Source organism: Callospermophilus lateralis, chromosome 1 (assembly GCF_048772815.1).
Source record: "Callospermophilus lateralis isolate mCalLat2 chromosome 1, mCalLat2.hap1, whole genome shotgun sequence".
NCBI lineage: Eukaryota > Metazoa > Chordata > Mammalia > Rodentia > Sciuridae > Callospermophilus > Callospermophilus lateralis.
Genome location: NC_135305.1, coordinates 162,004,978 through 162,149,156, shown reverse-complemented (window position 1 = coordinate 162,149,156; position 144,179 = coordinate 162,004,978).

Here is a 144,179-nt window from a genome sequence, read left to right as displayed (position 1 = left end):
CTAGTAGTTTTTTGGAAGCTTGGCAACCCCTTTCAAATGAAAGTGTCTTTCGCCAGTCTCTGTTTAGGCCTAATTCAAGAGGAAACAAACCATAGAGATAGAACTTAGAACAAGTTTATTATGTCATGCTTCATGGAGCTAGCACAAACCGTGTTTGATTTAGAGTTCCAAACACATCTATCTATATAGGAGAAAAGAGAGTGAAATCGAAAAATTCACACTTTTACTGGCAACGAATTCTTCAAAATAGTGGAATGAAAATTGGGCAGCTAAGTTGGCTTATTGAACTGATCAGTACTACCAAGTAACATCCAGATTGGATGAAAAAATGTTTGCTGATATATTAGAAAACTAGTAGTTTTTTGGAAGCTTGGCAACCCCTCTCAAATGAAAGTGTCTTTCACCAGTGTCTGCTTATGGCTACATCAAGAAGAAACAAACCATAGGGATAGACGTTAGAACTACTTTATTGTGTCAAGTTTCAAAAGCTAGCAAAAACCGTTTTAGATTTAGAGTTCCAAATACACCTCTCCATGTTGACGAAAACAGAGTGAAACCGGAGAATTCAAACTGTTAGTGAAAACGAAGGCTTCAACCTAGTAGAATAAAAATAGGGCAGCCAAGTGGGCTAATAGAACTGATCATTACCACCAGTTATCATGAAGATAGGGTGAAAAAATATTTGCTGAGATTTCTGAAAACTAGTAGTTTTTTGGAAGCGTGGCAACCCCTTTCAAATTCAAATGTCTTTTGCCAGTCTCAGTTAGGGTTATTTCAAGAGGAAACAAACCATAGAGATAGAAATCAGAACTACTTTATTGTGTCAAGTTTCAAGAAGCTAGCACTAACCGTGTTTGATTTAGAGTTCCAAACCCCCCTATCTATATAGGAGAAAATAGTGTGAAACCGAAAAATTCAAAGTGTTACTAGAAACGAATGCTTCAACCTAGTAGAATGAATATTGGGCAGCCAAGTGGGTTTATTGAACTGATCATTACCACCAAGGAGCATCAAGATTGGGTGAAAAAATACTTGCGGAGATTTCAGAAAACTCGTAGTTTTTTGGAAGCTTGGCTACCCCTTTCAAATTGAACTGTCTTTTGCCAGTCTCAGCTAAGGGCTAAATCAAGAGGAAACAATCCATAGAGATATAACTTAGAACTACTTTATTGTGTCATGTTTCATGAAGCTAGACAAACCGTGTTTGATTTAGTGTTCCAAACACATCTATCTATATATTAGAAAACAAAGTGAAACCGAAAATTTCACACTTTCACTCGCAACGAATGCTTCAACCTAGTGGAGTGAAAATTGGGCAGCTAACTTGGTTTATTGAACTGATCATTACCACCAAGTAACATCAAGATTGGGTGAAAAAATATTTGCTGAGATTTTAGAAAACCTCTAGTTTTTTGGAAGCTTGGCAACCCCTCTCAAATGAAAGTATCTTTCGCCAGTGTCTGCTTACGGCTACATCAAGAGGAAACAAACCATAGCGATAGACGTTAGAACTACTTTATTGTGTCAAGTTTCAAAAGCTAGCAAAAACCGTTTTAGATTTAGAGTTCCAAATACACCTCTATATATTGTCGAAAACAGAGTGAAACCGGAGAATTCAAACTGTTAGTGGAATCGAAGGCTTCAACCTAGTAGAATGAAAGTAGGGCAGCCAAGTGGGCTAAGTGAGCTGATCATTACCACCAGGTATCATGAAGATAGGGTGAAAAAATATTTGCTGAGATTTCAGAAAACTAGTAGTTTTTTGGAAGCTTGGCAACCCCTTTCAAATTGAACTGTCTTTTGCCAGTCTCAGCCTAGGGCTACTTCAAGAGGAAACAAACACTAGAGATAGAAATTAGAACTACTTTATTGTGTCAAGTTTCAAGAAGCTAGCACTAACCGTGTTTGATTTAGAGTTCCAAACCCCTCTATCTATATAGGAGAAAAGAGTGTGAAACCGAAAAATTCAAAGTGTTACTGGAAACGAACGCTTCAACCTAGTAGAATGAATATTGGGCAGCCAAGTGGGTTTATTGAACTGATCATTACCACCAAGTATCATCAAGATTGGGTGAAAAAATATTTGCTGAGGTTTCAGAAAACTAGTAGTTTTTTGGAAGCTTGGCAACCCCTTTCAAATGAAAGTGTCTTTCGCCAGTCTCTGTTTAGGCCTAATTCAAGAGGAAACAAACCATAGAGATAGAACTTAGAACTACTTTATTGTGTCATGTTTCATGGAGCTAGCACAAACCGTGTTTGATTTAGAGTTCCAAACACATCTATCTATACAGGAGAAAAGAGAGTGAAACCGAGAAATTCACACTGTTACTGCCAATGAATGCTTCAACCTAGTGGAATAAAAATTGGGCAGCTAAGTTGGCTTATTGAACTGATCATTACCACCAAGTAACATCCAGACTGGGTGAAAAAATATTTGCTGAGATTTTAGAAAACTAGTAGTACTTTGGAAGCTTGGCAACCCCTCTCAAATGAAAGTGTCTCTCGCCAGTGTCTGCTTAGGGCTACATCAAGAGGAAACAAACCATAGAGATAGACGTTAGAACTACTTTGCTGTGTCAAGTTTCAAAAGCTGGCAAAAACCGTTTTAGATTTAGAGTTCCAAATACACCTCTCCATATTGTCGAAAACAGAGTGAAACCGGAGAATTCAAACTGTTAGTGGAATCGAAGGCTTCAACCTAGTAGAATGAAAATAGGGCAGCCAAGTGGGCTAAGTTAACTGATCATTGCCACCAGGTATCATGAAGATAGGGTGAAAAAATATTTGCTGAGATTTCAGAAAACTAGTAGTTTTTTGGAAGCTTGGCAACCCCTTTCAAATTGATCTTTCTTTTGCCAGTCTCAGCTTAGGGTACTTCAAGAGGAAACAAACCATAGAGATAGAAATTAGAACTACTTTATTGTGTCAAGTTTCAAGAAGCAAGCACTAACCGTGTTTGATTTAGAGTTCCAAACCCCTCTATCTATATAGGAGAAAATAGTGTGAAACCGAAAAATTCAAAGTGTTACTGGAAACGAACGCTTCAAACTAGTAGAATGAATATTGGACTGCCAAGTGGGTTTATTGAACTGATCATTACCACCAAGGAGCATCAAGATTGGGTGAAAAAATATTTGCTGAGATTTCAGAATACTAGTAGTCTTTTGGAAGCTTGGACCCCTTTCAAATTAAAGTGTCTTCGCCAGTCTCTGCTGAGGGCTACTTCAAGAGGAAAGAAAGGACACAGTTAAAACTTACAACTACTTTATGGTGTCAAGTTTCAAGAAGCTAGCACAAACCGTGTTTGATTTAGTGTTCCAAACACATCTATCTATATAGGAGAAAACAGAGTGAAACCGAAAAATTCACACTGTTACTGGCAACCAATGCTTCAAACTAATAGAATGAAAATTGGGCAGCTAAGTTGGCTTATTGAACTCATCATTACCACTAAGTAACATCAAGATTGGGTGAAAAAATATTTGCTGAGATTTCAGAAAACTAGTAGTTTTTTGGAAGCTTGGCAACCCCTTTCAAACTGAACTGTTTTTTGCCAGTCTCAGCTTAGGGCTATTTCGAGAGGAAAACAACAATACAGATAGAAATTAGAACTACTTTATTGTGTCAAGTTTCAAGAAGCTAGCCCAAACCGTGTTTGATTTAGAGTTCCAAACACATCTATCTATACAGGAGAAAAGAGAGTGAAACCGAAAAATTCGCACTGTTACTGGCAACGAATGCTTCAACCTAGTGGAATGAAAATTGGGAAGCTAAGTTTGCTTATTGAACTGATCATTACCACCAAGTAAAATCCAGATTGGGTGAAAAAATATTTGCTGAGATTTTAGAAAACTAGTAGTTTTTTGGAAGCTTGGAAACCCCTTTCAAATGAAAGTGTCTTTCGCCAGTCTCTGTTTAGGCCTAATTCAAGAGGAAACAAACCATAGAGATAGAACTTAGAACTACTTTATTGTGTCATGTTTCATGGAGATAGCCCAAACCGTGTTTGATTTAGAGTTCCAAACACATCTATCTATACAGGAGAAAAGAGAGCGAAACCGAAAAATTCACACTGTTACTGGCAACGAATGCTTCAACCTAGAGGAATGAAAATTTGGCAGCTAACTTGGCTTATTGAACTGATCATTTACCACCAAGTAACATCCAGATTGGGTGAAAAAATATGTGCTGTAATTTTAGAAAACTTAGTAGTTTCTGGAAGCTTGGTACCCCTCTCAAATAAAAGTGTCTTTCGCCAGTGTCTGCTTACGGCTACATCAAGAGGAAACAAACCACAGAGATAGACGTTGGGACTACTTTATTGTGTCAAGTTTCAAAAGCTAGGAAAAACCGTTTTAGATTTAGAGTTCCAAATACACCTCTCCATATTGTCGAAAACAGAGTGAAACCGGAAAATTCAAACTGTTCCTGGAAAGGAACGATTCAACCTAGAAGAATGAAAATTGGGCAGCCAATTGGGCTAAGTGAACTGATCATTACCACCTAGTATCATGAAGATAGGGTGAAAAAATATTTGCTGAGATTTCAGAAAACTAGTAGTTTTTTGGAAGCTTGGCAACCCCTTTCAAAATGAACTTTCTTTTGCCAGTCTCAGCTTAGGCATATTTCGAGAGGAAACAAACGTTAGAGATAGAACATCGAACTACTTTATTTTGTCAAGTTTCATGAAGCTAGCCCAAACCGTGTTTGATTTAGTGTTCCATACACATCTATCTGTATAGGAGAAAGAAGAGTAAAACCGAAAAATTCAAACTGTTACTGGAAACGATCGCTTCATCCTAGTAGAATGCAAATTGGGCAGTCAAGTGGGTTTATTGAACTGATCATTAAAACCAAGTATCATCAAGATGGGGTGAAAAAATATTTGCTGATATTTCAGAAAACTAGTAGTTTTTTGGAAGCTTTGCAACCCCTTTCAAATGAAAGTGTCTTTCGCCAGTCTCTGTTTAGGCCTAAGTCAAGAGGAAACAAACCATAGAGATACAACGTAGAACTACTTTATTGTGTCATGTTTCATGGAGCTAGCACAAACCTTGTTCGATTTAGAGTTCCAAACACATCTATCTATACAGGAGAGAAGAGAGTGAAACCGAAAATTTCACACTGTTACTGGCAAGGAATGCTTCAACATAGTGGAATGAAAATTGGGCACCTAAGTTGGCTTATTGAACTGATCACTACCACCAAGTAACATCCAGATTGGGTGAAAAAATATTTGCTGAGATTTTAGAAAACGAGTAGTTCTTTGGAAGCTTGGCAATCACTCTCAAATGAAAGTGTCTTTTGCCAGTGTCTGCTTACGGCTCCATCAAGATGAAACAAACCATAGAGATAGACGTTAAAACTCCATTATTGTGTCAAGTTTCAAAAGCTAGCAAAAACCGTTTTAGATTTAGAGTTCCAAATACACCTCTCCATATTGTCGAAAACAGAGTGATACCGGAAAATTCAAACTGTTACTGGAAACGAACGCTTCAACCTAGTAGAATGAAAATTGGTCAGCCAAGTGCGTTTATTGAACTGATCATTACCACCAAGTATCATCAATATTGGGTGAAAAAATATTTGCTGTGATTTCAGAAAACTAGTAGTCTTTGGGAAGCTTGGCAACCCCTTTCAAATTAAAGTGTCTTTCTTCTCTGCTGAGGGCTACTTCAAGAGGAAAGAAACCACACAGATAGAACTTAGAACTACTTTATGGTGTCAAGTTTCAAGGAGCTAGCACAAACCGTGTTTGATTTAGTGTTCCAAACACATCTATCTATATGGGAGAAAACAGAGTGAAACCGAAAAATCAAAGTGTTCCTGGAAACGAACGCTCAACCTAGTGGAATGAATATTGGGCCGCCAAGTGGGTTAATTGAACTGATCATTACCACCAAGTATCATCAAGATTGGGTGAAAAAATAATTGCTGAGATTTCAGAAAACTAGAAGTTTTTTGGAAGTTTGGCAACCCCTTTCAAATTAAAGTGTCTTTCGTCAGTCTCTGCTGAGGGCTACTTTAAGAGGAAACAAGGCATAGAAATAGAGCATAGAACTACTTTATTGTGTCAAGTTTCATGGAGCTAGCATATACCGTGTTTGATTTAGAGTTCCAAACACATCTATCTATATATGAGAAAACAGAGTGAAACCGAAAAATTCACACTTTTACTGCCAACGAATGCTTCAACCTAGTGGAATGAAAATTGGGCAGCTAACTTGGCTTATTGAACTGATCATTACCACCAAGTAACATCAAGATTGGGTGAAAAAATATTTGCTGAGATTTTAGAAAACTTTGTAGTTTTTTGCAAGCTTGGTACCCCTCTCAAATAAAAGTGTCTTTCACCAGTGTCTGCTTACGGCTACATCAAGAGAAAACAAACCACAGAGATAGACGTTAGAACTACTTTATTGTGTCAAGTTTCAAAAGCTAGCAAAAACCGTTTTAGATTTAGAGTTCCAAATGCACCTCTCCATATTGTTGAAAACGGAGTGAAACCGGAGAATTCAAACAGTTAGTGGAATCGAAGGCTTCAACCTAGTAGAATGAAAATAGGGCAGCCAAGTGGGCTAAGTGAACTGATCATTACCACCAGGTATCATGAAGATAGGGTGAAAAAATATTTGCTGAGATTTCAGAAAACTAGTAGTTTTTTGGAAGCTTGGCAACCCCTCTCAAATTGAACTGTCTTTTTCCAGTCTCAGCTTAGGGCTACTTCAAGAGGAAACAAACCATAGAGATAGAAATTAGAACTACTTTATTGTGTCAAGTTTCAAGAAGCTATCACTAACCGTGTTTGATTTAGAGTTCCAAACCCCTCTATCTATATAGGAGAAAAGAGTGTGAATCCGAAAAATTCAAAGTGTTACTGGAAACAAACGCTTCAACCTAGTAGAATGAAAATTGGTCAGCGAAGTGGGTTTATTTAACTGATCATTACCCCCAAGAATCATCAAGATAGGGTGAAAAAATATTTGCTGATAATTCAGAAAACTAGTAGTTTTTTGGAAGCTTGGCAACCCCTTTCAAATGAAAGTGTCTTTCGCCAGTCTCTGTTTAGGCCTAATTCAAGAGGAAACAAACCATAGAGATAGAACTTAGAACTACCTTATTGTGTCATGTTTCATGGACCTAGCAGAAACCGTGTTTGATTTAGTGTTATAAACAAATCTATCTATATAAGAAAAAACAGCGTGAAACCGAAAAATTCACACTCTTACGGGCAACGAATTCTTTAACATAGTAAAATGAAAATTGGGCAGCCAAGTGGGTTTATTGAACTGATCATTACCACCAAGTTACATCAAGATTTGGTGAAAAAATATTTGCTGATAATTCAGAAAACTAGTAGTTTTTGGAAGCGTGGCAACCACTTTCAAATGAAAGTGTCTTTCTCCAGTCTCTTCTTAGCGCTAGTTCAAGAGGAAACAAACCATACAGATAGAAATTAGAGCTACTTTATTGTGTCAAGTTTCAAGAAGCTATCACGAACCGTGTTTGATTTAGTGTTCAAACACGTCTCTCTATATAGGAGAAAACAGAGTAAAACCGAATAATTCAAACTGTTACTGGAAACGAATGCTTCAACCTAGTAGAATGAAAATTGGTCAGCGAAGTGGGTTTATTGAACTGATCATTACCACCAAGGAGCATCAAGATTGGGTGAAAAAATATTTGCTGAGGTTTCAGAAAACTAGTAGTTTTTTGGAAGCTTGGCAACCCCTTTCAAATTGAACTGTCTTTTGCCAGTCTCAGCTTAGGGCTACTTCAAGAGGACACAAACCATAGAGATAGAAATTAGAACTACTTTATTTTGTCAAGTTTCAAGAAGCTAGCACTAACCGTGTTTGATTTAGGGTTCCATACCCCTCTATCAATATAGGAGAAAAGAGTGTGAAACCGAAAAATTCAAATTATTACTGGAAACGAAGACTTCAACCTAGTAGAATGAATATTGGGCTGCCAAGTGGGTTTATTGAACTGATCATTACCACCAAGGAGCATCAAGATTGGGTGAAACAATATTTGCTGAGATTTCAGAAAACTAGTAGTCTTTTGGAAGCTTGGCAACCCCTTTCAAATTTAAGTATCTTTTGCCAGTCTCTGCTGAGGGCTACTTCAAGAGGAAAGAAACCACACAGATAGAACTTAGAACTACTTTATGGTGTCAAGTTTCAAGGAGCTAGCACAAACCGTGTTTGATTTAGAGTTCCAAACCCATCTATCTATATAGGAGAAAACAGAGTGAAACCAAAAAAATCACACTGTTACTGGCAACGAATGCTTCAAACTAATAGAATGAAAATTGATCAGCTAAGTTGGCTTATTGAACTTATCATTACCACCAAGTAACATCAAGATTGGGTGAAAAAATATTTGCTGAGATTTCAGAAAACTAGTAGTTTTTTGGAAGCTTGGCAACCCCTTTCAAATGAAAGTGTCTTTCGCCAGTCTCTGTTTAGGCCTAATTCAAGAGGAAACAAACCATAGAGATAGAACTTGGAACTACTTTATTGTGTCAAGTTTCATGCACCTAGCATAAACCGTGTTTGATTTAGAGTTCCAAACACATCTATCTATATAGGAGAAAAGAGAGTGAAACCGAAAAATTCACACTTTTACTGGCAATGAATGCTTCAACCTAGTAGAATGAAAAATGGTCAGCGAAGTGGGTTTATTGAACTGATCATTACCACCAAGTATCATCAAGTTTGGGTGAAAAAACGTTTGCTGAGATTTCAGAAAACTAGTAGTTATTTGGAAGCTTCGCAACCCCTTTCAAAGGAAAGTGTCTTTTACCAGTTTCTGTTTAGACCTAATTCAAGAGGAAACAAACCATAGAGATAGAACTTGGAACTACTTTATTGTGTCATGTTTCATGGAGCTATCATAAACCGTGTTTGATTTAGAGTTCCAAACACATCTATCTATATAGGAGAAAGCAGAGTGAAACCGAAAAATTCAAACTTTTACTGGCAACGAATGCTTCAACATAGTGGAATGAAAATTGGGCAGCTAACTTAGCATATTGAACTGATCATTACCAACAAGTAACATCAAGATTGGGTGAAAAAATATTTGCTGATATTTCAGAAAACTAGTAGTTTTTTGGAAGCTTGGCAACCCCTCTCAAATGAAAGTGTCTTTCGCCAGTGTCTGCTTACGGCTACATCAAGAGGAAACAAACCATAGAGATAGACGTTAGAAATACTTTATTGTGTCAAGTTTCAAAAGCTAGCAAAAACCGTTTTAGATTTAGAGTTCCAAATACAACTATCCATATTGCCGAAAACAGTGAAACCGGAAAATTCAAACTGTTACTGGAAACGAACGCTTCAACCTAGTAGAATGATAATTGGGCAGCGAAGTGGGCTAAGTGAACTGATCATTACCACCAAGTATCAGCAAGATTGGGTCAAAAAATATTTGCTGAGATTTCAGAAAACTAGTAGTTTTTTGGACGCTTTGCAACCCCTTTAAAATTGAACTGTCTTTCGCAGTCTCTGTTTAGGCCTAATTCAAGAGGTAAGAATCCATAGATATAGAACTACTTTATTGTGTCAAGTTTCAAGGAGCTAGCACAAACCGTGTTTGATTTACAGTTCCAAACCCATCTATCTATATAGGAGAAAATAGAGTAAAACCGAAAATTTCAAACTGTTACCGGAAACAAACGCTTCAACCTAGTAGAATGAAAATTGGTCAGCCAAGTGGGTTTGTTGAACTGATCAATACCACCAAGTATCATCAAGAATGGGTGAAAAAATATTTGATGATATTTCAGAAAACTAGTAGTTTTTTGGAAGCTTGGCAACCCCTTTCACATGAAAGTGTCTTTAGCCAGTCTCTTCTTAGGGGTACTTCAAGAGGAAACAAACTATAGAGATAGAACTTAGAACTACTTTATTTTGTCAAGTTACAAAAAGCTAGCATGAACTGTGTTTTATTTATAGTTCCAAACATATCTACCTATACAGGAGAAAACAGAGTGAAACAGAAAAATTCGAACTGTTACTGGAAACCAACGCTTCATCCTAGAAAAGAGAAAATTGGGCAGGGAAGTGGGCTAAGTGAACTGATCATTACCACCAAGTATCATCAAGATTGGGTGAAAAAATATTTGCTCAGATTTCAGAAAACTAGTAGTTTTTTGGAAGCTTGGCAACCCCTTTCAAATGAAAGTGTCTTTTGCCAGTCTCTGTTTAGGCCTAATTCAAGAGGAAACAAACCCTGGAGATAGAAATTAGAACTACTTTATTGTGTCAAGTTTCAAGGAGCTAGCACAAACCGTGTTTGCTTTAGAGTTCCAAACACATCTATCTATATAGGAGAAAACAGAGTGAAACAGAAAAATTCGAACTGTTACTTGGAACCAATGCTTCATCCTAGAAGAGAGAAAATTGGGCAGCCAAGTGGGCTTTTTGAGCTGATCACTACCACCATGAATCATCAAGATTGGCTGAAAAAATATTTGCTGAGATTTTAGAAGTCTAGTAGTTTTTTGGAATCTTGGCAACCCCTTTCAAATGAAAGTGTCTTTCGCCAGTCTCTGCTTAAGCCTACCTCAAGAGGAAAAAAACCATAGAGACAGAATTTAGAACTACTTTATTGTGTCAAGTTTCAAGGAGCTAGGAAATACCGTTTTTGATTTAGAGTTCCAGACATATCTATCTATATAGGAGAAAATAGAGTAAAACCGAAAATTTCAAACTGTTACCGGAAACAAACGCTTCAACCTAGTAGAATGAAAATTGGTCAGCCAAGTGGGTTTGTTGAACTGATCAATACCACCAAGTATCATCAAGATTGGGTGAAAAAATGTTTGCTGAGATTTCAGAAAACTAGTAGTTTTTTGGAAGCTTGGCAACCCCTTTCAAATTAAAGTGTCTTTCGCTAGTCTCTTCTTCGGGCTACTCCAAGAGAAAACAAACCTTAGAGATAGAAATTAGAACTACTTTATTGTGTCAATTTCAAGAAGCTAGCACAAACCGTGTTTGATTTAGAGTTTCAAACCCATCTATCTATATAAAAGAAAACAGAGTGAAACTGAAAAATTCAAAGTGTTTCTGAAACGAACGCTTCAACCTAGTAGAATGAAAATTGGGCAGCCTAGTGGGTTCATTGAACTGATCATTACCACCAAGTATCATCAAGATTGGGTGAAAAAATATTTGTTGAGATTTCAGTAGTTTTTTGGAAGCTTGGCAACCCCTTTCAAATTAAAGTGTCTTTCGCCAGTCTCTGCTGAGGGGTACTTTAAGAGGAAACAAACCATAGAGATAGAACAAAGAACTACTTTATTTGGTCAAGTTTCAAGGAGGTAGCAACAGCCTTGTTTTATTTATAGTTCCAAACATATCTATCTATACAGAAGAAAACAGAGTGAAACAGAAAAATTCGAACTCTTACTGGAATCCAACGCTTCATCCTAGAAGAGAGAAAATTGGGCAGCCAAGTGGGCTCTTTGAACTGATCATTACCACCAAGAATCATCAATTTGGGTGAAAAAACTTTGCTGAGATTTTAGAAATCTAGTACTTTTTTGGAAGCTTGGCAACCCCTTTCAAATGAATGTGTCTTTCGCCAGTCTCTGCTTAAGTCTACTTCAAGAGGAAACAAACCATAGACACAGAACTTAGAAGTACTTTATTGTGTCAAGATTCAAGGAGCTAACAAATACTGTTTTTGATTTAGAGTTCCAAAAACATCTATCTATATAGGAGAAAACAGAGTGAAATCGAAAAATTCAAACTGTGACTTGAAATGAATGCTTCAACCTAGTAGAATGAAAATTGGTCAACCAAGTGGGTTTATTGAACGGATCATTACCACCAAGTACCATCAAGATTTCGTGAAATAATATTTGCTGACATTTCAGAAAACTAGTAGTTTTTTGGAAGTTTGGCAACCCCTTTCAAATTGAACTGTCTTTTGCCAGTCTCAACTTAGGGATACTTCAAGAGAAAACAAACCATAGAGATAGAAATTAGAACTACTTTATTGTGTCAAGTTTCAAGAAGCTAGCACGAACCGTGTTTGATTTAGAGTCCAAACCCATCTATCTATATAGTAGAAAACAGAGTGAAACCGAAAAATTCAAAGTGTTAATGTAAACGAACACTTCAACCTAGTAGAATGAAAATTGGGCAGCCAAGTGGGTTTATTGAACTGATCATTACCACCAAGTATCATAAAGATTGGGTAAAAAAATATTTGCTGAGATTTCAGAAAAGTAGTAGTTTTTTGGAAGCTTGGCAACCACTTTCAAATTAAAGTGTCTTTCGCCAGTCTCTGCTGAGAACAGAGAAATGTTACAACGCTTCATCCAAGAAGAGAGAAAATTGGGCAGCCAAGTGGGCTTTTTGAACTGATCATTACCACCAAGAATCATCAAGATTGGGTGAAAAAACTATTTGCTGAGATTTTAGAAAACTAGTAGTTTTTTGGAACCTTGGCAACCCCTTTCAAATTTAAGTGTTTTTGGCAGTCTCTGCTGAGGGCTACTTGAGGAGGAAACAAACCATAGAGATAGAACAAAGAACTACTTTATTTTGTCAAGTTTCAAGGAGCTAGCATGAACCGTGTTTTATTTATAGTCCCAAACATATCTACCTATAGAAGAGAAAACAGAGGGAAACAGAACAATGCGAACTGTTACTGGAAACCAACGGTTCATCCTAGAAGAGAGAAAATTGGCAGGAAAGTGGGATAAGTGAACTGATCATTACCACCAAGTATCATCAAGATTGGGTGAAAAAATATTTGCTGAGACTTCAGAAAACTAGTAGTTTTTGGAAGCTTGGCAACCCCTTTCAAATGAAAGTGTCTTTTGCCAGTCTCTGTTTACTCCTAATTCAAGAGGAAACAAACCATAGAGATAGAAGATAGAACTGCTTTATTGTGTCAAGTTTCAAGGAGCTAGCACAAACCATGTTTGATTTAGTGTTCCAAACACATCTATCTATATAGGAGAAAACAGAGTGAAACCGAAAAATTCACACTGTTACTGGCAACGAATGCTTCAACCTAGTTGAATGAAAATTGGGCAGCTATGTTGGCTTATTGAACCTATCATTACCACCAAGTAACATCAAGGTTGGGTGAAAAAATATTTGCTGAGATTTTAGAAAACTAGTAGTTTTTGGAAGCTTGGCAACCCCTTTCAAATGAAAGTGTCTTTCGCCAGTCTCTGCTGAGGGCTACTTTAAGAGGAAACAAACCATAGAGATAGAACATAGAACTACTTTATTTTGTCAAGTTTAAAGAGCTAGCATGAAGCGTGTTTTATTTATAGTTCCAAACATATCTACCTATACAGGAGATAACAGAGTGAAACAGAAAAATTCAAACTGTTACTGGAAACCAAGGCTTCATCCTAGAAGAGAGAAAAATGGGCAGCCAAGTGGGCTTTTTGAAATGATCATTAAAACCAAGAATCATCAAGATTGGGTGAAAAAATATTTGCTGTGATTTTAGAAAACTAGTAGTTTTTTGCAGGCTTGGCAACCAATTTCAAATGAAAGTGTCTTTCGCCAGTCTCTGCTTAAGCCTACTTCAAAAGGAAACAAACCATAGAGACAGAACTTAGAACTACTTTGTTGTATCAAGTTTCAAGGAGCTAGCATATACCGTTTTTGATTTAGAGTTCCAAACACATCTATCTATATTGGAGAAAACAGAGTGAAACCGAAAAATTCAAACTGTTACTTGAAACGAATGCTTCAACCTAGTAGAATGAAATTGGTCAGCCAAGTGGGTTTATTGAACTGATCATTACCACCAAGTAACATCAAGATTGAGTGAAAAAGTATTTGCTGATATTTCAGAAAACTAGTAGTTTTTTGGAAGCTTGGCAACCCCTTTCAAATTAAAGTGTCTTTCGCCAGTCTGTTCTTAGGGCAACTTCAAGAGGAAACATACCATAGAGATAGAACATAGAACTACTTTATTTTGTCAAGTTGTCAAGTTTCAAAAAGCTAGCATGAACCTTGTTTTATTATAGTCCCAAACATATCTACCTATAGAGGAGGAAACAGAGTGAAACAGAAAAATTCGAACTTTACTGGAAACCAATGCCTCATCCTAGAAGAGAGAAAATTGGGCAGCCAAGTGGGCTTTTTCAACTGATCATTACCACCAAGAATCATCAAGATTGGGTGAAAAAAATATTTGCTGAGATTTTAGAAATCTAGTAGTTTTTCGGAAGCTCGGCAACCCTTTCAAATACAAGTGTCTTTCGCCAGTCTCTGCTTAAGCCTACTTCAAGAGGAAACAAACCATAGAGACAGAACTTAGAACTACTTTATTGTGTCAAGTTTCAAGGAGCTAGCAAATACCGTTTTTGATTTAGGGTTCCAAACACATCTATCTATATAGGAGAAAACAGAGTGAAATCGAAAAATTCAAACTGTGACTTGAAAGGAACGCTTCAACCAAGTAGAATGAATATTGGTCAACCAAGTGGGTTTATTGAACTGATCATTACCACCAAGTATCATCAAGATTTCGTGAAAAAATATTTGCTGAGATTTCAGAAAACTAGTCGTTTTTTGGAAGCTTGGCTACCCCTTTCAAATTGAACTGCCTTTTGCCAGTCTCAGCTTAGGGATACTTCAAGAGAAAACAAACCATAGAAATAGAAATTAGAACTACTTTATTGTATCAAGTTTCAAGAAGCTAGCAAACACCGTGTTTGATTTAGAGTTCCAAACCCATCTATCTATATAGTAGAAAACAGAGTGAAACCGAAAAATTCAAACTGTTACTTGAAACGAACGCTTCAACTTAGTAGAATGAATATTGGGCAGCCAAGTGGGTTTATTGAACTGATCATTACCACCAAGTATCATCAAGATTTGATGAAAAAATATTTGCTGAGATTTCAGAAAACTAGTAGTTTTTTGAAAGCTTGGCAACCCCTTTCAAATTAAAGTGTCTTTCGCCAGTCTCTGCTGAGGGCTACTTGAAGAGGAAACAAACCATAGAGATAAAAAATAGAACTACTTTATTTTGTCAAGTTTCAAGGAGCTAGTATGAACCGTGTTTTATTTATTGTTCCAAACATATCTATCTGTACAGGAGAAAACAGAGTGCAACAGGAAAATTCGAACTCTTACTGGAAACCAACGCTTCATTTTAGAAGAGAGAAAATTGGGCAGGGAAGTGGGATAAGTGAACTGATCTTTACCACCAAGTATCATCAAGATTGGGTGAAAAAATATTTGGTGAGATTTCAGAAAACTAGTAGTTTTTTGGAAGCTTGGCAACCCCTTTCAAATGAAAGTGTCTTTCGCCAGTCTCTGCTTAAGCCTACTTCAATAGGAAACAAACCATAGAGACAGAACTTAGAACTACTTTGTTGTATCAAGTTTCAAGGAGCTAGCATGTACCGTTTTGATTTAGAGTTCCAAACACATCTATCTATATAGGAGAAAACAGAGTGAAACCGAAAAATTCAAACTGTTACTTGAAACGAACGCTTCAACCTAGTAGAATGAAATTGGTCAGCCAAGTTGGTTTATTGAACTGATCATTACCACCAATATCATCAAGATTGGGTGAAAAACTATTTGCTGATATTTCAGGAATCTAGTAGCTTTTTGGATGCTTGGCAACCCCTTTCAAATTAAAGTGTCTTTCGCCAGTCTCTTCCTTGGGCTACTTCAAGAGAAAACAAACCACAGAGATAGAAATTCGAACTTCGTTTTTGTGTCAAGTTTCAATAAGCTAGCACAAACCGTGTTTGATTTAGAGTTCCAAACCCATCTATCTATATAGGAGAAAACAGAGTGAACCAAAAAATTCAAAGTGTTACTGGAAACGAATGCTTCAACCTAGTAGAATGAAAATTGGGCAGCCAAGTGGGTTTATTGAACTGATCATTACCACCAAGTATCATCAAGATTGGGGGAAAAAATATTTGCTGAGATTCAGAAAACTAGTAGTTTCTTGGAAGCTTGGCAACCTTTTTCAAATTAAAGTGTCTTTCGCCAGTCTCTGCTGAGGGCTGCTTGAAGAGGAAATAAACCATAGAGATAGAACATAGAACTACTTTATTTTGTCAAGTTTCAAGGAGCTAGCATGAACCGTGTTTTATTTATAGTTCCAAACATATCTACCTATACAGGAGAAAACAGAGTGAAACAGAAAAATTCGAACTGTTACTGGAAACCAATGCTTCATCCGAGAAGAGAGAAAATTGGGCAACCAAGTGGGCTTTTGAACTGATCATTACCACCAAGAATCATCAAGATTGGGTGAAAAAATATTTGCTGAGATTTTAGAAAACTAGTTGTTTTTTGGAAGCTTGGCAACCCCTTTCAATTTAAAGTGTTTTTCGCCAGTCTTTGCTTAAGCCTACTTCATAAGGAAACATACCATAGAGACAGAACTTAGAACTACATTGTTGAATCAAGTTTCAAGGAGCTAGCATATACTGTTTTTGATTTAGAGTTCCAAACACATCTATCTATATAGGAGAAAACAGATTGAGACCGAAAAATTCGAACAGTTACTGGAAATCAACGCTTCATCCTAGAAGAGAGAAAATTGGGCAGCCAAGTGGGCTTTTTGAACTGATCATTACCAGCAAGTATCATGAAGATTGCGTGAAAAAATATTTGCTGAGATTTTAGAAATCTAGTAGTTTTTTGGAAGCTTGGCAACTCCTTTCAAATGAAAGTGTCTTTTTTTTAAAATTAATTTTTATTGTAGGTTGTTCAAAACATTACATAGTTCTTGATATATCATATTTCACACTTTGATTCAAGTGGGCTGTGAGCTCTCATTTTTACCCCATATACAGATTGCAGAATCACATCAGTTGCAGAACCATTGATTTACATATTGCCATTCTGGTGTCTGTTGTATTCTGCTGCCTTTCCTATCCTCTACTATCCCCCTCCCCCCTCCCCTCCCCTCTTCTCTCTCTACCCCCTCTACTGTAGTTCATTTCTCCCCCTTATATTTTTCCTCCTTTCCCCTCACTTCCTCTTGTATGTAATTTTGTATACCCCTGAGTGTCTCCTTCCATTTACATGCAATTTCCCTTCTCTCTCCCTTTTCCTCCCACCTCTCATCCATGTTTAATGTTAATCTTCTTCTCATGCTCTTCGTCCCTACTCTGTTCTTAGTTTCTCTCCTTATATCAAAGAAGACATTTGGCATTTGTTTTTAAGGGATTGGCTAGCTTCACTTAGCATAATCTGCTCTAATGCTATCCATTTCCCTCCAAATTCTATGATTTTGTCATTTCTTAATGCAGAGTAATACTCCATTGTGTATAAATGCCACATTTTTTATCCATTAGTCTATTGAAGGGCATCTAGGTTGGTTCCACAGTCTTGCTATTGTGAATTGTGCTGCTATGAACATGGATGTAGCAGTGTCCCTATAGTGTGCTCTTTTTAGGTCTTTAGGGAATAGACCGAGTAGGGGAATAGCTGGATCAAATGGTGGTTCCATTCTGAGCTTTTCAATAAATCTCCCTACTGCTTTCCAAATTGGCCGCACCAATTTGCAGTCCCACCAGCAATGTACAAGAGTACCCTTTTCCCCACATCCTCGCCAGCACTTGTTGCTGTTTGACTTCCTAATGGCTGCCAATCTTACTGGAGTGAGATGGTATCTTAGGGTAGTTTTGATTTGCATTTCTCTGACTGCTAGAGATGGTGAGCATTTTTTCATATACTTGTTGACTGATTGTATGTCCTCCTCTGAGAAATTTCTGTTCAGGTCCTTGGCCCATTTGTTGATTGGGTTATTCGTTATCTCATTGTCTAATTTTTTTAGTTCTTTGTATATTCTGGATATTAGGGCTCTGTCTGAAGTGTGAGGAGTAAAAATTTGTTCCCAGGACGTAGGCTCCCTATTTACCTCTCTTATTGTTTCTTTTGCTGAGAAAAAACTTTTTAGTTTGAGTAAGTCCCATTTGTTGATTCTAGTTATTAACTGTTGTGCTATGGGTGTCCTATTGAGGAATTTGGAGCCCGACCCCACAGTATGTAGATCATAGCCAACTTTTTCTTCTATCAAACACCATGTCTCTGATTTGATATCAAGTTCCTTGATCCACTTTGAGTTAACTTTTGTGCATGGCGAGAGAAAGGGATTTAGTTTCATTTTGTTGCAAATGGATTTCCAGTTTTCCCAACACCATTTGTTGAAGATGCTATCCTTCTTCCATTGCATGCTTTTAGCCCCTTTATCGAATATAAGATAGCTGTAGTTTTGTGGCTTGGTTTCTGTGTCCTCTATTCTGTACCATTGGTCCACCCTCCTGTTTTGGTACCAGTACCATGCTGTTTTTGTTACTATTGCTCTGTAGTATAGTTTGAAGTCTGGTATAGCTATACCCCCTGATTCACACTTCCTGCTTAGCATTGTTTTTGCTATTCTGGGTCTTTTATTTTTCCATATGAATTTCATGATTGCTTTCTCTATTTCTACAAGAAATGCCGCTGGGATTTTGATTGGCATTGGATTAAACCTATAGAGAACTTTTGGTAATATCGCCATTTTGATGATGTTACTTCTACCTATCCATGAACAGGGTATATTTTTCCATCTTCTAAGATCTTCTTCTATTTCTTTCTTTATGGTTCTGTAGTTTTCATTGTATAAGTCTTTCACCTCTTTTGTTAGGTTGATTCCTGAGTATTTTATTTTTTTTTGAGGATATTGTGAATGGGGTGGTTGTCCTCATTTCCATTTCAGAGGATTTGTCACTGATATACAGGAATGCCTTTGATTTATGCGTGTTGATTTTATAGCCTGCCACTTTGCTGAATTCATTTATTAGCTCTAATAGTTTCTTTGTAGACCCTTTTGGGTCTGCTAGGTATAGAATCATGTCATCTGCAAATAGTGATAATTTGAGTTCTTCTTTTCCTATTTTTATGCCTTTAATTTCTTTCGTCTGTCTAATTGCTCTGGCCAGTGATTCGAGAACTATGTTGAACAGAAGTGGTGAGAGAGGGCATCCCTGTCTTGTTCCAGATTTTAGAGGGAATGCCTTCAGTTTTTCTCCATTCAGAATGATGCTAGCCTGAGGCTTAGCATAGATTGCTTTTACAATATTGAGGTATGTTCCTGTTATCCCTAGTTCTTCTAGAGTTTTGAACATGAAGGGATGCTGTACTTTGTCGAATACTTTTTCCGCATCTATTGAGATGATCAGATGGTTCTTATTTTTAAGCCTATTGATGTGGTGGATAACATTTATTGATTTCCGTATATTGAACCAACCTTGCATCCCAGGGATAAATCCTACCTGATCATGGTGCACAATTTTTTTGATATGTTTTTGTATCCGGTTCGCCAGAAGTTTATTGAGGATTTTTGCATCTAGGTTCATTAGAGATATTGGTCTGTAGTTTTCTTTCTTTGAGGTGTCTTTGTCTGGTTTAGGAATCAGGGTGATGTTGGCCTCATAGAATGAATTTGGAAGTTCTCCCTCTTTTTCTATTTCCTGAAATAGCTTGAAAAGTATTGGTATTAGTTCCTCTTTAAAGGTTTTGTAAAACTCTGCTGTATACCCATCCGGTCCTGGGCTTTTCTTAGTTGGTAGTCTTTTGATGGTATCTTCTATTTCCTCAATTGATATTGGTCTGTTTAGGTTGTCAATATCCTCCTGACTCAATCTGGGCAAATCATATGACTTAAGAAATTTATTGATGCCTTCACTATCTTCTATTTTGTTGGAGTATAAGGATTCAAAATAATTTCTGATAATCTTCTGTATTTCTGAAGTGTCTGTTGTGATATTGCCTTTTTCATCCCGTATGCTGGTAATTTGAGTTCTCTCTCTTCTTCTCTTCATTAGCGTGGCTAAGGGTCTGTCGATTTTATTTATTTTTTCAAAGAACCAACTTTTAGTTTTGTCAATTTTTTCTATTGTTTCTTTCGTTTTGATTTCATTAATTTCAGCTCTGATTTTAATTATTTCTTGTCTTCTACTTCTTTTGCTGTTGTTTTGCTCTTCTTTTTCTAGGATTTTGAGTTGAAGTATTAGATCATTTATTGGTTGGTTTTTTCTTTTTTTAAGGAATGAACTCCAAGCAATAAATTTTCCTCTTAGAACTGCTTTCAATGTGTCCCATAGATTCCGATATGCTGTGTCTGTGTTTTCATTTATCTCTAAGAAGTTTTTAATTTCCTCCTTGATGTCTTCTATAACCCATTGATCATTTAGTAACCTATTGTTCATTCTCCAAGTGATGCATGATTTTTCCTTACTTCTTTTATCGTTAATTTTCAATTTCATTCCATTATGATCAGATAAGATGCATGGTATTATCTCTACTCCTTTATATTGTCTAAGAGTTGCCCTGTGACATAATATATGATCTATTTTTGAGAAGGTTACAAGTGCTGCTGAGAAAAAAGTGTAACTGCTTGATGTTGGGTGGTATATTCTATATATGTCAATTAAGTCTAGGTTATTAATTGTGTTATTGAGCTCTATAGTTTCCTTATTCAACTTTTGTTTGGAACATCTGTCCAGTGGTGAGAGAGGTGTGTTGAAGTCTCCCATGATTATTGTATGGTGGTCTATTAGACTCTTGAACTTGAGAAGAGTTTGTTTGATGAACATAGCTGCACCATTGTTTGGGGCATATATATTTATGATTGTTATGTCTTGTTGGTGTATGGTTCCCTTGAGAAGTATGTAGTGTCCCTCTTCATCCCTTTTGATTAACTTTGGCTTGAAATCTATTTTATTTGATATGAGTATGGATACTCCTGCTTGTTTCCGAAGTCCATATGAGTGATATGATTTTCCCCAACCTTTCACCTTCAGTCTATGTATGTCTTTTCCTATCAAATGTGTCTCCTGAAGGCAGCATATTGTTGGGTCTTGTTTTGTGATCCATTCTACTAGCCTGTGTCTCATAATTGGTGAGTTTAAGCCATTAACATTTAGGGTTATTATTGAGATATGGGTTGTTCTTCCAGCCATATATGTTACTAAACATGGTTTGTTTTCCTCTTTGATTATCCCCCCCCCTTTACTGTACTACCTCCCGCTGTTGGTTTTCATTGATATTTTCCATTTCCTCTTCCTGTAATATTTTGCCGAGGATGTTTTGAAGAGACGGTTTTCTAGCTGCAAATTCTTTTAACTTTTGTTTATCATGGAAGGTTTTAATTTCATCTTCCATCCTGAAGCTTAATTTCGCGGGATACACAATTCTTGGTTGGAACCCATTTTCTTTCAGTGTATGAAATATGTTATTCCAGGATCTTCTAACTTTCAGAGTCTGTGTTGAAAGATCAGCTGTTATCCTGATTGGTTTACCCCTAAATGTAATCTGCTTCCTTTCTCTTGTAGCTTTTAAAATTCTCTCCTTTTTCTGTATGTTGGGCATTTCATTATAATGTGTCTAGGTGTGGATCTCTTATTATTTTGCACATTCAGCGTCCTGTAGGCTTCTAGGATTTGGGATTCTGTCTCATTCTTCAAGTCTGGGAAGTTTTCTCATATTATTTCATTGAATAGATTGCTCATTCCTTTGGTTTGGACCTCAATACCTTCCTGTATCCCAATGACTCTTAAGTTTGGTCTCTTTATGTTATCCCATGTTTCTTGAATGTTCTGCTCATGGTTTCTTAACAGCTTTGCTGAGCTGTCTATGTTCTTCTCCAGTTGAAATACTTTGTCTTCATTGTCTGATGTTCTATCTTCTAAGTGTTCTACTCTGCTGGTAGTATTCTCAATTGAGTTTTTAAGTTGGTTTATTGTTTCCTGCATTTCCAGGTTTTCTGTCTGTTTGTTTTTTATAACCTCTATCTCCCTGTATAATTGATCTTTTGCTTCTTGGATTTGTTTATGTAATTCATTGTCGAAGTGGTCGAAGTGGTCTTTCATTGTCTGATTTTGCTGTCTAATGTCTTCCTTGAGACTCCAGATCATCTGAAGCATGTATATCCTGAATTCTTTATCTGACATTCCATCTGCTGCAGATATTACCTCTTCTAAAGTTGAATTGACCTGCATTGCTTGTGGTCCTTTCTTTCCTTGTCTTTTCATACTGATCGCGTTTTTTTCTGCTTGGTGAAACTGTTGTGTTATTGATTTTTCCCCCTATATATTTATATTGCTCTTGTATAGCTGCAACGTCTCCCTTGCAGGCTTTGGCGGTGGTTCTGCCCCTCCTTCAATTGAGGCAATGTGCCTACCACGCCGGGAGGCCGCTGTGTGTGTACTTTTGATGGGCCTGTTCTTTCGGTGGTCACAGGTCCGCCTACCTTGCAGGCGTGAGCAGCGGCTGTGCCCCTCCGCTGGCCGCTAGGCCTGTTCTGTCTGTCGGTTGCAGGTCTATCTACCTAAAAGGCGCTGGTGGTGGCTCTGCCCCTCCCCCAACCGGGGTGATGTATCTGGCGGGCCACTGGGCCTGTTTTGTCGGTGGTCACGGTTCCGCCTACCTTGCACGCGCGTGGAGCAGCTGTGTCCCTCCAAGAGTTTCTGGGCCTGACCTGCCGGTGGGTGGCAACTGCGCCTACCTTGCAGGCGCAGGGGTGGCTCTGCCGCTCCGCGGGTCACTAGGCCTGATCTGCTGGTGAGTTGCAGGTCTGCCTAACTTGCAGGCGCCCGGCGGCTCTGCCCCTCCCCCAACCGGAGCTATGTGTCTGGCGGTCCACTGGGCCTGTTTTGTCGGTGGCCACGGTTCTGCCTACCTTGCACGAGCGTGGAGCAGCTGTGTCCCTCCGAGAGTTGCTGGGCCTGACCTGTCGGTGGGTGGCAAGTGCGCCTACCTTGCAGGCCCGGGGGTGGCTCTGCCGCTCCGCGGGTTGCTGGGCCTGATATGCTGGTGAGACGCAGGTCTGCCTACCTTGCAGGCGCCCGGCGGCTCTGCCCCTCCCCCAACCGGGGCGGGGCGATGTGTCTGGCCTGCTGCTGGGCATGTTCTGTTGGTGGTCACGGTTCAGCCTACCTAGCAGGCACGTGGGGCAGCTGTGCCCCTCCGCAGGTTTTTGGGCTTGACCTGCCGGTAGGTCGCAGTTCTGCCTACCTTGTAGGCTCGGGGGGTGGCTCTGCCACTCTGTGGATTGCTGTGCCTGTTCTGCTGGTGGGTAGTGGGTCCACCTACCTTGCAGCCGCCCGGCGGCTCTGCCCCTCCCCCAACCGGAGCGATGTGTCTGGCGGTCCACTGGGCCTGTTTTGTCGGTGTTCACAGTTCCGCCTACCTTGCACACGCGTGGAGCAGCTGTTTCATTAGTGCCTGGGCACACTCTCCTTGTTTGCCTCCCTCAGGCCCTAAGTTTGTAGAGCTTGGGGCTGAGAACCCCCAGCCAATTTGCTTACCTTCTGGTAGCCACACTCCCATATCTGGTGCAAGAGACCTCAGTTGTCAGCACTGGTGGGAGCGGTAGCCGTGAGTCCCACGCCGAGGCGAGTCGGTGCAAGAGACCTCAGTTGTCAGCACTGGTGGGAGCGGTAGCTGGGAGTCCCGTGCCGCGCGGCTCCTGCCGGCTCCTGCGCCAGCGCCGCCTCCGGGGTTTCTTGACTACCACGCCGGCAGGTCGCTGGACCTGTTCCGGGCGCAGGCGGCGGCTCTGTTCGGCCCCCGCTCTAGCCGGGGCGACGCAACACCACGCCAGCGGGTCACTGGGCTTGTTCCGGGCTCTGGTGGCGGCTCTGCTCTGCCCCTCTGGCCTCCACAGTATTCAGCAGGACCCGGACCGAGAAACAGTTTCTGCGGGTTCTTTATCCCTGGGCCAGAGCAGTTCCGGGAGCCAGAATTCGGCCTCTCTGGACTTGGTGCATGCTCTGACAGGAGCAGGCTCCAAGAAGCACTTTCCACGGGTTCTATAGCCCTGGGCCAGAGCAGCTCCAGGAGCCGGAACTCCGCCACTGCGGGCTCGGTGCGTGTTCTGATAGGAGCAGGCTCCAAGAAGCAGTTTCCGCGGGTTATTTAGCACTTAGTCTGAGCAATTGTCTGCGAGACGCAGACAATTGTTAGCCTGAAATTACCTGTTCTATAGCTGAAAGAGCTGCAATCAGTTGAAAACAAGGATGGTGACGTAAGCTCTCCAAGAAGGTGGCCGCTGGCTTCCTCCGTGGTCTGACCGGTGTGGAGAACCGAACTGGACCGTTTACTTCCCCCGTCTCCAACCCAGAATTCAGCTCCGAGCTCAGCAAATGCCTAGCTGGCAGGATCCCACAGAATCAGCATCGCTGTATCTCTGCGCCACCAGCCTGTCGTTTCCTGGCGCGCCGCAGACTCCAGCTGCAGGGTGATCTGCCGAACAAGCAGCTCTCCATACGGACAGATCGCTCGCGTTTGAGCCCATGAAGCTGATCCTCGTGCGATGAAAATCCTTCCACTTGGTTTTGGAGCACCCCAATTTTGCTGGAAATTCCTAACAAGATAGCTTTTAGCCGTTCTAACTCGTCATTTTCCCTCACAGTGACACAGTACACGGAGTTACTGCACGCCCTTCGTGGCCATCTCTGAAAGTGTCTTTCGCCAGTCTCTGCTTAAGCCTACTTCAAGAGGAAACAAACCATAGAGACAGAACATAGAACTACATTATTGTGTCAAGTTTCAAAAAGCTAGCAAATACCGTTTTTGATTTAGAGTTCCAAACACATCTATATATAGGAGAAAACAGAGTGAAATCGAAAAATTCAAACTGTGACTTGAAAGGAACGCTTCAACCTAGTAGAATGAAAATTGGTGAACCAAGTGGGTTTATTGAACTGATCATTACCACCAAGTACCATCAAGATTTCGTGAAAAAATATTTGCTGAGATTTCAGAAAACTAGTAGTTTTTTGGAAGCTTGGCAACCCCTTTCAAATTGAACTGTCTTTTGCCAGTCTCAGCTTAGGGATACTTCAAGAGAAAACAAACCATAAAGATAGAAAATAGAACTACTTTATTGTATCAAGTTTCAAGAAGCTAGCACAAACCGTGTTTGATTTAGAGTTCCAAACCCATCTATCTATATAGTAGAAAACAGAGTGAAACCGAAAAATTCAAAGTTTTACTGTAAACGAACGCTTCAAACTAGTAGAATGAAATTGGTCAGCCAAGTGGGTTTATTGAACTGATCATTACCACCAAGTATCATCAAGATTGGGTGAAAAAATATTTGCTGAGATTTCAGAAAACTAGTAGTTTTTTGGAAGCTTGGCAACCCCTTTCAAATTAAAGTGTCTTTCGCCAGTCTCTGCTGTGGGCTACTTGAAGAGGAAACAAACCATAGAGATAGAAAATAGAACTACTTTATTTTGTCAAGTTTCAAGGAGCTAGCATGAACCGTGTTTTATTTATAGTTCCAAACATATCTACCTATACAGGAGAAAACAGAGTGAAACAGAAAAATTCGAACTGTTACGGGAAACCAACGCTGCAACCTAGAAGAGAGAAAATTGGGCAGCGAAGTGGGCTTTTTGAACTGATCATTACCACCAAGAATCATCAAGATTGGGTGAAAAAATATATGCTGAGATTTTAGAAAACTAGTAGTTTTTTGGAAGCTTGGCAACCCCTTTCAAATGAAAGTGTCTTTCGCCAGTCTCTGCTTAAGCCTACTTCAAAAGGAAACAAACCATAGAGACAGAACTTACAACTACTTTGTTGTATCAAGTTTCAAGGAGCTAGCATATACCGTTTTTGATTTAGAGTTCCAAACACATCTATCTATAGATGAGAAAACAGAGTGAAAAATAAAAATTGAAACTGTGACTTTAAACGATGCTTCAACCTAGTAGAATGAAAATTGGGCAGCCAAGTGGGTTTATTGAACTGATCATTACCACCAAGTATCATCAAGATTGGATAAAAAAATATTTGGTGAGATTTCAGAAAACTAGTAGTTTCTTGGAAGGTTGGCAACCCTTTTCAAATTAAAGTGTCTTTCGTCAGTCTCTGCTGAGGGCTACTTGAAGAGAAAACAAACCATAGAGATAGAACAAAGAACTACTTTATTTTGTCAAGTTTCAAGGAGCTAGCATGAACCGTGTTTTATTTATAGTTCCAAACACATCTATCTGTACAAGAGAAAACAGGGTGAAACAGGAAAATTTGAACTGTTACTGGAAACCAACGCTTCATCCTAGAAGAGAGAAAATTGGGCAGGGAAGTGGGATAAGTGAACTGATCTTTACCACCAAGTATCATCAAGATTGGGTGAAAAAATATTTGGTGAGATTTCAGAAAACTAGTAGTTGTTTGGAACCTTTGCAACCCCTTTCAAATGAAAGTGTCTTTCGCCAGCATCTGCTTAAGCCTACTTCAAGTGGAAACAAACCATAGAGATAGAACTTAGAACTACTTTATTGTGTCATTTTCAAGGAGCTAGCAAATAACATTTTTGATTTAGAGTTTCAAACACATCTGTCTATAGAGGAGAAAACAGAGTAAAACCGAAAAATTCACACTGTTACTGGCAACGAACGCTTCAACCTAATAGAATGAAAATTTACCAGCCAAGTGGGTTTTGAACTGATCATTACCACCAAGTATCATCAAGATTGGATGAAAAAATATTTGCTGAGATTTCAGAAAACTAGTAGTTTTTTGGAAGCTTGGCAACCCCTTTCAAATTAAAGTGTCTTTCGCCAGTCTCTGCTGAGGGCTACTTGAAGAGGAAACAATTCATAGAGATAGAACATAGAACTACATTATTGTGTCAAGTTTCAAGGAGCTAGCACAAACCGTGTTTGGTTTAGTGTTCCAAACACATCTATCTATATAGGAGAAAACAGAGTGAATACGAAAAATTCACACTGTTACTGGCACTGAATGCTTCAACCTATTAGAATGAAAAATGGGCAGCTAAGATGGCTTATTGAACTGATCATTACCACCAAGTAACATCAAGATTGGGTGAAAAAATATTTGCTGAGATTTTAGAAAACTAGTAGTTTTTGGAAGCTTGGCAACCCCTTTCAAATGAAAGTGTCTTTCGCCAGTCTCTGCTTAAGCCTACTTCAAGAGGAAACAAACCATAGAGATAGAACTTACAACTACTTTATTGTGTCAAGTTTCAAGGAGCTAGGAAATACCGTTTTTGATTTAGAGTTCCAAACACATCTATCTATATAGGAGAAAACAGAGTGAAAAATAAAAATTCAAATAGTTACCGCAAATGAACGCTTCAAACTAGTGGAATAAAAATTGGGCAGCCAAGTGGGCTTATTGAACTGATCATTACCACGAAGTATCATCATGATTGGGTGAAAAAATATTTGCTGAGATTTCAGAAAACTAGTAGTTTTTTGGAAGCTTGGCAACCCTTTTCAAATGAAAGTGTCTTTCGCCAGTCTCTCCTTAGGTCTACTTCAAGACGAAACAAACCATAGAGAGAGAAGATAGAACTACTTTATTGTGTAAAGTTTCAAGGAGCTAGAACAAACCGTGTTTGATTTATAGTTCTAAACACATCTACCTATAAAGGAGAAAACAGAGTGAAATCTAAAAATTCAAACTGTTACTGGAAACGAACGCTTCAACCTATAAGAGAGAAAATTAGGCAGCCAAGGGGGCTAAGACAAGAGATAATTACCACCAAGTATCATCAAGATTGGGTGAAAAAATATATGCTGATATTTCAGAAAACAAGTACATTTTTGAAGCTTGGCAACCCGTTTCAAATGAAAGTGTCTTTCGCCATTCTCTACTTAGGGCTACTTCAAGTGGAAAAAAACCATAGAGATATAACTTAGAACTACATTATTGTGTCAATTTTCATGAAGCTAGCACAAACCGTGTGTGATTTAGAGTTCGAAACACATCTGTCTATATAGGAGAAAACAGAGTGAAACCTAAAAATTCAAACTGTTACTGGAAACGAACGCTTCAACCTAGAAGAATGAAAATTGGCCGGCAAGTGGGCTTATTCAACTGATCATTACCACCAAGTATCATCACGATTGGGTGAAAACAAATTTGCTGAGATTTCAGAAAACTTTGAGTTTTTTTGATTCTTGGCAACCCCTTCCAAATTAAAGTGTCTTTCGCCAGTCTCTGCTTAGGGATAATTCAAGAGGAAACAAACCATAGAGATAGAACTTAGAACTACTTTTTTGTGTCAAGTTTCAAGGAGATAGCACAAACCGTGTTTGATTTATAGTTCCAACACATCTACCTATACAGGAGAAAACAGAGTGTAACCCCAAAATTCAAACTGTTACTGGAAAGGAACGCTTCAACCTATAACAGAGAAAATTGGGCTGCCAAGTGGGCTAAGTGAACTGACAATTACCACCAAGTATCATCAAAAATATTTGCTGAGATTTGAGAAATCTAGTAGTATTTTGGAAGCTTGGTAACCCTTTCAAATGAAAGTGTCTTTCGCTAGTCTCTGCTTAGGGCTACTTCAAGAGGAAACAAACCATTGAGAGAGAACATAGAACTCCTTTATTGTGTCAAGTTTCAAGGATCTAGCACAACCAGTGTTTGATTTAGAGTTCCAAACATATCTATCTATATAGTCAAAAAAAGAGTGAAACCATAAAATTAAACTGTTACTGGAATTGAACGCTTCAACCGTGTACAATGAAAATCGGGCAGCCAAGTGGGCTTATTGAACTGATCATTACCACCATGTATCATCAAGATTGGTTGAAAAACTATTTGCTGAAATTTCAGAAAACTAATAGTTTTTTGGAATCTTAGCAACCCCTTTAAAATGAAAGTGTCTTTTGCCAGCCTCTGCCTAGGGCTACTTCAAGAGGAAAAAATAAACATAGAGATATAACTTAGAACTACATTATTGTGTCAACTTTCAAGGAGCTAGCGCAAACCGTCTTAGATTTAGAGTTCCAAATACCCCTATCTGTATTTTCGAAAACAGAGTGAAACCGAAAAATTCAAACTGTTACTGGAGACCAACGCTTCATCTTAAAAGAGAGAAAAATGGGCAGCCAAGTGGGCTAAGTAAACTGATCATTACCACCAGGTACCATCAAAATTGGGTGAAAAAATATTTGCTGAGATTTCAGAAAACTAGTTGTTTTTTCTAAGCTTGGCAAGCCCTTTCAAATAAAAGTGTCTTTCCCCAGTGTCTGCTTAGGGCTACTTCAAGAGGAAACAAACCGTATGGATAGAACTTAGAACTACTTTATTTTGTCAAATTTTAAGGAGCTGGCACAAACCGTGTTTGATTTAGAGTTTCAAACACATCTACCTGTACAGGAGAAACCTGAGTGAAACCTAAAAAATCAAACTGTTACTGGAAACGAACGCTTCAATTTAGTAGAATGAAAATTGGGCACCAAGTGGGCTTATTGAAATGATCATTACCACCAAGTATCATCAAGATTGGTTGATAAAATATTTGCTAAGTTTTCAGAAAACTAATACTTTTTGAAAGCTTGGCAACCCCTTTCAAATGAAAGTGTCTTTCGCCTGTCTCTGCTTAGGGGTACTTCAAGAGGAAACAAACCATAGAGATAGAACTTAGAACTACTTTATTGTGTCAAGTTTCAAGGAGGTAGCAGAAACCGTGTTTAATTTAGAGTTCTAAACACATCTATCTATATAAGAGAAAACAGATTGAAAATGAAAAATTCAAACTGTTACTAAAAACAAACTCTTCAACCTAGTAGAATGAAAATTGTGCAGCCAAGTGGACTTATTAAACTGATCATTACCACCAAGTATCATCAAGATAGGGTCAAAAAAATATTTGCTGAGATTTCAGAAATCTAATAGTTTTTTTTGCAGCATGGCAACCCCTTTCAAATGAAAGTGTCTTTCGCCACTCTCTGCTTAGGACTACTTCAAGAGGAAACAAACCATAGAGATAGAACATAGAAGTACTTTATTGTGTCAAGTTTTAAAGAGCTACCACAAACCGTGTTTGATTTAGAATTTCAAACACATCTCCCTGTAAAGGAGAAAACAGAGTGAAACCGAAAAATTCAAACTGTTACTGGAAACGAACGCTTCAACCTAGTAGAATGAAAATTGGGCAGCCAGGTGGGCTTATTGAACTGATCATTACCACCAAGGATCATCAAGTTTGGGTGAAAAAATATTTGCTGAGATTTCAGAAAACTAGTAGTTTTTGGAAGCTTGCAAACCCCTTTAAAATGAAAGGGTCTTTCGCCAGTCTCTGCTTAGGGCTACTTCAAGAAGAAACACACCATAGAGACAGAACTTAGAACTACTTTTTGGTGTCAAGTATCAAGGATCTAGCACACACCGTGTTCGATTTAGAGTTCGAAACACATCTATCTATATAGGAGAAAACAGAGCGAAACTGAAAAATTCAAACTGTTACTGGAAACGAACGCTTCAACCTAGTAGAATGAAAATTGGCCATCCAAGTGGGCTTATTGAACTGATCATTACCACCAAGTAGCATCAAGATTGGGTGAAAAAATATTTGCTGAGATTTCAGAAAACTAGTAATTTTTTGGAAGCTTGGCAACAACTTTCAAATGAAAGTGTCTTTCGCCAGTCTCTGCTTAGGGCTACTTCAAGAGGAACAAACCATAGGGATATAACTTAGAACTACTTTATTGTGTCAAGTTTTAAGGAGCTACCACAAACCGTGTTTTATTTAGAGTTTCAAACACAACTCCCTGTAAAGGAGAAAACAGAGTGAAACCCAAAAATTCAATCTGTTACTGGAAACGAAGGCTACAATTTAGTAGAATGAAAATTGGGCACTAAGTGGGCTTATTGAAATGATCATTACCACCAAGTATCATCAAGATTGGGTGAAAAAATATTTGCTGAGATTTCAGAAAACTAGTAGTTTTTTGGAAGCTCGGCAACCCCTTTCAAATGAAAGTGTCTTTCGCCAGTCTCTGCTTAGGGCTACTTCAAGAGGAAACAAACCATAGAGATAGAACTTAGAACTACTTTATTGTGTCAAGTTTCAAGGAGCTAGTAGAAACCGTGTTTAATTTAGAGTTCCAAACACATCTATCTATGTTGGAGAAATCAGAGTGAAACCTAAAAGTTCAAACTGTTACTGAAAACGAACGCTTCAACCTACAAGAGAGAAAATTGGGCAGCCAACTGGGCTAAGTGAACTGATAATTACCACCAAGTATCATCAAGATTGTATGAAAAAATGTTTGCTGAGATTTCAGAAAAGTAGTAGTTTTTTGGAAGCTTGGTAACCCCTTTCAAATGAAATTGTCTTTCGCCATTCCCTACTTAGGGCTACTTCAAGTGGAAAAAAACCATAGAGATATAACTTAGAACTACATTATTGTGTCAACTTTCAAGAAGCTAGCACAAACTGTGTGTGATTTATAGTTTCAAACACATCTACCTATAGATGAGAAAACAGAGTGAAACCTAAAAATTCACACTGTTACTAAAAACGAACGCTTCAACCTAGAAGAATGAAAATTGAGCAGCCAAGTGGGCTTAGTGAACTGATCACTACCACCAAGTGTCATGAAGCATGGGTGAAAGAATATTTCCTGAGATTTTAGAAAAATAGTAGGTTTTTGGAAGCTTGGCAACCCCTTTCAAATCAAAGTGTCTTTTGCCAGTCTTTTCTTAGGGATACTTCAAGAGGAAACAAAGTATAGAGATAGAACTTAGTACTACTCTATTGTGTCAAGTTTCAAGGAGCTAGCAAAACCGTGTTTGATTTAGAGTTCAAAACACATCTGTGTATATAGGAGAAAACAGAGTGAAACCTAAAAATTCAAAGTGTTACTGGAAAGGAACGCTTCAACCTAGAAGAATGAATATTGGGCAGCCAAGTGGGTTTATTGAACTGATTATTACCACCAAGTATGATCAAGATTGGGTGAAAAAATATTTGCTCAGATTTCAGAAAACTAGTAGTTTGTTGAAAGTTTGGCAACCCCTTTCAAATCAAAGTCTGTTTCCCCAGTCTCTACTTAGGGCTACTTCAAGAGGAAACAAACCATTCAGATAGAACATAGAACTACTTTATTGTGTCTTCTTTCAAGGAGCTAGCACAAACCGTGTTTGATTTAGAGTTCGAAACACATCTATCTATATAGGAGAAAAAGAGTGAAACCTAAAAATTCAAACTGTTACTGGAAACGAACACTTCAACCTTGTAGATTGAAAATTGGCCAGCCAAGTGGGCTTATTCAACTGATCATTACCACCAAGTATCTTCATGATTGGGTGAAAACAAATTTGCTGAGATTTCAGAAAACTTTGAGTTTTTTGGATTCTTGGCAACCCCTTTCAAATGAAAGTGTCTTTCGCCAGTCTCTGCTTAGGGCTAATTCAAGAGGAAACAAACCATAGAGATAGAACTTAGAACTACTTTTTTGTGACAAGTTTCAAAGAGATAGCACAAACCGTGTTTGATTTTTAGTTCCAAACACATCTACCTATACAGGAGAAAACAGAGTGTAACCCCAAAATTCAAACTGTTACTGGAAAGGAACGCTTCAACCTATGACAGAGAAAATTAGGCAGCCAAGTGGGCTAAGTGAACTGATAATTACCACCAAGTATCATCAAGATCGGGTGAAAAAATATTTGCTGAGATTTGAGAAATCTAGTAGTTTTTTGGAAGCTTGGCAACCCCTTTCAAATGAAAGTGTCTTTCGCCAGTCTCTGCTTAGGGCTACTTCAAGAGGAAACAAACCATAAAGATACAACTTAGAACTACTTTATTGTGTCAAGTTTCAAGGAGCTAGCACAAACCGTGTTTGATTTATACTTTGAAACACATCTAACTATATTGGAGAAAAGAGAATGAAACCTTAAAATTCAAACTGTTACTGGAACGAATGCTTCAACCTAGAAGAGAGAAAATTGGGCAGCCATGTGGGCTAAGTGAACAGATAATTACCACCAAGTATCATGAAGATAGGGTGAAAAAATATTTGCTGAGACTTAAGAAAACTAGTAGTTTTTTGGAAGCTGGGCAACCCCATTCAAATGAAAATGTCTTTCACCAGTCTGTGCTTAGGGCTACTTCCAGAGGAAACAAACCATTCAGATAGAACTTAGAACTTTTTCTTTGTGTCAAGTTTCATGGAGCTAGCACAAACCGTGTTTGATTTAGAGTTCCAAACACATCTATCTATATAGTCGAAAACAGAGTGAAACCTAAAAATTCAAACTGTTACTGGAAACAAACGCTTCAACCTAGTAGAATGAAAATTGGCCAGCCAAGTGGGCTAATTGAACTGATCATTACCACCAAGTATCATCAATATTGGGTGAAAAAATATTTGCTGAGATATCAGAAAACTAGTAGTTTTTTGGAAGCTTGGCAACCCCTTTGAAATGAAAGTGTCTTTCGCCAGTCTCTGCTTTGGGGTACTTCAAGAGGAAACCAACCTTAGAGATATAACTTAGAACTACATTATTGTGTCAAGTTTCAAGGAGCTAGCACAAACCGTGTTTGATTTATAGGTTCAAACACATCTACCTATAGAGGAGAAAACAGATCAAAACCTAAAAATTAAAACTGTTACTGGAAACAAAGGCTTCAACTTGGAAGAATGAATTTGGGCACCAAAGTGGGCTTAGTGAAGTGATCACTACCACCAAGTATCATCAAAATTGGGTGAAAAAATATTTGCTGAGTATTCAGAAAACTAGTAGTTTTTGCAAGCTTGGCAACCCCTTTAAAATGAATGTGTCTTTCGCCAGTCTCTGGTTTTGGCTACCTCAAGAGGAAACAAAACGTAAAGATAGAACTTAGAACTACTTTATTGTGTCAAGTTTCAAGGAGCTAGCACAAACCGTGTTTGACTTATAGTTCCAAATACATCTACCTATACAGGAAAAAGCAGAGTGAAACCTAAAAATTCAAACTGTTACTGGAAACGAACGTTTCAACCTAGAAGATGAAATTTGGGCAGCCTAGTGGGCAAAGTGAACTGATCATTACCACCAAGAATCATCAAGATTGGGTGAAAAAATATTTGCTGAAATTTCACAAATCTAGTCGTTTTTTGGAAGCTAGCAACTCCTTTCAAATGAAAGTGTCTTTCGCCAGTCTCTGCTTTGGGCTTCTTCAAGAGGAAAGAAAACATAGAGATAGAACTTAGAAGTGTTTTATTGTGCCAAGTATCAAAAAGCTAGAATGAACCGTGCTTGATTTATAGTTCCAAACACATCTACCTATACAGGAGAAAACAGAGTGAAACCTAAAAATTCAAACTGTTACTGGAAACGAACGCGTCAACCTACAAGAGAGAAAATTGGCCAGCCAATGGGCAAAGTGAACTCATCACTACCACCAAGTATCATCAAGATTGGTTGAAAAAATATTTGCTGAAAATTCAGAAAACTGGTAGTTTTTTGGAAGCTTGGAAACCCCTTTCAAATGAAAGTGTCTTTCGCCAGTCTCTAATTAGGGTTACTTCAAGAGGAAACAAACCATAGAGATAGAACTTAGAACTCTTTTATTGTATCTAGTTTCAAATAGCTAGCACGGACAGTGTTAGATGTAGAGTTCCAAAAACATCTATCTATATTGTCGAAAATAGAGTGAAACTTAAAAATTCAAACTGTTACTGGAAATGAAAACTTCACCCTAGAAGAATGAAAATTGGGCAGCCAAGTGGGCAATGTGAACTGATCATTACCACCAATTATCATCAAGATTGGTTTAAAAAATATTTGCTGAAATTTCAGAAAACTAGTAGTTTTTTGAAAGCTTGGCAACCCCTTTCAAATGAAAGTGTCTTTTGCCAGTCTCTGCTTAGGGCTACATCATGTTTAAACAAACTATAGAGATATAACTTAGAACTACTTTATTGTGTCAAGTTTCCAGGAGCTAGCACAAACTTTGTTTGATTTATATTTCCAAACACATCTAATCATACAGTAAAAAGCAGAGTGAAACCTAAAAATTCAAACAGTTCCTGGAAACGAACGCTTCAACCTAGAAGATGAAATTTGGGCAGCCTAGTCGTCAAAGTGAACAGATCATTACCACCAAGAATCATCAAGATTGGGTGAAAAAATATTTACTGAGATTTCATAAAACTAGTAGTTATTTGGAAGCTTGGCAACAATTTTCATATGAAAGTGTCTTTCACCCGTCTCTGCTTAGGGCTACTTCAAGAGGAAACAAAACATAGTGTTAGAACGTAGAACTACTTTATTGTATCAAGTTTCAAAAACCTAGCACAAACCGAGTTTTATTTGAAGTTTCAAATACATCTACCCATACAGGAGAAAACAGAGTGAAGCCTAAAAATTCACAGTGTTACTGGAAACGAAAGCTTCAACCAAGAAGAATGAAAATTGGGCAGTCAAGTATGCTTAGTGAAGTGACCATTACCACCAAGTATCATCAAGATTGGGTGAAAAAATATTTGCTGAGATTTCAGAAAACTAGTAGTTTTTTGGAAGCTTGCAAACCCCTTTAAAATGAAAGGGTCTTTCGCCAGTCTCTGCTTAGGGCCACTTCAAGAGGAAACAAACAATAGAGATAGAACTGAGAAGTACTTTATTCTGTCAACTTTCAAGGAGGTAGCACAAGCCGTGTTTGATTTATAGTTCCAAACACATCTATCTATATAGTCGAAAACAGAGTGGAACCTAAAAATTCAAACTATTACTGGAAATGAACGCTTCAACCTAGTAGATTGAAAATTGGGCAGCCAAGTGGGATTATTTAACTGATTATTACTACCAAGTATCATCAAGATTGGGTGAAAAAATATTTGCTGAGATGTCAGAAATCTAGTAGTTTTTTGGAAGCTTGGCAACCCCTTTCAAATGAAAGTGTCTTTCACCAGTCTCTGCTTTGCGCTACTTCAAAAGGAATCAAAACATAGAGATAGAACTTAGAAGTACTTTATTGTGTCAAGTATCAAAAAGCTGGCACAAACCGTGTTTGATTCATAGTTCCAAACACATCTACCTATACAGGAGAAAACAGAGTGAAACCGAAAAATTCAAACTGTTACTGGAAACAAAAGCTTCAACCTAGAAGGGAGAAAATTGGGCAGCCAAGTGGGCCAAGTGAACTGATACTTACCACCAAGTATCATCACGATTTGGTTAAAAAGTATTTGCTGAGATTTCGGAAAACTAGTAGATTTTTGGAAGCTTGGCAACCCTTTAAAATGAAAGTGTTTTTCGAAAGTCTCTGCTTTAAGCTATTTCAAGAGAAAAGAAACCATAGAGATATAAGTTAGAACTACTTTATTGTTTCACGTTTCAAGGAGCTAGCACAAACCATAATTGATTTAGAGTTCCAAACACATCTACCTATACAGGAGAAAACAGAGTGGAACCTAAAAATTCAAAGTGTTACTGGAAACGAACGCTTCAATCTAGAAGAGAGAATTTTGGGCAGCCAATGGGCAAAGTGAACTGATACTCACCACCACGAATCTTCAAGATTGGGAGAAAAAATATTTCCTGAGATTTTAGAAAACTAGTAGTTTTTTTCTAAGCTTGGCAAACCCTTTCAAATGAAAGTGTCATTCACCAGTTTCTGCTAAGGTATACTTCAAGAAGAAACAAACCATAGAGATAGAACTTAGAACTAATTTACTGTGTCATGTTTCAAGGAGCTAGCACAAACCGTGTTTGATTTATAGTTCCAAACACATCTACCTATACAGGAGAAAACAGAGTGAAAACTAAACATTGAATCTGTTACTGCAAACGAACGCTTCAACTTAGACGAATGAAAATTGAGCAGCCCTGTGGGAAAAGTGAACTGATCATTACTACCAAGTATCATCAAGATTGGGTGAAAAAATATTTGCTGAGATTCAGAAAACTAGTAGTTTTTTGGAAGCTTGGCAACCCCATTCAAATGAAAGTGTCTTTCGCCAGTCTCTGCTTAGGGCTACTTCAAGAGGAAACAATCCATAGATATAGAACTTAGAACTACTTTATTGTGTCAAGTTTCAAGGAGCTAGCGCAAACCGTGTTTAATGTAGACTTTCAAGTTCATCTACCAATACAGGAGAAAACAGAGTAAAGCCTAACTATTCAAAGTGTTACTGGAAACGAACGCTTCAACCTAGAAGAATGAAAATTGGGCAGTCAAGTACGCTTAGTGAACTGATCATTTCCACCAAGTATCATCAAGATTGGGTGAAAAAATATTTGCTGAGATTTCAGAAAACTAGTAGATTTTTGGAAGCTTTGAAACCCCTTTCAAATGAAAGTGTCTTTCGCCAGTCTCTGCTTAGGGCTACTTCAAGAGGTAACAAACCATAGAGATATAACTTAGAACTACATTATTGTCTTAAGTTTCAAGGAGCTAGCACAAACCGTGTTTGATTTATAGTTCCAAACGATCTACCCATAAAGGGGAAAACAGAGTGAAACCTACGAATTCACACTGTTACTGGAAACAAACGCTTAAACCTAGAAAAATGACATTTAGGCAGACAAGTGGGCTTAGTGAACTGATCACTACCACCAAGTATCATCAAGATTGGGTGAAAAAATATTTGCTGAGATTTCAGAAAACTAGTAGTTTTTGGAAGCTTGGCAACCCCTTTCAAATGAAAGTGTCTTTCGCCAGTCTCTACTTAGTGTTACTTCAAGAGGAAACAAACCAGAGAGATAGAACTTCGAACTATTTTATTGTGTCTAGTTACAAAAAGCTAGCATGAACCGTGTTTGATTTAGAGTTCCAAACACATCTATCTATATAGGAGAAAAGAGTAATATGGAAAAATTCAAACTGTTACTGGAAACCAATGCTTCAACCTACTTGAATGAAAATTGGGCAGCCAAGTGAAATTATTGTATTGAACATTACCATCATGTATCATCAAGATTGGGTGAAAAAATATTTGCTGATATTTCAGAAAACTAGTAGTTTTTTGGAAGCTTGGCAACCCCTTTCAAATGAAAGTGTCTTTCACCAGTCTCTACTTAGGGTTACTTCAAGAGGAAACAAACCAGAGATAGAACTTTGAACTATTTTATTGTGTCTAGTTACAAAAAGCTAGCATGAACCGTGTTTGATTTAGAGTTCCAAACACATCTATCTATATAGGAGAAAAGAGTAATATGGAAAAATTCAAACTGTTACTGGAAACCAACGCTTCAACCTAGTTGAATGAAAATTGGGCAGCCAAGTGAGATTATTGAACTGAACATTACCATCAAGTGTCATCAAGATTGGGTGAAAAAATATTTGCTGAGATTTTTGAAAAGTAGTTTTTTTTTGAAAGCTTGACAACCCCTTTGAAATGAAAGTGTCTTTCGCCAGTCTCTGCTTTGGGGTACTTCAAGAGTAAACAAAGAGTAGAGATAGAACTTAGAACTACTTTATTGTGTTAAGTATCAAGGAGCTAGCACAAAAAGTGTTTGATTTATAGTTAAAAACACATCTACCTATAGAGGAGAAAACAGGGTGAAACCTAAAAATTCAAACTACTACTGGAAAAAAACGGTTCAACCTAGAAGAATGATAATTGGGTAGCCAAGTTGGCTTAGTGAACTGATCATTACCACCAAGTATCATCAAGATTGAGTGAAAAAAATATTTGCTGATATTTCAGAAAACTAGTAGTTTTTTGGAAGCTTGGCAACCCTTTTAAATAAAAGTGTCTTTTGCCAGTCTCTGCTTAGGGCTAATTCAAGATGAAAAAAAAAACATAGAGATAGAACTTAGAACTACATTATTGTGTCAAGTTTCAAGGAGCTAGCACAAACCGTGTTTTATTTATAGTTCCAAACACTTCTACCTATAGAGGAGAAAACAGAGTGAAACCTAAAAATTCAAACTGTTACTGGAAACAATCCGTTCAACCTAGAAGAAAGAAAACTGGGGAGCCAAATGGGCTTAGTGACCTGATCACTAAGACCAAGTATCCTCAAGATTGGGTGAAAAAATATTTAATGAGATTTCAGAAAACTAGTAGTTTTTTGGAAGCTTGGCAACCCCTTTAAAATGAAAGTGTCTTTCTCCAGTCTCTACTTAGGGCTACTTCAAGAGGAAAAAAACCATAGAGATAAAACTTAGAATTATTTTATTGCGTCTATTTTCAAAGAGCTAGCACGATTTTAGATTTATAGTTCCAAGCACATCTATCTATATATTTGAAAACAGAGTGAGCCCTAAAAATTCAAACTGTTACGGAAACGAACGCTTCTACCTAGAAGAGAGAAAATTGGGCAGCCAAGTGGGCTAAGTGAACTGATAATTACCAACAAGTATTATCAAGATTGGGTGAAAAAATATTTTCTGATATTTCAGAAAACTAAGTTTATTAGAAGCTTGGCAACCCCTTTCAAATGAAAGTGTCTTTCGCCAGTCTGTGCTTAGGGCTATTTCAAGAGGAAACAAACCAGAGAGAAAGAACTTAGAACTACTATATTGTGTCAAGTTTCAAAGAGCTAGCACAAACCCTGTTAGATTTGGAGTTCCAAATACACCTATGTATATTGTCGAAAACAGAGTGAAACAGAAAAATTCAAACTGTTACTGGAAACCAATGCTTCAACCTACAAGAATGAAAATTGGGCAGTCAAGTGGGATTAGTGAACTGATCATTACCACCAAGTATCATCAAGATTGGGTGAAAAAAATACTTGCTGAGATTTCAGAAAACTAGTAGTTTTTTGGAAGCTTGGCAAACCCTTTCAAATAAAAGTGTCTTTCGCCAGTCTCTGCTTAGGGCTACTTCAAGAGGGAAAAAAAAGAGATAGACTTAGATCTAAATTATTGTGTCAAGTTTCAAGGAGTTAGCACAAACCATGTTTGATTTATAGTTCCAAACACTTCTACCTATACAGGAGAAAACAGAGTGAAACCTAAAAATTCAAACTGTTATGGAAACAAATGCTTCAACCTAGAAGAATGAAAATTGGGCAGCCATGTGGGATTAGTTAACTTATCACTACCACCAAGTATCATCAAGATTGGGTGAAAAAATATTTGCTGAGATTTCAGAAAACTAGTAGTTTTTTGAAAGCTTGGCAACCCCTTTCAAATGAAAGTGTCTTTCTCCAGTCTCTACTTAGGGCTACATCAAGAGGAAACAAAGCATAGAAATAGAACTTAGAACTACTTTATTGTGTCAACTATCAAAAAGCTAGCACAAACCGTGTTTGATTTATAGTACCAAACACATGTACCTATACAGGAGAAAAGAGAGTGAAACCTAAAAATTTAATTTTTACTGGAAACGAATGCTTCATCATAGAAGAGAGAAAATTGGGGAGCCAAATGGCCTAGTTAACTGTTCATTACCACCAAGTATCATCAAGATTGGGTAAAAAAATATTTGCTGAGATTTCAGAAAAGTTAGTTTTTTAGAAGCTTGGCAACCCCTTTCAAATGAAAGTGTCTTTCGCCAGTCTCTGCTTAATGCTACGTCAAGAGGAAACAAAGCATAGAGATAGAACATAAAACTACTTTATTCTGTCAAGTTACAAGGAGGTACCACAAACCATGTTTGATTTAGAGTTCCAAACACATCTACCTAAAGATGAAAAAACAGAGTGGAACCTAAAAATTCAAACTGTAACTGGAAACGAACGCTTCAACCTAGAAGAGTGAAAATTGGGCAGTCAAGTGGGCTTAGTGAACTGATACTTACCACCATGTATCATCAAGATTGGGTGAAAATATATTTGCTGAGGTTTCAAAAAACTAGTAGTTTTTTGGAAGCCTGACAACCCTTTCAAATGAAAGTGTCTTTCACCAGTCTCTACTTAGGCCTACTTGAAGAGGAAACAAACCATAGATACAGAACTTAGAACTATTTTATTGTGTCTAGTTTCAAAGAGCTAGCACGATGTTAGATTTAGAGTTCCAAACACATCTAACCATATAGTCGAAAACAGAGTGAAACCTAAAAATTCAAACTGTTACTGGAAATGAACGCTTCAACCTAGAAGAATGAAAATTGGGCAGCCAAGCGGTCTTCGTGAACTGATCATTACCACCAAGTATCATCAGCATTGGGTGAAAAAATATTTGCTGAAATTTCAGAAAACTAGTAGTTTTTTGGAAGCTTGGCAAACCCTTTCAAGTTAAAGTGTCTTTCGCAGGTCTCTGCTTATGGCTACGTCAAGAGGAACCAAACCATAGAAATAGAACTAAGAACTACTTTATTGTATCAAGTTTCAGGGAGCTAGCACAAACCATGTTTGATTTAGAGTTCCAAACACATCTATCTATAATAGGAGAAAACAGAGTGAAACTGAAAAATTCAAACTGTTACTGGAAACGAATGCTTCAACCTAGTAGAATGAAAATTGAGAAGCTAAGTGGGCTTATTTAACTGATCATTACCAACAAGTATCATCAAGATTGGTTGAAAAAATATTTGCTGAGATTTCAGAAAACAAGTAGTTATTTGAGGCTTGGCATCCCCTTTCAAATGAAAGTTGCTTTCGCCAGTCTCTTCTTTTGGCTACTTCAAGAGAAAACAAAGCAGAGAAATAGAACCTAGAACTACTTTATTGAGTCAAGTATCAAAAAGCTAGCACAAACCGTGTTTGATTTATAGTTCCAAACACATATACCTATACAGGAGAAAACAGAGTGAAACCTAAAAATTCAAACTGTTACTGGAAACGAACGCTTCAACCTAGAAGAATTAAAATTGGGCACCCAAGTGGGCTTAGTGAACTGATCATTACCACCAAGTATCATCAAGATTGGTTGAAAAAATATTTTCTGAGATTTCAGAAAATAAGTAGTTTTTTGGAAGCTTGGCAAACCCTTTCAAATGAAAGTGTCTTTCGCCAGTCTCTTCTTAGGGCTACTTCAAGAGGAAACAAACGGTGGAGAGAGAACTGAGAAGTAATTTATTGTGTCAAGTTTCAAGGAGCTAGCACAAACGGTGTTTGATTTATAGTTCCAAACACATCTACCTATAGAGAAGAAAACAGACTGAAACCTAAAAATTCAAACTGTTACTGGAAACGAACACTTCAACCTATAAGAGAGAATATTGGGCAGCCCAATGGGCTAAGTGAACTGATAATTACCACCAATTATCATCAAGATTGGGTGAAAAAATATTTTCTGAGATTTCCGAAAATTTATTTTTATAGATGCTTGGCAACCCCTTTCAAATGAAAGTGTCTTTCGCCAGTCTCTGCTTAGGGCTAATGCAAGAGGAAACAAACCAGAGAAATAGAGCTTAGAACTACTTTATTGTGTCAAGTATCAAGGAGCTAGCACAAACCGTGTTTGATTTATACTTCCAAACACATCTACCTATAGAAAAGAAAACAGAGTGAAACCCAAAAATTCAAACTGTTACTGCAAACAAACTCTTCAATCTAGAAGAATGAAAATTGGGCATCCAAGTGGGCTTAGTGACGTGGTCACTAGCACCAAGTATCATCAAGATTGTGTGAAAAAAATATTTGCAGAGATTTCAGAAAACTAGTAGTATTTTGGAAGCTTGGCAACCCCTTTGAAATGAACGTGTGTTTCGCCAGTCTCTGCTTAGGGCTACGTCAAGAGGAAACAAACCATAGAGATAGAACATAGAACTTCTTTATTCTGTCAAGTTATAGGGAGGTACCACAAACCGTGTTTGATTTAGAGTTCCAAACACATCTATTTATATAGTCTAAAACAGAGTGGAACCTAAAAATTCAAACTGTTCCTGGAAACGAACGCTTCAACCTAGAAGAGTGAAAATTGGGCATTCAAGTGGGCTTAGTGAACTGATACTTACCACCATGTATCATCAAGATTGGGTGAAAAAATATTTGCTGAGGTTTCAGAAAACTAGTAGTTTTTTGGAAGCTTGGCAACCCTTTCAAATGAAAGTGTTTTTCACCAGTCTCTACTTAGGGCTACTTGAAGAGGAAACAAACCATAGATATAGAACTTAGAACTATTTTATTGTGTCTCGTTTCAAAGAACTAGCACGATGTTAGATTTAGAGTTCCAAACACATCTAACCATATAGTCGAAAACAGAGTGAAACATAAAAAATTAAAACTGTTACTGGAAATGAACGCTTCAACCTAGAAGAATGAAAATTGGGCAGCCAAGCAGTCTTCGTGTACTGATCATTACCACCAAGTATCATCAGCATTGGGTGAAAAAATATTTGCTGAAATTTCAGAAAACTAGTAGTTTTTTGGAAGCTTGGCAACCCCTTTCAAGTGAAAGTGTCTTTCGCAGGTCTCTGCTTATGGCTACTTCAAGAGGAACCAAACCATAGAAATAGAACTGAGAACTACTATATTGTAGCAAGTTTCAGGGAGCTAGCACAAACCATGTTTGATTTAGTGTTCCAAACACATCTATCTATATAGGAGAAAACAGAGTGAAACTGAAAAATTCAAACTGTTACTGGAAACGAATGCTTCAACCTAGTAGAATGAAAATTGAGAAGCTAAGTGGGCTTATTTAACTGATCATTACCAACAAGTATCATCAATATTGGTTGAAAAAATATTTGCTGAGATTTCAGAAAACAAGTAGTTATTTGGAAGCTTGGCAACCCCTTTCAAATGAAAGTTGCTTTCGCCAGTCTCTGCTTTTGGCTACTTCAAGAGGAAACAAAGCATAGAAATAGAACTTAGAACTACTTTATTGTGTCAAGTTTCAAGGAGCTAGCAAAAAACGTCTTTGATGTATACTTCCAAACACGTCTACCTATACAGGAGAAAATAGAGTGAAACCTAAAAATTCAAACCGTTACCGGAAACGAACGCTTCAACCTAGAAGAGAAAATTGGGCACCCAAGCAGGCTTAGTGAACTGATCATTACCACCAAGTATCATCAATTTTGGGTGAAAAAATACTTGCTGAAATTTCAGAAAACTAGTAGTTTATGGAGGCTTGGCAACCCCTTTGAAATGAAAGTGTCTTTCGCCAGTTTCTGCTTAGGGCTACTTCAAGAGGAAAAAACTTTAGAGATAGAAATTGGAACTATTTTATTGTGTCAGGTTTCAAAGAGCTAGCACAAACCGTGTTAGATTTAGAGTTCCAAACACATCTATCTATATAGTCGAAAACAGAGTGAAACCTAAAAATTCAAACTGTTACTGGAAACGAACGCTTAAACCTAGAAAAATGAAAATTGGGCAGCCAAGTGGGCTTAGTGAACTGATCATTACCTTCTAGTATCATCAAGATTGGGTAAAAAATATTTGCTGAGATTTCAGAAAACTAGTAGTTTTTTGGAAGCTTGGCAACCCCTTTCAAATAAAAGTGTCTTTCGCCAGTCTTTGCTTAGGGCTACTTCAATAAGAAACAAACCATAGAGATAGAGCATAGAACTACTTTATTGTGTCAAGTTTCATGGAGCTAGCATAAACCGTGTTTGATTTAGAGTTCCAAACACATCTATCTATATAGGAGAAAACAGAGGGAAACGCAAAAATTCACACTTTTACTGGAAACGAACGTTTCAACCTAGATGAATGAAAATTGGTCAGCCAAGTGGGCTTCATGTACCTATCATTACTGCCAAGTATCATCAAGATTGGGTGAAAATATATTTTCTGAGATTTCAGAACCTCGAAGTTTACTGGAAGCTTGGCCACCCTTTCCAAATGAATGTGTCTTTCGCCAGTTTCTGCTTAGGGCTTGTTCAAGAATAAACAAACCATAGAGATACAACTGAGAACTAATTTTGGTGTCAAGTTTAAAGGAGCTAGCACAAACCGTTTTTGATTTGGAGTTCCAAACACATCTATCTATATAGAAGAAAACAGAGTGAAACCTAAAAATTCATACTGTTACTGGAAATGAACGCTTCAACCTAGAAGAACAAAATTTGGGCAGCCACGTATACTTAGTGTACTGATCATTACCGCCAAGTATCATCACGTTTGGCTGAAAACATATTTCCAAAGATTTCAGAAACTCGAAATTTTCTGGAAGCTTGGCAACCCTTTTCAAATGACAGTGTCTTTTGCAAGTCTCTGCTTAGGGCCACTTTAAGAGGAACAAACCATAGAGATAGATGATGAGTACACTAAGTCAACCTGCCTGCCCAAATTTTGTTCTTATAGGTTTAAGTGTTCGTTTCTAGTAACAGTTTGACTTTATCGGTTTCACTCTGTTTTCTCCTATATAAATAGATGTGTTTGGAATACTAAATCAAACATGGTTTGTGCTAGCTCCTTGAAACTTGACACAATACAGCAGTTCTCAGTTTTCTCTCTATGTTTTTTTTTCTCTTGAAGTAGCCCTAAGCAGAAACTTATGAAAGACACTTTCATTTGAAAGGGGTTGCCAAGCTTCAAAAAGACTTCGAATTTCTGAAATCTCCGGAAATATGTTTTCACCCAATCTTGATGATACTTGGCGGTAATGTTCAGGACCCTAAGCCCACTTGACTGCCCCAATTTCGTTATTCTTGGTTAAAGCGTTCGTTTTCAGTAAAAGTTTGAATTTTTAGGTTTCACTCTGATTTCTACTATATAGATAGATGTGTTTGGAACTCTAAATCAAATACGGGTTGTGCTAGCTCTTTGAAACTTGACACAATAAAGTAGTTCTCAGTTCTCTCTCTATGGTTTGTTTCCTCCTGTCGTAGCCCTAAAGAGAAACTTGCAAAAAACACTTTCATTTGAAAGAAGTTTCCAAGCTTTCAAAAACTTCGAGTTTTTGAAATCTCTGAAAATATGTTTTCATCCAATCTTGATGATACTTGGCGGTAATGATGAAGACACTAACCCCAATGGACTTCCCAAATTTCGTTCTTGTAGGTTGGAGCATTGTTTTTCAGTAACAGTTTGAATTTTTAGTTTTCACTTTGTTTTCTCCTATATTGATACATGTGTTTTGAACTCTAAATCAAACACGGGTTGTGCTAGCTTTTTGAAACTTGACACAATAAAGTAGTTCTCTTTTCTCTCTCTATGGTTTGTTTCCTCTTGAAGTAGGCCTATGCAGAGACTTGCAAAAGACACTTTCATTTGAAAGGGTTTGCCAAGCATCCAAAAAACTTCGAGTTTCTGAAATCCCGGAAATATGTTTTCACCCAATCTTGATGATTCTTGGCGGTAATGATTAGTACTCTAAGCCAACCTTACTGCCCCAATTTTGTTCTTGTAGGTTGAAGCGTTCATTTCCAGTAACAGTTGGAATTTTTAGGTTTCACTCTGTTTTCTCCTATATAGATAGATATTTTTGGAACTCGAAATCAAACACGGTTTGTGCTAGCTCCTTGAAACTTGACACAATAAAGTAGTTCTCTGTTCTCTCTCTATGGTTTCTTTCCTCTTGAAGTAGCCCTAAGCAGAGACTAGTGAAAGACACGTTCATTTGAAGGAGGTTGACAAGCTTCAAAAAAACTTCGAGTTTCTAAAATCTTGGCTAACATTTTTTCACCCAATCTTGATGATACTTGGCGGTAATGGTCACTACACTAAGCCCCCTTCGTTCCCCAATTTTGTTCTCCTAGGTTGAATCGTTTGTTTCCAGTAACAGTTTGAATTTTTAGGTTTCACTCTGTTTTCTCCTGTACAGATAGATGTGCTTGGTACTCCAAATCAAACACGGTTTGTGCTAGCTCCTTGAAACTTGACACAATAAAGAAGTTCTCGTTTTTCTCTCTATGGCTTGTTTCCTTTTGAAGGAGCCATAAGGAGAGACTTGCGAAAGACACTTTAGTTTGAAAGGGGTTGCCAAGTTTCCAAAAAACTTCGAGTTTCTGAAATCTCCGGAAATATGTTTTAACCCAATCTTGATGATACTTGGCGGTAATGATTAGTACCCGAATCCCATTTGACTCCCCCAATTTCGTTCTTCTAGGTTGAAGCGTTCATTTCCAGTAACAGTTTGAATTTTGAGTTTTCACTCTGTTTTCTCTTATATAGATAGATGTGTTTGGAACTCTAAATCAAACACGGGTTGTGCTAGCTCCTTGGAACTTTACACAATAAAGAATCTCTCAGTTCTCTCTCTATGGTTTTTTTTCTCTTGACCTAGCCCTAAGCAGTAACTTGCAAAAGACACTTTCATTTGAAAGGGGTTGCCAAGCTTCCAAAAAACTTCGAGTTTCTAAAATCTCCGGACATATGATTTCACCCAATCTTGATGATACTTGGCGTAATGATTAGTACCCGACGCCCACTTGACTACCCCAATTTCGTTCTTCTAGGTTGAAGCGTTCGTTTACAGTAACAGTTGGAAATATTAGGTTTCACTCTTTTTTCTCCTATATAGATAGATGTGTTTGGAACTCTAAATCAAACACAGGTTGTGCTATTTCCTTCAAACTTGACACAATAAAGAAGCTCTCAGTTCTCTCTCTATGGTTTGTCTCCTCTTGACCTAGCCCTAAGCATAAACTTGAGAAAGACACTTTCATTTGAAAGGGGTTGCGAAGCTTCCAAAAAACTTCGAGTTTTTGAAATCACCGGATATATGTTTTCACCCAATCTTGATGATACCAAGGATAATGATCAGGACACTCAGCCCACTTGACTGCCCCAATTTCCTTCCTGTAGGTTGAAGCATTCGTTTCCAGCAACAGTTTGAATTTTTAGGTTTCACTCTGTTTTCTCCTATATAGATAGATGTGCTTAGAACTCTAAATCAAACACGGTTTTTGCTAGCTTCTTGAAACTTGACACAATAAAGAAGTTTTCAGTTCTCTCTCAATGGCTTGTTTCCTCTTGAAGTAGCCCTCAGGAGAGAGTTGCAAAAGACACTTTAATTTGAAAGGAGTTGCCCAGCTTCCAAATACTTCGAGTTTCTGAAATCTCGGCCAATATTTTTTTACCCAGTCTTGAAGGTACTTGGCGGTAATGATCAGTACACTAAGTCAACTTGGCTGTCCAAATTTTGTTCTTAAAGGTTGATGCGTTTGTTTCCAGTAACAGTTTGAATTTTTCGGATTCCTTTTGTTTTGTCCTATATAGATAGATGTGTTTGGAACTCTAAATCAAACACAGGTTGTGCTAGCTCCTTACAACTTGACACAATAAAGTAGTTCTCAGTTCTCTCTCTATGGTTTGTTTCCTCTTGACATACCCCTAAGCAGATATGCAAAAGACACTTTCATTTGAAAAGGGTTGCCAAGCTTCCAAAAAACTTCGAGTTTCTGAAATCTCGGCAAATATTTTTTTCACCCAATCCTGAAGATACTTGGTGGTAATGATCAGTACATTACGTCAAGTTGGATGCCCAAATTTTGTTCTTATAGGTTGAAGCGTTCGTTTCCAGTAACAGTTTGAAGTTTAGGTTTCACTTTGTTTTCTCCTATATAGATAGATTTTTTAGAACTCTAAATCAAACACGGTTTGTGCTAGCTCCTTGAAACTTGACACAATAAAGTAGTTCTTAGTTCTCTATCTTTGATTTGTATTTTCTTTACGTAGTCCTAAGGAGATACTTGCGAAGGACACTGTAATTTGAAAGAAGTTGCCAAGCTTCCAAAAAACTTCTAGTTTCTGAAATTAGACAAATATTTTATCACCCAATCTTGATGATACTTGGCGGTAAGGATCACTACACTGAGACCACTTGGCTGCCCAAATTTCGTTCTCCTAGGTTGAATCGTTCGTTTCCAGTAACAGTTTGAATTTTTAGGTTTCACTTTGTTTTCTCCTATATAGATAGATATGCTTGGAACTCTATATCAAACACGGTTTGTGCTAGCTCCTTGAAACTTGACACAATAAAGAAGTTCTCAGTTCTCTCTCTATGGCTTGTTTCCTCTTGATGTAGCCCTAAGGAGAGACTTGCAAAAGACACTTTAATTTGAAAGGGGTTTCCAAGCTTCCATAAACTTTGAGTTTCTGAAATCTCGGCAAATATTTTTTCACCCAATCTTGAAGATACTTGGCGGTAATGATCAGTAGACTACGTCAAGTTGGATGCCCAAATTTTGTTCTTATAGGTTGAAGCGTTCGTTTCCAGTAACATTTTGAAATTTAGGTTTCACTTTGTTTTCTCCTATATAGATAGATTTGTTTAGAACTCTAAATCAAACACGGGTTGTGCTAGATCCTTGAAACTTGACACAAGTAAGTAGTTCTCAGCTTTCTCGCTATGGTTTGTTTCCTCTTGATGTAGCCCTAAGCAGAAACTTGCGAAAGACACTTTCATTTGAAAGGGGTTGTCAAGTTTCCAAAAAACTTCGAGTTTTTGAAATCTCTGGTAATATGTGTGCACCCAATCTTGATGATAATTGGCGATAATGATTAGTACCCTAAGCCCACTTGACTGCCCCAATTTCGTTCTTGTAGGTTGGAGCATTCGTTTCAAGTAACAGTTTGAATTTTTAGGTTTCACTCTGTTTTCTGCTATATAGATACATGTACTTGGTACTCTAAATCAGACACGGTTTGTGCTAGCTCCTTGAAACTTGACACAATAAAGAAGTTCTCAATTCTCTCTTGATGGTTTGTTTCGTCTTGAAATAGCCCTAAGGAGAGATTTGGAAAGACACTTTAATTTTTAAGGGGTTGCCAAGCTTTCAAAAAACTTCGAGTTTTTTAAATCTCGGCAAATATTTTTTTACCCAATATTGAAGATGCTTGACGGTAATGATCAGTACACTAAGTCAACTTGGCTGCCCAAATTTTGTTCTTATAGGTTGAATCATTCTTTCCCAGTAACAGTTTGAATTTTTAGGTTTCACTCTGTTTTCTCCTACATAGATAGATGTGTTTGGAACTCTAAATCAAACACGGGTTGTGCTAGCTCTTTGAAACTTGACACAATAAAGTAGTTCTCAGTTCTCTCTCTACGGTTTCTTTCCTCTTGACGAAGCCCTAAGCAGAAACTTGCGAAAGACACTTTCATTTTAAAGGGGTTGCCAAGCATCCAAAAAACTTTGAGTTTTTGAAATCTCCGGAAATATATTTTCCCCCAATCTTGATGATACATGGCGGTAATGATCAGTACACTAAGCCCACCTGACTGCCCCAATTTCATTCTTGTAGGTTGAAGCACTCGTTTCATGTAAAAGATTGAATTTTTAGGTTTCACTTTTTTTCTTCTATATAGATAGATGTGGTTGGAACTCTAAATCAAACACGGTTTGTGCTTGATTTGAAACTTGACACAATAAAGTAGTTTCTGTCCTCTCTCTATGGTTTGTTTCCTTTTGAAGTAGCTCTAAGCAGAGACTTGCGAAAGACACTTTCATTTGAAAGGGTTTGCCAAGCTTCCAAAAAACTTCGAGATTCTGAAATCTCAGCAAATATTTTTTCACCCAATCTTGATGATACTTGGTGGTAATGATCAGTACCCTAAGCCCACTTGACTGCCAAATTTTGTTCTTTTAGTTTGAAAGGTTCGTTTCCAGTAACAGTTTGAATTTTTAGGTTTCACTCAGTTTTCTCCTATATAGATAGATGTGCTTGGTACTCTTAATCAAACATGGTCTCTGCTAGCTCCTTGAAACTTGACACAATAAAGAAGTTCTCAGTTCTCTCTCTATGGTTTATTTCCTCTTGAAGTAGCCCTAAGGAGAGACTTGGAAAGACACTTGAATTTGAAAGAAGTTGCCAAGCTTCCAAAAAACTTTGAGTTTTTGAAATCTCCGGAAATATATTTTCCCCCAATCTTGATGATACATGGCGGTAATGATCAGTACACTAAGCCCACCTGACTTCCCCAATTTCATTCTTGTAGGTTGAAGCACTCGTTTCATGTAAAAGATTGAATTTTTAGGTTTCACTTTTTTTCTTCTATATAGATAGATGTGGTTGGAACTCTAAATCAAACACGGTTTGTGCTTGATTTGAAACTTGACACAATAAAGTAGTTTCTGTCCTCTCTCTATGGTTTGTTTCCTTTTGAAGTAGCTCTAAGCAGAGACTTGCGAAAGACACTTTCATTTGAAAGGGTTTGCCAAGCTTCCAAAAAACTTCGAGATTCTGAAATCTCAGCAAATATTTTTTCACCCAATCTTGATGATACTTGGTGGTAATGATCAGTACCCTAAGCCCACTTGACTGCCAAATTTTGTTCTTTTAGTTTGAAAGGTTCGTTTCCAGTAACAGTTTGAATTTTTAGGTTTCACTCAGTTTTCTCCTATATAGATAGATGTGCTTGGTACTCTTAATCAAACATGGTCTCTGCTAGCTCCTTGAAACTTGACACAATAAAGAAGTTCTCAGTTCTCTCTCTATGGTTTATTTCCTCTTGAAGTAGCCCTAAGGAGAGACTTGGAAAGACACTTGAATTTGAAAGAAGTTGCCAAGCTTCCAAAAAACTTCGAATTTTTGAAATTTCAGGAAATTTTTTTTCACCCAATCTTGAAGATACTTGATGGTAATGATCAATGCACTAGCTCAACTTGGCTGCCCAAATTTTGTTTTTACAGGTTGATGCGTTCGTTTCCAGTAACTGTTTGAATTTTTAGGTTTCACTCTGTTTTCTCCTATATAGATAGATGTGTTTGGAACTCTAAAGCAAACACGGGTTGTGCTAGCTCTTTGAAACTTGACACAATAAAGTAGTTCTCAGTTCTCTCTTTATGGTTTGTTTCCTCTTGAAGTAGCCCTAAGCAGACACCTGTGAAAGACACTTTCATTTGAAAGGGTTTGCCAAGAATCCAAAAATCTTCAAGTTCTGAAATCTCCGGAAATATATTTTCACCCAATCTTGATGATACTTGGTGGTAATGATTAGTACCCTAAGCCCCCTTGACTGCCCCAACTTCGTTCTTCGAGGTTGAAGTGTTCGTTTCCAGTAGCAGTTTGAATTTTGAGTTTTCACTCTGTTTTCTCCTATATGGATAGATGAGTTTGGAACTCTAAATCAAACACGGGTTGTGCTAGCTCCTTGAAACTTTACACAATAAAGAATTTCTCAATTCTCTTTCTAGGGTTTTTTCCTTTTGACATAGCCCTAAGCAGATACTTGTGAAAGACACTTTCATTTGAAAGGGGTTGCCAAGCATCCAAAAAACTTCGAGTTTCTGAAATCTCGGCAAATATTTTTTTCACCCAATCTTGACGATACTTGGCAGTAATGACCAGTGCACTAAGTCAACTTGGCTGCCCAAATTTTGTTCTTATAGGTTGAAGCGTTCGTTTCCAGTAACAGTTTGAATTTTTAGGTTTCACTCTGTTTTTTCCTATATAGATATAAGTGTTTGGAACTATAAATCAAACACGGTTTGTGCTAGCTCCTTGAAACTTGACACAATAAAGTAGTTCTCAGTTCTCTCTCTATGGTTTGTTTTCTCTTGAAGTAGCCCTAAGGAGAGACTTAGAAAGAAACTTTAATTTGAAAGGCGTTGTGAAACTTACAAAAAACTTCAAGTTTCTGAAGTTTCGAGATATATTTTTTTACCCAATCTTGCTGATACTTGGCGGTAATGATCAGTACACTAAGCCCACTTGACTGCCCCAATTTCGTTTTTGTAGGTTGCAGCATTCGTTTTCAGTAACAGCTTGAATTTTTAGGTTTCACTCTGTTTTCTCCTATGTAGATAGATGTGCTTGGAACACTAAATCAAACATGGTTTGTGCTAGCTTCTTGAAACTTGACACAATAATGAAGTTCTCAGTTCTTTCTTTATGGTTTGTTTCCTCTTGAAGTAGCCCTAAGGAGAGACTTGCAAAAGACACTTTAATTTAAAGGGGTTGCCAAGCTTCCAAAAACTTCGAGTTTCTGAAATCTTGGCAAATATTTTTTCACCCAATCTTGAAGATACTTGGCGGTAATGATCAGTACACTAAGTCAACTTGGCTGCCTAAATTTTGATCTTATAGGTTGAAGTGTACGTTTCCAGTAACAGTTTGAATTTTTAGGTTTCACTCTGTTTTCTCCTATTTAGATATAAGTGTTTGAAACTCTAAATCAAATACGGTTTGTGCTAGCTCATTGAAACTTGACACAATAAAGTAGTTCTCTGTTCTCTCTCTATGATTTGTTTTCTCTTGAAGTACCCTAAGCAGAGACTCGCAAAAGACACTTTCACTTGAAATGGGTTGCCAAGATTCCAACAAAATTCGAGTTTCTGAAATCCCCACAAATATTTTTTCACCCAAACTTGATGATACTTGGTGGTAATGATCACTACACTAAGCCCACTTGATTGCCCCAATTTCGATCTTGTATTTTGAAGCATTCGTTTCCAGTAACAGTATGAATTTTTATTTTTCACTCTGATTTCTCTTATATAGATAGATGTGTTTCGAACTCTAAATCAAACACAGTTTGTGCTAGCTCTTTGAAACTTGACACAATAAAGTAGTTCTCTGTTCTCTCTATATGGTTTGTTTTATTTTGATGTAGCCCTAACCAGAGATTTGCAAAAGACACTTTCATTTGAAAGGGGTTGCCAAGCTTCCAAAAAGTTCGAGTTTCTGAAATCTCGGCAAATATTTGTTCACCCAATCCTGAAGATACTTGGCAGTAATGATCAGTACACTAAGTCAAATTGGCTGCCCAAATTGTGTTCTTATAGGTTGAAGCGTTCGTTTCCAGTAACAGTTTGAATTTTTAGGTTTCCCTCTCATTTCTCCTAGTTAGATATAAGTGTTTGGAACTCTAAATCAAACACGGTTTTTGCTAGCTCCTTGAAACTTGACACAATAAAGTAGTTCTCTGTTCTCTCTCTATGGTTTCTTTTCTCTTGAAATAGCCCTAAGAAAAAACTTTCAAAAGACAATTTCATTTGAAAGGGGTTGCCAAGCTTCCAAAAAACTTCGAGTTTCTTAAATCTTCGAAAATATGATTTCACCCAATCTTGATGATACTTGGCGGTAATGATGAATACACTAAGCCTACTTGACTGCCCCAATTTTGATCTTGTGGTTTGAAGCATTCGTTTCCAGTAACAGTTTAAATTTTTAGGTTTCACTCTGTTTTCTCCTATATAAATAGGTATTCTTGGAACTCTAAATCAAACACGGTTTGTGCTAGCTCCTTGAAACTTGACACAATAAAAAAGTTCTCAGTTCTCTCCCTATGTCTTGGTTCCTCTTGAAGTAGTCCTAAAGAGAGACTTGCGAAAGACACTTTAATTTGAAATAGGTTGCCAAGCATCCAAAAAACTTCGAGTTTCTGAAATCTCGGCAAATATTTTTTCACCCAAGTATCTTGAAGATACTTGGCGGTAATGACCAGTACACTAAGTCAACTTGGCTTTCCAAATTTTGTTCTTATAAGATGAAGCGTTCATTTCCAGTAACAGTTTGAATTTTTAGGTTTCACTCTGTTTTCTCCTATATAGATAAGTGTTTGGAAGTATAAATCAAACACGGTTTGTGCTAGCTCCTTGAACTAGACAAAGTAAGGTAGATCTCAGTTCTCTCAATATGGTTTGTTTCCTCTTTAAGTAAACCTATCAGTACACTAAGCCCAGTTGACTGCCCAAATTTTGTTCTTCTAGGTTGAAGCGTTCGTTTCCAGTAACAGTTTGAATTTTTAGGTATCACTCTGTTTTCTCCTATATAGATAGATGTGTTTGGAACTCTAAATCAAACACAGTTTGTGCTAGCTCCTTGAAACTTGACACAATAAAGTACTTCTCTGTTCTCTCTCTATGGTTTGTTTTTTCACCCAATCTTGATGATACTTTTCAGTAATGATCAGTACACTAAGCTCACTTGACTGCCCAAATTTTCTTCTTCTAGTTTGAAGCGTTCATTTCCAGTAACAGTTTGAATTTTTAATTTCACTCTGTTTTCTCCTATATAGATAGATGTGTTTCAAACTGTAAATCAAACACGGGTTGTGCTAGCTTTTTGAAACTTGACATAGTAGAGTAGTTCTCAGTTCTCTCTCTGTGGTTTGTTTCTTCTTTAAGTAGCCCTAAGCAGAGACTTGCGAAAGACACTTCAATTTGAAAGTGGTTCCCAAGCTTTCAAAAAACTTCTAGTTTCTGAAATCTCCGGAAATATGTTTTCACCCAATCATGATGATACTTGATGGTAATGATCAGTTCCCTAAGCCTATTTGACTGCCCCAATTTTGTTCTTTTAGGTTGAAGCGTTCACTTCCAGTAACAGTTTGAATTTTTAGGTTTCACTCTGTATATTCCTTTATAGATATATGTGTTTGGAACTCTAAATGAAACATGGTTTTTGCTAGGTCCTTGAAGCTTGACACAATAAAGTAGTTGTCAGTTCCCTCTATATGGTTTATTTCCTCTTGAGATAGCCCTAAGCAGAGACGTGTGAAAGACACTTTCATTTGAAAGGGTTTGCCAAGCTTCCAAAAAACTTCGAGGTTCTGAAATCTCAGGAAATATTTTTACACCCAATCTTGATGATACTTGGTGGTAATGATCAGTGCACTAAACCCACTTGACTGCCCAAATTTTGTTTTTCTAGGCTGAAGCGTTCATTTTCAGTAACAGTTTGAATTGTTAGGTGTCACTCTGTTTTCTCCTATATAGATAATTGTGTTTGGAACTCTAAATCAAACATGGTTTGTGCTAGCTCCTTGGAACTTGACACAATAAAGTAGTTCTCAGTTCTCTCTCTATGGTTTGTTTCCACTTTTAGTAGCCCTAAGCAGAGACTTGCGAAAGACACGTTCATTTGAAAGGGGTTGCCAAGCTTTCAAAAAACTTCGAGTTTCTGAAATCTCGTGAAATATTTTTTCACCCAATCTTGATGATACTTGGCCTTAATGATCATTACACTAAGCCCACTTGGCTGCCCAAATTTCCTTCTCCTAGGTTGAAGCGTTCGTTTCCAGTAACAGTTTGAATTTTTAGGTATCAATCTGTTTTCTCCTATATAGATAGATGTGTTTGGAACTCTAAATCAAACACGGTTTTGCTATCTCCTTGGAACTTGACACAATAAAGTAGTTCTCAGTTCTCTCTTTATGCTTTGTTTCCTTTTTAAGTAGCCCTAAGCAGAGACTTGTGAAAGACACTTTCTTCAGAAAGGTGTTGCCAAGCTTCCAAAAAGCTACGAGTTTCTGAAATCTCGGCAAGTATTTTTTCACACAATCTTGATGATACTTGGCGATAATGATCAGTACACTAAGCGACTTCACTGCCCAAATTTTGTTCTTTTAGGTTGAAACGTGCGTTTGCAGTAACAGTATGAATTTTTAAGTTTCACTCTGTTTTCTCCTATATAGATAGATGTGCTTGGAATTTTAAATCAAACATAGGTTGTGCTAGCTCCTTGAAACACGACACCATAAGGTAGTTCTCTCTTCTCTCTCTACGGTTTCTTTCCTATTGAAATAGCCCTACACAGAAACTTGCGAAAGACACTTTCATATGAAAGGGGTTGCCAAGCTTCCAAAAACTTCGAGTTTTTGAAATCTCCGGAAATATATTTTCACCCAATCTTGATGATACTAGGCGGTAATGATCAGTACACTAAGCCCACTTGACTGTCCAAATTTTGTTCTGCTAAGTTGAAGCGTTCATTTCCAGTAACAGTTTGAATTTTTAGGTTTCACTCTGTTTTCCCCTACATAGATAGATGTGTTTGGAACTCTATATCAAACACGGTCTGTGCTACCATCTTGGAAATTGACACAATAACGTAGTTCTCAGTTCTGCTTCTATGGTTTGTTTCCTGTTGAAGTAGACCTAAGCAGAAACTTGCGAAAGACACTTTCATTTGAAAGGGGTTGCCAAGCTTCCAAAAAACTTCGAGTTTTTAAAATCTCTGGAAAAATGTTTTCACTCAATCTTGATGATCCTTGGTGGTAATGATCAGTACACTAAGCCCACTTGACTCCCCAAATTTTGTTCTTCTAGGTTGACACGTTAGTTTCCAGTAACAGTTTGTATTTTAGGTTTCACTCCATTTTCTCCTATATGAATAGATGTGTTTGGAACTCTAAATCAAACACGGTTTGTGCTAGCTCCTTGGAACTTTACACAATAAAGTAGTTCCCAGTTCTCTCTCTATGGTTTGTTTCCTTTTGAAGTAGCCCTAAGTAGAGATTGCGAAAGGCACTTTCATGAGAAAGGGGTTACCAAACTTCCAAAAAAAATCGAGTTTCTGAAATGACGGCAAATATTTTTTTACCCAAACTTGATGATACTTGGCGGAAATGATCACTACACTAACACACTTGGGTGCCCAAATTTCGTTCGATTAGGTTGAAATGTTCGTTTCCAGTAACAGTTTGAATTTTTTGGTTTCACTCTGTTTTCTCCTGTATAGATAGATGTGTTTGGATCTCTAAATCAAACACGGTTTGTGCTAGCTCCTTGAAACTTGACACAATAAAGTAGTTCTAAGTCCTATCTCTAAGATTTGTTTCCTCTTGAAGTAGCCCTAAAAAGAAATTGGAGAAAGACACTTCAATTTGAAAAGGGTTGCCAACTTTCCAAAAACTACTAGTTTTCAGAAATCTCAGCAAATATTTTTTCACCCAATCTTGATGATACTTGGTGGTAATGATCATTTCACTACGCCCACTTGGCTGCCCAATTTTCATTCTTGTAAGTTGAAGCGTTTGTTTCCAGTGACAGTTTGAATTTTTAGCTTTCACTGTGGTTTCTCCTATATAGATAGATGTGTTTGGAACTTAAATCACGCACGGTTTGTGCTAGCTCATTGAAACGTGACACAATAAATTAGTTCTAAGTTCTTTATTTATGGTTTGTTTCCTCGTGAAGTAGCCCTAAGCAGAGACTGGTGAAAGACCCTTTCATTAGAAAGGGGTTGCCAAGCTTCCAAAAATCTACTAGTTTTCTGAAATTTCAGCAAATATTTTTTGACCAATCTTGATGATACTTATTGGTGATGATCAGTTAACTAAGCCCACTTGGCTGCCCAATTTTCATTCTTCTAGGTTGAAGCATTCATTTCCAGTAACAGTTTGAATTTTTTGGTTTCACTCTGTTTTCTCCCTCATAGATGGATGTGTTTGGAACTCTAAATCAAACACGGTTTATGCTAGCTCTTTGAAACTTGACACAATAAAGTACATCTAGATTCTATCTCTATGGTTTGTTTCCTCTTGTGGTAGCCCCAAGCAGAGACTGGCGAAAGACACTTTCATTTTAAAGGTGTTGCCAAGTTTCCAAAAAACTACTAGTTTTCTGAAATCTCAGCAAATATTTTTACACCCCATCTTGATAATACTTGGTGGTAATGATCAGTTCCGCAAGCCCACTGGGCTGCCCAATTTTCATTTTTCTAGGTTGAAGCGTTCATTTCCAGTAACAGTTTGAATTTTTCAATTTCACTCTGTTTTCGTCTATTTAGATAGATGTGTTTGGAACTCTAAATCAAACACGGTTTGTGCTAGCTCCTTGAAACTTGATACAATAAAGTAGTTCTAAGTTCTATCTCTGTCGTTTGTTTCCACTTGAAGTAGACCTAAGCAGAAACTTGCGAAAGACACTTTGATTTGAAAGGGTTTGCTAAGCTTCTAAAAAACTTCGAGTTTCTGAAATCTCCTGAAATATGTTTTCACCCAATCTTGATGATACTAGGCGGCAATGATCAGTACCATTAGCCCACTTGACTGCCCCAATTTCGTTCTTCTAGTTTGAAGCGTTCGTTTCTAGTAACAGTTTGAATTTTTAGGTTTCACTCTGTTTTCTCTTACATAGATAGATATGTTTGGAACTCTAAATCAAACACGGGTTGTGCTAGCTCCTTGAAACTTGATAAAATAAAGTAGTTCTCAGTTCTCTCTCTATGGTTTGTTTCCTCTTGACGTAGCCCTATGCAGAAACTTTTAAAAGACACTTTAATTTGAAAGGTGTTGCCAAGCTTCCAAAAAATTTCGAGTTTTTGAAATCTCCAGGAATATGTTTTCATCCAATCTTGATGATACTAGGCGGTAATGATCTATACACTAAGCACACTTGACTGTCCAAATTTTGATCTCCTAGGTTGATGCATTCGTTTCCAGTAAAAGATTGAATTTTTAGGTTTCACTCTGTTTACTCCTATAGAGATAGATGTTTTTGGAACTCTAAATCAAACACAATTTGTACTAGTTTTTTGGAACTTGACACAATAAAGTAGTTCTCAGATCTCTCACTATGATTTGTTTAGTTTTGAAGTAGCCGTAAGCAGAAACTTGCGAAAGACACTTTCATTTGAAAGGGGTTGCCAAGCTTCCAAAAAACTACTGGTTTTCTGGAATCGCAGCAAACATATTTTCACCCAATCTTGATGATACTTGGTGGTAATGATCAGTTCACTAAACCCACTTGGCTGCCCAATTTTCATTCTTCTAGGTTGACGCGTAACTTTCCAGTAACATTTTGAATTTTTAGGTTTCACTGTGTTTTCTCCTGTATTGATAGATGTGTTTGGAACTATTAATCAAACACAGTTTGTGCTAGGTCTTTGAAAACTGACACAATAAAGTAGTTCTAAGTTCAATCTCTATTGTTTGTTTCCTCTTGAAGTAGCCCTAAGCAGACCCTGGCGAAAGACACTTTCATTTGAAAGGGGTTGCCAAGCTTCCAAAAAACTACTAGTTTTCTGAAATTTCAGCAAATATTTTTTCACCCAATCAAGGTGATACTTGGTTTTAATGATTAGTTCACTAAGCCCACTTGGCTGCCCAATTTTCTTTCTTCTACGTTGAAGCATTCGTTTCCAGTAACAGTTTGAACTTTTCATTTCACTCTGTTTTCTCCTGTATGTATAGATGTGTTGGAACAATAAATAAAACACGGTTTGTGCTAGCTCCTTGAAACTTGAAACAATAAAGAATTTCTGGTATCTATCCATATAGTTTGTTTCCTCTTGAAGTAGCCATAAGCAGAGACTGGAATAAGACACTTTTATTTGAAATGGGTTGGCAAGCTTCCAAAAAACTACTAGTTTTCTAAAATCTCAGCAAATATTTTTTCACCCAATCTTGGTGATACTGGGTTTTAATGATCATTTCACGAAGCCCACTTGACTGCCCAATGTTCATTCTTCTAGGTTGAAGCATTTGTTTCAAGTAACAGTTTGAATTTTTTCTTTCACTCTGTTTTTTTCTATATAGATAGATGTGTTTGGAACTATAAATATTACATGGTTTGTGCTAGCTCCTTGAAACTTGACACAATAAAGGATTTCTGATTTCTATCCATATGGTTTGTTTCCTCTTGAAGTAGCCCTAAGCAGAGAGTGGCATAAGACACTTTTATTTGAAAGAGGTTGGCAAGCTTCCAAAAAACTACTAGTTTTGTGAAATCTCAGCAAATATTTTTTCACCCAATCTTGGTGATACTTGGTTTTAATGATCAGTTCACTACGCCCACTTGGCTGCCCAAAGTTCATTCTTCTAAGTTGAAGCATTTGTTTCCAGTAACAGTTTGAATTTTTCAGTTTTATTCTGTTTTCTCCTATCTAGATAGACGTGTTGGAACTCGAAATGAAACATGGTTTGTGCTAGCTCCTTGAAACGTGACACAATAAAGTAGTTCCAAGTTCTATCTCTATGGTTTGTTTCCTCTTGAAGTCGCCATAAGCAGAGACTGGCGAAAGACACTTTCATTTAAAGGGGTTGCCAAGCTTCCAAAAAACTACTAGTTTTCTGAAATCACACTAAATATTTTTTCACCCAACATTGATGATACTTAATGGTAATGATCAGTTCACTAAGCCCACTTGGCTGCCCAGTTTTCATTCTTCTAGGTTGAAGCATTCGTTTCCAGTAACACTTTGAATTTTTCGGTTTCATTCTGTTTTCTCCTATATAGATAGATGTGTTTGGAACTCTAAATAAAACACGGTTCATGCTAGTTCCTTGAAACTTGACAAAATAAAGTAGTTCTATGTTCTATCTCTATGGTTTGTTTTTTCTATAAGTAGCCCAAAGCAGGAACTGGCCAAAGACACTTTCATTAGATGGGGGTTGGAGAGCTTCCAAAAAACTAGTAGTTTTCTGAAATCTCAGCCAATGTTTTTTACCCAAACTTGATGATACTTGGTGGTAATGATCAGTTCACTAAGCCCACTTGGCTGCCCAATTTTCATTCTTCTAGGTTGACGCGTTCGTTTCCAGTAACAGTTTGAATTTTTAGGTTTCACTGTGTTTTCTCCTGTATAGATAGATGTGTTTGGAACTATTAATCAAACACAGTTTGTGCTAGCTCTTTGAAAATTTGCACAATAAAGTAGTTCTAATTTTATCTTTATGGTTTTTTTCCTCTTCAAGTAGCCCTAAGCAGAGCCTGGCTAAAGACACTTTCATTTGAAAGGGGTTGCTAAGCTTACAAATAACTACTGGTTTCTAAAATCTCAGCAAATATTTTTTTAACCCAATCTTGATGATACTTGGAGTTAAATATCATGTCACTAAGCCCACTAGGGGGCCCAGTTTTCATTCTTCTAGGTTGAAGCGTTCCTATCCAGTAGCAGTTTGAAATTTTCGGTTTCACTCTGTTTTCTCCTGTATAGATAGATGTGTTTTGAACTCTAAATCAAACACGGTTTGTGCTAGCACCTTGAAACTTGACACAATAAATTATTTCTAAGTTATCTATCTGTGGTAGGTTTTTTCTTGAAGTAGCCCTAAGCAGAGACTGGCAAAAGACACGTTTATTTGAAAGGGATTGCCAAGCTTTCAAAAAACTACTAGTTTTCTGAAATCTCAGTAAGTATTTTTTCACCCAATCATGATGATACTTGGTGGTAATGATCAATTCACTACGCCCATTTGACTGCCCAATTTTTTTTTCTTCTAGGTTGAAGCGTTCGTTTTCAGTAACATTTTGAATTTGTAGGTTTCACTCTGTTTTCTCCTATATAGATAGATGTGTTTGGAACTCTGAATCAAACACGGTTTGTGCTAGCTCCTTAAAAATTGAAACAATAAAGTAGTTCTAAGTTCTATCTCTATGGTTTGTTACATCTGTAATTAGCTCTAAGCAGAGACTGGCGAAAGACACTTTCATTTTAAGGGGGTTGCAAAGCTTTTAAAAAACTACTACTTTTCTGAAATTTCAGCAAATATTTTTTCAGCCAATCTTGGTGATACCTTGGGGTAAGGATCAGTTCACTAAGCCCACTTGGCTGCCCAATTTTTATTCTTCTAGGTTAAAGCATTTGTTTCCAGTAACAGTTTGAATTTTTCGGTTTCACTCTGTTTTTTCCTGTATACATAGATGTGTTTAGAACTCTAAATCAAACACGGTTTGTGAGAGCTCCGTGACTTGCCACAATAAAGTAGCTCTAAGTTCTCTCATTATTGTTTGTTTTCTCTTCAAGTAGCCCTAAGCAGAGACTTCGAAAGACACTTTCATTTGAAAGGGGTTGCCAAGCTTCAAAAAAACTACTAGTTTTCTCATATCTCAGCAAATATTTTTTCAGCCAATCTTGTTGAAACTTGGTGGTAATGATGAGTTCACTAAGCCCACTTGGCTGCCCAATTTTCATTCTTCTAGTATGAAGCATTGGTTTCCAGTAACAGTGTGAATTTTTCGGTTTCACTCTGTTTTCTCATGTTAGATAGATGTGTTTGGAAGTGTAAGTGAAACAACGTTTCTGCTAGTTCCTTGAAAGTTGACACAATAAAGTAGTTCTAAGTTCTATCTCTATGGTTTGTTTCCTCTTGAAGTAGCTCTAAGCAGAGACTGGCGAAAGACACTTTCATTTGAAAGGCGTTGCCAAACTTCCAAAATACTACTAGTTTTTTGATATCAGCAAGTATATTTTCACCCAATCATGATGATACTTGGTGGTAATTCTCAGTTCACTAATCCCACTTGGATGCCAAATTTTCATTTCTAGGTTGAAGCATTCATTTCCAGTAACAGTTTGAAATTTTAGGTTTCACTATGTTTTCTCCTGTTTAGATAGATGTGTTTGGAACTGTAAATCAAATACGGTTTGTCTTAGCTCTATGAAACTTGACACAAAAAAGTAGTCCTATGTTCTATCTCTATGGTTTTTTTCCTCTTCAAGTAGCCCTAAGCAGAGACAGGCGAAAGACATTTTCATTTGAAAGGAGTTGCAAAGCTTATAAAAAACTAATAGTTTTCTGAAATCTCAGAATATTTTTTCACATAATCGTGATGATATTTGGTGGTAATGATCAGTTCACTAAGGAAACTTGGCTGCCCAATTTTCATTTTTCTAGGTTAAAGCGTTCCTTTCCAGTAAAAGTTTGAATTTTTAGTTTTCAATCTGTTTTCGAGAAAATAGATAGATGTGTTTTGAACTCTATATTTAACACGGTTTTTGCTAGCTCTTTGAAACTTGACACAATAAAATAGTTCTATGTTCTTTCTCTATGGTTTGTTTCCTATTGAAGTAGCCCTAAGCAGAGACTGGCGAAAGACACTTTCATTTGAAAGGGGTTGCCAAGAATCCAAAAAACTCAAAGTTTTCTGAAATCTCAGAAAATATTTTTTCACCCAATATTGATGATACTTGGTGGTAATGATCATTTCACTAAGCCCACTTGGCTGCCCAATTTTCATTCTTCTAGGTTGAAGCATTCGTTTCCAGTAACAGTTTGAATTTTTCGGTTTCACTCTGTTTTCGACTATATAGATAGATGTGTTTCGAACTCTAAATTTAACAGGGATTCTGCTAGCTCCTAAAAACTTGACAAAATACAATAGTTCTATGTTGTATCTCTATGGTTTGTTTCCTCTTGAAGTAGCCCTAAGCACAGACTGCCGCAAGACACTTTTATTTGAAAGGGGTTGCAAGCCCCAAGAAACTACTAGTTTTCTGAAATCTCAGCAAATATTTTTTTACCCTATCTTGATGATACTTGGTGGTAGTGATGAGTTCAATAAGCCCAGTTGGCTGCCCAATTTTCATTCCTCTATGTTGAAGCGTTCGTTTCCAGTAACACTTTGAACTTTTAGGTTTCACTCTGTTTTCTCCTATATAGATAGTTGTTTTTGGAACTCTAAATCTAACACGGTTTGTGCTAGCTCCATGAAACCTGACACAATAAAGTAGTTCTATATTCTATCTCTATGGTTTGTTTCCTCTTGAAGTAGCCCTAAGCAGAGACTGGTGAACGACACTTTCATTTGAAAGGGTTTTCCAATCTTCCAAAAAACTACTAGTTTTCTGAAATCTCAGAAAATATTTTTTCACCCAATCTTGATGACACTTGGTGGTAATGATCAGTTCACTAAGGCCACGTGGCTGCCCAATTTTCATTCTTGTAGGTTGAAGTGTTCGTTTCCATTAACAGTTTGAATTTTTACATTTCACTCTGTTTTCTCCTGATTAGATAGATGTGTTTGGAACTGAAAAGCAAACACTGTTTGTGCTAGCTCTTTGAAACTTGACACAATAAACTAGTTCTTAGTTTCATCTCTATGTTTTGTTTCCTCTATAAGTAGCCCTAAGCAGAACTGGCGAAAGACAATTTCATTTAAAGGGGGTTCCAAAGCTTCCAAGAAACTACTAGTTTTCTGAAATATCAGCATGTATTTTTTCACCCAATCTTGAAGATACTTGGTGGTAATGATGAGTTCACTAAGCCCATTGGCTGCCCAATTTTCATTCTTCTAGGTTGAATCGTTCGTTTCTAGTAACAGTTTGAATTTTTAGGTTTTATTCTGTTTTCGAGTATATAGATATATGTGTTTGGAAGTCTAAATCAAACAAGATTTGTGCTAGCTCCCAGAAACCTGACAAAATAAAGTAGTTCTAAGTTCTGTCTCTATGGTTTGTTTCCTCTTGATGTAGCCCTAAGCAGACACTGGCGAAAGACACTTTCATTTGAAAGGGGTTGCCAAGCTTATAAAACACTACTAGTTTTCTGAAATCTCAGGAAATATTGTTTCACCCAATAATGATGATACTTGGTGGTAATGATCAGTTCACTAAGCCCACTTGGCTTTTCAAGGTTCATTTTTCTAGGTTGAAGCATTTGTTTTCAGTAACAGTTTGAATTTTTAGGTTTCACTCTGTTTCTCCTATATAGATAGATGTGTTTGGAACTGAAAATCTAACACGGTTTGTTCTATCTCATGGAAAATTGACACCATAAAGTAGTTGTAAGTTCTATCCCTATGGTTTGTTTCGTCTAGAAGTATCCCTAAGCACAGACTGGTGAAAGACACTTTCATTTGAAGGGGGTTGCAAAGCTTCCAAAAAATTACTAGTTTTCTGAAATCTCAGCAAGTAATTTTTCACCCAATCTTGAAGATACTTGGTGGTAATGATCAGTTCACTAAGCCCATTTGGCAGACCAATTTTGATTATTCTAGATTGAGGCGCCATTTCCAGTAACAGTTTGAATTTTTCGGTTTCATTTTGTTTTCTCTTATATAGATAGATGTGTTTGGAACTCAAAACAAACACGGTTTGTGCTAGGTGCTTGAAACTTGACACAATAAAGTAGTTCTATGTTCTATCTCTATGGTTTGTTTCCTCTTGACGCAGACCTCAGCAGAGACTGGCGAAAGACACTTTCATTTGAAAGGGATTGTCAAGCTTCCAAAAAACTACTACTTTTCTGAAATCTCAGAAAATAATTTTTCACCCAAACTTGATGATCCTTGGTGATAATGATCAGTTCACTAAGCCCATTGTCCACCCAATTTTCATTCTTCTAGGTTGAAGCTTTCGTTTCCAGTAACAGTTTGCGTTTTTCGGTTTCACTTTGTTTTCGAAGAGATAGATAGATGTCTTTCGAACTCTAAATTTAACACGGTTAATGCTAGCTCTTTAAACTTGACACAATGAAAGAGTTCTATGTTCTATCTCTATGGTTTTTTTCCTCTTGAAGTAGCCCTAAGCAGAGACTGGTGAAAGACACTTTCATTTGAATGGGGTTGCCAAGCTTCAAAAATACTACTAGTTTTCTGAATACTCAGCAAAGATTTTTTCACCCAATCTTGATGATTCTTGGTGGTAATGATCAGATCACTAAGCCCACATGGCTGCCCAATTTTCGTTCTTCTAGGTTGAAGCGTTCCTTTCCAGTAACAGTTTGAATTTTTCGGTTTCACTTTGTTTTCGAATATATAGATAGATGTTTTTGGAAATCTACATCAAACACGGTTTGTGCTAGCTCCATGAAACTTGACAATATAAAATAGTTTTATGTTTTATCTCTAATGGTTTGTTTCCTCTTAAAGGAGACCTAAGCAGAGATTGGATAAAGACACTTTCATTTCAAAGGGGTTGCCAAGCTTCCAAAAAACTACTAGTTTTCTGCAATTTAAGCAAGTATTTTTTCACCCAATCATGATGATACTTGGTATTAATGATCAGTTCACTAAGGCCACTTGGCTGCCCAAATTTCATTCGTCTAGGTTGAAGCTTTTGTTTCCAGTAACAGTTTGAAATTTTAGGTTTCACTCTGTTTTCTCCTATATAGATAGATGTGTTTGGAACTCTAAATCTAACACGCTTTGTGCTAGCCCCGTGAAACTTGACACAATAAAGTAGTTCTAAGTTATATCTCTATGGTTTGTTTTATCTTGAAGTAGCCCTAAGCAGAGACTGGCGAAAGACACTTTCATTTGAAAGGGGTTGCCAAGCTTCCAAAAAACTACTAGTTTTCTGAAATCTCAGCAAATATTTTTTCACCCAATCTTGATGATACTTGGTGGTAATGATCAGTTCTCTAAACCGACTTGGCTGCCCAATTTTTATTCTTTTAGGTTGAAGTGTTCATTTCCAGTAACAGTTTGAATTTTCCAGTTTCACTCTCTATGGTTTGTTTCCTCTTGAAGTAGCCCTAAGCAGACTGGCGAAAGAAACTTTCATTTGAAAGAGGTTGCCAAGCTTCCAAAATCTACTAGTTTTCTGAAATCTCACCAAATATTTTTTCACCCAATCTTGTTGATACTTGGTGGGATTGATCATTTCACTAGGCCCACTAGGCTGCCCAATTTTTATTCTTCTAGGTTGAAGCGTTCGTTTTCAGTAACAGTTTGAATTTTTCCGTTTCACTTTGTTTTCTCCTGTTTAGATAGATGTGTTTGGAACTGTAAATGAAACATGGGTTGTGCTAGGTCCTTGAAACTTGACACAATAAAGTCGTTCTCAATGCTATGTATATGGTTTGTTTCCTCTTGAAGTAGCCCTAAGCAGAGACTGGCGAAAAAAACTTTCATTTGAAATGGGTTGCCAAGCTTCCAAAAAACTTCTAGTTTTCTGAAATCTCAGCAAATATTTTTTCACTCAATCTTGATGATACTTGGTGGTAATGATCAGTTCACAAAGCCCCCTTGGCTGCCCAAGTTTCATTCTTCTAGGTTGAAGCGTTCCTTTCCAGGAATAGTTTGAATTTTTAGGTTTCACTCTGTTTTCTCCTGTTTAGATAGATGTGTTTGAACTGTAAATGAAACACGGTTTGTGCTATCTCCTTGAAACTTGACACAATAAAGTAGTTCAAAGTACTATCTATATGGTTTGTTTACTCTTGAAGTTGTTCTATGCAGAGACTTGCGAAAGACACTTTCATTTGAAAGGGGTTGCCAAGCCTCCAAAAAACTACTAGATTTCTGAAATTACAGCAAATATTTTTTCACCCAATCTTGATGATCCTTGGTGGTAATGATCAGTTCACTAAGCCCACTTGGCTGCCCAAATTTCATTCTTCTAGGTTGAAACGATCGTTTCCTCTAACAGTTTAAATTTTTCGGTTTCACTCTGTTTTCGACTATATAGACAGATGTGTTTGGAACTCTAAATAAAACACGGTTTGTGCTAGCTCCGTGAAACTTGACACAGCAAAATAGTTGTAAGTTTTATCTCTATGGTTTGTTTCCTCTTGAAGTAGCCCTAAGCAGAGACTGGCGAAAGACACTTCCATTTTAAAGGGTTGCCAAGCTTCAGAAAAACTACTAGTTTTCTGAAATCTCAGCAAATATGTTTTCACCCAATCTTGAAGATACTTGGTGGTAATGATCAATTCACTAAGCCCACTTTGCTGCCCAGTTTTCACTCTTCTATGTTGAAGCGTTCGTTTCCAGAAACAGTTTAAATTTTTAGGATTCACTCTGTGTTCGACTATATAGACGGATGTCTTTGGAACTCTAAATCTAACAAGGTTTATGTTACCTCTTTGAAACTGGACACAATGAAGTAGTTCTAAGTTCTATCTCTTTGGTTGGTTTCCTCTTGAAGTAGCCCTAAGCAGAGACTGGTGAAGGACCCTTTAATTTGAAAGGGGTTGCCAAGCTTCCAAAAAATTACTTGTTTTCTGAAATCTCAGCAAATATTTTTTCAACCAATCTTGATTATACTTGGTGGTAATGATCAGTTTACTAAGTCCACTTGGCTGTCCAATTTTCATTCTTCTAGGTTGAAGTGTTCATTTCCAGTAACAGTTTGAATTTCTCGGTTTCACTCTGTTTTCTCCTGTATAGATAGATGTGTTTGGAACTCTAATTCAAACACGGTTTGTTTTAGCTCCTTGAAACTTGACATAATAAAGTAGTTCTATATTCTATTTTTATGGTTTGTTTCCCCTTGAAGCAGCACTAAGCAGAGATGCGCGAAAGACACTTTGATTTGAAAGGGGTTGCCAAACATTCAAAAAACTACTAGTTTTCTGAAATCTAAGCAAATATTTGTTTACCCAATTTTGATGATACTACATGGTAATGATCATTTCACTAAGCCCACATGGCTGTCCCATTTTCATTCTTCTAGGTTGAAGCGTTTGTTTTCAGTAACAGTTTGGATTTTTAGGTATCACTCTGTTTTCTCCTATATAGAAAGATGTGTTTGGAACTCTAAGTCAAACACGGTTACCACTAGCTCCTTGAAAATTGACACAATAAAGAAGTTGTATGTTCCATCTTTATGGTTTGATTCCTCTTTAAGCAGCACTAAGCAGAGACTGGTGAAAGACACTTTCATTTGAAAGGGGTTGCCAAGCTTTTAAAAAACTACTGGTTTTCTGAAATTTCAGCAAATATTTTTAAAACCAATCTTGATGATACTTGGTAAGAATGATCAGTTCACAAAGACCACTTGGCTGCCTAATTTTTATTCTTCTATGTTGAAACGTTCGTTTCGAGTAACAGTTTGAATTTTATGTTTCACACTGTTTTTTCCTATATAGATAGATGTGTTTGGAACTCTCAATCAAACCCGGTTTGCGCTAGCTTTTTGAAACATGACACAATAAAGTAGTTCTAATTTCTATCTCTATGGTTTGTTTCCTCTTGAAGTAGCCATAAGCAGAGACTGGCGAAAGACACTTTCATTTGAAGGGGGTTTTAAAGCTTCCAAATCTACTAGTTTTCTGAAATATCAGCAAATATATTTTCACCCAATCTTGATGATATTTGGTGGTAATGATCAGTTCACTAAGCACACTTGGGTGCCCAATTTTCATTCTTCTAGGTTGAAGCGTTCGTTTCCAGTAACAGTTTGAATTTTTCATTGTAACTCTGTTTTTACCTATATAGATAGATGTGTTTGGAACTCTAAATCTAACAAGGTTTGTGCTAGCTCCTTGAAAATGGACAAAATAAAGCAGTTGTAAGTTCTATCTCTATGGTTTGTTTTCTCTGGAAGTATCGCTAAGCAGAGAGTGGCAAAAGACACTTTCATTTGAAAGTGGTTTCCAAGCTGCCAAAAAATTACTAGTTTTCTGAAATCTCAGAAAATATTTTTTCACCCAATCTTGATGATATTTGGTGGTAATGATCAGTTCACTAATCACACTTTGCTGCCCAGTTTTCACTCTTTTAGGTTGAAGACTTCGTTTCCAGAAACAGTTTAAATTTTTAGGTTTCACTCTCTTTTCGACTATATAGACAGATGTCTTTGGAACTCTAAATCTAACAAGGTTTATGCTAGCTCTTTGAAACCTGACACAATAAAGTATTTCAAAGTTCTATCTCTATGGTTGGTTTCCTCTTGAAGTAGCCCTAAGCAGGGACTGGTGAAGGACCCTTTAATTTGAAAGGGGTTGCCAAGCTTCCAAGAAACTACTAGTTTTCTGAAATCTCAGCAAATATTTTTTAACCCAATCTTGATGATACTTGGTGGTAATGATCAGTTTACTAAGTCCACTTGGCTGCCCAATTTTCATTCTTCTAGGTTTAAACTTTCGTTTTCAGTAACAGTTTGAATTTCTCGGTTTCTCTCTGTTTTCTCCTGTATAGATAGATGTTTATGGGACTCTAAATCAAACACAGTTTGTTTTAGCTCTTTGAAACTTGACATAATAAAGTAGGTCTATATTCTATCTTTATGGTTTGTTTCCTCTTGAAGAAGCCCTAAGAAGAGACTGGCAAAAGACACTTTCATTTGAAAGGTGTTGCCAAGCTTCCAAAACAGTAATAGTTTTCTGAAATCTCAGCAAATATTTTTTTCACCCAATCTTGATGATACTTGGTGGTAATGATCAGTTCTCTAAGCCCACTTGCCCAGTTTTCATTCTTCTAAATTGAAGCGTTCGTTTCCATTAACAGTTTGAATTTTTCGGTGTAACTCTGTTTTCACCTATATAGATAGATGTGTTTGGAACTCTAAATCAAACATGGTTTGTGCTAGCTCCTTGAAACTTGACAAAATAAAGTAGTTGTAAGTTCTATCTCTATGGTTTGTTTTCTCTGGAAGTAGCCCTATGCAGAGAGTGACGAAAGACACTTTCATTTGAAAGGGGTTGCCAAGCTTCCAAAAAACTACGAGTTTTCTGAAATCTCAGCAAATATTTTTTCACCCAATCTTCATGATTCTTCTTTGTAATGATCAGATCACTAACCCCAGTGTGCTACCCAATTTTCATTCTTCTATGTTGAAGCGTTCATTTCCAGTAACACTTTGAATTTTTAGATTTCACTCTGTTTTCTCCTGTATACGTAGATGTCTTTGGTAGTATAAATCAAACACGGTTTGTACTAGCCCCTTGAAATTTGACACAATAGATTAGTTCTTGTTGTGTCTCTATGGTTTGTATTTTCTTGAAGTAGCCCTAGGTAGAGACTGACGAAAGACACTTTCATTTGAAGGGGGTTCCAAAGCTTCCAAAAACTACTAGTTTTCTGAAATATCAACAAATATATTGTCAACTAATCTTGATGATACTTGGTGGTAATGATCATTTCACTATGCCCACTTGGCTGCCCAATTTTTATTCTTCTAGGTTGAATAGTTCGTTTCCAGTTACAGTTTGAATTTTTCGGTTTCACTCTGTTTTCTCCTGTATAGATAGATGTTTGGAACTCTAAATTAAACACGTTTTGTGCTAGCTCCTTGAAACTTGACACAATAAAGTAGTTCTAAGTTCTTTATTTATGGTTTGTATCGTCTTGAAGTAGGCCTATGCGGAGACTGGCGAAAGACACTTTCATTTAAAGGGGTTACCAAGCTTTTAAAAAACTACTAGTTTTCTGAAATCTCAGCAAGTATATTTTCTCCCAATCTTGATGATACTTGGTGGTAATGATCAGTTCACTAAGTCCACTGGGCTTCTCAATTTTCAGTCTTCTAGTTTGAAGCATTCGTTTCCAGTAACAGTTTGAATTTTTAGGCTTCACACTGTTTCGACTATATATTTAGATGTGTTTCAAAGTCTAAATCTAACAAGGTTTGTGCTAGATCTACAAAACTTGACACAATAAAGTAGTTCTAAGTTCTATTTTTATGGTTTGTTTCCTCTTGATGTAGCCCTAAGCACAGACTGTCGAATGACACTTTCAATTGAAAGGGGTTGCCAAGCTTTTAAAACAATACTAGTTTCCTGAAATATCAACAAATATTTTTTCACCCAATCTTGATACTTCGTGGTAATGATCAGTTCACTAAGCCCATTGGCTGCCCAATTTTCATTCTTCTAGGTTGAAGCGTTCGTTTCCAGTAACAGTTTGAATTTTTAGGTTTTAAACTGTTTTCGACTATATAGATAGATGTGTTTGGAACTCTAAATCTAACACGGTTTGTGGTAGATCTTTAAAACCTGACATAATAAAGTACTTCTAAGTTCTATCTTTATGGTTTGTTTTCTCTTGAAGTAGCACTAAGCAGAGACTGGGGAAAGACACTTTCATTTGAAAGTGGTTTCCAAGCTTCCAAAAAACTACTAGTTTTCTGAAATCTCAGAAAATATTTTTTCACGCAATCTGGATGATGCTTGGTGGTAATGATCAGTTCACTAAGCCCACTTGGCTGCCCAATTTTCATTCTTCTAGGTTGAAGCGTTCGTTTCCAGTAACATTTTGAATTTTAAGGTTTCACTCTGTTTTCGACTATATAGATAGATGTGTTTTTAACTGTAAATCAAACACGATTTGTTCTAGGTTTTTGAAACTTGAAACAATAAAGTAGTTCTAAGTTCTATCTCTATGGTTTCTTTCCTCTTGAAGTAGCCCTAAGTGGAGACTGGGGAAAGAAACTTTTAATTGAAAGGGTTGCCAAGCTTCCAAAAACCTACTAGTTTTCTGAAATCTCAGCAAATATTTTTTCACCCAATCTTGATGATACTTGGTGGTAATGATCAGTTAACTAAGCCCACTTGGCTAAACAATTTTCATTCTTCTAGGTTGAAGCGTTCGTTTCCAGTAACAGTTTGAATTTTTAGGTTTCACTCTGTTTTCTCCTGTATAGGTAGATGTCTTTGGAACTAGTAATCAAACACGGTTTGTGCTAGCTCCTTGAAATTTGACAAAATAATGTAGTTCTAAGTTCTATCTCTATGGTTTGTTTTCTCTTGAAGTAGCCCTAAGCAGAGACTGGTGAAAAACATTTTCATTTGAAAAGTGTTGCCAAGCTTCCAGATAACGACTACTCTTCTTAAATCTCAGCAAATATTTTTTCACCCAATCTTGATGATACTTGGTGGTAATGATCAGTTCACTAAGCCCACTTGGCTGCCCAATTTTCATTCTTCTAGGTTGAAGCGTTCGTTTCCAGTAACTGTTTAAAATCTAAGGTTTTACTCTGTTTTCTCCTGTTTCGATAGATGTGTTTGGAACTGTATATCAAACACGGTTTGTGCTAGCTCCTTGAAACTTGACAAAATAAAGTTGTTCTAAGTTCTATCTCTATGGTTTGTTTCCTCTTGAAGTAGCCCTAAGCAGAGTCTGGTGAAACACACTTTCATTTGAAAGAGGTTTCCAAAATTCCAAAAAACTACTAGTTTTCTGTAATCTCAGCAAATATTTTTTTACCCAATCTTGATGATGTTTGGTGGGAATAATGAGTTCACTAAGCCCACTGGGCTGCCTCATTTTCATTCTTCTAGGTTGAAGCGTTCGTTTCCAGTAAGAGTTTCAATTTTTCAGTTTCATTCTCTTTTCTATGTATAGATAGATGTGTTTGGAACTCTAAATCAAACACCGCATTTGCTCCTCCTTGAAACTTGAAACAATAAAGTAGTTCTAAGTTCTATCTGTATGGTTTGTTTTCTCTTGAAGTAGCCCTAAGCAGAGAATGGCAATAGACACTTTCATTTGAATGGGGTTTCCAAGCTTCAAAAAACTCCTTGTTTTCTTAAATCTCAGCTAATATTTTTTCTCCCAATCTTGATGATGCTTTGTGGAAAAGATCAGTTCATTAAGCCCCCTTTTCTGCCCAATTTTTATTATTCTAGGCTGAAGCGTTCATTTCCTGTAACAGTTTGAATTTTTAGGTTTTACTCTGTTTTCTCCTATATAGATAGATGTGTTTGGAACTCTAAATCAAACACGGTTTGTCCTAGCCCTTTGAAACTTGACACAATAAAAGAGTTGTAAGTTCTATCTGTATGGATTGTTTTGTCTTGATGTAGCCCTAAGCGGTGCCTGGCAAAAGGCACTTTCATATTAAAGGGGTGCCAAACATCCAAAAAACTACTATTTTTCTGAATCTCAGCAAAGATTTTTTCACCCAATCTTGAGAATACCTGCTGGTAATGATCAGTTTGCTAAGCCCACTTGGCTGCCCAATTTCCATTCTTCTAGGTTGAAACGTTCGTTTCCAGTAAAACTTTGAATTTTTCGGTTTCACTCTGTTTTCTCCTACATAGATAGATATGTTTGGAACTCTAAATCCAACTCGGGTTGTGCTAGCTCTTTGAAACTTGACACAATAAAGTAGTTCTAAGTTCTATCTCAATGGTTTGTTTCCTCTTGAAGTAGCCCTAAGCAGAGACTGGCGAAAGACACTTTCATTTGAAAGGGGTTGCCAAGCTTCCAAAAAACTACTAGTTTTCTGGAATCTCAGCAAAGATTTTTTCACCCAATCCTGATAATACTTCGTGGTCATGATTAGTTCACTTAGCCCACTTGGCTGCCGAATTTTCATTCTTCTAGGTTGAAGCGTTCGTTTCCAGGAACGCTTTAAAATTTTCGGTTTCATTCTGTTTTCTCCTGTGTAGATAGATGTGTTTGGAACTCTAAATCAAACACGGTTTGTGCTAGCTCCTTGAAACTTGACACAATAAAGTAGTTCTAAGTTCTCTCTCTACGGTTTGTTTCTTCTTGAAGTAGCCCCAAGAAGAGACTGGTGAAAGACACTTTCATTCGAAAGGGGTTTCCAAACTTCCAAAAAACTACTAGTTTTCTGATATCTCAGCAAATATTTTTTCACACAATCTTGATGATACTTGGTGGTAATGATCAGTCCACTAAGCCCACTTGGCTGCCCAATTTTCATTATTCTAAGTTGAAGCGTTCGTTTCCAGGAAGAGTTTGAATTTTTAGGTTTCACTCTGTTTTCTCCTGCTTAGATAGATCTGTTTGGAATTCTAAATGAAACACGGTTTGTGCTAGCTCCTTGAAACTTGACAAAATAAAGTTGTTCTAAGTTCTATCTCTATGGTTCGTTTCCTCTTGATGTAGCCGTACGCACAGACTGTCGAAAGACACATTCATTTGGAAGCTGTTGCCAAGCTTCCAAAAAACTACTGGTTTTCTGAAATCTCATCAAATATTTTTTCACCCAATCTTCATGATACTTGATGGTAATGATCAGTTCACTGAGCCCACTTGGGATGCCCAATTTTCATTCTTGTAGGTTGAAGCGTTCGTTCCCAGTAACAGTTTGAATTTTTAGGTTACACTCTGTTTTCTCCTATATAGATAGATGTGTTTAGAACTCTAAATCTAATACGGTTTGTGCCAGCTCTTTGAAACTTGACACAATAAATTAGTTCTAAGTTCTCTCTTTATGGTTTGTTATCTCTTGAAGTATCCCTAAATAGAGACTGAGGAAAGACACTTTCATTTGAAAGGGGTTGCCATGCTTCTAACAAACTTCTAGTTTTCTGAAATCTCAGTAAGTATTTTTTCACCCAATCTTGATGATACTTGGTCTTAATGATCACTTGCATAAGCCCACTTGGCTGTCCAATTTTTATTCTTCTAGGTTGAAGCGTTCATTTCCAGTAACATTTTGAATTTTTAGGTTTCACTTTGTTTTCTCCTGTATAGGTAGATGTCTTTGGAACTATTAATCAAACACGGTTTGTGCTAGCTCCTTGAAACTTGACAAAATAATGTAGTTCTAAGTTCTATCTCTATGGTTTGTTTCCTCTTGAAGTAGCCCTAAGCAGAGACTGGTGAAAGACACTTTCATTTGAAAAGTGGTGCCAAGCTTCCAGAAACCTACTAGTTTTCTGAAACCTCAGCAAATACTTTTTCACCCAATCTTGATGATACTTGGTGGTAATGATCAGTTCACTAAGCCCACTTGGGTGCCCAATTTTCATTCTTCTATGTTGAAGCGTTCATTTCCAGTAACTGTTTAAATTCTTAGGTTTCACTCTGTTTTCTTCTGTTTAGATAGATGTGTTTGGAACTGTAAATCAAACACGGTTTGTGCTAACTCCTTAAAACCTGACACAATAAAGAAGTTCCAAGTTGTATATTTATGGTTTGTTTCCTCTTGAAGTAGCCCTAAGCAGAGCCTGGCAAAAGACACTTTCATTTGAAAGGTGTTTCAAAACTTCCAAAAAACTAATAGTTTTCTGTAATCTCAGCAAATATTTTTTCACCCAATCTTGATGATACTTGGTGGTAATGATCAGTTCACTACACCCACTGGGCTGCCCCATTTTCATTATTCTAGGTTGAAGCGTTTTTTGCCAGTAAGAGTTTCAATTTTTCAGTTTCATCCTCTTTCCTATGTATAGATAGATGTGTTTGGAACTCTAAATCAAACATGGTTTTTGCTCCTTTTTAAACTTGAAACAATAAAGTAGTTCTAAGTTCTATCTCTATTTTTTGTTTTCTCTTGAAGTAGCCCTAAGCAGAGAATGGCAAAAGACACTTTCATTTGAAAGGGTTTGCCAAGCTTCTAAAAAACTACTAGTTTTCTGAAATCTCAGCAAATATTTTTTCACCCAATTTTGATGATACTTTGTGGAAATGATAAGTTCATTGAGCCCACTTGGCTGCCCAATTTTCATTATTCTAGGTTGACGTGTTCGTTTCCAGTAAGAGTTTGAATTTTTAGGTTTCACTCTGTTTTCTCCTGTTTAGATAGATCTGTTTGAAATTGTAATTCAAACACGGTTTGTGCTAGCTCCTTGAAACTTGACACAATAAAGTAGTTCTAAGTTCTCTCTCTATGGTTTTTTTTTTTTTTTCTCTTTAAGTAGCCCAAAGCAGAAACTGGCGAAAGACACTTTCATTTGAAAGGGGTTGCCAAGCTTCCAAAAAACTACTAGTTTTTTGAAATCTCAGCAAATATTTTTTCACCCAATCTTGGTGATACTTGGTAGTAATGATCATTCCAATAAGCCCACTTGGCTGCCCAATTTTCCTTCTACTCAGTTGAAGCGTTCTTTTCCAGTAAGATTTTGAATTTTTAGGTCTCACTCTTTTTTTGACTTTATAGATAGATGTGTTTGGAACTCTAAATCAAACACGGTTTGTGCTAGCTCCTTGAAACTTGACACAATAAAGTAGTTCTAAGTTCTATCTCTATTGTTTGTTTGCTATTGAAGTAGCTCTAAGCAGAGAGTGGCGAAAGACACTTTCATTTGAAATGTTTTGTCAAGCTTCAAAAAAACTACTAGTTTTCTGAAATCTCACCAAATATTTTTTCTCCAAACTTGATGAAACTTGGTGGTAATGATCACTTTACTAAGCCCACTGGGCTGTCCAATTTTCATTCTTCTAGGTTGAAGCGTTGGTTTCCAGTAACACTTTGAATTTTTCGCTTTCACTCTGTTTTCTCCTGTATAGATAGATATTTTTGGAACTCTAAATCAAACACGGTTTGTGCTATCTTCTTGAAACTTGACACGTAAAGTAGTTCTAAGTTCTATCTCTATGTTTTTTTTCCTCTTGAAGTCGCCTTAAGCAGAGACTTGCGAAAGACACTTTTTTGAAAGGGTTTTCCAATCTCCCAAAAACTACTAGTTTTCTGAAATTTCAGCAAAAATTTTTTTTACCCAATCTTTTTATTTATTTATTTATTTATTTATTTATTTATTTATTTTTTCATCTTCCATACATTTGATTCAAATGAGTTATGCATTTCCATTTTTACCCCAAATACAGATTGCAGAATCACATCAGTTACACATTCACAATATTTACATAATACCATATTAGTGACTGTTGTATTCTGCTGACTTTTCTATTCCCTACTATCCCCCCTCCCCTCCCCTCTCATCTTCCCTCTCTACCTCATCTGTTGTTGTTCCATTCTCTCCCTTCCCCCCCTTTCCCCTCACAACCTTGTATATGTGATTTCGTATAAAAATGAGCGTGTCCTTCCGTTTCCATGCACTTTCCCTTCTCTCTCCCTTTCCTTCCTATCACTCGTCTCAGTTTAATGTTAATATTTTCCTCTTGCTCTTTTCCTCTGTTCAGTTCTTAGTTGCTCTCCTTAAATCAAAGAAGACATTTGGCATTTGTTTTTTAAGGATTGGCTAGCTTCACTTAGCATAATCTGCTCTAATGCCATCCATTTCCCTGAAAATTCAATGATTTTGTCATTTTTTAGTGCTGCATAATACTCCATTGTGTATAGATGCCACATTTTTTTATCCATTCATCTATTGAAGGGCATCTAGGTTGGTTCCACAGTCTGGCTATTGTGAATTGTGCTGCTATGAACATGGATGTGGCAGTATCCCTATAGCATGCTCTTTTAAGATCCTCAGGGAATAGTCCGAGGAGGGCGATATCTGGGTCAAATGGTGGTTCCATTCCCAGTTTTCCCAGGAATCTCCATACTGCTTTCCATATTGGCTGCACCATTTTGCAGTCCCACCAGCAATGTACAAGTGTACCCTTTTCCCCACATCCTCGCCAGCACTTATTGTTGTTTGACTTCCTAATGGCTGCCAATCTTACTGGAGTGAGATGGTATCTTAGCGTGGTTTTGATTTGCGTTTCTCTGACTGCTAGAGAAGGTGAGCATTTTTTCATGTACTTATTAATTGACTGTATGTCTTCTTCTGAGAAGTGTCTGTTCAGGTCCTTGGCCCATTTGTTGATTGGGTTATTTGTTATCTTATTGTTTAATTTTTTGAGTTCTTTGTATATTCTGGAAATTAGGGCTCTATCTGAAGTGTGAGGAGTAAAGATTTGTTCCCAGGATGCAGGCTCCCTATTTACTTCTCTTATTGTTTCTCTTGCTGAGAAAAAACTTTTTAGTTTAAGTAAGTCCCATTTGTTTATTCTTGTTATTAACTCTTGGGCTATTGGCGTCCTATTAAGGAATTTGGAGCCTGACCCCACAATATGTAGATCGGAGCCAACTTTTTCTTCTATCAGGTGCAGGGTCTCTGCTTTGATATCAAGCTCCTTGATCCATTTTGAGTTAACTTTTGTGCATGGCGAGAGAAAGGGATTCAGTTTTATTTTGTTGCATATGGATTTCCAATTTTCCCAGCACCATTTGTTGAAGATGCTATCCTTCCTCCATTGCATGTTTTTAGCCCCTTTATCAAATATAAGAAATTTGTAATTTTGTGGATTGGTTTCTGTGTCCTCTATTCTGTACCATTGATCCACCTGCCAGTTTTGGTACCAGTACCACGCTGTTTTTGTTACTATTGCTTTGTAGTACAGTTTGAACTCTGGTATCGCTATACCTCCAGATTCACACTTCCTGCTTAGTATTGTTTTTGCTATTCTGGGTCTTTTGTTATTCCATATGAATTTCATGATTGCTTTATCTATTTCTACAAGAAATGCCATTGGGATTTTGATTGGCATCGCATTAAACCTGTAGAGAAGTTTGGGTAATATCGCCATTTTGATAATGTTAGTTCTGCCTTTCCATGAACAGGGTACATTTTTCCATCTTCTAAGATCTTCTTCTATCTCTCTCTTTAGGGTTCTGTAGTTTTCATTGTATAAATCTTTCACCTCTTTTGTTAGGTTGATTCCCAAGTATCTTATTTTCTTTGAGGATATTGTGAATGGGGTGGTTTTCCTCATTTTCATTTCAGAAGTTTTGTTGCTGATATACAGGAATGCCTTTGATTTATGCATATTGATTTTATATCCTGCCACTTTGCTGAATTCAACTCTAGCAGTTTCTTTGTAGACCCTTTTGGGTCTGTTAAGTATATTATCATGTCATCCGCAAATAGCGATAATTTAAGTTCTTCTTTTCCTATTTTTATGCCTTTAATTTCTTTCGTCTGTCTAATTGCTCTAGCTAGTATTTCAAGAACTAAGTTGAATAGAAGTGGTGAAAGAGGGCATCCCTGTCTAGTTCCAGATTTTAGAGGGAATGCCTTCAGTTTTTCTCCATTTAGAATGATGTTAGCCTGAGGCTTAGCATAGATAGCTTTTACAATGTTGAGGTAAGTTCCTGTTATCCCTAGTTTTTCTAGTGTTTTGAACATAAAGGGATGCTGTACTTTGTCAAATGCTTTTTCTGCATCTATCGAGATGATCATATGGTTCTTATCTTTAAGTCTATTGATGTGGTGAATAACATTTATTGATTTACGTATATTGAACCAGCCTTGCATCCCAGGGATGAATCCTACTTGATCATGGTGCACAATTTTTTTGATATGCTTTTGCATTCGATTCGCCAGGATTTTATTGAGAATTTTCGCATCTAAGTTCATTAGAGATATTGGTCTATAGTTTTCTTTCTTTGAAGTGTCTTTGTCTGGTTTTGGGATCAGGGTTATGTTGGCCTCATAGAATGAATTTGGAAGAGCTCCTTCTTTTTCTATTTTTTGAAATAGCTTGAAAAGTATTGGTATTAATTCTTCTTTGAAGGTTTTGTAAAATTCTGCTGTATACCCATCCGGTCCTGGGCTTTTCTTAGTTGGTAGTCTTTTGATGGCCTCTTCAATTTCTTCTTTTGTTATTGGTCTGTTTAAATCGTGTGTGTCTTCCTGACTCAATCTGGGCAGATCATATGACTTAAGAAATTTATCGATATCTTCACTATCTTCTATTTTATTGGAATATAGAGTTTCAAAATACTTTTTAATTATCTTCTGTATTTCTGTAGTGTCTGTTGTGATATTGCCTTTTTCATCCCATATGTTAGTAATTTGCGTTCTCTCTCTTCTTCTCTTCATTAGCGTGGCTAAGGGTCTGTCGATCTTATTTATTTTTTCAAAGAACCATCTTTTAGTTTTATCAATTTTTTCAGTGTTTTTTTTTGTTTCAATTTCGTTAATTTCCACTCTGATTTTAATTATTTCTTGTCTTCTGCTATATTTGCTGTTGTTTTGCTCTTCCTTTTCTAAGGTTTTAAGATGTAGTGTGAGTTCATTTATTTGTTGGTTTTTTTCTTTTTTTTGAGGAATGAACTCCAGGAAATGAATTTCCCTCTTAAAACTGCTTTCATTGTGTCCCATAGATTCCGGTATGTTGTGTCTGTATTGTCGTTTATTTCTAGGAATTTTTTGATTTCCTCCTTTATATCTTCTGTAACCCATTGATCATTCAGTAACATATTGTTCATTTTCCAGGTGATGCAGGATTTTTCCTTCCTTCTTTTATCATTAATTTCCAGCTTCATTCCATTATGGTCAGATATGGTGCATGGTGTTATCTCCACACCTTTATATTTACTGAGAGTCGCCCTATGGCATAATATATGGTCTATCTTTGAGTAGGATCCATGTGCTGCTGAGAAGAATGTGTATCCACTTGATGATGGTTGATATATTCTATATATGTCAGTTAAGTCTAGGTTATTGATTACGTTATTAATTTTGATAGTTTCTTTGTTCAGCTTTTGTCTAGAGGATCTGTCCAATGGCGAGAGTGGTGTGTTGCAGTCCCCCATAATTATTGTGTTGTGGTCTATTTGACTCTTGAACTTGAGGAGAGTTTGTTTTATGAATGTTGCAGCACCATTGTTTGGTGCGTATAAATTGATAATTGTTATGTCTTGATGGTGGATGGTTCCTTTTAACAGTATATAGTGTCCTTCTTTATCCCTTTTGATTACCTTAGGTTTGAAGTTGACTTTATTCGATATGAGAATGGCCACTCCTGCTTGCTTCCGATGGCCATGTGAGTGGTATGATTTTTTCCAACCTTTCACCTTCAGTCTGTGAATGTCTTTTTCTATCATATGAGTCTCCTGAAGGCAGCATATTGTTGGATTTGTTTTTTGAATCCAGGTTACTAGCCTATGTCTCTTGATTGGTGAATTTATGCCATTAACATTTAAGGTTACAATTGAAATGTGGTTTGTACTTCCAGTCATGTTTATTTATTTATTTATTTTAGATTGGCTAGTTTTCTCTCTTTGGTTATTTTTCTTCCCCTTTACTGAGATACCACCCACTGTTAGTTCTGGGCGCTATTTTTCAGTTCCTCTTCTTGTAATATTTTGCTCAAAATGCTTTGCAGTGCTGGTTTTCTGGCTGCAAATTCTTTTAGCTTTTGTTTATCGTGAAATATTTTAATTTCATTGTCAAATCTGAAGCTTAGTTTTGCTGGATACAGTATTCTTGGTTGGAATCCATTATTTTTCAGTGTTTGAAATACATTGTTCCAGGATCTTCTCGCTTTCAAAGTCTGTGATGAAAAATCAGTCGTTAACCTAATTAGTTTACCTCTAAATGTAATCTGCCTCCTTTCTCTCATAGCTTTTAGTATTCTCTCCTTGTCCTGTATGTTAGCTATCTTCATGATTATGTGTCTTGGAGTTGTTCTATTATGGTTTTGGATGTTTGGGGTCCTGTAAGCTTCCAGGATTTGGCAATCCATTCCATCGTTCATCTCTGGGAAGTTTTCTAGTATTATCTCCTTTAGTAAGCCATCCATTCCTTTGGACTGATTCTCTGTGCCTTCTTCTATCCCAATGACTCTCAAATTTGGTTTTTTGATAAGATCCCATATCTCTTGGATAGATTGCTCGTGAGATTTCAGCATCTTTTCTGTGTTAACTATATTCTTTTCAAGTTGATAAACTTTGTCTTCATTATCTGATGTTCTGACTTCTACTTGATCTAGTCTGTTTGTAATATTCTCATTAGCGCTTTTAATCTGATTTACGGTTTCTTGCATTTCTATGATTACAACTTGATTTTTTTTAACACCTCTATCTCCTGATAAAGCTCATTCTTTACTGATTGAATTTGTGTGGTTAGTTCCTCTTCAAAATATACTTTCAATGCTTGGATTTGCTGTCTCATGTCTTCTCTAATATTCCGTTCCATCTGAATTAGGTATGCCTTGATTTCTTTCCCTGTCCATGTTTCTGTTTCTGCTATGTCCTCTTGTATATTTAGATTGTCCTGCATTGTTTGTAACCCTTTTTTCCCTTGTTTTTTCATATTGTTCACGTTGCTATCCAGCTCTGTTTGACTGCTTTGTAACTGCTTTCTCCTATACATTTGTTTTGGCTTTGTATATCTCTGTTGTCTCTCTTTTGTGTTGGGAGATTATGCCTAGAAATGTTGGGCTTTGTTGTGCTTTAAAGCAGATTCATTCAATTCATATAAGGCTTCTAGGTTCTGTATGCATATAATGATTTGCTGTTTGTTCTTAGGTCTATATGTTTAGGTTAGGTGCTCTGGTGGTACGATGGTTAGTATGTCTTGGCTACTTTAGAAGATTGCTCCACTGAAGGTGGATACTACCGGGTGATTGGATCAGGGTGTTGTTACTAGCTAGGTATTTGGGAGTCTTATAGACAGCCTCGAGATATTCACCTATTTGCATTTAGACAATTACACACAATGGAAGATGTAATGCTTGGGATGAGAGTTGGGGGGTAAGGGAATGAAGTGCTGTTAAAAAGAAAAAAGGATGGAGGGAGAGATAGATTAGAGGGGAATGAAAAGAACAATAAAACTTGAAATGGGATAGAAAGAGAGAAGGAGTAGGGGGGGAAGGATCAGGGAGAGAATAAGGAGAGAGAAAAAAATATCGGCAGCAGCAACCACGACCACCACCACAACAACAACAACAACAAAAAATTAAAGTCTTGGAGATCCTCCTTCTTCTCTTCCAGTAGGCGGAGCTGTGCCCTCCAAGCGGAGCGTCTGTTCTCTACCTGCCGAGAGCTATCTCTGTAGGGTGTCTCCTGGGGGTCTCTCAGACTTGTCAGTCCAGAGCCATTTCACTTCTCCAGCTCTTAACCCCCTTCCTCCTGTCAGCCTGCCAGCCAGGTCCTGTTCCCCAGAAGTGATTCTCCAGAGGTCTAGTTACACTTGCAGCCCCACCGTGTGTCCCTTTTAAGCCCCAGTGCTGTGGTAAACTGGCGGCTAAGACCCTGATGGTCACCGCTGGTGATATGGGGGCCTTGGGGTCTGGGATCCCCTCTGCTTCCCTACGGACACGACCCCTGAGAAGTCAATGAGGTTTCCTGGCTGCCTGTATCAGTATGGGAAGTCACGCACCTGCTAAAGTGGATTCTGCTAGGAAGGAATTCCGCCAGCCGAACTCCGATGACGTCACATCTCTGCTATGGCGGGCCCCAGGCTCCTTGCTGTAGTGTTCAAGGGGAGGGGTGGAACTGGTCCGGCCCGGTTCGCCTCAGCTCCTGCCTCCTGGGGGCTTGGCTAAAGACTTCTTCCTGCCAAGCTGTGTCTCGGCATCTAGCAGGACCCAGTCACTTTGGCTGGGGGCGGGTGGACAGATCTGCAGCTGTGCCCGCGGAGCGCGAACTGTGGAAGGTGAATCTGGTACTCCGTGTCTAGCGGCAGGGTCCCGCTCGTCCGGGTCACATAGACGTTTTAAAAAAATTCTAGTAGCTCCCGGGCGGTCTCTCTTCAATGGAATTTTGCTAAGAGAATCTCCATTGGAAGGATCCAAGAGTTATCCTTGCAACTTTGTGACCCAATCACTGGGAGTGCAGTGAAAGTGCAGCCTCTCTGCCCGCCGCCATATTGGATCTATTTTTCACCCAATCTTGATGATACTTGGTGGTAATGATCAGTTCACTAAGCACACATGGCTGACTAATTTCATTCTTCTAGGTTGAAGCGTTCGTTTCCAGTAGCACTTTGAATTTCATGGTTTCACTCTTTTTTCTCCTGTTTACATAGGTGTGTTTGGAATCGTAAATCAAACACGGTTTGTGCTAGCTCCTTGAAACTTGACACAATAAGTAGTTCTAAGTTCTGCCTTTATGGTTTGTTTCCTCTTGAAGTAGCCCTAAGCAGAGAGTGGCGAAAGACACTTTCATTTGAAAGGGGTTGCCAAGCTTCTAAAAAACTACTAGTTTTCTGAAATCTCAGCAAATATTTTTTCACCCAATCTTGAAGATACTTGGTGGTAATGATCAGTTCACTTTGCCCATTGGCTGCCCAATTTTCTCTCTTCTAGGTTGAGGGTCGTTTCCAGTAACACTTTGTATTTTTAGGTTTCACTCTCTTTTCTCCTGTATAGGTAGATGAGATTGGAAGTTTAAATCAAACACGTTTGAACTAGCTCCTTGAAACTTGACACAATAAAGTAGTTCTGAGTTTTGTCTCTATGGTTTGTTTCCTCTTCAAGTACCCTAAGCAGAGACTGACGAAAAGCACTTTCATTGAAAGGGGTTTACAAGCTTCCAAGAATCTAAGAGTGTCGGAAACAACATCAAATATATTCCCCCAATCATGATGATACATGGTGGTAATGATCAATACACAAATCCCACTTGGCTCACCAAATTTTTTTCTTCTAGTTTGAAGCGTTCTTTTATAGCAGCAGTTTTTAATTTTAGGTTTCACTCTATTCTTTCCTATATTGATGAATTTAGAATTGTAAATACAAAACGGTTTGTAGTAGCTCTTTGAAACTTGACAAAATAAACTAGTTCTCAGTTTTGTCTTTATGGTTTGTTTCCTCTTCAAGTAGCCCTAAGCAGACTGTGGAAAAGCACTTTCCTTGAAAGGGGTTGCCAAGCTTTCAAGAATCTACGAGTTTCCAAATACCAGCTAATATTTTTTCACCCAATCTTGATGATACTTTGTGGTAATGATTAGTACACAAATGCCACTTGGCTCACTAAATATTGTCTTCTAGGTTGAAGTGTTAGTTTACAGTAGCAGTATTTTTTTTAGGTTTCACTCTGTTCTCTCCTATATAGACAGATGAATTTGGAAATACAAATCTAACATGGTTTGTAGTAGCTCTTTGAAATTTGACAAAATAAAGTAGTTCTCAGTTTTGTCTCTATAGATTGGTTCCTCTTCAAGTAGCCCTAAAAAAAGCCTGGTGAATGGCACTTTCATTGAAAGGTTTTGCCAAGCTTCCAAGAATCTACGAGTTTCCAAAATACCAGGAAATAGTTTTTCACCCAATCTTGATGATACTTGGTGGTAATGATCCGTACACAAATCCCACTTGGCTCACCAAATTTAGTGCTTTAAGGTTGAAGCATTTGTTTACAGTAGCAGTTTATATTTTTAGGTTTCACTCTGTTTTCACCTATATAGATAGATGAATTTGAAACTCTACATTCAACATGGTTTGTAGTAGCTCTTTGCAACTTGACAAAATAAAGTAGTTCTCAGTTTTGTCTCTATGGTTTGTTTCCTCTTCAACTAACCTGAAGCAAAGACTGGTGAAAAGCACTTTCATTGAAAGGGGTTGCCAAGCTTCCAAGAATCTACGAGTTCCCTAAATACCAGCAAATATTTTTTCACCAAATCTTGATGATACTTGGTGGTAATGATTAGTAGACAAATCACACTTGGCTCAACAAATTTTGTTCTTCAAGGTTGAAGTTTTTTTTAAAGTAGCAGTTTTTATTTTTAGGTTTCACTCTGTTTTCTCCTATATAGATAGATGAATTTGGAACTGTAAATCCAACATGGTTTGTAGTAGCTCTTTGAAACTTGACAAAATAAAGTAGTTCTGACTTTTGTCTCTATGGTTTGTTTTCTCTTCTACTAGCCCAAAGGAGAGACTGGCGAAAAGCACTTTCATTGAAAGGGGTTGCCAAGCGTCCAGGAATCTACGAGTTTTTGAAATACAAGCAAATAGTTTTTCACCCAATCTTAATGATACTTGGTGGTAATGATAAGTACACAAGACCCACTTGGCTCACCAAATTTTGTTCTTCTAGGTTGTAGCATTCGTTTACAGTTGCAGTTCTTATTTTTAGGTGTCACTGTATTCTTTATTATATAGACAGATCAATTTAGAACCCTAAATCCAACATGGTTTGTAGTAGCTCTTTGAAACTTAACAAAATAAAGTAGTTCTCAGTTTTGTCTCTATGGTTTGTTTCCTCTTCTAGTAGCCCTAAGCAGAGACTTTCGAAAAGCACTTTCATTTAAGGGGTTGCGAAGCTTTCAAGAATCTACGAGTTTCCGAAATACCAGCAAATATTTTTTCACTCAATGTTGATGATACTTGGTGGTAATGATCACTACACAAGAACAACTTGGGTCAGCAAATTTTGTTCTTCTAGGTTGAAGCATTCGTTTCCAGTAGCAGTTTTTATTTTTAGGTTTCACTCTGTTTTCTTTTATATAGATACATGAATTTGGAACTCTAAATCCAAAATGGTTTGTAGTAGCTCTTTGAAACTTGACAAAATATAATACTTCTCAGTTTTGCCTCTATGGTCTGTTTCCTGTTCTAGTAGCCCTGAGAAGAGACTTTCGAAAAGCTCTTTCATTTAAGGAGTTGCCAAGCTTTCAAGAATCTACGAGTTTCCGAAATTCCAGCAAATATTTTTTCAGTCAATCTTGATGATACTTGGTGGTAATGATCAGTACACAAGAACAACTTGGCTCACCAAATTTTGTTCTTCTAGGTTGAAGCGTTTGATTCCAGTAGCAGTTTTTATTTTTAGGTTGCACTCTGATTTCTTTTATATAGATAGATGAATTTGGAATTCTAAATCCAAAATGGTTTGTAGTAGCTCTTTGAAACTTGACAAAATATAGTAGTTCTCAGTGTTGTCTCTATGGTTTGTTTCCTCTTCTAAGAAGAGGCTGCCCAAAAGCACATTCATTGAAATGGGTTGCCAAGCGTCCAAGAATCTACGATTTTCCGAAATACCAGCAAATATTTTTTCACCCAATCTTGATGATACTTGGTGGTAATGATCAGTACACAAATACCACTTGGCTCACCAAATTTTGTTATTCTAGTTTAAGCGTTCATCTACAGTAGCAGTTTTTATATTTAGGTTTCACTCTATTCTCTCCCCTATAGATAGATGAATTTGAAACTCTAAATCCAACAGCAGGTTTTAATTTTAGGTTTCACTCTATTCTTTCCTATATTGATGAATTTAGAATTGTAAATACAAAACGGTTTGTAGTAGCTCTTTGAAATTTGACAAAATAAAGTAGTCCTCAGTTTTGTCTCTATGATTTCTTTCCTCTTCAAGTAGCCCTAAGCAGAGACTGGCGAAAAGCACTTTCATTTAAAGGGGTTGCCAAGCGTCCAAGAATCTAGGATTTTTTGAAATACCAGCAAATATTTTTCTACCCAATCTTGATCATATTGGTGGTAATGATCAGTACACAAATCCCACTTGACTCACCAAATTTTGTTGTTATACGTTGAAGCGTTCATTTACAGTAGCAGTTTATATCTTTAGGTTTCGCTCTGTTCTCTCTTATATAGATAGATGAATTTGGAACTCTAAATCCAACATGGTTTGTAGTAGCTCCTTGAATCTTGAGAAAATAAAAGAGTTCTCATTTTTTTCTCTGTAGTTTGTTTCCTTTTCAAGTAGCTTTAAGCAGAGACTGACGAAAAGCACTTTTATTGAAAGGAGTTGTCACGTTTCCAAGAATCTACGATTTTTCAAAATACCAGCAAATATTTTTCCCCCAATCAGGATGATACTTGGTGGTATTGATCAGTACACAAATCCCACTTGGCTAACAAAATTTTGTTCTTCTAGATTGAAGCGTTCGTTTGCAGCAGCAGTTTTGTATTTTAGATTTCACTCTGTTTTCTCCTATATAGATAGATGAATTTGGAACTCTAAATCCAACATGGTTTTTAGTAGCTCTTTGAAACTTGACAAAATAAATCTCACTTGGCTCACCAAATTTTGTTCTTCTATTTTGAAGCGTTAGTTTACAGTACCAGTTTTTATTTTTAGGTTTCACTCTGTTCTCTCCAATATAAATAGATAAATTTTGAACTCTAAATACAACATGTTTGGTAGTACCTCTTTGAACTCGACCAAGTAAAGTAGCTCTCAGTTTTGTGCCTATGAGTTGTTTCCTCTTCAAGTAGCCCTAAGCAGAGACTGGCGAAAAGCACTTTCATGGAAAGGGTGGCCAAGTGTCCAAGAATTTACGAGTTTCCAAAATACAAGCAAATATTTTTACACCAAATCTTGATGATACTTGGTGGTAATGATCAGAACAGAAATCCCACTTGGCTCACGAAATTTTGTTATTCTACGTTGAAGCGTTCATTTACAGTAGCAGTTTATATCTTTAGGTTTAACTCTGTTCTCTCTTATATAGATAGATGAATTTGGAACTCTAAATCCAAAAAGGTTTTTAGTAGCTCATTGAAACTTGACAAAATAAGGTAGTTCTCTGTTTTGTCTCTTTGGTTTGTTTCCTCCTCAAGTAGCTCTAAGCAGAGACTGTGGAAAAGTACTTTCATTGAAAGGGGTTGCTAAGCTTCCAAGAATCTACGAGTTTCTGAAATACTAGCAAATATTTTTTCATCCAAACGTGATGGTACTTCGTGGTAATGATCAGTACAGAAGTCCCACTTGGCTCACCAAATTTTGTTCTTCTAGGTTGAAGCGTTCGTTTACAGTTGCAGTTTTAATTGTTAGGTTTCAGTCTGTTTGTTGCTATATAGATAGATAAATTTGGAACTCTAAATCAAACCGGATTTGTAGTAGCTCTTTGAAACTAGAAAAAATGAAGTAGTTCTCATTTTTCTCTCTATGGTTTGTTTCCTCTTCAAGTAGCACTAAGCAGAGACTCGTGAATAGCACTTTCATTGAAAGGGGTTGCCAAGAGTCCAAGAATCTACGAGTTTCCGAAATACCAGCAAATATTTTTTCACCCAATCTTGATGATACGTGGTGGTAATGATCAGTATACAAGTCCCACTTGGCTCACCAAATTTTGTTTTCTAGGTTGAAGCGTTAGTTTACAGTAGCAGTTTTTATTTTTAGGTTTCACTCTGTTTTCTCCTATATAGATAGATGAATTAGGAACTCTAAATCCAACATGGATTATAGTAGCTCTTTGAAACTTGAAAAATAAAGTATTTCTCAGTTTGTCTCTATGGTTTATTTCCTCTTCAAGTAGCCTTAAGCAAAGATTATTCAAAACCCTTTCATTGAAAGGGGTTGCCAAGATTCCAAGAATCTACGAGTTTCCGAAAAACCAGCAAATATTTTTTAAGCCAATCTTGATGATACTTGGTGGTAATGATCAGTACACAAATCCCACTTAGCTCACCACAATTTCTTCTTCTAGAGTGAAGCGTTTGTTTACAGTAGCAGTTTTTATTTTTCGGTTTCACTCTGTCCACTCTTATATTAATAGATGAATTTCAAACTCTAAATCCAACATGGTTTGTAGTAGCTCTTTGAAACTTGAGAAAATAAAGTAGTTCTTAGTGATGTCTCTATGGTTTGTTTCCTCTTCAAGTAGCCCTAAGCAGAAACTGGCGAAAAGCACTTTCATTATAAGGTGTTGCCAATCCTCCAAGAATCTACAATTTTCCAAAATACCAGCATATATTGTTTCACCCAATCTTGACGATAAGTGGTTGTAATGATCAGTACACAAATCCCACTTGGATCACCAAATTTTGTTCTTCTAGGTTGAAGCTTTCGTTTACAGTAGCAGTTTATGTCTTAGGATTTACTCTGTTCCCTCTTATATAGATAGATGAATTTGAACTCTACATCCAACATGGTTTGTAGTAGCTCTTTGAAACTTGACAAAATAAAGGAGTTCTCAGTTTTTTCTCTATGGTTTGTTTTCTCTTCAATAGCCCTAAGCAGAGACTGGCGAAGGCACATTGATTGAAAGGTTTTGCCAAGCTTCCAAAAATCTACGAGTTTTCGAAATACCAGCAAATATTTTTTCACCCGAACTTTATGATACTTGGTTGTAATGATCAGTACACAAATCCCACTTGGCTCCCCAAATTTTGTTCTTCTAGGTTGAAGCGTTCGTTAACTGTTCCAGTTTTTATTTTTAGGTTTCACTCTATTTTTTCCTATATAGATAGATGAATTTGGAACTCTAAATCCAACATGGTTTGTAGTAGCTCTTTGAAACTTGACAAATAAAAGTAGTTCTCAGTGTTGTCTCTATGGTTTGTTTCCTCTTGAAGTAGCCCAAAGCAGAGCCTGGCGAAATGCTCTTTCATTGAAATGGGTTGCCAAGCTTCCAAGAATGTACGAGTTTCTGAAATACCAGCAAATATTTTTTCACCCAATCTTGATGATACTTGGTGGTAATGATCAGTACACAAGTCTCACTTGGCTCACCAAATTTTTTTCTTCTAGGTTTAAGCGTTTGTTTACAGTAGCAGTATTTATTTTTAGGTTTCACTCTGTTTACTCTTATATAGTTAGATGAATTTGGCACTCTAAATCCAACATGGTTTGTAGTAGCTCTTTGAAACTTGACAAAATAAAGTAGTTCTCAGTATTGTCTCTACGGTTTGTTTCCTCTTCAATAGCCCTAAGCAGAGACTGGCGAAAGGCACATTCATTGAAAGGTTTTGCCAAGCTTCCAAGAATCTACGAGTTTTCGAATTACCAGCAAATATTTTTTCACCCTTACTTGATGATACTTGGTGGTAATGTTCAGTACACAAGTCTCACTTGTCTCACCAAATTTTGTTCTTCTAGGTTGAAGCGTTCGTTAACTGTTTCAGTTTATATTTTTAGGTTTCACTCTATTCTTTTTTATATAGACAGATGAATTTGGAACCCTAAATCCAACATGGTTTGTAGTAGCTCTTTGAAACTTGACGAAATACAGTAGTCTTCAGTTTTGTCTCTATGATTTGTTTTCTCTTCAAGTAGCCCTAAGCAGAGACTGGCGAAAAGCACTTTCATTTAAAGAAGTTGCCAAGCGTCCAAAAATTTAGGATTTTCTGAAATACCGGCAAATATTTTTCCACCCAATCTTGATTCTATTGGTGGTAATGATCAGTACACAAATCCCACTTTGCTCACCAAATTTTGTTGTCATACGTTGAAGCGTTCATTTACAGTAGCAGTTTATATCTTTAGGTTTGACTCTGTTCTCTCTTATATAGATAGATGAATTTGGAACTCTAAATTCAACATGGTTTTTAGTAGCTCCTTGAAACTTGAGAAAATAAAAGAGTTCTCATTTTTTTCTCTGTAGTTTGTTTCCTTTTCAAGTAGCTTTAAGCAGAGACTGACGAAAAGCACTTTCATTGAAAGGGGTTGCCAAGCGTCCAAGAATCTACAAGTTTCCAAAATACCAGAAAATATTGTTTTCCCAATCATGATGATACTTGTTGGTAATGATCATTATACAAATCCCAATGGCTCACCAAACTTTGTTCTTCTAGGTGAAGCGTTCGTTTACAGTAGCAGTTTTTATTTTTAGGTGTGACTCTGTTCTCTCCTATATAGATAGATGAATTTGGAACTCTACATCCAACATGGTTAGTAGTAGCTCTTTGAAACTTGACAAAATAAAGTAATTCTTAGTTTTGTCTCTATGCTTTGTTTCCTCTTCAACTAGCCAAAAGCAGAGACTGGCGAAAAGCACTTTCATTGAAAGGGGTTGCCAAGCGTCCAAGAATCTACGAGTTTCCGAAATACCAGAAAATATTTTTACACCCAATCTTGATGATACTTGGTGATAATGATCAGTACACAAGTCCCCCTTGGCTCACCAAATTTTGTTCTTCTTGGTTGAAGCGTTCGTTTACAGTTGCAGTTTTTATTTTTAGGTTTCCCTCTGTTCTCTCCTATATAGATATATGAATTTGGAACACTAAATCCAACATGGTTTGTAGTAGCTCTTTGAAACTTTACAAAATAAAGTAGTTCTCAGTTTTGTCTCTATGGTTTGTTTCCTCTTCAAGTAGCCCTAAGCATAAACTGGAGAAAAGCACTTTCATTAAAAGAAGTTGCCAATCGTCCAAGAATCTACGATTTTCCGAAATACCAGAAAACCTTTTTTTCACCCAATCTTGATGATACTTGGTGGTAATAATCAGTACACAAGTGTCTCGTGGCTCACCAAATTTTTTTCTTCTAGGTTGAAGCATTTGTTTACATTAGCAGTATTTATTTTTAGGTTACACTCTATTCTCTTCTATATAGATAGATGAATTTGGAACTCTAAATCCAACATGGTTTGTAGTAGGTCTTTAAAACTTGACAAAATAAAGTAGTTCTCAGTTTTGTCTCTATGGTTTGTTTCTTTTTCTAGTAGCCCTAAGCAGAGACTGTCGAAAAGCACTCTCATTGAAAGGCATTGCCAAGCGTCCAAGAATCTACAAGATTCCGAAATACCAGCAAATAGTTTTCACCAAATCTTGTTAATACTTGGGGGCAATGGTGAGTACACAAATCCCACTTAACTCACCAAATATTGTTCTTATAGAAAGAAACGTTCGTTTACACTAGCAGTTTTTAATTTTGGTTTCACTCTGTTCTCTCCTATATAGATAGATGAATTTGGAACTCTAAATCCAACATGGTTTTTAGTAGCTCTTTGAAACTTGACAAAATAAAGTAGTTCTCAGTTTTGTCTCTATGGATTGTTTCCTCTTCAAGTAACCATAAGCAGAGACTGGCAAAAGGCACTTTCATTGAAAAAGTTTGCCAACTTCCAAGGATCTAGGCGTTTCACAAATACCACCAAATATTTTTTAACCCAATCTTGATGATACTTGGTGGAAATAATCAGTACACAAGTGTCACTTGGCTCACCAAATTTTGTTCTAGGTTGAAGCATTTGTTAACTGTTGCAGTTTTTATTCTTAGGTTTCACTCTATTCTTTTCTATATAGATAGATGAATTTGGAACCCTAAATCCCACATGGTTTCTAGTAGCTCTTTGAAACTTGACAAAAAAAGTAGTTCTCAGTGTTTTCTCTATGGTTTGTTTCATCTTCAAGTAGCCCTAAGCAGAGACTGGAGAAAAGCACTTTCATTGAAAGGGGTTGCCAAGATTCCCAGAATCTAGGATTTTCTGAAATACCAGCAAATATTCTTTCATCCAATCTTGATGGTACTTGGTGGTAATGATCAGTACACAAATCCCAGTTCGCTCACCAAATATTTTCTTCTAGGTTGAAGCGTTCGTTTACAGTTGCAGTTTTATTTTTAGGTTTCACTTTATTCTTTCCTATATAGATAGATGAATTTAGAACTCTAAATCCAACATGGTTTGTAGTAGCTCTTTAAAACTTGACAAAATAAATTAGTTCTCAGTTTTGTCTCTATGGTTTGTTTCCTCTTCAAGTAGCCCTAAGCAGAGACTGGCGAAATCACTTTCTTTGAAAGGGGTTGACAATCTTCCAAGAATCTACGAGTTTCCAAAATACCAGCAAATATTTTTCACCCAATCTTGATGATACATGGTGGTAATGATCAGTACACAATTCCCACTTGTCTCACCAAATTTTGTTCTTCTATGTTGAAGCGTTCGTTTACAGCAGCAGTTTTATTTTTAGGTTTCACTCTGTTCTCTCCTATATAGATAGATGAATTTGGAACTCTAAATCCAACATGGTTTGTAGTAGCCCTTTGAAATCTGACAAAATAAAGTAGTTCTCAGTTTTGTCTCTATGGTTTGTTTCCTCTTCAAGTAGCCCTAAGCAGAGACTGACGAAAAGCACTTTCATTGAAATGGGTTTCCAAGCTTCCAGGAATCCACGAGTTTCCGAAATACCAGCAAATATTTTTCCCCCAATCATGATGATACTTGGTGGTAATGATCAGTACACAATTCCCACTTGGCTCACCAAATTTTGTTTTTCTATGTTAAAGTGTTCGTTTACAGCAGCAGTTTTATTTTTAGGTTTCACTCTGTTTTCTCCTATATAGATAGATGAAACTGAAACACTAAATCCAACATGGTTTGTAGTACGTCTTTGAAACTTGACAAAATAAAGTAATTCTCAGTTTTGTCTCTATGGTTTGTTTCCTCTTCAACTAGCCAAAAGGAGAGACTGGCGAAAAGCACTTTCATTGAAAGGGGTTGCCAAGCGTCCAAGAATCTACGATTTTTCAAAATACCAGAAAATATTGTTTTCCAAATTATGATGGTACTTGTTGGTAATTATCAGTATACAAATCCCACTTGGCTCACCAAATTTTGTTCTTCTAGGTTGAAGCGTTCGTGTACAGTAGCAGTTTTTATTTTTAGGTGTCACTCTGTTCTCTCCTATATAGATAGATGAATTTGAAACTCTAAATAAAACATGATTTGTAGTAGCTCTTTGAAACTTGACAAAATAAAGTAGTTCTAGGTTTTGTCTCTGTGGTTTGTTTCCTCTTCAAGTAGCCCTAAGCAGAAACTGGCGAAAAGCACTTTCATTGAAAGGGGTTGCCAAGCGTTCAAGAATCTTTGAGTTTCCAAAATACCAGCAAATATTGTTTCACGAATCCTGATGATACTTGGTGGTAATGATCAGTACACAAGTCCCACTTCGCTCACCAAATTTTGTTCTTCTAGGTTGAAGCGTTCGTTTACAGTTGTAGTTTTTATTTTTAGGTTTCACTCTATTCTTTCCTATATAGAAAGATAAATTTAGAACCCAAAATCCAACATGGTTTGTAGTATCTCTTTGAAACTTCACAAAATAAAGTAGTTCTCAGTTTTGTCTCTATGGTTTGTTTCCTCTTCAATTAGCCCAAAGCAGAGACTGGCGAAAAGAACTTTCATTGAAAGGGGTTGCCAAGCGTCCAAGAATCTAGGAATTGCCGAAGTTCCAGCAACCATTTTTTCACCCAATCATGATGATATTCGGTGGTAATGATCAGTATACAAATCCCACTTGGCTCAGCAAATTTTGTTCTTCTAGGTTGAAGAATTCAGTTACAGTAGCAGTTTTTGTTTTTAGGTTTCACTCTGTTCTCTCCTATATAAATAGATGAATTTGGAACTCTAAATCCAAGAAGGTTTGTAGTAGCTTTTTGAAACTTGACAAAACAAAGTAGTTCTCAGTTTTTTCTCTATTGTTTGTTTCCTATTCAAGTAGCCCTAAGCAGAGACTGGCGAAAGGCACGTTGATTGAAAGGTTTTGCCAAGCTTCCAAGAATCTACGAGTTTTCAAAATAGCAGCATACATTTTTACACTCAATCTTGATGATACTTTATCATGATCAGTACACAAGTCCCACTTGGCTCACCAAATTTTGACTTTTTGGTTGAAGCATTCGTTTACAGTTGCAGTTTTTTTTTTTTTTAGGTTTCACTCTGTTCTCTCCTATAAAGACAGATGAAATTGAAACACTAAATCCAACATGGTTTGTAGTAGGTCTTTGAACTTTACAAAATAAAGTAGTTCTCAGTTTTGTCTCTATGGTTTGTTTCCTCTTCAAGTAGCCCTAAGCATAAACTGGAGAAAAGCACTTTCATTGAAAGAAGTTGCCAAGCGTCCAAGAATCTACGATTTTCCAAAATACAAGATAATATTTTTTCACCCAATCTCGATGATGCTTGGTGGTAATAATCAGTACACAAGTCTCACGTGGCTCACCAAATATTTTTCTTCTAGGTTGAAACGTTTGTTTACAGTAGCAGTATTTATTTTTAGGTTTCACTCTGTTCTCTTATATATAGATAGATGAATTGGAACTCTAAATCCAACATGGTTTGTAGTAGCTCTTTGAAATTTGACAAAATAAAGTAGTTCTCAGTTTTTTCTCTATTGTTTGTTTCCTATTCAAGTAGCCCTAAGCAGAGACTGGAGAAAGGGACGTTGACTGAAAGGTTTTGCCAAGCTTCCAAGAATCTACGAGTTTTCGAAATAGCAGCAAATATTTTTTCACCCAAACTTTATGATACTTGGTGGTAATGATTAGTGCATAAATCGCACTTGGCTCACCAAATTTTGTTTTTCTAGGTTGAAGCATTCCTTAACTGTTGCAGTTTTTATTTTTAAGTTTCACTCTATTTTTTCGTATATAGATAGATGAATTTAGAACCCTAAATCCAACATGGTTTGTAGAAGCTCTTTGAAACTTGACAAAATAAAGTAGTCCTCAGATTTGTCTCTATGGTTGGTTTCCTCTTCAAGGAGCCATAAGAAGAGACAGGCGAAAAGCACTTTCATTGAAAAAGGTTGCCAACCTTCCAAGAATCTACGAGTTTCCAATATACCAGCAAATATTTTTTCACCCCATCTTGATGATATTCGGTGGTAATGATCATACACAAATTGCGCTTGGCGCACCAAATTTTGTTCTTCTAGTTTGAAGCGTTTGTTTACAGTACCAGTTTTTATTTTTAGGTTTCACTCTGTTCTCCTCTATAGAGATAGATGAATTTGTAACTCTAAATCCAACATGGTTTGTAGTAGCTCTTTGAAATTTGACAAAATAAAGTAGTTCTCAGTTTTTTCTCTATGTTTTTTTTTTTCCTCTTCAAGTAGCCCTAAGCAGAGACTGGCGAAAGGCACATTGATTGAAAGGTTTTGCCAAGCTTACAAGAATCTACGAGTTTTTGAAATACCAGCAAATATTTTTTCACCCAAACTTTATGATACTTGTTGGTAATGATCAGTACACAAATCTCACTTGGCTTACCAAATTTTGTTCTTCTAGGTTGAAGCGTTCGTTAACTGTTGCAGTTTATATTTTTAGGTTTCACTCTATTATTTCCTATATAAATAGATGAATTTGGAACTCCAAATCCTACATTATTGGTAGTAGCTCTTTGAAACTTGAAAAAATGAAGTAGTTCTCAGATTTGTGTCTATGGTTTGTTTGCTCTTCAAGTAGCCCTAAGAAGAGACTGGCGAAAGGCACTTTCATTGCAAAAAGTTGCGAAGTTTTCAAGAATCTACGAGTTTCCGAAATACCACCAAATATTTTTTCACCCAATCTTGATGATACTTGGTGGTAATAATCAGTTCACAAGTCTCACTTGGCTCACCAAATTTTGTTCTTCTAGGTTGAAGCGTTTGGTTACAGTAGCAGTATTTAATTTTAGGATTCACTCTGTTCTCTCCTATATAGATAGATGAATTTGGAACTCTAAATCCAACATGGTTTGTAGTAGGTCTTTGAAACTTGACAAAATAAAGTAGTTCTCAGTTTTGTCTCTATCTTTTGTTTCTTTTTCAAGTAGCCCTAAGCAGAGACTGTCGAAAAGCACTTTCATTGAAAGGCATTGCCAAGATTCCAAGAATCTACAAGTTTCCGCAACACCAACAAATAGTTTTTCACTCAATCTGATAATACTTGGTTTCAATGGTGAGTACACAAATCCCACTTGACTCACCCAATTTTAATCTTCTATGTTGAAGCGTTGGTTTACAGTAGCAGTTTTTATTTTTGGGTTTCACTCTGTTCTCTCCTATATAGATAGATGAATTTGGAACTCTAAATCCAACATGGTTTTTAATAGCTCTTTAAAACTTGACAAAATAAAGTAGTTCTCATTTTTGTCTCTATGGTTTGTTTCCTCTTCAACTAGCCCTAAGCAGAGACTGTGGAAAAGGACGTCCATTTAAAGGGGTTGCCAAGCTTCCTAGAGTCTACGAGTTTCCGAAATACCAGCAAATATTTTTTCACCCAATATTGATGATACTTGTTGGTAATGATCAGTACAAATATCCCAATTGGCTCAACAAATTTTGTTCTTCTAGGTTGAAGCTTTTGTTTACAGTTGCAGTTTTTATTTTTAGGTTTCACTCTTTTTCTCCTGTATAGATAGATGAATTTGGAACTCTAAATCCAACATGGTTTGTAGTAGCTCTTTGAAACTTGACAAAATAAAGTAGTTCTCAGTTTTGTCTCTATGGATTGATTCCTCTTCAAGTAACCCTAAGCAGAGACTGGGGATAAGCACTTTCAATGAAAGAGGTTGCAAAGCGTCCAAGAATCTACGAGTTTCCAATATACCAGCAAAGATTTTGTCAGCCAACATTGATGATACTTGATGGAATGATCAGTACACAAGTCCAACTTGCCTCACCAAATTTTGTTCTTCCAGGTTGAAGCGTTTGTATATAGTAGCAGTATTTATTTTTAGGTTTCACTCTGTTTACTCTTATATAGATAGATGAATTTGGAACACTAAATCCAACATGGTTTGTAGTAGCTCATTGAAACATGACAAAATAGAGTAGTTCTCATTTTTGTCTCTATGGTTTGTTTCCTCTTCAAGTAGCCCTAAGCAGAGACTGGCGAAAAGCACTATCATTGAAAATGGTTGCCAAGCTTCGAAGAATCTACGTGTTTCTGAAATACTAGCACGTATTTTTTCACCCAAACTTGATGATACTTGGTTGGAATGATGAGTATAGAAGTCCCAATTGGCTCACCAAATTTTGTTCTTCTAGGTCGAAGCGTTTATTTACAGTTGCAGTTTTTATTTTTAGGTATCCCTCTATTCTTTCCTATATAGATAGATAAATGTAGAATTCAAAATCCAATATGGTTTGTAGTAGCTCTTTGAAACTTGACAAAATAAAGTAGTTCTCTGTTTTGTGTCTTTGGTTTGTTTCCTCTTCAAGTAGCCCTAAGCAGAGACTGGAGAAAGGCACTTTCATTGAAAGGGGTTGCCAAGCTTCCAAGAATCTACGAGTTTCCGAAATACCAGCAAATATTTTTTCACCCAACTTCATGATACTTGGTGGTAATGATCAGTAAACGAGTCTCACTTGGCTCACCAAATTTTATTCTTCTAGGTTGAATGTTTACAGGAGCACTATTTATTTTTAGGTTTCACTCTGTTTACTCTTCTGTAGATACATGAATTTGGAACTCTAAATCCAACATGGTTTGTAGTAGCTCTTTGAAAGTTGAAAAAATAAAGTAGTTCACAGTTTTGACTCGATGGTTTGTTTCCTGTTCAAGTAGCCATAAGCAGAGACTGGAGAAAGGCACATTCATTGAAAAGGGTTCACAAGTTTCCAAGAGTCTATGAGTTTCCGAAATACCAGCAAATATTTTTTCACCAATCTTGATGATACTTGTTGGTAATGATCAGTACAAATGTCCCAATTCCCTCAACAAATTTTGTTCTTCTAGGTTGAAGTGTTTATATACAGTAGCAGTATTTATTTTTAGGTTTCACTCTGTTCACTCTTATATAGATAGATGAACTTGAAACTCTAAATCCAACATGGCTTGTAGTAGCTCTTTGAAACTTGAAAAATAAACTAGTTCTCAGTGTTGTCTCTATGGTTTGTTGCCTCTTCATGTAGCCCTAAGCAGAGCCAGGCAAAAAGCACTTTCCTTGAAAGGGGTTGCCAAGCATCCAAGAAACTAAGATTTTCCAAAATACCAGCAAATATTTTTCACCCAATCTTCATGGTACTTGTTGGTAATGATCAGTACACAAATCCCACTGGGCCCAACAAATTTTGTTCTTCTAGGTTAAAGCGTTCGTTTACAGTAGCAGATTTTATTTTTAGGTTTCACTCTGTTCTCTCATATATAGATAGATGAATTTGGTACTCTAAATCCAACATGGTTTGTAGTAGCTCTTTGAAACTTGACAAAATAATGTAGTTCTCCGTTTTTTCTCTATGGTTTGTTTCCTCTTCAAGTAGACCTAAGCAGCGACTGGCGAAAAGCAATTTCAATGAAAGGGGTTGTCAAGAATCCAAGAATCTATGAGTTTCCGAAATACCAGCAAATATTTTATCACCCAATATTGACGATAGTTGGTGGTAATGATCAGTTCTGAAGTCTCACTCGGCTCACCAAATTTTGTTCTTCTAGGTTGAAGTGTTTGTATACAGTAGCAGTCTTTATTTTTAAGTTTCACTTTGTTCACACTTATATAGATAGATGAATTTGGAACTCTAAATCCAACATGGTTTGTCGTAGCTCTTTGAAACTTGACAAAATAAAGTAGTTCTCAGTGTTGACTCTATGGTTTCTTTCCCATTCAACTAGCCCGAAGCAGAGACTGAGGAAAAGCACTTTCCTTGAAAGGGGTTGTCAAGCTTCCAAGAATCTACGAGTTTCCGAAATACCAGGAAATATTTTTTCACCCAATATTGACGATACTTGGTTGTAATGATCAGTACAGAAGTTCCACTCGGCTCACCAAATTTTTTCTTCTAGGTTGAAGCGTTCTTTTACACTTGCAGTTTTTGTTTTTACGTTTCACTCTATTTTTTCTTATATAGATAGATGAATATGGAACTCTAAATGCAACATGGTTTCTAGTAGCTCTTTGAAACTTCACCAAATAAAGTAGATCTCAGTGTTGTCTCTATGGTTTGTTTCCTATTCAAGTAGCCCTAAGCAGAGACTGGCGAAAAGCATTTTCATTTACAGTGGTTGCCAAGCATCCAAGAATCTACGAGTTTCCGAAATACCTGCAAATATTGTTTCACACAATTTTGAGAATACGTGTTTGTAATGATCAGTACCCAAATCCCACTTGGCCCACCAAGTTTTGCTATTCTATGTAGAAGCATTTGTTTAGAGTAGCAGTATTTATTTTTAGGTTTCCCTCTGTTTACTCTTATGTAGATAGATGAATTTGGAACTCTAAATCCAACATGGTTTGCAGTCGCTCTTTGAAACTTGACAAAATAAAGTAGATCTCAGTTTTGTGTCTATGGTATTTTTCCTCTTGAAGTAGCCCTAATGAGAGACTGGCAAAAACCACTTTCATTGAAAGGGGTTGCCAAACCTCCAAGAATCTAGTAGTTTACGAAATACCAGCAATTTTTTTTTCACCCAATCTTGATGATACTTGTCGGTAATGATGAGTATAGAAATCCCAATTGGCTCCAAAAATTTTGTTCTTCTATTTTGAAGCATTCGTTTACAGTAGCAATTTTTATTTTTAGCTTTTACTCTGTTCTCTCCTATATAGACAGATGAATTTGGAACTCTACATCCAACATGGTTAGTAGTAGCTCTTTGAAACTTGACAAAATAAAGTAGTTCTCCGTTTTGTCTCTATGATTTGTTTCCTCTTCAAGTAGCGCTAAGCAGAGACTGTGGAAACGCACTTGCATTTAAAGGGGTTACCTAGTGTCCTAGAATCCACGAGTTTCTGAAGTACCTGCAAATATTTTTTTCACCCAATCTTGATGATACGTGCTGGAAATGATCAGGACACAAATCCCACTTGGCCCACCAAATTTTGTAATTCTAGGTTAAAGCGTTCGTTTACAGTAGCAGTTTATAGTTTTAGGTTTCACTCTGTTCTCTCCTATATAGATAGATGAATTTGGAATTCTAAATCCAACATGGTTTGTAGTAGCTCTTTGAAACTTGACAAAATAAAGTAGTTTTCAGTTTTGTCTCTATGGTTTGTTTCCTCTTCAAGTAGCCCTTAGCAAAGACTGGCGAAAGGCACTTTCATTGATAAAGGTAGCCAAGCTTTCAAGAATCTAAGATTTTCTGAAATCCCAGCAAATATTTTATCACCCAACTTGATGTTACTTGCGTAAATGATCAGTACACAAGTCTCACTCGGCTCACCAAATTTTGTTCTTCTAGGTTGAAGCGTTTGTTTACAGTAGTAGTATTTATTTTTAGATTTCACTCTGTTTACTCTTATGTAGATAGATAAATTTGGACCTCTAAATTCAACATGGTTTGTAGTAGCTCTTTGAAACTTAACAAAATAAAGTAGTTCTCAGTGTTGTCTCTATGGTTTGTTTCCTCTTGAAGTAGCCCTAAGCAAAGACTGGCGAAAGGCACTTTCATTGAAAGTGGTTGCCAAGCGTCCAAGAATCTACGAATTTCCGAAATACCAGCAAATATTTTTTCACCCAATATTGAGGACACGTGGTGGTAATGATCAGTACACAAATCCCACTTGGCGCACCAAATTTTGTTCTTCTAGGTGGAAGCGTTCGTTTTCATTAGCAGTTTTTATTTTTAGGTTTCACTCTGTTCTCTCCTACATAGATAGATAAATTTAGAACCCTAAATCCAAGACGGTTTGTAGTAGCTCCTTGAATCTTGACAAAATAAAGTAGTTCTCAATTTGTCTCTATGGTTTGTTTTCTCTTCAAGTAGCCCTAAGCAGAGACTGGCGAAAGGCACTTTCATTGAAAGGGGTTGCCAAGCTTCCAAGAATCTACGAGTTTCTGAAATAACACAAATAATTTTTCACCCAATCTTGATGATACTTGGTGGTAATACTCAGTACAGAAGTCTCACTTGGCTCACCAAATTTTGTTCTTCTAGGTTGACGTGTTCGTTTACAGTTGCAGTTTTTATTTTTAGGTTTCAATCCGTTTTCTTTTATATAGATAGATAAATTTAGAACACTAAATCCATCATGGTTTGTAGTAGCTCTTTGAAACTTTACAAAAAAAGAAGTTCTCAGTTTTGTCTCTATTTTTTGTTTCCTCTTCAAGTAGCTCTAAGCAGAGACTGGCGAAAAGCACTTTCATTGATAGGGTTGCCAAGCGTCCAGAATCTACGAGTTTCTGAAATACCAGCAAATACTGTTTCACGCAATCTTGATGATACTCGGTGATAATGATCATACACATATCCCACTTGGCTCACCAAATTTTGTTCTTCTAGTTTGAAACGTTCGTTTACAGTAGCAGTTTTTATTTTTAGGTTTCAATCTGTTCTCTCTTATATAGATAGATGAATTTGGAACTCTAAATCCAACATAGTTTGTAGTAGCTCTTTTAAACTTGACAAAATAAACTAGTTCTCAGTTTTTTCTCTATGGTTTGTTTCCTCTTCAAGTAGCCCTAAGCAGAGACTGCCGAAAAGCACTTTCATTGAAAGGGTTCTCCAAGCGTCCAAGAATCTACGATTTTTTGAAATACCAGCAAATATTTTTTCACCCAATCTTAGGATATGTGGTGGTAATGATCAGTACACAAAACCCACTTGAGTCACCAAATTTTGTTCTTCTATGTTGAAGTGTTTGTTTACAGTAGCAATTTTTATTTTTAGGTTTCACTCTGTTCTCTCCTATAAATATAGATGAATTTGGAAATCGAAAACCAACATGGTTTGTAGTAGCTCTTTGAAACTTGACAAAATTAAGTAGTTGTCAGTTTTTTCTATTGGTTTGTTTCCTCTTCAAGTAGCCCTAAGCAGAGACTGGCGAAAGGCTATTTCGTTGAAAGGTTTTTCCAAGATTCCAAGAATCTACGAGTTTTCGAAATAGCAGCAATTATATTTTCACCCAATCTTTATGATACCTGCTGGTAATGATCAGTACACAAAGCTCACTAGGCTCACCAAATTTTGTTCTTCTAGGTTGAAGTATTTGTTTAGAGTAGCAGTTTTTATTTTTAGGTTTCACTCTGTATTCTACTATATAGATAGATGAATTTGGAACTCTAAATCCAACAAGGTTTGTATTAGCTCTTTGATATTTGACAAAATAAAGTAGTTCTCAGTTTTATCTCTATGGTTTGTTTTCTCTTCAAATAGCCCTAAGCAGAGATTGGCTAAAAGCACTTGCATTGAAAGGGGTTGCCAAGCGTCCAAGAATCTATGAGTTTCCGAAATACCAGCAAAAATTTTTTCACCCAATCTTAATGATACTTGGTGTTAATGATCAGTACACAAGTCCCACTTGGCTCACCAAATTGTGTTCTTCTAGGTTGAAGCGTTCGTCTACAGTAGCAGTTTTTATATGTAGGTTTCACTCTGTTCTCTCTTATATAGATAGATGAATTTGGAACTCTAAATCCAACATGGTTTGTAGTAGCTCTTTGAAACTTGACAAAATAAAGTAGTTCTCAGATTTGTATCTATGGTTTGTTTCCTCTTCAAGTAGCCCTAAGCAGAGACTGGTGAAAAGCACTTTCATTGAAAGGATTGGCCAAGTGTCCAAGGTTCTAAGAGTTTCCAAAATACCAGCAAATATTTTTTCACCCAATCTTGATGATAATTGCTGGTAATGATCAGTACACAAGTCTCACTTGGCTCACCAAATTTTCCTTCTAGGTTGAAGCGTTTGTATACATTAGCAGTATTTATTTTTAGGTTTCACTCTGTTCAATCCTATATAGATAGATGAATTTGGAACTCTAAATCCATTATGGTTTGTAGTAGCTCTTTGAAACTTGACAAAATAAAGTAGTTCTCAGTTTTGTCTCTATAGTTTGTTTTCTCTTTAACTAGCCTTAAGCAAAGAGTGGCAAAAAGCACTTTTATTGAAAAAGGTTGCCAAGCTTTCAAGAGTCTACGATTTTTTGAAATCCCAGCAAATATTTTATCACAAAACTTGATGATACATGGGGGTAATGATCAGTACACAAGTCTCACTCGCCTCACCAAAATTTGTTCTTCTAGGTTGAAGCGTTTGTTTACAGTAGCAGTATTTATTTTTAGGTTTCACTCTGTTTACTCTTATGTAGATAGATGAATTTGGAACTCTAAATCCAACATGGTTTGTAGTAGCTCTTTGAAACTGGACAAAATAAAGTAGTTTTTAGTTTTGTCTCTATGGTTTGTTTCCTCTTCAAGTAGCCCTAAGCAGAGACTGGAGAAAAGCACTTTCATTGAAAGGGCTTGCCAAGCATCCAAGAATCTACGAGTTTCCGAAATAAAGGCAAATATTCTTTCAAACAATATTGATGATACTTGGTGGTATTGATCAGTACAGAAGTCCCACTTGGCTCACCAAATTTTGTTCTTCTAGGTTGAAGCGTTCATTTATAGTTGCAGTTTTTATTTTTAGGTTTCACTCCATTTTTTCCTATATAGATAGATGAATTTCGAACTCTAAATCCAACATGGTTTGTAGTAGCTCTTTGAAACTTGACAAAATAAAGTAGTTCTCAGTTTTGTCTCTATGGTTTGTTTCCTCTTCAAGTAGCCCTAAGCAGAGACTGGCGAACAGCACTTTCATTGAAAGGGGTTGCCAAGCATCTAAGAATGTACGAGTTTCCAAAATACCAGCAAGTATTTTTCACCCAATCTTGATGATACTTGGTGGTAATGATCCGTACTCAAGTAACACTTGGCACCAAATTTTCTTCTTCTGGGTTGAAGCGTTCGTTTACTGTTGCAGTTTTTATATTTAGGTTTTACTCTACTCTTTCCTATATAGATAGATGAATTTAGAACCCTAAATCCAACATGGTTTGTAGTAGCTCTTTGAAACTTGACAAAATAAAGTTGTTCTCAGTTTTGTCTTATACTTTGTTTCCTCTTCAAGTAGCCCTATGCAGAGACTGGCGAAAGACATTTTTTACGAGTTTTTGAAATTCTAGCAAATATATTTTCACCCAATCTTGATGATACTTGGTGGTAATGATCAGTGCACCAATCTCACTTGGCTCACCAAATTTTGTTCTTCTGTGTTGAAGCGTTCATTTACAGTAGCAGTTTATTTTTCGGTTTCACTCTGTTCTCTCCTATATAGATTGATGAATTTGGAACTCTAAATCCAACATGGTTTGTAGTAGCTCTTTGAAATTTGACAAAATAAAGTAGTTCTCAATTTTTCTCTATGTTTTGTTTTCTCTTTAAAGACCCCAAAGCACAGACTGACGAAAAGCACTTTCATTGAAAGGGGTTGCCAAGCGTCCAAGAATCTACGAGTTTCTGAAAAACAGCAAATATTTTTTCACCCAATCTTGATTATACTTGGTGGTAATGATTAGTACACAAATCTCACTTGGGTCACCAAATTTTGTTCTTTTAGGTTGAAGCGTTTTTACACAGTAGCAGTATATATTTTTAGGTTTCACTCTGTTAACTCTTATATAGCTAGATGAATTTGGAACTCTAAATCCAACATGGTTTGTAGTAGCTCTTTGAAACTTGACAAAATAAAGTAGTTCTCAGTTTTGTCTCTATGGTTTGTTTCCTCTTCAAGTAGCCCTAAGCAGACACTGTGGAAAAGCACTTTAATTGAAAAAGTTTGCCAGGCTTCCTAGAAACTAAGAGTTTCCGAAATACCAGCAAATATTTTTTCACCCAATCTTGATGATACTTTGTGGTAATGATCAGTATAGAAGTCCCACTTGGTACACCAAGTTTTGTTCTTCTAGGTTGAAGCGTTCGTTTACAGTTGCAGTTTTTATTTTTGGGTTTCACTCTATTTTTTCCTATATAGATAGATGAATTTAGAACTCTTAATACAACATGGTTTGTAGTAGCTCTTTGAAACTTGACAAAATAAAGTAGTTCTCAGTTTTGTCTCTATGGTTTGTTTCCTCTTCAAGTAGCCCTAAGCAGAGACTGTGGAAAAGCACTTTCATTTAAAGTGGTTGCCAAGCGTCCAAGATCTACGAGTTTCTGAAATACCAGCAAATATTTTTTCAACAATCTTGCTGATACTTGTTGGTAATGATCAGTACAAATATCCCAATTTTCTCAACAAATTTTGTTCTTCTAGGTTGAAGCTTTTGTTTACAGTTGCACTTTTTATTTTTAGGTTTCACTTTGTTTTCTCCTGTATAGATAGATGAATTTGGAACTGTAAATCCAACATGGTTTGTAGTAGCTCTTTGAAACTTAAGAAAATAAAGTAGTTCTCAGTTTTGTCTCTATGGTTTGTTTCCCCTTCAAGTAACCCTAAGCAGAGACTGGGGACAAGCACTTTCAATGAAAGAGGTTGAAAAGCATCCAATAATCTACGAGTTTCCGAAATACCAGCAAATATTTTTTCAGCCAATCTTGAAGGTACTTGGTGGTAATGATCAGTACACAAGTCGAACTTGGCTCACCAAATTTTGTTCTTCTAGGTTGAATCGTTTGTATACAGTAAAAAGTATTTATTTTGAGGTTTCACTCTGTTCACTCTTACATAGATAGATGAATTTGAAACACTAAATCCAACATGGTTTGTAGTAGCTCTTTGAAATATGACAAAATAAAGTAGTTCTCAGTTTTGTCTCTATGGTTTGTTTCCTCTTAAAGTATCCCTAAGCAGAGACTGGCGAAAAGCACTATCATTGAAAAAGGTTGCCAAGCTTCGAAGAATCTACGAGTTTCTGAAATACCAGCAAGTATTTTTTCACCCAATTTTGATGATACTTGGTTGGAATGATGAGTATAGAAGTCCCACTTGGCTCACCAAATTTTGTTCTTCTAGGTTGAAGCGTTTATTTACAGTTGCAGTGTTTATTTTTAGGTATCCCTCTATTCTTTTCTATATAGATAGATGAATGTAGAACTCAAAATCCAACATGGTTTCTAGTAGCTCTTCGAAACATGACAAAATAAAGGAGTTCTCAGTGTTGTCTCTATGGCTTGTTTCCTCTTCAAGTAGCCCTAAGCAGAGACTGGCGGAAAGCACTTTCATTGACAGGGTTTGCCAAGCATCCAGGAATCTACGAGTTTCCGAAATACCTGCAAATATTGTTTCACCCAATCTTGAGAATACGTGGTGGTAATGATCAGCACACAAATCCCACTTGGTCCACCAAATTTTCCTTTTTTAGGTTGAAGAGTTCGTTTAGAGTAGCAGTATTTATTTTTAGGTTTCACTCTGTTCTCTCCTATATAGATAGATGAATTTGGAACTCTAAATCCAACATGGTTTGTAGTAGCTTTTTGAAACTTGACAAAATAAAGTAGTTCTCAGTTTTGTCTGTATGGTTTGTTTCCTCTTCATGTAGCCCTAAGCAGAGACTTGCGAAAAACACTTTCATTGAAAGGTGTTGACAAACATCCAAAAATCTACGAGTTTCAGAAATACCAGTAAATAGTTTTTCACCCAATATTGAGAATACATGGTGGGAATGATAAGTACACAAATCTCACTTGGCCCACCAAATTTTGTTCTTCTAGGTTGAAGCTTTTGTTTACAGTAGCAGTTTTTATTTTTAGGTTTCACTCTGTTCTCTCCTATATAGATAGATGAATTTAGAACTCTAAATCCAACATGGTTTGTAGTAGCTCTTTGAAACTTGACAAAATAAAGTAGTTCTCAGTATTGTCTCTATTTTTTTGTTTCCTCTTCAAGTAGCCCTAAGCAGAGACTGGAGAAAAGCATTTTCATTGAAACTGTTTGCCAAGCTTCCAAGAATCAACGAGTTTCCGAAATAAAAGCAAATATTTTTTGACCCAATAATGATGATACTTGGTGGTAATGATCAGTACAGAAGCTCCACTCGGCTCAGCAAACTTTTTTTTTCTGCGTTGAAGCGTTCGTTTACAGTAGCAGTTTTTATTTTTAGGTTTCACTCTATTCTTTCCTATATAGATAGATGAATTTGGAACTCTAAATCCAACATGGTTTGTAGTAGATCTTTGAACCATGACAAAATAAAGTAGTTCTCAGTGTTGTCTCTATGGTTTGTTTCCTCTTCAAGTAGCCCTAAACAGCGACTGGCGAAAAGCACTTTCAGTGACAGGGGTTGCCAAGCATCCAAGAATAACGAGTTTTCAAAATACCTGCAAATATTGTTTGACCCAATCTTGCGAATACGTGGTGGTAATGATCAGTACACAAATCCCACTTGGCCCACCAAATTTTGCTCTTCTAGGTTGAAGCGTTCGTTTACAGTAGCAGTTTTTATTTTTAGGTTTCACTCTGTTCTCTCCTATATAGATAGATGAATTTGGAACTCTAAATCCAACATGGTTTGTAGTAGCTGTTTGAAACTTGACAAAATACAATTGTTCTCAGTGTTGTCTCTATGGTTTGTTTCCTCTTCAAGTAGCCCTAAGCAAAGACTGGTGAAAAGCACTTTCATTGAAAAAGGTTGACAAGCTTTCAAGAATTTACGAGTTTCCAAAATCCAAGCAAATATTTTTTCACCCAACTTGATGATACTTGGTGGTAATGATGAGTAAACGAGTCTCACTTGGCTCACCAAATTTTAATTTCTAGGTTGAATGGATACAGGAGGAGTGTTTATTTTTAGGTTTCACTCTGTTTACTCTTCTGTAGATGCATGAATTTGGAACTGTAAATCCAACATGGTTTGTAGTAGCTCTTTGAAACTTGAAAATATAAAGTAGTTCTCAGTTATGTCTCTATGGTTTGTTTCCTCTTCAAGTATCCCTAAGCAGAGACTGGAGAAAGCACGTTCCTTGAAAGGGGTTGCCAAGCGTCCAAGAATCTACGAGTTTCCGAAATACCAGCAAATATTGTTTCACCCAATCTTGACGATATGTTTTGGTAATGATCAGTACACAAATCCCACATGACTCACCAAATTATGTTCTTCTAGGTTGAAGTGTTCGTTTACAATAGCAGTTTTTATTTTTAGGTTTCACTCTGTTCTCTCCTATATAGATAGATGAATTTGGAACTCTAAATCCAATATGGTTTTAGTAGCTCTTTGAAACTTGACAAAATACAAGAGTTCTCAGTTTTGTCTCTATGGTTTGTTTCCTCTTCAAGTAGCCCTAAGCAAAGACTGGCGAAAAGCACTTACTTAGAAAAAGGTTGACAAGCTTTCAAAAATCTACGAGTTTCCGAAATCACAGCAAATATTTTTTCACCCAACTTGATGATACTTGGTGGTAATGATCAGTACACAAGTCTCACTTGGCTCATCAAATTTTGTTCTTCTAGGTTGACGTGTTTGTATACAGTAGTAGTATTTATTTTTAGTTTTCACTCTGTTTACTCTTCTGTAGATACATGAATTTGGAACTCTAAATCCTATATGACTTGCAGTAGCTCTTTGAAACTTGACAACATAGTGTAGTTTTCAGTATTGTCTCTATTTTTTTTTGTTTTCTCTTCAAGTAGCCCTAAGCAGAGACTGGTGAAAAGCATTTTCATTGAAAGGGTTTGCCAAGCTTCCAAGAATCTACGAGTTTCCAAAATACCAGCAAATATTTTTTCACCCAATAATGATGATACTTGGTGGTAATGATGAGTACAGAAGTCCCACTCGGCTCAGCAAACTTTGTTCTTCCAGGTTGAAGCGTTCGTTTACAGTAGCAGTTTTTATGTTTAGGTTTCACTCTATTCTTTCCTATATAGATAGATGAATTCGGAACTCTAAATCCAACACGGTTTGTTGTATCTCTTTGAAACATAACAAAATAAAGTAGTTCTCAGTGTTGTCTCTATGGTTTGTTTGCTCTTCAAGTAGCCCTAAGCAGAGCCTGGCGAAAAGTACTTTCATTGACAGGGGTTGCCAAGCATCCAAGAAACTAAGTTTCCGAATTACCTGCAAATATTGTTTCACCCAATCTTGATAATACGTGGTGGTAATGATCAGTACACAAATCCCACTTGGCCCACCAAATTTTGCTCTTCTAGGTTGAAGCGTTCATTTACAGTAGCAGTTTTTATTTTTAGCTTTCACTCTGTTCTCTCCTATACAGATAGATGAATTTGGAACTCTAAATCCAACATGGTTTGTAGTAGCACTTTGAAACTTGACAAAATAAAGTAGTTCTTCGTTTTCTCTCTATGGTTTGTTTCCTCTTCAAGTAGACCTAAGCAGAGACTGGCAAAAAGCACTTTTATTGAAATGGGTGGCAAAGCTTCTAAGAATCTAAGAGTTTCGGAAATACCAGCAAATATTTTTTCACCCAATATTGATGATACATCGTGGTGATGATCAATACAGAAGTCCCACACGGATCACCAAATTTTGTTCTTCTCGGTTGAAGCGTTTGTTTACAGTTGCAGTTTTTATTTTTAGGTTTCACTCTATTCTTTCCTATACGGATAGATGAATTTAGAGCTCTAAATCCAACATGGTTTGTAGTAGCTGTTGAAACTAGACAAAATAAAGTAGTTCTCAGTTTTGTCTCTATGGTTTGTTTCCTCTTCAAGTAGCCCTAAGCAGAGACTGGCGAACAGCACTTTCATTGAAAGGGGTTGCCAAGCATTTAAGAATGTACGAGTTTCCAAAATACCAGCAAGTATTTTTCACCCAATCTTGATGATACTTGGTGGTAATGATCCGTACTCAAGTAACACTTGGCACCAAATTTTCTTCTTCTGGGTTGAAGCGTTCGTTTACTGTTGCAGTTTTTATATTTAGGTTTCACTCTACTCTTTCCTATATAGATAGATGAATTTAGAACCCTAAATCCAACATGGTTTGTAGTAGCTCTTTGAAACTTGACAAAATAAAGTTGTTCTCAGTTTTGTCTTATACTTTGTTTCCTCTTCAAGTAGCCCTATGCAGAGACAGGCGAAAGACATTTTTTACGAGTTTTCGAAATTCTAGCAAATATATTTTCACCCAATCTTGATGATACTTGGTGGTAATGATCAGTGCACCAATCTCACTTGGCTCACCAAATTTTGTTCTTCTGTGTTGAAGCGTTCATTTACAGTAGCAGTTTATTTTTCGGTTTCACTCTGTTCTCTCCTATATAGATTGATGAATTTGGAACTCTAAATCCAACATGGTTTGTAGTAGCTCTTTGAAATTTGACAAAATAAAGTAGTTCTCAATTTTTCTCTATGTTTTGTTTTCTCTTTAAAGACCCCAAAGCACAGACTGACGAAAAGCACTTTCATTGAAAGGGGTTGCCAAGCGTCCAAGAATCTACGAGTTTCTGAAAAACAGCAAATATTTTTTCACCCAATCTTGATTATACTTGGTGGTAATGATTAGTACACAAATCTCACTTGGGTCACCAAATTTTGTTCTTTTAGGTTGAAGCGTTTTTACACAGTAGCAGTATATATTTTTAGGTTTCACTCTGTTAACTCTTATATAGCTAGATGAATTTGGAACTCTAAATCCAACATGGTTTGTAGTAGCTCTTTGAAACTTGACAAAATAAAGTAGTTCTCAGTTTTGTCTCTATGGTTTGTTTCCTCTTCAAGTAGCCCTAAGCAGACACTGTGGAAAAGCACTTTAATTGAAAAAGTTTGCCAGGCTTCCTAGAAACTAAGAGTTTCCGAAATACCAGCAAATATTTTTTCACCCAATCTTGATGATACTTTGTGGTAATGATCAGTATAGAAGTCCCACTTGGTACACCAAATTTTGTTCTTCTAGGTTGAAGCGTTCGTTTACAGTTGCAGTTTTTATTTTTGGGTTTCACTCTATTTTTTCCTATATAGATAGATGAATTTAGAACTCTTAATACAACATGGTTTGTAGTAGCTCTTTGAAACTTGACAAAATAAAGTAGTTCTCAGTTTTGTCTCTATGGTTTGTTTCCTCTTCAAGTAGCCCTAAGCAGAGACTGTGGAAAAGCACTTTCATTTAAAGTGGTTGCCAAGCGTCCAAGATCTACGAGTTTCTGAAATACCAGCAAATATTTTTTCAACAATCTTGCTGATACTTGTTGGTAATGATCAGTACAAATATCCCAATTGGCTCAACAAATTTTGTTCTTCTAGGTTGAAGCTTTTGTTTACAGTTGCACTTTTTATTTTTAGGTTTCACTTTGTTTTCTCCTGTATAGATAGATGAATTTGGAACTGTAAATCCAACATGGTTTGTAGTAGCTCTTTGAAACTTAAGAAAATAAAGTAGTTCTCAGTTTTGTCTCTATGGTTTGTTTCCCCTTCAAGTAACCCTAAGCAGAGACTGGGGACAAGCACTTTCAATGAAAGAGGTTGAAAAGCATCCAATAATCTACGAGTTTCCGAAATACCAGCAAATATTTTTTCAGCCAATCTTGAAGGTACTTGGTGGTAATGATCAGTACACAAGTCGAACTTGGCTCACCAAATTTTGTTCTTCTAGGTTGAATCGTTTGTATACAGTAAAAAGTATTTATTTTGAGGTTTCACTCTGTTCACTCTTACATAGATAGATGAATTTGAAACACTAAATCCAACATGGTTTGTAGTAGCTCTTTGAAATATGACAAAATAAAGTAGTTCTCAGTTTTGTCTCTATGGTTTGTTTCCTCTTAAAGTATCCCTAAGCAGAGACTGGCGAAAAGCACTATCATTGAAAAAGGTTGCCAAGCTTCGAAGAATCTACGAGTTTCTGAAATACCAGCAAGTATTTTTTCACCCAATTTTGATGATACTTGGTTGGAATGATGAGTATAGAAGTCCCACTTGGCTCACCAAATTTTGTTCTTCTAGGTTGAAGCGTTTATTTACAGTTGCAGTGTTTATTTTTAGGTATCCCTCTATTCTTTTCTATATAGATAGATGAATGTAGAACTCAAAATCCAACATGGTTTCTAGTAGCTCTTCGAAACATGACAAAATAAAGGAGTTCTCAGTGTTGTCTCTATGGCTTGTTTCCTCTTCAAGTAGCCCTAAGCAGAGACTGGCGGAAAGCACTTTCATTGACAGGGTTTGCCAAGCATCCAGGAATCTACGAGTTTCCGAAATACCTGCAAATATTGTTTCACCCAATCTTGAGAATACGTGGTGGTAATGATCAGCACACAAATCCCACTTGGTCCACCAAATTTTCCTTTTTTAGGTTGAAGAGTTCGTTTAGAGTAGCAGTATTTATTTTTAGGTTTCACTCTGTTCTCTCCTATATAGATAGATGAATTTGGAACTCTAAATCCAACATGGTTTGTAGTAGCTTTTTGAAACTTGACAAAATAAAGTAGTTCTCAGTTTTGTCTGTATGGTTTGTTTCCTCTTCATGTAGCCCTAAGCAGAGACTTGCGAAAAACACTTTCATTGAAAGGTGTTGACAAACATCCAAAAATCTACGAGTTTCAGAAATACCAGTAAATAGTTTTTCACCCAATATTGAGAATACATGGTGGGAATGATAAGTACACAAATCTCACTTGGCCCACCAAATTTTGTTCTTCTAGGTTGAAGCTTTTGTTTACAGTAGCAGTTTTTATTTTTAGGTTTCACTCTGTTCTCTCCTATATAGATAGATGAATTTAGAACTCTAAATCCAACATGGTTTGTAGTAGCTCTTTGAAACTTGACAAAATAAAGTAGTTCTCAGTATTGTCTCTATTTTTTTGTTTCCTCTTCAAGTAGCCCTAAGCAGAGACTGGAGAAAAGCATTTTCATTGAAACTGTTTGCCAAGCTTCCAAGAATCAACGAGTTTCCGAAATAAAAGCAAATATTTTTTGACCCAATAATGATGATACTTGGTGGTAATGATCAGTACAGAAGCTCCACTCGGCTCAGCAAACTTTTTTTTTCTGCGTTGAAGCATTCGTTTACAGTAGCAGTTTTTATTTTTAGGTTTCACTCTATTCTTTCCTATATAGATAGATGAATTTGGAACTCTAAATCCAACATGGTTTGTAGTAGATCTTTGAACCATGACAAAATAAAGTAGTTCTCAGTGTTGTCTCTATGGTTTGTTTCCTCTTCAAGTAGCCCTAAACAGCGACTGGCGAAAAGCACTTTCAGTGACAGGGGTTGCCAAGCATCCAAGAATAACGAGTTTTCAAAATACCTGCAAATATTGTTTGACCCAATCTTGCGAATACGTGGTGGTAATGATCAGTACACAAATCCCACTTGGCCCACCAAATTTTGCTCTTCTAGGTTGAAGCGTTCGTTTACAGTAGCAGTTTTTATTTTTAGGTTTCACTCTGTTCTCTCCTATACAGATAGATGAATTTGGAACTCTAAATCCAACATGGTTTGTAGTAGCACTTTGAAACTTGACAAAATAAAGTAGTTCTTCGTTTTGTCTCTATGGTTTGTTTCCTCTTCAAGTAGACCTAAGCAGAGACTGGCAAAAAGCACTTTTATTGAAATGGGTGGCAAAGCTTCTAAGAATCTAAGAGTTTCGGAAATACCAGCAAATATTTTTTCACCCAATATTGATGATACATCGTGGTGATGATCAATACAGAAGTCCCACACGGATCACCAAATTTTGTTCTTCTCGGTTGAAGCGTTTGTTTACAGTTGCAGTTTTTATTTTTAGGTTTCACTCTATTCTTTCCTATATGGATAGATGAATTTAGAGCTCTAAATCCAACATGGTTTGTAGTAGCTGTTGAAACTAGACAAAATAAAGTAGTTCTCAGTTTTGTCTCTATGGTTTGTTTCCTCTTCAAGTAGCCCTAAGCAGAGACTGTGGAAAAGCACTTTTCTTGAAAGGGGTTGCCAAGCGTCCAAGAATCTATGAGTTTCCAAAATACCTGCAAATATTTTTCACCCAATCTTGATGATACTTGTTAGTAATGATCAGTACACAAATCACAATGGCTCAACAAATTTTGTTCTTCTAGGTTGAAGCGTTCATTTAGAGTTGCAGTTTTTATTTTTAGGTTTTACTCTGTTTTCTCCTATATAGATAGATGAATTTGGAACTCTAAATCCGACATAATTTGTAGCAGCTCTTTGAAACTTGACATAATAAGCTAGTTCTCACTTTTGTCTCTATGGTTTGTTTCCTCTTCAAGTAGCCCTAAGAGGGACTGGCGAAAAGCACTTTCATTGAAATATGTGGACAAGCTTCCAAGAATCTACGAGTTTCCGAAATCCCAGCAAATATTTTTTCACCCAATCTTGATGATACTTGCTGGGAATGATCAGTATAGAATTCTCACTTGGCTCACCAAATTTTGTTCTTCTAGGTTGAAGCGTTCGTTTACAGTTGCAGTTTTTATTTTTGGGTTTCACTGTATTCTTTCTATATAGATAGATGAATTTAGAACTCTTAATATAACATGGTTTGTAGTAGCTCTTTGAAACTTAACAAAATAAATTAGTTCTCAGTTTTGTCTCTATGGTTTGTTTTCTCTTCAGGTAGCCCTAAGCACAGACTGTGGAAAAGCACTTTCATTTTAAGGGGTTGCCAAGCTTCCAAGATCTACGATTTTCCGAAATACCAGCAAATATTTTTTCACCAATCTTGATGACACTTTTTGGTAATGATCAGTACAAATAACTCAATTGGCTCAACAAATTTTGTTCTTCTAGGTTGAAGCTTTTGTTTGCAGTTGCAGTTTTTATTTTTAGGTTTCACTCTGTTTTCTCCTGTATAGACAGATGAATTTGGAACTGTAAATCTAACATGGTTTATAGTATTTATTTGAAACCTGACAAAATACAGTAGTTCTCTGTGTTGTCTCTATGGTTTGTTTCCTCTTCAAGTAGCCCTAAGCAGAGACTGGCGAAAAGCACTTTCATTGAAAGGGGTTGCCAAACGTCCAAGAATCTACGAGTTTCCAAAATATCTGCAAATATTTTTCACCCAATCTTCATGATACTTGTTGGTAATGATCAGTACACAAATCCCACTTTGCCCAACAAATTTTGTTCTTGTAGGTTGAAGCGTTCGTTTACAGTAGCAGTTTTTATTTTTAGGGTTCACTCTGTTTACTCTTCTGTACATACATAAATTTGGAACTCTAAATCCAACATGGTTTGTAGTAGCACTTTGAAACTTGACAAAATAAAGCAGTTCTTCGTTTTGTCTCTATGGTTTGTTTCCTCTTCAAGTAGACCTAAGCAGAGACTGGAGAAAAGCACTTTCATTGAAAGGGGAGGCCAAGCTTCCAAGAATCTACGAGTTTCCCAAATAGCAGCAAATATTTTTTCACCCAATATTGATGATACTTCGTGGTGATGATCAGTACTGAAGTCCCACACGGCTCACCAAATTTTGTTCTTCTCGGTTTAAGCGTTCGTTCACAGTTGCAGTTTTTATTTTTAGGTTTCAATTTATTCTTTCCTATATAGATAGATGAACTTAGAACTCTAAATCCAACATGGTTTGTAGTAGCTCTTTGAAACTTGACAAAATAAAGTAGTTCTCTCGTTTGTCTCTATGGTTTGTTTAATTTTCCAGTAGCCCTAAGCAGAGACTGTGCAAAAGCGCTTTCATTGAAAGGGGTTGCGAAGCATCCAAGAAATTACGAGTTTCCGAAATACCAGCAAATATTTTTTCACCAAAACTTGATGATACATGGTGGTAATGATCGGAACACAAATCCCACTTGACTCACCAAATTTCATTCTTCTAGTTTGAAGCGTTCGTTTACAGTAGCAGTTTATATTTTTAAGATTCCCTCTGTTCTCTCCTTTATACATAGATGAATTTGGAACTCTAAATTCAACATAGTTTGTAGTAGCTCTTTGACAGTTGACAAAAAAAGAAAGGAGTTCTCAGTTTTGTCCCTATGGTTTGTTTCCTCTTAAAGTAGCCCTAGGCACAGACTGTGGAAAAGCACTTTCGTTGAGAGGGGTTGCCAAGCTTCCAAGAAATAACGAGTTTCCGAAATACCAGCAAATATTTTTTCACCCAATCTTGATGATACTTGGTGGTAATGATCGGTACACAAATCCCACTTGACTCGCCAAGTTTTGTTCTTCAGGTTGAAGCGTTCGTTTACAATAGCAGTTTTTATATTTAGATTTCTCACTGATCTCTTCTATATAGACAGATGATTTTGGAAATTTAAATCCAACATGGTTTTTAGTAGCTTTTTGAAACTTGACAAAATAAAGGAGTTCTCAGTTTTGTCTCTATGGTTTGTTAACTCTTCAAGTAGCCCTAGACACAGACTGTGGAAAAGCACTTTCATTGAGAGGGGTTGCCAATCTTCTAAGAAATAATGAGTTTCCGAAATACCAGCAATATCTTTTCACCCAATCTTGATGATATTTGGTGGTAATGATCAGTACACAAATCCCACTTGGCTCACCAAATTTTGTTCTTCTAGGTTAAAGCGTTCATCTTTAGTAGCAGTTTTTATACTTAGGTTTCTCTCTGTTCTCTCCTATATAGATAGATGAATTTGGAACTCTAAATCCAACATGGTGTGTAGTAGCTCTTGAAACTTGACATAATAAAGGAGTTCCCAGTTTTGTCTCTATGGTTTGTTTCCTCTTCAAGTAGCCCTAGACACAGACTGTGGAAAAGCACTTTCATTGAGAGGGGTTGCCAATCTTCAAAGAAATAACGAGTTAAAGAAATAGCAGCAAATATTTTTTCACCCAATCTTGATGATACTTGGTGGTAATGATCAGTACACAATCCCACTTGGGTCACCAAATTTTGTTCTTCTAGGTTTAAGCAATCGTCTACAGTAGAAGTTTTTATATTTAGGTTTCACTCTGTTCTCTCCTATATAGATAGATGAATTTGGAACTCTAAATCCAACATGGTTGTAGTAGCTCTTTGAAACTTGACGAAATAAAGGAGTTCTCAGTTTTGTCTCTATGGTTTGTTTCCTCTGCAAGTGGCCCCAGGCACAGACTGTGGAAAAGCACTTTCATTGAGAGGTGTTGCCAAGCTTCTAAAAAATAACGATTTTCCAAAATAACAGCCAATATTTTTTCACCCAATCTTGATGATACTTGGTGGTAATGATCAGTACACAAATCCCACTTGGCTCACCAAATTTTGTTCAGCTAGGTTGAAGCGTTCGTCTACAGTAGCAGTTTTTATATTTAGGTTTCACTCTGTTCTCTCCTATATAGATAGATGAATTTGGAACTCTAAATCCAACATGGTTTGTGGTAGCTCTTTGAAACTTGATATAATAAAGGAGTTCTCAGTTTTGTCTCTATGGTTTGATTCCTCTTCAAGTAGCCCTAGTCACAGACTGTGGAAAAGCGCTTTCATTGAGTGGGATTGCCTAGCTACTAAGAAATAACGAGGTTCCGAAATACCAGCAAATATTTTTTTCACCCAATCTTGATGATACTTGGTGGTAATGATCGGTACACAAATCCCACTTGACTTGCCAAGTTTTGTTCTTCTAGTTTGAAGTTTTCGTTTACAATAGCAGTTTTTATATTTAGTTTTCACTCTGTTCTCTTCTATATAGACAGATGAATTTGGAACTTTAAATCCAACATGGTTTTTAGTAGCTTTTTGAAACTTGACAAAATAAAGTAGTTCTCAGTATTGTCTCTCTGGTTTGTTTCCTCTTCAAGTAGCCCTAGGCACAGACTGTGGAAAAGCACTTTCATTGAAAGAGGTTTCGAAGCTTCCAAGACATAACGAGTTTCCGAAATACCAGCAAATATTTTTTCACCCAATCTTGATGATACTTGGTGGTAATGATCGGTACACAAATCCCACTTGACTCGCCAAGTTTTGTTCTTCTAGTTTGAAGTGTTCGTTTACAATAGCAGTTTTTATATTTAGTTTTCACTCTGTTCTCTTCTATATAGACAGATGAATTTGGAACTTTAAATCCAACATGGTTATTAGTAGCTTTTTGAAACTTGACAAAATAAAGGAGTTCTCAGTTTTGTCTCTATGGTTTGTTAACTCTTCAAGTAGCCCTAGGAACAGACTGTGGAAAAGCACTTTCATTGAGAAGGGTTGACAACCTTCTAAGAAATAACGAGTTTCCTAAATACCACCAAATATTTTTTCAGCCAAACTTGATGATACGTGGTGGTAATGATCAGTACACAAATCTCACTTGGCTCACAAATTGTGTTCTTCTAGGTTGAAGCGTTCGTCTACAGTAGCAGTTTTTATATGTAGGTTTCACTCTTTTCTCCATTATATAGATAGATGAATTTGGAACTCTAAATCGAACATGGTTTGTAGTACCTCTTTGAAACTTGACGAAATAAAGGAGTTCTCAGTTTTGTCTCTATGGTTTGTTTCCTCTTCAAGTAGCCCTAGGCACAGACTGTGGAAATGAACTTTCATTGAGAGGTGTTGCCAAGCTTCTAAGAAATAACGAGTTTCCGAAATACCAGCAAATATTTTTTCACCCAATATTGACGATACTTGATTGTAATGATCAGTACAGAAGTTCTACTCGGCTCACCAAATTTTTTCTTCTAGGTTGAAGCGTTCATTCACAGTAGCAGTTTTAATTTTAGGTTTCACTCTATTTTTTCCTATAAAAATAGATGAATTTGGAACTCTAAATCCAACATGGTTTCTAGTAGCTCTTTGAAACTTCACAAAATAAAGTAGTTCTCAGTGTTGTCTCTATGGTTTGTTTCCTCTTCAAGTAGCCCTAAGCAAAGACTGGCGAAAAGCACTTTCATTGAAAAAGATTGACGAGCTTTCAAGAATCTATGAATTTCCGAAATCCCAGCAAATATATTTTCACCCATCTTGATGATAATTGGTGGTAATGATCAGTAAACGAGTCTCACTTAGCTCACGAAATTTTATTTCTAGGTTGAATGTTTACAGAATCAGTATATATTTTTATGTTTCACTCTGTTTACTCTTCTGTAGATACATGAATTTGGAACTCTAAATCCAACATGGTTTGTAGTAGCTCTTTGAAACTTGAAAAAAATTAAGTAGTTCTCAGTTATGTCTCTATGGTTTGTTTCTTCTTCAAGTAGCCCTAAGCAGAGACTGGAGAAAGGCACGTACATTGAAAGGAGTTGCCAAGCTTCCAAGAATCTATGAGTTTCTGAAATACCAGCAAATATTTTCTCACCCAGTCTTGATGATACTTGGTGTTAATGATCACTACACAAATGTCACTTGGCTCACCAAATTTTGTTCTTCTAGATTGAAGTGTTTGTATACAGTAGCAGTATTTATTTTTAGGTTTCACTCTGTTTGCTCTTATATAGATAGATGAATTTGGAACTCTAAATCCAACATGGTTTGTAGTATCTCTTTGAAACTTGTCAAAATAAAGGAGTTCCCCGTTTTGTCTGTATGATTTGTTTCCTCTTCAAATTGCCCTAAGCAGAGACTGTGGAAAAGCACTTTCATTGAAAGGGGCTGCCAAGCTTCCAAGAAATTACGAGTTTCGAAATACCAGCCAATATTTTTTCCCCTAATCTTGATGATACGTGGTGGTTTTGACAAGTACACAAATCCCACTTGGCTCACCAAATTTGTTCTTCTCGGTTGAAGCGTTCGTTTACAGTAGCAGTTTTCATTTTTAGCTTTCACTCTGTTCTCTCCTATATAAATAGATGAATTTGGAACTCTAAATACAACATGGTTTGTAGTAGCTCTTTTGAACTTGACAAAATAAAGTAGTTCTCAGTTTTGTCTCTCTGGTTTGTTTCTTCTTCAAGTAGCCCTAGGCACAGACTGTGGAAAAGCACTTTCATTGAGAGGGGTTGCCAACCTTCTAAGAAATACTGAGTTTTCGAAATACCAGCAAATATTTTTTCACCCAATCTTCATGATACTTGGTGGTGATGATCGCTACACAAATCCCACTTGACTCACCAGATTTTGTTCTTCTAGTTTGAAGCTTTCTTTTACAGTAGCAGTTTATATTTTTAGGTTTCCCTCTGTTCTCATTATATAGATAGATGAATTTGGAACTCTAAATCCAACATGGTTTGTAGTAGCTCTTTTAAACTTGACAAAATAAAGTAGTTTTCAGTTTTGTCTCTCTGGTTTGCTTCCTCTTCAAGGAGCCCTAGGCGCAGACTGTGGAAAAGCACTTTCATGGAAAGAGTTTTCCCAACTTCCAAGACATAACGTGTTTCCGAAATACCAGCAAATATTTTTTCACCCAATCTTGATGATACTTGGTGGTAATTATCAGTACACAAATCCTACTTGGCTCACCAAATTTTGTTCTTCTAGGTTGAAGCGTTCCTCTACAGTAGCAATTTATATTTTTAGGCTTCACTCTGTTCACTCCAATATAGATAGATGAATTTGGAACTCTAAATCCAACATGGTTTGTACTAGCTCTTTGAAACTTGACAAAATAAAAGAGTTCTCAGTTTTGTCTCTATGGTTTGTTTCCTCTTCAAGTAGCCCTAGGCACAGACTGTGGAAAAGCACTTTCATTGAGAGGGGTTGCCAATCTTCTAAGAAATAACGAGTTTTCGAAATGCCAGCAAATATTTTTTCACCCAATCTTGATGATACTTGGTGGTAATGATCAGTACACAAATCCCACTTGGCTCACCAAGTTTGTTCTTCTAGGTTGAAGCGTTCGTCTTCAGTAGCAGTTTTTATATTTAGGTTTCCGTCTGTTCTCTCCTATATAGATAGATGAATTTGGAACTCTAAATCCAACATGGTTTGTAGTAGGTCTTTGAAATTTGACAAAATAAAGGAGTTCTCAGCTTTGTCTCTATGGTTTGTTTCCTCTTCAAGTAGCCCTAGGCACAGACTGTGGAAAAGAACTTACTTTGAGAGGGGTTTCCAATCTTCTAAGAAATAACGAGTTTCAGAAATACCAGCAAATATTTTTACACCCAATCTTGATGATACGTGGTGGTAATGATCAGTACCCAAATCCCACTTGGCTCACCAAATTGTGTTCTTCTACGTTGAAGCATTCGTCTACAGTAGCAGTTTTTATATGTAGGTTTTACTCTGTTCTCTCTTATATAGATAGATGAATTTGGAACTCTAAATCCAACATGGTTTGTAGTAGCTCTTTGAAACTTGACATAATAAAGGAGTTCTCTGTTTTGTCTCTATGGTTTGTTTCCTCTTCAAGTAGCCCCAGGCACAGAGGGTGGAAAAGCACTTTCATTGAGAGGGGTTGCCAAGCTTCTACGAAATAACGAGTTTCCGAAATACCAGCAAACATTTTTTCACCCAATCTTGATGATACATAGTGGTAATGATCAGTACACAAATCCCACTTGGCTCACCAAATTTTGTTCTTCTAGGTTGAAGCGTTAATCTACAGTAGCAATTTATATTTTAAGGCTTCACTCTGTTCACTCCAATATAGATAGATGAATTTGGAACTCTAAATCCAACATGGTTTGTAGTAGCTCTTTGAAACTTGACAAAATAAAGGAGTTCTCAGTTTTGTCTCTATGGTTTGTTTCCTCTTCAAGTAGCCCTTGGCACAGACAGTGGAAAAGCACTTTCATTGAGAGGGGTGGCCAATCTTCTAAGAAATAACGAGTTTTCGAAATGCCAGCAAATATTTTTTCACCCAATCTTGATGATACTTGTTGGTAATGATCAGGACACAAATTCCACTTGGCTCCCAAATTGTGTTCTTCTAGGTTGAAGCATTCGTCTACAGTAGCAGTTTTTATATGTAGGTTTCACTCTGTTCTCCATTATATAGATAGATGAATTTGGAACTCTAAATCGTACATGGCTTGTAGTAGCTCTTTGAAACTTGACGAAATAAAGAAGTTCTCAGTTTTGTCTCTGTGCTTTGTTTCCTCTTAAAGTAGCCCTAGGCACAGACTGTGATAAAGCACTTTCATTGAAAGGGCTGCCAAGCTTCCAAGAAATAACGTGTTTCCGAAATACCAGGAAATATTTTTCACCCAATCTTGATGAAACTTGGTGGTAATGATGGGTACACACATCCCACTTGGCTCACCAAATTTTGTTCTTCTAATTTGAAGCGTTCGTTTACAGTAGCAGTTTATACTTTTAGGTTTCCCTCTGTTCTCTCCTATAAAGATAGATGAATTTGGAACTCTAAATCCAGCATGGTTTGTAGTAGCTCTTTGAAACTTGACAAAATAACGTAGTTCTCAGTTTTGTCTCTATTTTTTGTTTCCTCTTCAAGTAGCCCTAGGCACAGACTGTGGAAAAGCACTTTCATTGAGAGGCGTTGCCAAGCTTTAAGAAATTCCGAGTTTCTGAAATACCAGCAAATATTTTTTCACCCAATCTTGATGATACCTGCTGGTAATGACAGGTACACAAATCCCACTTGCTTAACCAAATTTTGTTCTTCTAGGTTGAAGCGTTCGTTTACAGTAGAAATTTTTATTTTTAGGTTCCATTCTGCTCTCTCCTATATAGATAGATGAATTTAAAACTCTAAATAAAACATGGTTTGTAGTAGCTTTTTTAACTTGACAAAATAAAGGAGTTCTCAGTTTTGTCTCTATGGTTTGTTTCCTCTTCAAGTAGCCCTAGGCACAGACTGTGGAAAAGCACTTTCATTGAGAGGCGTTGCCAATCTTCTAAGAAATAACGAGTTTCCGAAATACCAGCAAATATTTTTTCACCCAGTCTTGATGATACTTGGTGGTAATGACCAGTACACAAATCCCTCTTGGCTCACCAAATTTTGTTCTTCTAGGTTGAAGCGTTCGTCTACAGTAGCAGTTTTTATACGTAGGTTTCCCTCTGTTCTCTCCTATATAGATAATGAATTTGGAACTCTAAATCCAACATGGTTTGTAGTAGCTCATTGAAACTTGACAAAAAAAAAAAGGAGTTCTCAGTTTTGTCTCTATGGTTTGTTTCCTCTTCAAATAACGCTAAGCAGAGACTGTGGAAAAGCACTTTCATTGAGAGGTGTTGCCAACCTTCTAAGAAATAACGAGTTTCCGAAATACCAGCAAATATTTTTTCACCCAATCTTGATGATACTTGGTGGTAATGATCAGTACACAAATCCCACTTGGCTCACCAAATATTGTTCTGCTAGTTTGAAGCGTTCATCTACAGTAGCAGTTTCTATATTTAGGTTTCACTCTGTACTCTCCTATATAGATAGATGAATTTGGAACTCTAAATCCAACGTGGTTGTAGTAGCTCTTTGAAACTTGACAAAATAAAGGAGTTCTCAGTTTTGTCTCTATGGTTTGTTTCCTCTTCAAGTAGCCCTAGACACAGACTGTGGAAAAGCACTTTCATTGAAAGGGCTTGCCAAGCTTCCAAGAAATAACGAGTTTCCAAATACCAGCAAATATTTTTTCACCCAATCTTGATGATACTTGGTGGTAATGATCGGTACACAAATCCCACTTGACTCGCCAAGTTTTGTTCTTCTAGTTTGAAGCGTTCATTTACAATCGCAGTTTTTATATTTAGTTTTCACTCTGTTCTCTTCTATATAGACAGATGAATTTGGAACTTTAAATCCAACATGGTTTTTAGTAGCTTTTTGAAACTTGACAAAATAAAGGAGTTCTCAGTTTTGTCTCTATGGTTTATTAACTCTTCAAGTAACCCTAGGCACAGACTGTGGAAAAGCACTTTCATTGAGAGGGGTTGCAAACCTTCTAAGAAATAACGAGTTTCCGAAATACCAGCAAATATTTTTTCACCCAAACTTGATGATTCATGGTGGTAATGATCAGTACACAAGTCTCACTTGGCTCACCAAATTGTGTTCTTCTAGGTTGAAGCGTTCGTCTACAGTAGCAGTTTTTATATGTAGGTTTCACTCTGTTCTCCTTTATACAGATAGATGAATTTGGAACTCTAAATCAAACATGGTTTGTAGTAGCTCTTTGAAACTTGACGAAATAAAGGAGTTCTCAGTTTTGTCTCTATGGTTTGTTTCCTCTTCAAGTAGCCCTAGGCACAGACTGTGGAAATGAACTTTCTTTGAGAGGGGTTGCCAAGCTTCTAAGAAATAACGAGTTTCCGAAATACCAGCAAATATTTTTACACCCAATCTTGATGATACGTGGTGGTAATGATCAATACCCAAATCCCACTTGGCTCACCAAATTGTGTTTTCTAGGTTGAAGCGTTCGTCTACAGTAGCAGTTTTTATATGTAGGTTTTACTCTGTTCTCTCTTATATAGATAGATGAATTTGGAACTCTAAATCCAACATGGTTTGTAGTAGCTCTTTGAAACTTGACGAAATAAAGGAGTTCTCAGTTTTTTCTCTATGGTTTGTTTCCTCTACAAGTAGCCCCAGGCACAGACGGTTGAAAAGCACTTTCATTGAGAGGTGTTGCCAAGCTTCTAAGAAATAACGAGTTTCCGAAATAACAGCAAATATTTTTTCACCCAATCTTGATGATACTTGGTGGTAATGATCAGTACTCAAATCCCACTTGGCTCACCAAATTTTGTTCTGCTACGTTGAAGCGTTCGTCTACAGTAGCAGTTTTATATTTACGTTTCACTCTGTTCTCTCCTATATAGATAGATGAATTTGGAACTCTATATCCAACATGGTTTGTAGTAGCTCATGAAACTTGACATAATAAAGGAGTTCCCAGTTTTGTCTCTATGGTTTGTTTCCTCTTCAAGTAGCCCTAGTCACAGACTGTGGAAAAGCACTTTCATTGAGAGGGGTAGCCAATCTTCAAAGAAATAACGAGTTAGAGAACTACCAGCAAATATTTTTTCACCCAATCTTGATGATACTTGGTGGTAATGATCACTACACAAATCCCACTTGGGTCACCAAATTTTGTTCTGCTTGGTTGAAGCGTTCGTCTACAGTAGCAGTTTTTATATTTAGGTTTCCGTCTGTTCTCTCCTATATAGATAGATGAATTTGGAACTCTAAATCCAACATGGTTTGTAGTAGGTCTTTGAAATTTGACAAAATAAAGGAGTTCTCAGCTTTGTCTCTATGGTTTGTTTCCTCTTCAAGTAGCCCTAGGCACAGACTGTGGAAAAGAACTTAATTTGTGAGGGGTTTCCAATCTTCTAAGAAATAACGAGTTTCAGAAATACCAGCAAATATTTTTACACCCAATCTTGATGATACGTGGTGGTAATGATCAGTACCCAAATCCCACTTGGCTCACCAAATTGTGTTCTTCTACGTTGAAGCATTCGTCTACAGTAGCAGTTTTTATATGTAGGTTTTACTCTGTTCTCTCTTATATAGATAGATGAATTTGGAACTCTAAATCCAACATGGTTTGTAGTAGCTCTTTGAAACTTGACATAATAAAGGAGTTCTCTGTTTTGTCTCTATGGTTTGTTTCCTCTTCAAGTAGCCCCAGGCACAGAGGGTGGAAAAGCACTTTCATTGAGAGGGGTTGCCAAGCTTCTACGAAATAACGAGTTTCCGAAATACCAGCAAATATTTTTTCACCCAATCTTGATGATACATGGTGGTAATGATCAGTACACAAATCCCACTTGGGTCACCAAATTTTGTTCTTCTAGGTTGAAGCGTTAATGTACAGTAGCAATTTATATTTTAAGGCTTCACTCTCTTCACTCCAATATAGATAGATGAATTTGGAACTCTAAATCCAACATGGTTTGTAGTAGCTCTTTGAAACTTGACAAAATAAAGGAGTTCTCAGTTTTGTCTCTATGGTTTGTTTCCTCTTCAAGTAGCCCTAGGCACAGACAGTGGAAAAGCACTTTCATTGAGAGGGGTGGCCAATCTTCTAAGAAATAACGAGTTTTCGAAATGCCAGCAAATATCTTTTCACCCAATCTTGATGATACTTGTTGGTAATGATCAGGACACAAATTCCACTTGGCTCACAAATTGTGTTCTTCTAGGTTGAAGCATTCGTCTACAGTAGCAGTTTTTATATGTAGGTTTCACTCTGTTCTCCATTATATAGATAGATGAATTTGGAACTCTAAATCGTACATGGCTTGTAGTAGCTCTTTGAAACTTGACGAAATAAAGAAGTTCTCAGTTTTGTCTCTGTGCTTTGTTTTCTCTTAAAGTAGCCCTAGTCACAGACTGTGATAAAGCACTTTCATTGAAAGGGCTGCCAAGCTTCCAAGAAATAACGTGTTTCCGAAATACCAGGAAATATTTTTCACCCAATCTTGATGAAACTTGGTGGTAATGAATGGGTACACACATCCCACTTGGCTCACCAAATTTTGTTCTTCTAATTTGAAGCGTTCGTTTACAGTAGCAGTTTATACTTTTAGGTTTCCCTCTGTTCTCTCCTATAAAGATAGATGAATTTGGAACTCTAAATCCAGCATGGTTTGTAGTAGCTCTTTGAAACTTGACAAAATAACGTAGTTCTCAGTTTTGTCTCTATTTTTTGTTTCCTCTTCAAGTAGCCCTAGGCACAGACTGTGGAAAAGCACTTTCATTGAGAGGCGTTGCCAAGCTTTAAGAAATTCCGAATTTCTGAAATACCAGCAAATATTTTTTCACCCAATCTTGATGATACCTGCTGGTAATGACAGGTACACAAATCCCACTTGCTTAACCAAATTTTGTTCTTCTAGGTTGAAGCGTTCGTTTACAGTAGAAGTGTTTATTTTTAGGTTCCATTCTGCTCTCTCCTATATAGATAGATGAATTTAAAACTCTAAATCAAACATGGTTTGTAGTAGCTTTTTTAACTTGACAAAATAAAGGAGTTCTCAGTTTTGTCTCTATGGTTAGTTTCCTCTTCAAGTAGCCCTAGGCACAGACTGTGGAAAAGCACTTTCATTGAGAGGCGTTGCCAATCTTCTAAGAAATAACGAGTTTCCGAAATACCAGCAAATATTTTTTCACCCAGTCTTGATGATACTTGGTGGTAATGACCAGTACACAAATCCCTGTTGGCTCACCAAATTTTGTTCTTCTAGGTTGAAGCGTTCGTCTACAGTAGCAGTTTTTATACGTAGGTTTCCCTCTGTTCTCTCCTATATAGATAATGAATTTGGAACTCTAAATCCAACATGGTTTGTAGTAGCTCATTGAAACTTGACAAAAAAAAGGAGTTGTCAGTTTTGTCTCTATGGTTTGTTTCCTCTTCAAATAACGCTAAGCAGAGACTGTGGAAAAGCACTTTCATTGAGAGGTGTTGCCAACCTTCTAAGAAATAACGAGTTTCCGAAATACCAGCAAATATTTTTTCACCCAATCTTGATGATACTTGGTGGTAATGATCAGTACACAAATCCCACTTGGCTCACCAAATATTGTTCTGCTAGTTTGAAGCGTTCGTCTACAGTAGCAGTTTCTATATTTAGGTTTCACTCTGTACTCTCCTATATAGATAGATGAATTTGGAACTCTAAATCCAACATGGTTGTAGTAGCTCTTTGAAACTTGACAAAATAAAGGAGTTCTCAGTTTTGTCTCTATGGTTTGTTTCCTCTTCAAGTAGCCCTAGACACAGACTGTGGAAAAGCACTTTCATTGAAAGGGCTTGCCAAGCTTCCAAGAAATAACGAGTTTCCAAATACCAGCAAATATTTTTTCACCCAATCTTGATGATACTTGGTGGTAATGATCGGTACACAAATCCCACTTGACTCGCCAAGTTTTGTTCTTCTAGTTTGAAGCGTTCATTTACAGTTGCAATTTTTATATTTAGTTTTCACTCTGTTCTCTTCTATATAGACAGATGAATTTGGAACTTTAAATCCAACATGGTTTTTAGTAGCTTTTTGAAACTTGACAAAATAAAGGAGTTCTCAGTTTTGTCTCTATTTTTTGTTAACTCTTCAAGTAACCCTAGGCACAGACTGTGGAAAAGCACGTTCATTGAGAGGGCTTGCAAACCTTCTAAGAAATAACAAGTTTCCGAAATACCAGCAAATATTTTTTCACCCAAACTTGATGATTCCTGGTGGTAATGATCAGTACACAAGTCTCACTTGGCTCACCAAATTGTGTTCTTCTAGGTTGAAGCGTCCGTCTACAGTAGCAGTTTTTATATGTAGGTTTCACTCTGTTCTCCTTTATACAGATAGATGAATTTGGAACTCAAAATCCAACATGGTTTGTAGTAGCTCTTTGAAACTTGACGAAATAAAGGAGTTCTCAGTTTTGTCTCTATGGTTTGTTTCCTCTTCAAGTAGCCCTAGGCACAGACTGTTGAAAAGCACTTTCATTGAGAGGTGTTGCCAAGCTTCTAAGAAATAACGAGTTTCCGAAATAACAGCAAATATTTTTTCACCCAATCTTGATGATACTTGGTGGTAATGATCAGTATACAAATTCCACTTGGCTCACCAAATTTTGTTCTGCTACGTTGAAGCGTTCGTCTACAGTAGCAGTTTTATATTTACGTTTCACTCTGTTCTCTCCTATATAGATAGATGAATTTGGAACTCTAAATCCAACACGGTTTGTAGTAGCTCTTGAAACTTGACATAATAAAGGAGTTCCCAGTTTTGTCTCTATGGTTTGTTTCCTCTTCAAGTAGCCCTAGTCACAGACTGTGGAGAAGCACTTTCATTGAGAGGGGTAGCCAATCTTCAAAGAAATAACGAGTTAGAGAACTACCAGCAAATATTTTTTCACCCAATCTTGATGATACTTGGTGGTAATGATCACTACACAAATCCCACTTGGGTCACCAAATTTTGTTCTGCTAGGTTGAAGCGTTCGTCTACAGTAGCAGTTTTTATATTTAGGTTTCACTCTGTACTCTCCTATATAGATAGATGAATTTGGAATTCTAAATCCAACATGGTTGTAGTAGCTCTTTGAAACTTGACAAAATAAAGGAGTTCTCAGTTTTGTCTATATGGTTTGTTTCCTCTTCACGTAGCCCTAGGCACAGACTGTGGAAAAGCACTTTCATTGAGAGGCGTTGCCAATCTTCTAAGAAATAACGAGTTTCCGAAATACCAGCAAATATTTTTTCACCCAGTCTTGATGATACTTGGTGGTAATGACCAGTACACAAATCCCTGTTGGCTCACCAAATTTTGTTCTTCTAGGTTGAAGCGTTCGTCTACAGTAGCAGTTTTTATACGTAGGTTTCCCTCTGTTCTCTCCTATATAGATAATGAATTTGGAACTCTAAATCCAACATGGTTTGTAGTAGCTCATTGAAACTTGACAAAAAAAAGGAGTTGTCAGTTTTGTCTCTATGGTTTGTTTCCTCTTCAAATAACGCTAAGCAGAGACTGTGGAAAAGCACTTTCATTGAGAGGTGTTGCCAACCTTCTAAGAAATAACGAGTTTCCGAAATACCAGCAAATATTTTTTCACCCAATCTTGATGATACTTGGTGGTAATGATCAGTACACAAATCCCACTTGGCTCACCAAATATTGTTCTGCTAGTTTGAAGCGTTCGTCTACAGTAGCAGTTTCTATATTTAGGTTTCACTCTGTACTCTCCTATATAGATAGATGAATTTGGAACTCTAAATCCAACGTGGTTGTAGTAGCTCTTTGAAACTTGACAAAATAAAGGAGTTCTCAGTTTTGTCTCTATGGTTTGTTTCCTCTTCAAGTAGCCCTAGACACAGACTGTGGAAAAGCACTTTCATTGAAAGGGCTTGCCAAGCTTCCAAGAAATAACGAGTTTCCAAATACCAGCAAATATTTTTTCACCCAATCTTGATGATACTTGGTGGTAATGATCGGTACACAAATCCCACTTGACTCGCCAAGTTTTGTTCTTCTAGTTTGAAGCGTTCATTTACAGTTGCAATTTTTATATTTAGTTTTCACTCTGTTCTCTTCTATATAGACAGATGAATTTGGAACTTTAAATCCAACATGGTTTTTAGTAGCTTTTTGAAACTTGACAAAATAAAGGAGTTCTCAGTTTTGTCTCTATTTTTTGTTAACTCTTCAAGTAACCCTAGGCACAGACTGTGGAAAAGCACGTTCATTGAGAGGGCTTGCAAACCTTCTAAGAAATAACAAGTTTCCGAAATACCAGCAAATATTTTTTCACCCAAACTTGATGATTCCTGGTGGTAATGATCAGTACACAAGTCTCACTTGGCTCACCAAATTGTGTTCTTCTAGGTTGAAGCGTCCGTCTACAGTAGCAGTTTTTATATGTAGGTTTCACTCTGTTCTCCTTTATACAGATAGATGAATTTGGAACTCAAAATCCAACATGGTTTGTAGTAGCTCTTTGAAACTTGACGAAATAAAGGAGTTCTCAGTTTTGTCTCTATGGTTTGTTTCCTCTTCAAGTAGCCCTAGGCACAGACTGTTGAAAAGCACTTTCATTGAGAGGTGTTGCCAAGCTTCTAAGAAATAACGAGTTTCCGAAATAACAGCAAATATTTTTTCACCCAATCTTGATGATACTTGGTGGTAATGATCAGTATACAAATTCCACTTGGCTCACCAAATTTTGTTCTGCTACGTTGAAGCGTTCGTCTACAGTAGCAGTTTTATATTTACGTTTCACTCTGTTCTCTCCTATATAGATAGATGAATTTGGAACTCTAAATCCAACACGGTTTGTAGTAGCTCTTGAAACTTGACATAATAAAGGAGTTCCCAGTTTTGTCTCTATGGTTTGTTTCCTCTTCAAGTAGCCCTAGTCACAGACTGTGGAGAAGCACTTTCATTGAGAGGGGTAGCCAATCTTCAAAGAAATAACGAGTTAGAGAACTACCAGCAAATATTTTTTCACCCAATCTTGATGATACTTGGTGGTAATGATCACTACACAAATCCCACTTGGGTCACCAAATTTTGTTCTGCTAGGTTGAAGCGTTCGTCTACAGTAGCAGTTTTTATATTTAGGTTTCACTCTGTACTCTCCTATATAGATAGATGAATTTGGAATTCTAAATCCAACATGGTTGTAGTAGCTCTTTGAAACTTGACAAAATAAAGGAGTTCTCAGTTTTGTCTATATGGTTTGTTTCCTCTTCACGTAGCCCTAGGCACAGACTGTGGAAAAGCACTTTCATTGAAAGGGGTTGCCAAGCTTCCAAGAAATAACGAGTTTCCAAATACCAGCAAATATTTTTTCACCCAATCTTGATGATACTTGGTGGTAATGATCGGTACACAAATCCCACTTGACTCGCCAAGTTTTGTTCTTCTAGTTTGAAGCATTCGTTTACAATAGCAGTTTTTATATTTAGTTTTCACTCTGTTCTCTTCTATATAGACAGATGAATTTGGAACTTTAAATCCAACATGGTTTTTAGTAGCTTTTTGAAACTTGACAAAATAAAGGAGTTCTCAGTTTTGTCTCTATGGTTTGTGAACTCTTCAAGTAGCCCTAGGCACAGACTGTGGAAAAGCACTTTCATTGAGAGGGGTTGCCAACCTTCCAAGAAATAACGAGTTTCCGAAATACCAGCAAATATTTTTTCACCCAAACTTGATGATACGTGGTGGTAATGATCAGTACACAAGTCTCACTTGGCTCACCAAATTGTGTTCTTTTAGGTTGAAGCGTTCGTCTACAGTAGCAGTTTTTATATGTAGGTTTCACTCTGTTCTCCATTATATAGATAGATGAATTTGGAACTCTAAATCGAACATGGTTTGTAGTAGCTCTTTGAAACCTGACAAAATGAAGGAGTTCTCAGTTTTGTCTCTGTGGTTTGTTTCCTCTTAAAGTAGCCCTAGGCACAGACTGTGATAAAGCACTTTCATTGAAAGGGCTGCCAAGCTTCCGAGAAATAAAGTGTTTCCGAAATACCAGCAAATATTTTTCACCCAATCTTGATGAAACTTAGTGGTAATGATGGGTACACACATCCCACTTGGCTCACCAAATTTTGTTCTTCTAATTTGAAGCGTTCGTTTACAGTAGCAGTTTATATTTTTAGGTTTCCCTCTGTTCTCTCCTATAAAGATAGATGAATTTGGAACACTAAATCCAACATGGTTTGTAGTAGCTCTTTGAAACTTGACAAAATAACGTAGTTCTCAGTTTTGTCTCTATGGTTTGTTTCCTCTTCAAGTAGCCCTAGGCACAGACTGTGGAAAAGCATTTTCATTGAGAGGCGTTGCCAATCTTCTAAGAAATAACGAGTTTTCGAAATACCAGCAAGTATTTTTTCACCCAATCTTGATGATACTTGGTGGTAATGACCAGTACACAAATCCCTCTTGGCTCACCAAATTTTTTTCTTCTAGGTTGAAGCGTTCGTCTACAGTAGCAGTTTTTATATGTAGGTTTCCCTCTGTTCTCTCCTATATAGATAGATGAATTTCGAATTCTAAATCCCACATGGTTTGTAGTAACTCTTTGAAACTGGACAAAATAAAGTAGGTCTCAGTTTTGCCTCTATGGTTTGTTTCCTCTTCAACTAGCCCGAAGCAGAGACTGTGGAAAGCCACTCTCATTCAAAGGGGTTGCCAAGCTTCCAAGAATCTACGAGTTTCTGAAATACCCGCAAATATTTTTTCAACCAACAATGATAATGCTTGTTAGTAATGATCAGTACACAAATCACAGTGGCTCAACAAATTTTGTTCTTCTAGGTTGAAGCGTTTGTTTACAGTTGCAGTTTTTATTGTTAGGTTTTACTCTGTTTTCTCCTATATAGATAGATGAATTTGGAACTCTAAATCCGACATGGTTTGTAGTAGCTCTTTGAAACTTGACAAAATAAGCTAGTTTTCAGTTTTGTCTCTATGGTTTGTTTCCTCTTCAAGTAGCCCTAAGCAGGGACTGGCGAAAACCACTTTCATTGAAAAAGGTGGACAAGCTTCCAAGAATCTACGAGTTCCGGAAATCCCAGCAAATATGTTTTAACCCAACTTGATGATACTTGGTGGTAATTATCAGTACACAAGTCTCACTTAGCTCACCAAATTTTGTTCTTCTTGTTTGAAGCGGTTTTTTTACAGTAGCAGTATATGTTTTTAGGTTTAACTCTGTTCTCTCCTATATAGATAGATGAATTTGGAACTCTAAATCCCACATGGTTTATAGTAGCTCTTTGAAACTTGACAAAATAAAGGAGTTCTCAGTTTTGTCTCTATGGTTTCTTTCCTCTTCAAGTAGCCCTAGGCACAGACTGTGGAAATGAACTTTCTTTGAGAGGGGTTGCCAAGCTTCTAAGAAATAACGAGTTTCCGAAATACCAGCAAATATTTTTACACCCAATCTTGATGATACATGGTGGTAATGATCAATACCCAAATCCCACTTGGCTCACCAAATTGTGTTCTTCTAGGTTGAAGCGTTCGTCTACAGTAGCAGTTTTTATATGTAGGTTTTACTCTGTTCTCTCTTATATAGATAGATGAATTTGGAACTCTAAATCCAACATGGTTTGTAGTAGCTCTTTGAAACTTGACAAAATAAAGGAGTTCTCAGTTTTTTTCTCTATGGTTTGTTTCCTCTACAAGTAGCCCCAGGCACAGACGGTTGAAAAGCACTTTCATTGAGAGGTGTTGCCAAGCTTCTAAGAAATAACGAGTTTCCGAAATAACAGCAAATATTTTTTCACCCAATCTTGATGATACTTGGTGGTAATGATCAGTACTCAAATCCCACTTGGCTCACCAAATTTTGTTCTGCTACGTTGAAGCGTTCGTCTACAGTAGCAGTTTTATATTTACGTTTCACTCTGTTCTCTCCTATATAGATAGATGAATTTGGAACTCTATATCCAACATGGTTTGTAGTAGCTCTTGAAACTTGACATAATAAAGGAGTTCCCAGTTTTGTCTCTATGGTTTGTTTCCTCTTCAAGTAGCCCTAGTCACAGACTGTGGAAAAGCACTTTCATTGAGAGGGGTAGCCAATCTTCAAAGAAATAACGAGTTAGAGAACTACCAGCAAATATTTTTTCACCAAATCTTGATGATACTTGGTGGTAATGATCACTACACAAATCCCACTTGGGTCACCAAATTTTGTTCTGCTATGTTGAAGCGTTCGTCTACAGTAGCAGTTTTTATATTTAGGTTTCCGTCTGTTCTCTCCTATATAGATAGATGAATTTGGAACTCTAAATCCAACATGGTTTGTAGTAGGTCTTTGAAATTTGACAAAATAAAGGAGTTCTCAGCTTTGTTTCTATGGTTTGTTTCCTCTTCAAGTAGCCCTAGGCACAGACTGTGGAAAAGAACTTACTTTGAGAGGGGTTTCCAATCTTCTAAGAAATAACGAGTTTCAGAAATACCAGCAAATATTTTTACACCCAATCTTGATGATACGTGGTGGTAATGATCAGTACCCAAATCCCACTTGGCTCACCAAATTGTGTTCTTCTACGTTGAAGCATTCGTCTACAGTAGCAGTTTTTATATATAGGTTTTACTCTGTTCTCTCTTATATAGATAGATGAATTTGGAACTCTAAATCCAACATGGTTTGTAGTAGCTCTTTGAAACTTGACATAATAAAGGAGTTCTCTGTTTTGTCTCTATGGTTTGTTTCCTCTTCAAGTAGCCCCAGGCACAGAGGGTGGAAAAGCACTTTCATTGAGAGGGGTTGCCAAGCTTCTACGAAATAACGAGTTTCCGAAATACCAGCAAATATTTTTTCACCCAATCTTGATGATACATGGTGGTAATGATCAGTACACAAATCCCACTTGGCTCACCAAATTTTGTTCTTCTAGGTTGAAGCGTTAATCTACAGTAGCAATTTATATTTTAAGGCTTCACTCTGTTCACTCCAATATAGATAGATTAATTTGGAACTCTAAATCCAACATGGTTTGTAGTAGCTCTTTGAAACTTGACAAAATAAAGGAGTTCTCAGTTTTGTCTCTATGGTTTGTTTCCTCTTCAAGTAGCCCTAGGCACAGACAGTGGAAAAGCACTTTCATTGAGAGGGGTGGCCAATCTTCTAAGAAATAACGAGTTTTCGAAATGCCAGCAAATATTTTTTCACCCAATCTTGATGATACTTGTTGGTAATGATCAGGACACAAATTCCACTTGGCTCACAAATTGTGTTCTTCTAGGTTGAAGCATTCGTCTACAGTAGCAGTTTTTATATGTAGGTTTCACTCTGTTCTCCATTATATAGATAGATGAATTTGGAACTCTAAATCGTACATGGCTTGTAGTAGCTCTTTGAAACTTGACGAAATAAAGAAGTTCTCAGTTTTGTCTCTGTGCTTTGTTTCCTCTTCAAGTAGCCCTAGGCACAGACTGTGGAAAAGCACTTTCATTGAGAGGCGTTGCCAAGCTTTAAGAAATTCCGAGTTTCTGAAATACCAGCAAATATTTTTTCACCCAATCTTGATGATACCTGCTGGTAATGACAGGTACACAAATCCCACTTGCTTAACCAAATTTTGTTCTTCTAGGTTGAAGCGTTCGTTTACAGTAGAAGTTTTTATTTTTAGGTTCCATTCTGCTCTCTCCTATATAGATAGATGAATTTAAAACTCTAAATCAAACATGGTTTGTAGTAGCTTTTTTAACTTGACAAAATAACGTAGTTCTCAGTTTTGTCTCTATGGTTAGTTTCCTCTTCAAGTAGCCCTAGGCACAGACTGTGGAAAAGCACTTTCATTGAGAGGCGTTGCCAATCTTCTAAGAAATAACGAGTTTCCGAAATACCAGCAAATATTTTTTCACCCAGTCTTGATGATACTTGGTGGTAATGACCAGTACACAAATCCCTGTTGGCTCACCAAATTTTGTTCTTCTAGGTTGAAGCGTTCGTCTACAGTAGCAGTTTTTATATGTAGGTTTCCCTCTGTTCTCTCCTATATAGATAATGAATTTGGAACTCTAAATCCAACATGGTTTGTAGTAGCTCATTGAAACTTGACAAAAAAAAGGAGTTCTCAGTTTTGTCTCTATGGTTTGTTTCCTCTTCAAATAACGCTAAGCAGAGACTGTGGAAAAGCACTTTCATTGAGAGGTGTTGCCAACCTTCTAAGAAATAACGAGTTTCCGAAATACCAGCAAATATTTTTTCCCCCAATCTTGATGATACTTGGTGGTAATGATCAGTACACAAATCCCACTTGGCTCACCAAATATTGTTCTGCTAGTTTGAAGCGTTCGTCTACAGTAGCAGTTTCTATATTTAGGTTTCACTCTGTACTCTCCTATATAGATAGATGAATTTGGAACTCTAAATCCAACATGGTTGTAGTAGCTCTTTGAAACTTGACAAAATAAAGGAGTTCTCAGTTTTGTCTCTATGGTTTGTTTCCTCTTCAAGTAGCCCTAGACACAGACTGTGGAAAAGCACTTTCATTGAAAGGGCTTGCCAAGCTTCCAAGATATAACGAGTTTCCAAATACCAGCAAATATTTTTTCACCCAATCTTGATGATACTTGGTGGTAATGATCGGTACACAAATCCCACTTGACTCGCCAAGTTTTGTTCTTCTAGTTTGAAGCGTTCATTTACAGTTGCAATTTTTATATTTAGTTTTCACTCTGTTCTCTTCTATATAGACAGATGAATTTGGAACTTTAAATCCAACATGGTTTTTAGTAGCTTTTTGAAACTTGACAAAATAAAGGAGTTCTCAGTTTTGTCTCTATTTTTTGTTAACTCTTCAAGTAACCCTAGGCACAGACTGTGGAAAAGCACTTTCATTGAGAGGGGTTGCAAACCTTCTAAGAAATAAAGAGTTTCCGAAATACCTGCAAATATTTTTTCACCCAAACTTGATGATTCGTGGTGGTAATGATCAGTACACAAGTCTCACTTGGCTCACCAAATTGTGTTCTTCTAGGTTGAAGCGTTCGTCTACAGTAGCAGTTTTTATATGTAGTTTTCACTCTGTTCTCCTTTATACAGATAGATGAATTTGGAACTCAAAATCCAACATGGTTTGTAGTAGCTCTTTGAAACTTGACGAAATAAAGGAGTTCTCAGTTTTGTCTCTATGGTTTGTTTCCTCTTCAAGTAGCCCTAGGCACAGACTGTGGAAATGAACTTTCTATGAGAGGGGTTGCCAAGCTTCTAAGAAATAACGAGTTTCCGAAATACCAGCAAATATTTTTACACCCAATCTTGATGATACGTGGTGGTAATGATCAATACCCAAATCCCACTTGGCTCAACAAATTGTGTTCTTCTAGGTTGAAGCGTTCGTCTACAGTAGCAGTTTTTATATGTAGGTTTTACTCTGTTCTCTCTTATATAGATAGATGAATTTGGAACTCTAAATCCAACATGGTTTGTAGTAGCTCTTTGAAACTTGACAAAATAAAGGAGATCTCAGTTTTTTCTCTATGGTTTGTTTCCTCTGCAAGTAGCCCCAGGCACAGACTGTTGAAAAGCACTTTCATTGAGAGTGTTGCCAAGCTTCTAAGAAATAACGAGTTTCCGAAATAACAGCAAATATTTTTTCACCCAATCTTGATGATACTTGGTGGTAATGATCAGTATACAAATCCCACTTGGCTCACCAAATTTTGTTCTGCTACGTTGCAGCGTTCGTCTACAGTAGCAGTTTTATATTTACGTTTCACTCTGTTCTCTCCTATATAGATAGATGAATTAGGAACTCTAAATCCAACATGGTTTGTAGTAGCTCTTGAAACTTGACATAATAAAGGAGTTCCCAGTTTTGTCTCTATGGTTTGTTTCCTCTTCAAGTAGCCCTAGTCACAGACTGTGAAAAAGCACTTTCATTGAGAGGGGTAGCCAATCTTCAAAGAAATAACGAGTTAGAGAACTACCAGCAAATATTTTTTCACCCAATCTTGATGATACTTGGTGGTAATGATCACTACACAAATCCCACTTGGGTCACCAAATTTTGTTCTGCTAGGTTGAAGCGTTCGTCTACAGTAGCAGTTTTTATATTTAGGTTTCACTCTGTACTCTCCTATATAGATAGATGAATTTGGAATTCTAAATCCAACATGGTTGTAGTAGCTCTTTGAAACTTGACAAAATAAAGGAGTTCTCAGTTTTGTCTATATGGTTTGTTTCCTCTTCACGTAGTCCTAGGCACAGACTGTGGAAAAGCACTTTCATTGAAAGGGGTTGCCAAGCTTCCAAGAAATAACGAGTTTTCAAATACCAGCAAATATTTTTTCACCCAATCTTGATGATACTTGGTGGTAATGATCGGTACACAAATCCCACTTGACTCGCCAAGTTTTGTTCTTCTAGTTTGAAGCATTCGTTTACAATAGCAGTTTTTATATTTAGTTTTCACTCTGTTCTCTTCTATATAGACAGATGAATTTGGAACTTTAAATCCAACATGGTTTTTAGTAGCTTTTTGAAACTTGACAAAATAAAGGAGTTCTCAGTTTTGTCTCTATGGTTTGTGAACTCTTCAAGTAGCCCTAGGCACAGACTGTGGAAAAGCACTTTCATTGAGAGGGGTTGCCAACCTTCCAAGAAATAACGAGTTTCCGAAATACCAGCAAATATTTTTTCACCCAAACTTGATGATAAGTGGTGGTAATGATCAGTACACAAGTCTCACTTGGCTCACCAAATTGTGTTCTTTTAGGTTGAAGCGTTCGTCTACAGTAGCAGTTTTTATATGTAGGTTTCACTCTGTTCTCCATTATATAGATAGATGAATTTGGAACTCTAAATCGAACATGGTTTGTAGTAGCTCTTTGAAACCTGACAAAATAAAGGAGTTCTCAGTTTTGTCTCTGTGGTTTGTTTCCTCTTAAAGTAGCCCTAGGCACAGACTGTGAAAAAGCACTTTCATTGAAAGGGCTGCCAAGCTTCCGAGAAATAACGTGTTTCCAAAATACCAGCAAATATTTTTCACCCAATCTTGGTGAAACTTGGTGGTAATGATGGGTACACACATCCCACTTGGCTCACCAAATTTTGTTCTTCTAATTTGAAGCGTTCGTTTACAGTAGCAGTTTATATTTTTAGGTTTCCCTCTGTTCTCTCCTATAAAGATAGATGAATTTGGAACACTAAATCCAACATGGTTTGTAGTAGCTCTTTGAAACTTGACAAAATAACGTAGTTCTCAGTTTTGTCTCTATGGTTTGTTTCCTCTTCAAGTAGCCCTAGGCACAGACTGTGGAAAAGCATTTTCATTGAGAGGCGTTGCCAATCTTCTAAGAAATAACGAGTTTTCGAAATACCAGCAAGTATTTTTTCACCCAATCTTGATGATACTTGGTGGTAATGACCAGTACACAAATCCCTCTTGGCTCACCAAATTTTTTTCTTCTAGGTTGAAGCGTTCGTCTACAGTAGCAGTTTTTATATGTAGGTTTCCCTCTGTTCTCTCCTATATAGATAGATGAATTTCGAATTCTAAATCCCACATGGTTTGTAGTAACTCTTTGAAACTGGACAAAATAAAGTAGTTCTCAGTTTTGCCTCTATGGTTTGTTTCCTCTTCAACTAGCCCGAAGCAGAGACTGTGGAAAACCACTCTCATTCAAAGGGGTTGCCAAGCTTCCAAGAATCTACGAGTTTCTGAAGTACCCGCAAATATTTTTTCAACCAACATTGATAATACTTGTTAGTAATGATCAGTACACAAATCACAGTGGCTCAACAAATTTTGTTCTTCTAGGTTGAAGCGTTTGTTTACAGTTGCAGTTTTTATTGTTAGGTTTTACTCTGTTTTCTCCTATATAGATAGATGAATTTGGAACTCTAAATCCGACATGGTTTGTAGTAGCTCTTTGAAACTTGACAAAATAAGCTAGTTTTCAGTTCTGTCTCTATGGTTTGTTTCCTCTTCAAGTAGCCCTAAGCAGGGACTGGCGAAAACCACTTTCATTGAAAAAGGTGGACAAGCTTCCAAGAATCTACGAGTTCCGGAAATCCCAGCAAATATGTTTTAACCCAACTTGATGATACTTGGTGGTAATTATCAGTACGCAAGTCTCACTTAGCTCACCAAATTTTGTTCTTCTTGTTTGAAGCGGTTTTTTTACAGTAGCAGTATATGTTTTTAGGTTTAACTCTGTTCTCTCCTATATAGATAGATGAATTTGGAACTCTAAATCCCACATGGTTTATAGTAGCTCTTTGAAACTGGACAAAATAAAGAAGTTCTCAGTTTTGTCTCTATGGATTGTTTCTCTTTCAACTAGCCCGAAGCAGAGACTGGCAAAAAGCACTTTCAATGAAAGAGGTTGCAAAGCGTCCAAGAATCTACGAGTTTCCGAAATACCAGCAAACATTTTTTCACCCAATCTTGATGATACTTGGTGGTAACAATCAGTACACTAGTCCAACTTGGCTCACCAAATTTTGTTCTTCTTGTTTGAAGCGTTTTTTTACAGTAGCAGTATTTGTTTTTAGGTTTAACTCTGTTCTCTCCTATATAGATAGATGAATTTAGAATTCTAAATCCCACATGGTTTGTAGTGGCTCTTTGAAACTGGACAAAATAAAGTAGTTCTCAGTTTTGTCTCTATGGTTTGTTTCCTTTTCAACTAGCCCGAAGCAGAGACTGGCGAAAAGCACTATCATTGAAAAAGTTTGCCAAGCTTCCTAGAATCTACGAGTTTCCGAAATACCAGCAAATATATTTTCACCCAATATTGATGATACTTGGTGGTAATGATCAGTACAGAAGTCCCACTCGGCTCAGGAAACTTTGTTCTTCTAGGGTGAAGCATTCGTTTACAGGTGCAGTTTTTATTTTTAGGTGTCACTCTACTGTTTCCTATATAGATAGATAAATTTAGAACTCTAAATCCAACATGGTTTGTAGTAGGTCTTTGAAACTTGACAAAATAAAGTAGTTCTCAGTTTTCTCTCTATGGTTTGTTTCCTCTTCAAGTAGACCTAAGCAGAGACTGGTGAAAAGCACTTTCATTGAAAGGGGTTGTCAAGCTTCCAAGAATTTACTAGTTTCCGAAATACCAGCAAATATTTTTTCACCCAATATTGACGATACTTGATTGTAATGATCAGTACAGAAGTTCCACTCGGCTCACCAAATTTTTTCTTCTAGGTTGAAGCGTTCGTTCACAGTAGCAGTTTTAATTTTAGGTTTCACTCTATTTTTTCCTATAAAAATAGATGAATTTGGAACTCTAAATCCAACATGGTTTCTAGTAGCTCTTTGAAACTTCACAAAATAATGTAGTTCTCAGTGTTGTCTCTATGGTTTGTTTCCTCTTCAAGTAGCCCTAAGCAAAGACTGGCGAAAAGCACTTTCATTGAAAAAGATTGACGAGCTTTCAAGAATCTATGAATTTCCGAAATCCCAGCAAATATATTTTCACCCATCTTGATGATAATTGGTGGTAATGATCAGTAAACGAGTCTCACTTAGCTCACGAAATTTTATTTCTAGGTTGAATGTTTACAGAATCAGTATATATTTTTATGTTTCACTCTGTTTACTCTTCTGTAGATACATGAATTTGGAACTCTAAATCCAACATGGTTTGTAGTAGCTCTTTGAAACTTGAAAAAAATTAAGTAGTTCTCAGTTATGTCTCTATGGTTTGTTTCTTCTTCAAGTAGCCCTAAGCAGAGACTGGAGAAAGGCACGTACATTGAAAGGAGTTGCCAAGCTTCCAAGAATCTATGAGTTTCTGAAATACCAGCAAATATTTTCTCACCCAGTCTTGATGATACTTGGTGTTAATGATCACTACACAAATGTCACTTGGCTCACCAAATTTTGTTCTTCTAGATTGAAGTGTTTGTATACAGTAGCAGTATTTATTTTTAGGTTTCACTCTGTTTGCTCTTATATAGATAGATGAATTTGGAACTCTAAATCCAACATGGTTTGTAGTAGCTCTGTGAAACTTGACAAAATAAAGTAGTTCTCAGTTTTGTCTCTACTCTTCTGTAGCCCTAAGCAGAGACTGGCAAAAAGCACTTTCCTTGAAAGGCGTTGCCGAGCATCCAAGAATCTATGAATTTCCGAAATACCTGCAAATATTGTTTCATCCAATCTTGAGAATACTTGGTGGTAATGAACAGTACACAAATCCCACTTGGCCCACCGAATTTTGCTCTTCTAGGTTGAAGCGTTCGATTACAGTAGCAGTTTTTATATTTAGGTTTCACTCTTTTCTCTCCTATATAGATAGATGAATTTGGAACTCTAAATCCAACATGCTTTTAGTAGCTCTTTGAAACTAGACAAAATACAGTAGTTCTCAGTTTTGTCTCTATGGTTTGTTTCCTTTTCAAGTAGCCCAAAGAAGAGACTGGCGAAAAGCACTTTCATTGAAAGGGGTTGCCAAGCGTCCAAGAATCTACGAGTTTCCCAAATACCAGCAAATATTGTTTCACCCAATCTTGAGGATACGTGGTGGTAATGATCAGTACACAAATCCCACATGGCTCACCAAATTTTTTTGTTTTAGGTTGAAAGTTCGTTTACAGTAGCAGTTTTTATTTTTAGGTTTCACTCTGTTCTCTCCTATATAGATAGATGAATTTGGAACTCTAAATCCAACATGGTTTGTAGTAGCTCTTTGAAACTTGACAAAAACAGTAGTTCTCAGTTTGTCTCTGTGGTTTGTTTCCTTTTCAAGAAGCCCTAAGCAGAGACTGTGGAAAAGCGCTTTCATTGAAAGGTGTTGCGAAGCATGCAAGAAATTACGAGTTTCTGAAATACCAGCAAATATTTTTTCACCCAAACTTGATGATACTTGGTGGTAATGATTGGTACACAAATCCCACTTGACTCGCCAAGTTTTGTTCTTCTAGTTTGAAGCATTCGTTTACAATAGCAGTTTTTATATTTAGTTTTCACTCTGTTCTCTTCTATATAGACAGATGAATTTGGAACTTTAAATCCAACATGGTTTTTAGTAGCTTTTTGAAACTTGACAAAATAAAGGAGTTCTCAGTTTTGTCTCTATGGTTTGTTAACTCTTCAAGTAGCCCTAGGCACAGACTGTGGAAAAGCACTTTCATTGAGAGGGGTTGCCAACCTTCTAAGAAATAACGAGTTTCCGAAATACCAGCAAATATTTTTTCACCCAAACTTGATGATACGTGGTGGTAATGATCAGTACACAAGTCTCACTTGGCTCACCAAATTGTGTTCTTTTAGGTTGAAGCGTTCGTCTACAGTAGCAGTTTTTATATGTAGGTTTCACTCTGTTCTCCATTATATAGATAGATGAATTTGGAACTCTAAATCGAACATGGTTTGTAGTAGCTCTTTGAAACCTGACAAAATAAAGGAGTTCTCAGTTTTGTCTCTGTGGTTTGTTTCCTCTTAAAGTAGCCCTAGGCACAGACTGTGATAAAGCACTTTCATTGAAAGGGCTGACAAGATTCCGAGAAATAAC